This window comes from Amblyomma americanum, chromosome 1, assembly GCF_052857255.1.
Source record: "Amblyomma americanum isolate KBUSLIRL-KWMA chromosome 1, ASM5285725v1, whole genome shotgun sequence".
Taxonomy (NCBI): domain Eukaryota; kingdom Metazoa; phylum Arthropoda; class Arachnida; order Ixodida; family Ixodidae; genus Amblyomma; species Amblyomma americanum.
The window spans coordinates 197,383,614-197,527,792 of NC_135497.1; the positions used below are offsets into that span (position 1 = coordinate 197,383,614).

General features: G+C 47.9%; 3 protein-coding genes and 5 pseudogenes across 6 annotated transcripts; 3 read left to right on the plus strand and 5 right to left on the minus strand.

Annotated features, from left to right (window-relative positions):
* The first annotated feature begins 2,892 nt into the window (after nucleotides 1–2,892).
* Nucleotides 2,893–43,160, plus strand: LOC144114479 (uncharacterized). The gene is made up of 3 exons (XM_077648239.1): nucleotides 2,893–3,068; nucleotides 3,523–4,306; nucleotides 41,934–43,160. Exons 1-3 carry the CDS (start codon nucleotides 3,035–3,037, stop codon nucleotides 42,058–42,060), a joined length of 945 nt encoding a protein of 314 aa, XP_077504365.1. The 5' UTR covers nucleotides 2,893–3,034; the 3' UTR covers nucleotides 42,061–43,160.
* Nucleotides 11,691–12,364, minus strand: LOC144094502 (eukaryotic translation initiation factor 4E pseudogene; annotated as a pseudogene).
* LOC144094512 (eukaryotic translation initiation factor 4E pseudogene) lies at nucleotides 19,614–20,249 on the minus strand (annotated as a pseudogene).
* LOC144094522 (eukaryotic translation initiation factor 4E pseudogene) lies at nucleotides 24,871–25,506 on the minus strand (annotated as a pseudogene).
* LOC144116406 (eukaryotic translation initiation factor 4E pseudogene) lies at nucleotides 29,403–30,041 on the minus strand (annotated as a pseudogene).
* Nucleotides 43,161–43,296: 136 nt separating the features above from the next.
* On the minus strand, nucleotides 43,297–64,061 carry qm (geranylgeranyl pyrophosphate synthase quemao). Of its 4 annotated transcripts, none has more exons than XM_077648240.1 (11): nucleotides 63,975–64,061; nucleotides 63,498–63,587; nucleotides 62,882–62,950; nucleotides 60,773–60,858; nucleotides 60,126–60,289; nucleotides 58,811–58,912; nucleotides 55,727–55,787; nucleotides 53,766–53,844; nucleotides 50,794–50,896; nucleotides 46,941–47,055; nucleotides 43,297–43,932 (listed from the first exon to the last, which is right to left on the minus strand). In XM_077648240.1, the coding sequence occupies exons 2-11, from the start codon at nucleotides 63,552–63,554 to the stop codon at nucleotides 43,857–43,859; spliced, it is 912 nt and encodes a 303-aa protein (XP_077504366.1). In that variant the 5' UTR covers nucleotides 63,555–63,587; nucleotides 63,975–64,061; the 3' UTR covers nucleotides 43,297–43,856. The 4 variants fall into 4 exon arrangements, with proteins under 4 accessions (XP_077504366.1, XP_077504369.1, XP_077504368.1 ...); XM_077648243.1 differs by having other exon boundaries at nucleotides 63,809–63,978; XM_077648242.1 differs by lacking the exon at nucleotides 63,975–64,061 and adding an exon at nucleotides 63,745–63,763.
* Nucleotides 64,062–121,389: 57,328 nt separating this feature from the next.
* LOC144115372 (uncharacterized) lies at nucleotides 121,390–122,602 on the plus strand (annotated as a pseudogene).
* A 15,690-nt stretch (nucleotides 122,603–138,292) lies between these two features.
* Nucleotides 138,293–139,138, plus strand: LOC144094531 (uncharacterized). Its single transcript, XM_077628448.1, has one exon. The coding sequence runs from the start codon at nucleotides 138,527–138,529 to the stop codon at nucleotides 138,932–138,934; it is 408 nt and encodes a 135-aa protein (XP_077484574.1). The 5' UTR covers nucleotides 138,293–138,526; the 3' UTR covers nucleotides 138,935–139,138.
* The last annotated feature ends 5,041 nt before the right edge of the window (nucleotides 139,139–144,179 follow it).

Consider the following 144,179-nt stretch of genomic DNA (forward strand, 5'->3'; position numbering starts at 1 on the left):
TGGCGGCGCTGCTCCGGCGGCCCGCTGCGCCAACGTCGGTGAACGCCGGTGAATCCGGGGTGCACATCGGACTTCCTGGTTGATGCGTCACGACGTTGCGGGAAGGAGCAGCGGGCTGTGACCGCTGCATTGTGGCCCACTATCGCGCTTCACCGGAGCAAGGGAAGCGCTGCCGGAGGATCGCCGCCCGCACTCGTCAATGCGCGCCGGCGGGTGCGACAGAACGGCGCCGGACGCCCGATCAGGACTCGGCTGTGCTGCTCGATCGCCCGGTGGGTGCCTTCAGGACGTGTACCACGTAAGTCGGACCAAATTTCTTTTCGCTTCGGCAAGGCTCGCAAGCATGCCATACGCGCACCGTACGTTGGCTCTGGCCTCGCGCTGTATAGATATATGTTCCTGTAACTTGAATTATCACTTTTGAGCAACTCTTTAACCACTTCACATTCGAGGATATATTTTTCAAGGCAGAATACTTTTTAGCGCAACACTTAAATTGGACAAGACGATGCTGAAATATCATCATCTTTGCAGAACAAAGAACGAACACCGAAGAGTGCACGCTTGTGAAAATATGCTATGCGCGAACCGTTCCTTTGTGTTTGTTTATCGCACTCCCGTTTTTCTAAATAAACAGGGCGCCGCAGATAACGTGAGCCAATGTTGTTTTTTTTTTAGATTGGTACACATTGCGCTTACAAGCCTTAGCTAACAATTTTGGCGATCGCCAACCAAACAGCGCCTCTTTTTACTTCAGACCTAACTATTTAATTGGAGCATGTGAACGAAATTTTAACGCGACAGCATTAACGAGCTCGTGTCGCCGAAAATCCGGCGTCGGCGTCGTCGTTGACCGTGTGCGAAAAAAAAATGTTAGGGGTTTAATGTAGTTAAATCGAGTACCTAAACGCGCGAAAGCAGGTGTTCATTCTTCAATTGGAGGGGGCCCTTAAGCTCGGCGTTAAGGGTATGACGTGATACCTTTAGTGGGTTAATGGCCATGTGTGCAGAATTGGTAATTCTCTACTTAACATTCATAGATGGCGGCGAGTCCTCACACCACTATCCAGCGCAGTGGCGCAGCGTGTAAGCGATGCGCCACTGTACCGGCAGGTGTACGCTTCTATCACAGACACATATTGACTAGCGCAAACACAGACAGGGACCAAAGTAAGAGAAAAGACTTTGGTCTTACTTTGGTCCCTGTCTGTGTTTGCGCTAGTCAATATGTTTCACTGCCACAACCAACTAGCCCAAATGAAAGCCTTAGCACCTATCACAGACAGCGGTAGGGATTGGGCGACCCATGTTGTTCTTCCCGAGGAACCTCTCGCGTAGCTGGCGCGACGCTCCGCCGAACATACCCGAGCTTAATTGAGGTACTAACTCGGGTAGTAACTCGGTTTGCTAGGTAACGGCACAAGATTCTTGGTCGGTGTTGGTGAGCTCGTGACTGCTTTCGCACTAAAATCCGGCTGAAAGCCCCAGAAAAGCAACCCAAGAGGCAGGTGGGCCACCCAGGTCGCGGAACCTTCTGGTGTCATCACAACATGCCCACCGGACTGTGAGCAAACTGTGCGCCGTGGCAGGTGGCAGTTAAATTAATGATTGGTCGGGAGAGGTTGCTCGCCAAGAGCATGCTGTGTCACACAAAGCCCACCGGTGACAGCCCTTGCCGTCGCAGGGCAGTGGCGTATCGCTTAACCGCTGCACCACTGCGCCAGGAGGGGTTTGATGACTCCCAGGGATCTATGGATGTAAAGAGTGGGCCTCTTCGATTATCCGCCTCTTCCGCTTATCCGCCGAACAAGTCGCCAAGGACCCTTTTTGGGCAGTGGTGTATGCACTGGTATAGAGGGCAGCGATAGCAAGAAAGGACAGGGGAGAGCTTTGTACACTATTTACAAAATACATAAAGCAATGAAGTTCGCGCGGCTCGCGCGCAGAGGCAGTCAACGAGCGATTTCTTGCGACGGGACTTCATGCCGCAGAACTTCTCAACCAATCCGCGGTCTCGCGGGGTATGCCGCCACGTCACGTGACATTATAATATGCGGCTTTTTGCTCCGCCGGGAAATTCAAGCCATGGCGCGCGGCAGCCGCCTATACGCGCGCGCCCGTTCTATGCGTCAGTATTCAAACACACACGCTTCGGCGGCCGCATTGCGCCTCGTTCTGCTGCGTACGCTGTTATTTTCTATATCTGACGAGATGCTCGCGTCTGTCATGAAATTTTCCGCGGAAGCAATCACCGACGTGGTAAAAATTTTTTTCATTCTTATGGTTAAGCAGCACCTCTAAATCATGTGCCGCTATATATATATATATATATATATATATATATATATATATATATATATATATATATATATATATATATATATATATATATATATATATATATATATATATACACACAAAATCATGTGTCCCTAGTCAACAAAGGGCACGGCCTTCTGGAGAAAAGTTCCGCTGTGTGACAGCTAATCTCCGCCAGCGGGCGCAGTGAAAATAGCGGTTGCACGAGAACACTACGGCAAAACGACTGGTTAAAAAAAAAGTCACTTCACTCGTTCGTGTCGGGTACACAGCAGCTAGGGTTGACATCAGCGAATTTGTTTTGAAAGATTCTTACTTCGGAAGCTCTCTTTGCCCAGCGCGCACTGTTCCGCAGCCGAATACCAGCTGTGGCCGGCTGGCAACGTTTAATTCCGGTTCCAGCCCACCCACAGAATAATGCTTGCGTAAGCACAAGAAACCGCTGCAGTGTCAGCAACGCCTTAAGCAAAGGCACGCGAACGATCTTGGCAGATGTGGGCAATATAACATGTCGGCAGCCATAAATAACCCTTGCCGCCGCCGGGTACGTCAACTCCGAAGTCCATCCATGTACGTGAGACAAGGTCGGGCAGGACGTGAGATAAGGCATAGCCTTTTCTCTCCTGGATTGCGTGCACAAACTGGCGGGCTGCTCTTTTCTCTACCGCTGCGGTCAGACTGCTCGCAAGAAATATCCAAGTGTGGATGCCGAACCATGAACTGCTGTCCGCTACTTTTTGCCCTCATCGGTAAGGACTAGTTTCCAATAATAGGCGATTTTAACATACCGGAGACGTACTAGCGGATACGTATATCGGTTTGCCGGACCCCTCCTGCTCATGCGCAGTGGCATTGTTGGGGTCAGGGGGAGCCACTGTTGCAGGGGAATCGTCGTTCTTTCCCGCAAACTTCACGTTCACGCGGCTTACAGGATATCTCATGAATGGGAAAAAGTATTCAGTAGGTGTGAATAGTTATGTAAATGGAAGAGAAAAGATATTTTGGCAGACTATGTAGTTGCTTGGAGAGCACCGCGTAAAGACCATGAGACAGAACACCACTATGCACATGTCCCGCCTCATAACCTTTCATCTGTCTCGTTTCGCACTGTAAGCTTCGGATTCTGTCTCAGTAGCAGTGACTGACGGCATCTTGTGATGTTTGGAGCAACTTACGCATTCGCATTTTTCTCCCTTCTTCCAGGCTGCGCAAGCTACTCTGCCAGCCTCCTAACAACGGGCTCTTCGCACCAAACAACCACCGACAGCTCTGGGAACGAACTCACGTTTGTCGCCGACCGCATCGCCAAGGGCGCCACAACTGACCAGCATACTGCGAGCAGCACCCCAAGTGGGCAGTCGGCTGAGGTACTACACCGCACTAGTGTTCCGGGCCGAAATTGGTCGACTGCTGCGACGGGACAGCAGAGGGGTGCTCTGAATACGGCGTCTTTCACTTCTGCCGCGAGGTCACCAGCGCCGAGCTCGTCACGCCCGACGCCAGGCCAGGCTCGCGGCACGTCACTGCAGACGCGTGGCCCATCATATCTATCCAGCACTACTGCAGCACACGCTGCAGGTGCCACAGCGTCCAGTCCTCGCCACAGCGAGCACACGGCAACCCTCAAAGACCCAACGCTATGCCCTGAACACGCGAGCGTCCAGTCGATGTCCTCAAGCATGACACTGTCTCGCTCGAGCGATGTGCTCAACAACACAAACACAACATCCACGAAGGTGCCCAATGTGCCAAACGAGTCGAGCCTGGACAACAGCTCAACTTCGCTCATGTCGAACGAATTCGGGACCGTTAAGACCGACTCCCTTAGCACCAATGTTCTGGCATCAACAAAAGACGCATCAACGTCGACATCGCTGGAAAAGCCTCGGAGCCGCCGAAGCAAGGGAGCGATATTCGCCACTGTCATTGGCGCCGCTGTGCTCCTTATGGGCGTCATCGTTATGGGATTCTGGTTCTACAACGTACGGTAAGCATAGCTAAGCTTTCTTTTCAAAGCATGCTCAGTATGTAGTACAGTTCCAGTGCCTATACGTATATGCCTGCTGCATTGGATGAAGTTTGCAGCATGCTTTAAAGGCGTGATGTGTGCGGCTGTTTAGACGTGCGCGGTGAAAAAAAAATGAAAATTAGTTTTGAGGAAAGGAAATGACGCAGTAACTGTCTCACATATCTCAGTGGACACCCGAACCGCGCCGTAAGAGAAGGGACAAAGGAGGGAGTGAAAGAAGAAAGGAAGAAAGGTGGCGTAGTGGAGGTCTCCGGATTTATTTCGACCACGGTTCGAATCCGGGTACTCCGGCTCAGTATATCGGGGGATTTTTTTAAACCTTTACGGATTGTTATTTTAAGAACTGTGAGAGATACGTCTGTGCGTTCTGCGGAGGTGGACTCCACAGCAAGGCGGACATTACGTGAGTGAGCGCTCAGCTAAAATACAATTAGTTTACTAAAGCTAACTAATTAACTTTTTCATATTTTTATTTTAGGGGGCAATGTTATATTGTGAAATTGAAGCCCGTCAACTTCGAAGGTGAGCCCAATTTACAAGTTTTCTTTAACGGCAATGTGGTTCGAAATATCGAACGTTAAAAATACGAGTGACACCATTTTATAAATATACAATGTGGAAAAGCTAGATCAACGAGCTGTGAAATGCGTATTTTTAACGTTCGATATTTCGATCAACATTGTCAATAAAGAAGGTTTAAAGACTGGGCTCACCTTCGATGTAGACTGCCTTCAGTCCTGCAATATAATCTTGATAGTTGATAGTTCAGCGCATCTGTGTGCCTCGTCCTCTCTTCGTCCGTCGTCTGCAGCGCTGCATTTTTGAGTATGTCAAACCAACTTGCCCAGCAATACACCCTGCTCAATATAATCTTGTCCTCTAATGTCAAAAACAAAAAAGTTTATCAGCGAATATATTCCCGAAAAGCGCACCAAAATCGCCGAATTTTTTTCAAGTAGTCATAATTTTTTTGATGTAATTCTTATTCTGAAAATATATTATTTCATTGGTATCTGGTTCGAATTAAAACAAGAATTAAAAAAGAAAAAGCTGCTCTTAAAGGCGGCCTTTCCTCAGTGCATGCCATAGTGATGGTTACAACGTACCGAAATGCGCCGTATTTATTTTATCCAATACGCTGTGACACACTGCAAAGTGCATAGGCTTTGTTTCGTGCTAACACAAACAAGGTTTCATCATCAGTAGTTAAAGGGGCTATGAAACACCTTCCGAGGAGAACACATCAACTCGCTTAATCACTGCACTGTGTTGTCATGAAAACCTGAGCCAAATAATACACTTCTCCACGCAGAAGGGGACCCACAATCACGCGTGAAAGTTGACGAGCTGCGACTTTATCAAGCTCGCACCCTCCTCCGTCGCTCCCATCTACGTATACATGTTGAGAGATGGCTACTGGTTAGATTCTTTCAGACGTCAGGCAGCCACCAAGGCCGCGGCCAATAAGCCGCGTAGCTCAGGCGAGTCAGGAAGCTCCGCCACCGGAGGAGCGCCGACCTTCCAGCGTGCAAAAAGTGGTGAGAGGAGAGGGAAAAGCGCGAAGACGCTGAAATTCAAATTTGGGTTCCAACACCTGGGGATCTTTAACGTGCACTGACATCGCACAGCACACGGGCGCCTTAGCGTTTTGCCTCCATTAAAACGCAGCCGCCGCGGTCGGGTTCGAACCCGGGAACTCCGGATCAGTAGCCGAGCGCTCAAATAATAATAATAATAATTGGTTTTTTGGGGAAAGGAAATGGCGCAGTATGTCTCATATATCGTTGGACACCTGAACCGCGCCTTAAGAGTAGGGATAAGGGAGGGAGTGAAAGCAGAAAGGAAGAAGGAGGTGCCGTAGTGGAGGGCTCCGGAATAATTTCGACCACCTGGGGATCTTTAAAGTGCACTGACATCGCACAGCACACGGGCGCCTTAGCGTTTTTTTTTTATGGAGGAAAAACGCTAAGGCGCCCGTGTGCTGTGCGATGTAAAAACGCTAAGGCGCCCGTGTGCTATGTGATGTCAGTGCATGTTAAAGATCCCCAGGTGGTCGAAATTATTCCAGAGCCCTCCACTACGGCACCTCCTTCTTCCTTTCTTCTTTCACTCCCTCCCTTATCCCTTCCCTTACGGCGCGGTTCAGGTGTCCAAAGATATATGAGACAGATACTGCGCCATTTCCTTTCCCCCAAAAACCAATTATTATTATTATTATTATTATTATTATTATTATTATTATTATTATTATTATTATTATTATTATTATTATTATTTTAAGTTAAGGTTCGTTCTTCGGGCTCCACAACAGGTGCCCCACCGTCCGAAGCGGTATAACATACGAGATCAGGCAACACTTGACTGAAGAAAGGCAAACTGAATCTTTATACAGGAATTCACATGTTTACAACAGAATAAACGGCGAGTGATTACGTGGAACTGGCTGAGGGAAAATCTCTCCTTGACATCGCCGAAGATGCAAGGGATCTAAATCTATCTCAGAACATTTTTCCAGGCTCCGGAGCCCGGTTTTGAAACCTAGGAGCCTGTCCCACATTTGGCACCACACAATCACAACAAACCAACACATGATTTGTATACAAATTGCATGGCATGTCTTCCAGGTTCCGCAAGGTTCAAACCCCTCTCCCTAAAATACGCAGCACGATAAGAACATCAAAATTGCTTTTAAAAAAGGCATTCCGGGAACGGGCCCTCGAAATGATTGGCCCACTAGGTTTACGTGCCACGCCCCATACTTCCACAGTATTACTCAAACTCTCTCCCTTACCAAGTAAAAAGAGAAACGCGAAAATACATCAAAGACACTCTCACGTGTCGCCGGCTTCCTGAGAACCCGTGACCTGGCGGCTCCCAGCATTACGGCAATTATCGATCTCAACCGAGCCGCTACAGCCGCAAGTAACAAACTACTCGTATTCGTGCCGACTGTTGACAGGCGTCCCGCCAAAATCTGGAAAGCGGCGCCAGCCTGTCGTTGCTGCCTCTGAACGTGCGTCAGCATCCCCGTCGTACACCTACGTTTCGTTAACCTTGCCCACTTCTCGAGAGCCGTTGGTATGCCCCGTCCTCGGGCTTCGGCGCCGCTGCGGCGTCCGCTCGCCGCGCCCGCACCTGACCGTACGCTACGCTTGTTTGTTCTCAGCATCGCGCGAGCGTCCGGATCCCTTTCGCCCGGCGGTGAGGACACCTCAGACCGCCGATATATGAGACAGATACTGCGCGATTTCCTTTAATAATAATAATAATTGGTTTTTTGGGGAAAGGAAATGGCGCAGTATCTGTCTCATATATCTTTGGACACCTGAACCGCGCCGTAAGGGAAGGGATAAAGGAGGGAGTGAAAGAAGAAAGGAAGAATAGGTGCCGTAGTGGAGGGCTTCGGAATAATTTCGAACACCTGGGGATCTTTAACGTGCACTGACATCGCACAGCACACGGGCGCCTTGGCGTTTTTCCTCCATAAAAACGTAGTCGCCGCGGTCGGGTTCGAACCCGGGAACTCCGGATCAGTAGTCGAGCGCCCTAACCACTGAGCCACCGCGGCGGGGTCGATTTCCTTTCCCCAAAAACCAATTTTCCAATGCCCGTCGCGGTGGCTCAGGGGTCAGCGCGCTCGGCTACTGATCCGGAGTTCCCGGGTTCGAACCCGACCGCGGCGGCTGCGTTCCGATGGAGGCAAAACGCTAAGGTGCCCGTGTGTTTTGCGATGTCAGTGCACGTTAAATATCCCCATGGGGTCGAAGTTATTCCGGAGCCCTGCACTACGGCCCCTCTTTCTTCCTTTCTCCTCTCACTCCCTCCTTTATCCGTACCCTACGCTTGCGCAGTGTGCATGAGACGCAGACATTAACGGCGTCTTGAAAGCGACAAAGAACGATGACCTATTTCCCGCTAAAACCGAGCGCCTGCAACTGCTGCATGCTAAAGCTGCATGTCCTGGAATGCGTCATGGCGAACTCCAATCGATGAATCAGAGCAGGCTGTCTTGTACCGTGGAACCGAAGTTCGTGTTTCTATGGGCGACTTGGATTTCAATCCACAGTTCTGATTGGATCGCGACGGTTATACCGCTCCTTCGCGGAATCGCAGAGTAGCTGTGGATGGCCGATTGGAGTTCATCATTAGTAACACGCGTCTTTAACGCTAGATTACAGACATTTCTTTGGGTGCCCACTTAAGCCTCTGCTGCCCTCACTGAGATTAACAACTGCCTCAGTTTATTGTCAAACAAGAGAAAGGATTGCTGGAAATACTTATTACGAACTCTTAACTGTTCTTGTTTTATTTTATCGGGCTAAATGCCATTTCATTTTGACTGGGGCAATTTACAGTGCGAGTCAGCGTCCCGCATCCCACACAGCCAGCTAAGCGCTCGGCGCAAGTAACATGGTTGTACTGAACGCCTGTACTGTACTGAGCGCCTGAACGCCAAGATGTCAGCTAAGCGTCCAATTACTATCACATTTTGTTGAAAGAACTTAACCCGCATGTCTGGTAGATAACCGTGCTTTTTTCGGAGCCTTCTGGAGGGAGAGTATTAGGCTTTGTCGCCACCCTCGACGTCGCTTCGTCTCACGTTGTTATTGCGACGCGCATCTGACCTTCAAACGTTTTCCTTTCACTTTCTGGCCTTCTACTCTTATCTACTCGCATAAGGACAGTACTCCTGTCGACAGCCCCCGCGCACTTTGCACTTATTTCTTCAAACAACCCCTTCGCCTCCGCGTTTCGATGGAGGCGAAGCTCGAAAGGCGCCCGTAAGCTGTGTGACGTCAGAGCAGGTCAATGATCCCCGTGTGGTTGAAATTATTCCGGAGTCCTCCACTACGGCGCTTCTTTCACTGTTTCCTCTCCCACTCCAACCTTACTTATTTCCTGCACGGTGTCCGCCGAGAAATGACGCAGTTACTGCGCTTTCATTTCCTGAAAACATTTTTTTTTTTTCATTTTCCGCTAGCATGCCACCGCCGTGGCTCAGGAGTAGGGCGCCCGGCCGCTGACCCGAAAGACGCGCGGATTTGATCCCGGCCGTGAGGGCCGAATTTCGATGTAAGCGAAATGCTAGTGGCCCCGTGTACTGTGCGATGGCAGGGCACGATAAAGGACCGCAGGTGGTCAAAATTATCCGTAGCCCTTCACTACGGCGCCCCTCACAGACTGAGTCGCTTCGATACGTTAAACCCCGTTAAACCAAACCATTTTTCACTATCTGGTCAGGCGACGCATCAGTGGTACCCTGGTCTCTCTTGTCTGGAGCGCTTTCGCGCGGTCTCGCCACGTATAGCAAACGAGAACATTTGATATCTGTCGAACTAAATGCCCGCTCGTATTGCAGAACTGGAATACGCCTTTCCCGGAAGTCTAAGCCGTGCTATGCTCGGAGACAACGTTCTCTGGCGCTGGTGTAGAGCGGGCATCGAGGCACCCTGTTTACGATCACGAGACGCTGGCTCTCAAGAACGTGCTGCTCTCACGCGCGGATACGCCAGCAACCAGTATCGAGAAGCCGGAGGCTCACGCCCGCAGCTTCTAATGCAGTGCTACAGAACGTTGTCCCCACGTTCACTAAAACAGAGTCTCGACCCACACAATATAGGGAGTTTGCACGAAAGCCGGCGGCGCTATGCATTCTGGGTAGTCCGCCATTTTGTCGTCCTTGTTAGCAGCCGACGCACCCAGGCCAGGCAGCAGTGTTTTTGTCCCAGTGCCGTATCGTTTTCTACAGTCATCAAAACTAATAAGGGGTTGCATATTCGCCGCCCCGGCGTGCTTTGAAGATGTCGGCAGTTTCGTCAGAGACCTACGCGTCGACTCTGTGCCCTAAAGACCGGGCGCGCTACGAGGAGAAAACAAAACAGTGCGGCGTGGACCCATTCACGCTACGCGCGGATGACTGCACTGTCGATTTCAACTTGTGGCCGCCCGTCGACATCGCCGATATTCACGAATTTCTAGTTCTGAGCACTAGTTTTGTTACTCGGCAGCAGCTTAAGGCCAGAAAAGCTTTGGAAGGGCACAACTTCCTCACAAGTGGATGGGTACACGAGCCATGCATGAAAACGGTCGTAGCCGACACAGTGATACTCAAAACACAGGTAAAGACATAAAACCTTTTTTTTCGTGAAGTACTAATTCCTTTCGTCCCCGTTGTCGTTTGCGCCCAGGTGAACCACTCGCAAAGTTTGAATAAGCCACCCGTGGACGTGTGGGTCCTCGCAGAAAGCGACAGTCACATTGTGTCGGTTCACTGTATGTACCTGCATGGCCGGCAACGGAGAGGCCTGCTCGCATGTTGCTGCCCTGCTATTTTATGTATGTACGGCCGACCTAGAAAATAAATGTACGCGTGTAACCAAGAGTGATCACTTTCGGCAGCAGTTCCTAACTTTCAAATACATTCGAGGCGCATGTTTAGGAAAAACTACGAAGAGACGCGTCGCGAGGTTCCTGCTTTGCAAAGCGTAAAGCGCCGGTGCAGAAGTAAAAAACAAACGCGCAGTAAGCCAAGAAATCGTTGTACGCACCTGAAACGAAGTGGAGTGCACAGACCTTATTCTTGTCTGGACTGGCGTCAGTCTCACTCTTGTTAATACGTGCCAGCCACTCGCGTCGGCGTCGATATGAAAGCTGCTTTGCTTTCTCGCACTCGTGCAGGCGTATTTTTGGAATCTTGAAGAACCGGCAGTCGGCCTGTCCTGTCTTCAGTTTCTGCGCTTTGCTTTGGGTTCTGCTGGTGCAGCCCACAACAGCACAGTACACCATAACGCCAGCATTATTGCACGCACCTACTACGCGAGCGTAAAAACCAACGTGCGCTTCCTGCGTCGGCTGCTACCAAGGACGACAAAATGGCGGACTACCCAGAATGCATAGCGCCGCCGGCTTTCGTGTAAACTCCCTATACCCGACCGGAGACGCTGGGTACTAGATAGGCCTGTACCAAGCTGTGGAAAGAACCGGTCTAGGGACGCTGCGCGCACCGAGCGATAGAACGCTACCAGAGATGCACAACTCTACATATGATGCTAAAAATTTGGGGCCCCTTATAGTTATTGAATACCGTCCAGCGCAGTCTTTCCGAAGGGTATTCTTTAGAGTTACGATAAAGGTCTCCTATTCTTTACTTTGCATCTACTTTCAAATGGAGTGGCAGGTGATGCAAGTTAGGGTGTAGTAGATCGCTACGCAATGAGACAACTACTGAAGCAAGAAGAAAAAATGGTTTTATTTTTTAAACTTTCTGAAACAAAACAGTGCTTGGATATGTTTGCTAACACAACGATCACCTTCTCAGCAAAGCGCCGTGTTTTAGAAGCTCTCAAACTACGTATCTGGCCGTCTTTGAGGAGCCGTTCTTGGCCTGCGTGTCACCATGGGCTTGGTATAGAATACAGCTCTTTGGATCCATGTATAACCTCTTCTTCAAGATCTCCCCGATCCGGGTGTTGCTGTCCTTACTGCGATAGTCCGCCGTCCACACAGAAACCATGTCGCTCTTCTTTCGGATCTGAACCACAGCTCCACACACGTCGGCGCCAAGTTCACCAAAGCCCTCGCCGATCAAGCACAGCAGAGTTTCGAGCCAGCAGTTGTCCGTTGCCGCCTCGTTCTTGCGCAGCTTGACGAACCAACGACCACCTTGGCTGTTACGGCGATCTTCCCACATGGGCTTGATACCGTTCTTGAACACGGAGTAGTCACATCCTTCAGCTATTTTGCTGGGAAGCTCCATGTGGTTGTACAGAGCCCAGAAGTCTTCGACCGTGTCGAACGAAGAGATCTGTAGAAGGTTTTCTTCCCAACTGCGGTTCCTGTCGTTCTTATGGTACCAGAGGCTCCACCGATGTTGTAGGGGGTGCTTCCACGGTTCTTCAGGCGATGTGCCCGTGTTAGCCTGTTTGGATGACTGAGGCTTTTCCAGGTCCCTCTCGGAAGGCTTATTTTCGAGTGACATCCTGAACAGCGTTTGTGCCTGCCGAAACACACTAGCGAGACGACAGAACGCAGCACCGCCTCTATATATAGCCTTTCGTCAGGCTATCCCAGCAAGCATTGCAACCACGCGGTTCAGCTTGGGAAAGAAACGCGTTCCACGGCAGGCGTCCATACAAACGAGCAGGGTATAGCGTCCCAACGCTCGGACACGGAGGCGCCTCCAATGCAAGCAATGCACTTTCCTCTGCATCAGTGTTCCTGACACATGTAAGGTGCCAAACGCGTTGGTTGTGAAACTTTATTTCCAGCGGATATAGAGGAGCGACACGAAGTCGCCCCCCTCTTAAACGGCGGCCGCTATCCCTTGGGCAGCGGCGGCGTCTTCAGCCAGCTGGAGGAGCTTGATCTGTATCCCCAGGTCGGGGCTGAGCAATAGAGCCTCCCAATGAGCCGAGTCGGTAATGAAGTGACTCGCGGGTAGGGACTGCGGGCAGTTCCAGATCATATGATTTAGATCGGCTTTCGCATCACAATTTTTGCATTTGTTTGAGTAGAGCCCTTCCGAATAGAAGCTACACAATTGGGGATTTGGATAGGTGTTAGTTTGAAGTTTACGCCAGGCTTTGGCCTGTTGCTTGGAGAGCGTTTTATCTGCTGGGGGGAATCTGAGTCTTGCAAGCCTGTAGTGCTGCAGGATTTCTCTGTAAGAAAACAACCTGTCCTTGCCAGAGTATAGGGCGGGTGGGCTGCTCGATCCAGCTCGGCGGGACAGTTCTCGAGCTAGGTTATGAGCCGCCTCATTACCAGCAAGGGAAGCATGAGCAGGCGTCCAGATTAGGCGAATGCGCCGCGTGGGCTGATACTTTAGCAGAATCCGTGCTGCTTGTGGGGAGATTCTTCCAAACGTGTAGTTACGTATGGAAGAATCTCCCCACAAGCAGTTATCTAAAAGCGCAGTAAAGTGGTTAGTTTCAACAAAATGAGAACTTGAAAGGAAATGACTCAGTATCTGTCTCACATATCGGCTGACACCTGCGCCGCGCCGTAAGGGAAGGGCTAAGAGAAGAAAGGAAGAAAGAGGTGCCGTAGTGGAGGGCTCCGGAATAATTTCGACCGCCTGGGGATATTTAGCGTGCACTGACAGCGCACAGCACACGGGCGCCTTAGCGTTTAGCCTCCATCGAAACGCGGCCGCCCCGGAAAGTTGATTTTTAGGAAATAGTAACTGTCTGACACCTCGGTGGACACCTCATACCGCGCTTTGATGGAAGGGGTGAAATAAAAAGAGAAAGAACATAGAGAGAAACAGTAATAGTAGTGGAGGACTCCGGAATAATTTCGACCACCTGTGGATTTCCGCAACCCACTTACATTGCACAGCCCACGGGCGCCTGTTGAGTTCCGCCTCCACCGAACCGCTGCCGCCGCGGCCAGGATTGAACCCGGGTCCTGCGATCTCATTAGCTAAGCATCTTGATTACAACTACACGCATATACGTGAAGGGGTATCTGAGTTTCACACATCCACGGGATTCTGAGCGGCGCACGCGGTGATTGCGACGCGCGTCTGTTCTTTCCGATTTTTCCTCTCTCCTATATATTCTCTCTGCATGCGGCAGTAGGTGTGGCCAATTTTGTTTTTACAGCGAAACTGTATGCCTCTACCGTCCAAGGAAATTTTCTTGTCGTCGTCAGCAAAAAACGGCAGGATAAGAAAAACCACAAAACAAGCATCAAACCACATGATGAATGATAAGGCGCGTGTGAACAATGGAAACACCGTCCGGCCCGTTCCAGTAAATTAACATTAGGTTTGCACCTGCTCCGAAGGGGGTTGACTTGATTCGAAGCCCTCGTGTGAAGTGCAAACCGTATAATATATGATAACAGCGGCGGCCTAACTGGCTAAAGATAATAAAAAGTGGGAGAAAAAGATTAAAAGAAATTTGAGGACGCTTAAGCTTCGTCTTTAAGAGCGGTGCGCGAAAGCGTGTTGCAGCGTTTCCAATGAGTCCACGGAACGGAACGCTATCGTCCGTTCGGCGCGACGCCTTGTCCATTGGACAATTTAAGCAAACGAAACATATATTGGTGGACACCCAAACCGCGCCCTAAGGCAAGGAAAACGAAATGAAAATTGGTTATAAGAAAAGGAAATGACGCCTGTCTCGCATATCTCGGTGGACACCCAGACCAGGCCGTAAGGGAAGGAATATTTCCGAAGCGCGGTACCAACAACTACGCGTTCCGGTAAACATTGCGTTTGCAGCTGCTTCGAAAGGGGTTGACGTCGTTCGAAGCTCTCGAGTGGAGTGGAAACCGCATAATGTATGAGAACGGCGCCTGCAAACAATGTAAAGCACGTTCCTTTTCCCGTGTGTGTTTCACGGTAAAGACAATAATAATAATAATTGGTTTTGGGGGAAAGGAAAATGGCGCAGTATCCGTCTCATGGAGGGGACATCGTGCTAGAAAAACTAGCCACCCTGTATACGCAATGCCTTATGACCTCGACTGTACCAGAAGCTTGGAAGAATGCAAACATTATCTTAATTCATAAGAATGCAGACGCCAAGGACTTGAAAAATTACAGGCCGATCAGCTTACTAACCGTTGCCTACAAAGTATTTACTAAGGTAATCGCTAATAGAGTCAGGGCAACGTTAGACTTTAATCAACCAAATGATCAGGCAGGCTTTCGTAAAGGATATTCCACAATAGATCATATTCACACTATCAATCAGGTGATAGAGAAATGCGCAGAATATAACCAACCTCTATATATAGCTTTCATTGATTACGAGAAAGCATTCGACTCAGTGGAAACCTCAGCAGTCATACAGGCATTGCGTAATCAGGGGGTAGAAGAGCCTTATGTCAAAATACTGGAAGATATATATAGCAACTGCACAGCTACTATAGTCCTCCATAAAGTCAGCAATAAAATTCCAATAAGGAAGGGCGTCAGGCAAGGAGACACGATCTCGCCGATGCTGTTCACCGCATGTTTGCAGGAGGTATTTCGAGGCCTGAATTGGGAACAGTTGGGAATAAGAATAAATGGAGAATACCTAAATAATCTGCGATTTGCTGATGACATTGCCTTGTTGAGTCACTCAGGAGGTGAACTGCAAATCATGATCAACAAGTTAGACAGGCAGAGCAGATCGATGGGTCTAAAAATTAACATGCAGAAAACCAAGGTAATGTTCAACAGCCTAGCAAGGGAACAACAGTTCACAATTGGCAGCGAGAGCCTAGAAATTGTGCCGGAATACGTCTACTTAGGGCAGGTAGTGACAGCTGATCCGGATCATGAGAGGGAGATAACTAGAAGGATAAGAATGGGGTGGAGCGCATATGGCAAATTCTCGCAGATCATGAGTGGCAGTTTACCAATTTCCCTCAAGAGAAAAGTGTACAACAGCATAATCTTACGGTACTCACCTACGGGGCAGAAACGTGGAGGCTAACGAAAAGAGTTCAGCTTAAGTTAAGGACAACGCAGCGAGCCATAGAAAGAAAAATGATAGGTGTAACGTTAAGAGATCGGAAGCGGGCAGAGTGGGTGAGGGAACAAACACAGGTTAATGACATCCTAGTCGAAATCACGAGAAAGAAATGGGCTTGGGCAGGGCATGTAATGCGAAGGCAAGATAACCGCTGGTCTTTAATGGTAACGGAGTGGGTTCCAAGAGAAAGTAAGCGTAGCAGGGGGCGGCAGAAGGTTAGGTGGGCGGATGAGATTAAGAAGTTTGCAGGCAAAGGGTGGATGCAGCTGGCAAAGGATAGGGTTAATTGGAGACATGGGAAAGGCCTTTGCCCTGCAGTGGGTGTAGTAAGGCTGATGATGATGGTGATGATGATGATGATGATGATATTGTTGGACACCTGAACCACGCCGTAAGGGAAGGGATAAAGGAGGCAGTGAAAGAAGAAAGGAAGAAGAGGTGCCGTAGTGGAGGGCACCAGAATAATTTTGACCACCTGGGGATCTTTAACGTGACCTGACATCGCATAGCACACGGGCGCCTTAGCGTTTTTCCTCCATAAAAACTCAGCCGCCGCGGTCGGGTTCGAACCCGGGAACTACGGATCAGTAGTTGAGCGCCCTAACCACTGAGCCACCGCGGCGGGGCCGATAAAGACAACGGTTGCGTATTCGTGTTGTCGTAAACAAAAAAAAACGGCAGGCTAAAATGTAACGCAAACAGCGTACCTCCTTTAAAATCAGGCATACAGCATATAGCTCAAGAACATCTGACTTGTCTTTGGTTTCACTATTTGTAGAGCCACGTGTGTGAATATTCAAGTGACGTCGCAATGGGTAATTGGGTGTCGTTGGACCGCTTCGCTGTCCCACCACCTTCACAGCGCGGGTAGGAACCACAATTTTTAAAGCCTTGCATTACTTCGCAAGGCAGCGAGCCATTTCGTCTCGTCGCGTCGTATGCCGCGTAGGCAGCCGTATGCCGTGTGCCGTGGCCAACGAACGACCTTGAGCCTCCGTTGCCTAGCAACACCGCATCCGCGCTCCAACAAATGGCGCCGCCGACGACGCCGCTGCCGTCGCTCCACCAGATGTGCTCCGCTGGGGTAGAGGGAGAGGAGGCGTCGCCTCGCGGGGGTATATATATATACATATATGCGCGGTTAGCCTCACTGTATTGTAGTCGTTATGGAGAGCGCGAAAGAGACGCAACAACGACAGAACTAAGCGAGGAAGAGACAACGCGCTCTAGAGACGCTAGAAGAACGCGCCGCACGACTCGAGAAGCGTCGTAACGAAGATGCGGCTAGAAGTCGTGTCGGGCTCCGTCGTGCTCCGTCGTCCCCGCTCGACGGAAACGTGGAGCAGGGCCCAGCGGCACCGGCCGCCCGATTTGGGGGGGAAACGGGTCCGAATTCATGCCAATCCGTCGGCTCTGGCGGCGACGGAGTTGATGGAGGAAGCGAAAAACCGGCTGTGAGAATGTGGCTTAATGTGACAAGTTTCAACACGTCCTAATGTTCGCTTCGACTATTTATCTCATTTTCGCTGTTCTCCGCGGAGAACGGTGGGAGCAGGCGTTTCCTACCCCCCCGCGCGAGCAGCCATGAGGCTCAAGGAGCGCCGGTGGTACTACTACTGTCCCGAGAATGGCCAGCGACGCGGCCGCGAAACTGGCGCCAAAGAGCAAACACTAACGAGCGCAAGACGCCGAGACAGACGAAACCGGATGGCGAACGAGACGACTCACAGCAAAGGCTGCAAGAGCAACTGTCCTTTCTTCTTGTCATCCCTCCCGGTCGACCACACGACCTGAGTCAAATGGCAGCTAAGAACTTGACCTGACCCTAAGGCGAAGATTTGAGGTAAATAAGATCTCTTACACTTTACTCTGAAAACGTCGTTGCTCGGAAAATATTTCGAAGACATATTGAGTGAAGACATTAAAATAATTTGCTTACCTAGATATTCAAAAATGGCTGATGAGCGCCCAAAGTTCGCGTAAAGCGGCGCCGTTGTTGCACGTGAGCTCTGGGCAGTCGTACTCGTTGTTCTTGCACCTACTGCGCGGCACACCAAGCAGGTCAACCGATGTCAACTTACACATAACGTTGTTTCTTTTCCCCCACTCTTAACCACCAAAAACGAGCACGCCACACAGCACACGCTTGAAACGCAGGCAGACACGACGCACAAAAGAGACTGCTATGGCCGGTGGATCCAACGGCTCTGGCGGTCAAACCACGTTTTCCCGCCAAAACCACCGAAGCGAGCGCCGCCTTTCAACGCCTCCGCATGAAAAAAAAAGAATAAATGAAAGGAAGCCACAACAGCATATCATAAGCGAGCAACGGCCGCGTCGCCTTCCTCCGTTGGGGATGGGGATATGTACCAGGATATATATATATATATATATATATATATATATATATATATATATATATATATATATATATATATATATATATATATATATGTGTGTGTGTGTGTGTGTGTGTGTGTGTGTGTGCGTGCGTGCGTGCGTGCGTGCGTGTGTGTGTGTGTGTGTGTGTGTGTGTGTGTGTGTGTGTGTGTGTGTGTGTGTGTGTGTGTGTGTGTGTGTGTGTGTGTGTGTGTGTGTGTGTGTGTGTGTGTGTGTGTGTGTGTGTGTGTGTGTGGAGATCGGCCGCACGGGTTTTTTCTTAGCGTTTTTTTTATTGATTGATTGATTGGTTTTTCCTTCCCTTACGGCGCGATCCGGGTGTCCAGCGAGAAATGTGAGACAGGCGTCATTTCCTTTCTTTAAAAGCAATTGTTCATTTCATTTTCCTTCCCTTACGGCCCGGTTCGGGTGTCCACCGAGATAGGTGAGACAGGCGTGCTCATTCACACTTGAGAGTCGCAGAGGTCGCGCGATCAGCAGTCGCCTGCGACTACACCGCAGTTCGGCAACACCGATGTTCACACTTCCAAGGGCGACCTGCGGGTCGCCTTCTCGTTCAATTCTCGTTTGAAATGAGAAGTCTTTTTTAACTACCTGGTCAGGCGACGCATCAGTGGTACCCTGGTCCCTCTTGTCTGGAGCGCTTTCGCGCGGTCTCGCCACGTATAGCAAACGAGAACATTTGATATCTGTCGAACTAAATGCCCGCTCGTATTGCAGAACTGGAATACGCCTTTCCCGGAAGTCTAAGCCGTGCTATGCTCGGAGACAACGTTCTCTGGCGCTGGTGTAGAGCGGGCATCAAGACACCCTGTTTACGATCACGAGACGCTGGCTCTCAAGAACGTGCTGCTCGCACGCGCGGATACGCCAGCAACCGGTATCGAGAAGCCGGAGGCTCACGCCCGCAGCTTCTAATGCAGTGCTACAGACCGTTGTCCCCACGTGCACTAAAACACAGTCTCGACCCACACAATATACCCGACCGGAGACGCTGGGTACTACATAGGCCCGTACCACGCTGTGGAAAGAACCAGTCTAGGGACGCTGCGCGCACCGAGCGATAAAACGCTACCAGAGATGCACAACTCTACATACGATGCTAAAATTTGGGGCGCCTTATGGTTATTGAATGCCGCCCAGCGCAGTCTTTCCGAAGGGTATTCTTTAGAGTTACGATAAAGGTCTCCTATTCTTTACTTTGCATCTACTTTCAAATGGAGTGGCAGTTGATGCAAGTTAGGGTGTAGTATATCGCTACGCAATGAGACAACTACTGAAGCAAGAAGAAAAAATGGTTTTATTTTTTAAACTTTCTGAAACAACACAGTGCTTGGATATGTTTGCTAACACAACGATCACCTTCACAGCAAAGCGCCGTGTTCTAGAAGCTCTCAAACTACGTATCTGGCCGTCTTTGAGGAGCCGTTCTTGGCCTGCGTGTCACCATGGGCTTGGTATAGAATACAGCTCTTTGGATCCATGTATAACCTCTTCTTCAAGATCTCCCCGATCCGGGTGTTGCTGTCCTTACTGCGATAGTCCGCCGTCCACACAGAAACCATGTCGCTCTTCTTTCGGATCTGAACCACAGCTCCACACACGTCGGCGCCAAGTTCGCCAAAGCCCTCGCCGATCAAGCACAGCAGAAGTTCGAGCCAGCAGTTGTCCGTTGCCGCCTCGTTCTTGCGCATCTTGACGAACCAACGACCACCTTGGCTGTTACGGCGATCTTCCCACATGGGCTTGATACCGTACTTGAACACGGAGTAGTCACATCCTTCAGCTATTTTGCTGGGAAGCTCCATATGGTTGTACAGAGCCCAGAAGTCTTCGACCGTGTCGAACGAAGAGATCTGTAGAAGGTTTTCTTCCCAACTGCGGTTCCTGTCGTTCTTATGGTACCAGAGGCTCCACCGATGTTGTAGGGGGTGCTTCCACGGTTCTTCAGGCGATGTGCCCGTGTTAGCCTGTTTGGATGACTCAGGCTTTTCCAGGTCCCTCTCGGAAGGCTTATTTTCGAGTGACATCCTGAACAGCGTTTGTGCCTGCCGAAACACCAAGCACACCAAACACCAACCACCAAACACCAAACACCAAGCTTCCGCAGGGCAGGAATGCGGCAGACTGACAGAACGCAGCACCGCCTCTATATATAGCCTTTCGTCAGGCTATCCCAGCAAGCATTGCAACCACGCGGTTCAGCGTGGGAAAGAAACGCGTTCCACGGCAGGCGTCCATACAAACGAGCAGGGTATAGCGTCCCAACGCTCGGACACGGAGGCGCCTCCAATGCAAGCAATGCACTTTCCTCTGCATCAGTGTTCCTGACACATGTAAGGTGCCAAACGCGTTGGTTGTGAAACTTTATTTCCAGCGGATATAGAGGAGCGACACGAAGTCGCCCCCCTCTTAAACGGCGGCCGCTATCCCTTGGGCAGCGGCGGCGTCTTCAGCCAGCTGGAGGAGCTTGATCTGTATCCCCGGGGCGGGGCTGAGCAATAGAGCCTCCCAATGAGCCGAGTCGGTAATGAAGTGACTCGCGGGTAGGGACTGCGGGCAGTTCCAGATCATATGATTTAGATCGGCTTTTGCATCACAATTTTTGCATTTGTTTGAGTAGAGCCCTTCCGAATAGAAGCTACACAATTGGGGATTTGGATAGGTGTTAGTTTGAAGTTTACGCCAGGCTTTGGCCTGTTGCTTGGAGAGCGTTTTATCTGCTGGGGGGAATCTGAGTCTTGCAAGCCTGTAGTGCTGCAGGATTTCTCTGTAAGAAAACAACCTGTCCTTGCCAGAGTATAGGGTGGGTGGGCTGCTCGATCCAGCTCGGCGGGACAGATCTCGAGCTAGGTTATGAGCCACCTCATTACCAGCAAGGGAAGCATGAGCAGGCGTCCAGATTAGGCGAATGCGCCGCGTGGGCTGATACTTTAGCAGAATCCGTGCTGCTTGTGGGGAGATTCTTCCAAACGTGTAGTTACGTATGGAAGAATCTCCCCACAAGCAGTTATCTAAAAGCGCAGTAAAGTGGTTAGTTTCAACAAAATGAGAACTTGAAAGGAAATGGCTCAGTATCTGTCTCACATATCGGCTGACACCTGCGCCGCGCCGTAAGGGAAGGGCTAAGAGAAGAAAGGAAGAAAGAGGTGCCGTAGTGGAGGGCTCCGGAATAATTTCGACCGCCTGGGGATATTTAGCGTGCACTGACAGCGCACAGCACACGGGCGCCTTAGCGTTTAGCCTCCATCGAAACGCGGCCGCCCCGGAAAGTTGATTTTTAGGAAATAGTAACTGTCTCACACCTCGGTGGACACCTCATACCGCGCTTTGATGGAAGGGGTGAAATAAAAAGAGAAAGAACATAGAGAGAAACAGTAATAGTAGTGGAGGACTCCGGAATAATTTCGACCACCTGTGGATTTCCGCAACCCACTTACATTGCACAGCCCACGGGCGCCTGTTGAGTTCCGCCTCCACCGAACCGCTGCCGCCGCGGCCAGGATTGAACCCGGGTCCTGCGATCTCATTAGCTAAGCATCTTGATTACAACTACACGCATATACGTGAAGGGGTATCTGAGTTTCACACATCCACGGGATTCTGAGCGGCGCACGCGGTGATTGCGACGCGCGTCTGTTCTTTCCGATTTTTCCTCTCTCCTATATATTCTCTCTGCATGCGGCAGTAGGTGTGGCCAATTTTGTTTTTACAGCGAAACTGTATGCCTCTACCGTCCAAGGAAATTTTCTTGTCGTCGTCAGCAAAAAACGGCAGGCTGAAGAAAAACCACAAAACAAGCATCAAAACCACATGATGAATGATAAGGCGCGTGTGAACAATGGAAACACCGTCCGGCCCGTTCCAGTAAATTAACATTAGGTTTGCACCTGCTCCGAAAGGGGTTGACTTGATTCGAAGCCCTCGTGTGAAGTGCAAACCGTATAATATATGATAACAGCGGCGGCCTAACTGGCTAAAGATAATAAAAAGTGGGAGAAAAAGATTAAAAGAAATTTGAGGACGCTTAATTTCGTCTTTAAGAGCGGTGCGCGAAAGCGTGTTGCAGCGTTTCCAATGAGTCCACGGAACGGAACGCTATCGTCCGTTCGGCGCGACGCCTTGTCCATTGGACAATTTAAGCAAACGAAACATATATTGGTGGACACCCAAACCGCGCCCTAAGGCAAGGAAAACGAAATGAAAATTGGTTATCAGAAAAGGAAATGACGCCTGTCTCGCATATCTCGGTGGACACCCAGACCGGGCCGTAAGGGAAGGAATATTTCCGAAGCGCGGTACCAACAACTACGCGTTCCGGTAAACATTGCGTTTGCAGCTGCTTCGAAAGGGGTTGACGTCGTTCGAAGCTCTCGAGTGGAGTGGAAACCGCATAATGTATGCGAACGGCGCCTGCAAAAAATGTAAATCACGTTCCTTTTCCCGTGTGTGTTTCACGGTAAAGACAATAATAGTAATAATTGGTTTTGGGGAAAAGGAAAATCGCGCAGTATCCGTCTCATGGAGGGGACATCGTGCTAGAAAAACTAGCCACCCTGTATACGCAATGCCTTATGACCTCGACTGTACCAGAAGCTTGGAAGAATGCAAACATTATCTTAATTCATAAGAATGCAGACGCCAGGGACTTGAAAAATTACAGGCCGATCAGCTTACTAACCGTTGCCTACAAAGTATTTACTAAGGTAATCGCTAATAGAGTCAGGGCAACGATAGACTTTAATCAACCAAATGATCAGGCAGGCTTTCGTAAAGGGTATTCCACAATAGATCATATTCACACTATCAATCAGGTGATAGAGAAATGCGCAGAATATAACCAACCTCTATATATAGCTTTCATTGATTACGACAAAGCATTCGACTCAGTGGAAACCTCAGCAGTCATACAGGCATTGCGTAATCAGGGGGTAGAAGAGCCTTATGTCAAAATACTGGAAGATATATATAGCAACTGCACAGCTACTATAGTCCTCCATAAAGTCAGCAATAAAATTCCAATAAGGAAGGGCGTCAGGCAAGGAGACACGATCTCGCCAATGCTGTTCACCGCATGTTTGCAGGAGGTATTTCGAGGCCTGAATTGGGAACAGTTGGGAATAAGAATAAATAGAGAATACCTAAATAATCTGCGATTTGCTGATGACATTCCCTTGCTGAGTCACTCAGGAGGTGAACTGCAAATCATGATCAACGAGTTAGACAGGCAGAGCAGATCGATGGGTCTAAAAATTAACATGCAGAAAACAACTTGTGGCCGCCCGTCGACATCGCCGATATTCACGAATTTCTAGTTCTGAGAACTAGTTTTGTTACTCGGCAGCAGCTTAAGGCCAGAAAAGCTTTGGAAGGGCACAACTTCCTCACAAGTGGATGGGTACGCGAGCCATGCATGAAAACGGTCGTAGCCGACACAGTGATACTCAAAACACAGGTAAGGACATAAAACCTTTTTTTTCGTGAAGTACTAATTCCTTTCGTCCCCGTTGTCGTTTGCGCCCAGGTGAACCACTCGCAAAGTTTGAATAAGCCACCCGTGGACGTGTGGGTCCTCGCAGAAAGCGACGGTCACATTGTGTCGGTTCACTGTATGTACCTGCATGGCCGGCAACGGAGAGGCCTGCTCGCATGTTGCTGCCCTGCTATTTTATGTATGCACGGCCGACCTAGAAAATAAATGTACGCGTGTAACCAAGAGTGATCACTTTCGGCAGCAGTTCCTAACTTTCAAATACATTCGAGGCGCATGTTTAGGAAAAACTACGAAGAGACGCGTCGCGAGGTGCCTGTTTTGCAAAGCGTAAAGCGCAGGTGCAGAAGTAAAAAACAAACGCGCAGTAAGCCAAGAAATCGTTGTACGCACCTGAAACGAAGTCGAGTGCACAGACTTTATACTTGTCTGGACTGGCGTCAGTCTCACTCCTGTTAATACGTGCCAGCCACTCGCGTCGGCGTCGATATGAAAGCTGCTTTGCTTTCTCGCACTCGTGCAGGCGTATTTTTGGAATCTTGAAGAACCGGCAGTCGGCCTGTCCTGTCTTCAGTTTCTGCGCTTTGCTTTGGGTTCTGCTGGTGCAGCCCACAACAGCACAGTACACCATAACGCCAGCATTATTGCACGCACCTACTACGCGAGCGTAAAAACCAACGTGCGCTTCCTGCGTCGGCTGCTACCAAGGACGACAAAATGGCGGACTACCCAGAATGCATAGCGCCGCCGGCTTTCGTGTAAACTACTAGATAGGCCTGTACCACGCTGTGGAAAGAACCGGTCTAGGGACGCTGCGCGCACCGAGCGATAGAACGCTACCAGAGATGCACAACTCTACATATGATGCTAAAAATTTGGGGCGCCTTATGGTTATTGAATACCGCCCAGCGCAGTCTTTCCGAAGGGTATTCTTTAGAGTTACGATAAAGGTCTCCTATTCTTTACTTTGCATCTACTTTCAAATGGAGTGGCAGTTGATGCAAGTTAGGGTGTAGTATATCGCTACGCAATGAGACAACTACTGAAGCAAGAAGAAAAAATGGTTTTATTTTTTAAACTTTCTGAAACAACACAGTGCTTGGATATGTTTGCTAACACAACGATCACCTTCACAGCAAAGCGCCGTGTTCTAGAAGCTCTCAAACTACGTATCTGGCCGTCTTTGAGGAGCCGTTCTTGGCCTGCGTGTCACCATGGGCTTGGTATAGAATACAGCTCTTTGGATCCATGTATAACCTCTTCTTCAAGATCTCCCCGATCCGGGTGTTGCTGTCCTTACTGCGATAGTCCGCCGTCCACACAGAAACCATGTCGCTCTTCTTTCGGATCTGAACCACAGCTCCACACACGTCGGCGCCAAGTTCACCAAAGCCCTCGCCGATCAAGCACAGCAGAGTTTCGAGCCAGCAGTTGTCCGTTGCCGCCTCGTTCTTGCGCAGCTTGACGAACCAACGACCACCTTGGCTGTTACGGCGATCTTCCCACATGGGCTTGATACCGTTCTTGAACACGGAGTAGTCACATCCTTCAGCTATTTTGCTGGGAAGCTCCATGTGGTTGTACAGAGCCCAGAAGTCTTCGACCGTGTCGAACGAAGAGATCTGTAGAAGGTTTTCTTCCCAACTGCGGTTCCTGTCGTTCTTATGGTACCAGAGGCTCCACCGATGTTGTAGGGGGTGCTTCCACGGTTCTTCAGGCGATGTGCCCGTGTTAGCCTGTTTGGATGACTCAGGCTTTTCCAGGTCCCTCTCGGAAGGCTTATTTTCGAGTGACATCCTGAACAGCGTTTGTGCCTGCCGAAACACCAAGCACACCAAACACCAACCACCAGACACTAAACACCAAGCTTCCGCAGGGCAGGAATGCGGCAGACTGACAGAACACAGCACCGCCTCTATATATAGCCTTTCGTCAGGCTATCCCAGCAAGCATTGCAACCACGCGGTTCAGCTTGGGAAAGAAACGCGTTCCACGGCAGGCGTCCATACAAACGAGCAGGGTATAGCGTCCCAACGCTCGGACACGGAGGCGCCTCCAATGCAAGCAATGCACTTTCCTCTGCGTCAGTGTTCCTGACACATGTAAGGTGCCAAACGCGTTATCTAAAAGCGCAGTAAAGTGTTTAGTTTCAACAAAATGAGAACTTGAGGAAAGGAAATGGCGCAGTATCTGTCTCACATATCGGCTGACACCTGCGCCGCACCGTAAGGGAAGGGATACAGGAGGGAGTGAGAGGAAAAAGGAAGAAAGAGGTGCCGTAGTGGAGGGCTCCGGAATAACTTCGACCCCCTGGAGATCTTTAACGTGCTTGACATCGCACAGTAGATGGGCGCCTTAGCGTATCGAACCCTACCTTGCCGGTCGCATTTCGATGGAGGCAAAAGGCTAGGACGCCCATCTGCTGTGCGATGTCAATGCACGTTAACGATCCCCATGGGGTCGAAGTTATTCCGGAGCCCTCCACTACGGCACCTCTTTCTTCCTTTCTCCTCTCACTCCCTCCTTTATCCGTACCCTACGCTTGCGCAGTGTGCATGAGACGCCGACTTTAACGGCGTCTTGAAAGCGACAAAGAACGATGACCTATTTCCCGCTAAAACCGAGCGCCTGCAACTGCTGCATGCTAAAGCTGCATGTCCTGGAATGCGTCATGGCGAACTCCAATCGATGAATCAGAGCAGGCTGTCTTGTACCGTGGAACCGAAGTTCGTGTTTCTATGGGCGACTTGGATTTCAATCCACAGTTCTGATTGGACCGCGACGGTTATACCGCTCCTTCGCGGAATCGCAGAGTAGCTGCGGATGGCCGATTGGAATTCACCATTAGTAACACGCGTCGTTAACGCTAGATTACAGACATTTCTTTGGGTGCCCACTTAAGCCTCTGCTGCCCTCACTGAGATTAACAACTGCCTCAGTTTATTGTCAAACAAGAGAAAGGATTGCTGGAAATACTTATTACGAACTCTTAACTGTCTTTGTTTAATTTTATCGGGCTAAATGCCATTTCATTTTGACTGGGGCACTTTACAGTGCGAGTCAGCGTCCCGCATCCCACACAGCCAGCTAGGCGCTCGGCGCAAGTAACATGGTTGTACTGAACGCCTGTACTGTACTGAGCTCCTGAACGCCAAGATGCCAGCTAAGCGTCCAATTACTATCACATTTTGTGGAACGAACTTAACCCGCATGTCTGTTAGATAACCGTGCTATTTTCGGAGCCTTCTGGAGGGAGAGTATTAGGCTTTGTCGCCACCCTCGACGTCGCTTCGTCTCACGTTGTTATTGCGACGCGCATCTGACCTTCCCACGTTTTCCTTTCACTTTCTGGCCTTCTACTCTTATCTACTCGCATAAGGACAGTACTCCTGTCGACAGCCCCCGCGCACTTTGCACTTATTTTTTCAAACAACCCCTTCGCCTCCGCGTTTCGATGGAGGCGAAGCTCGAAAGGCGCCCGTAAGCTGTGTGACGTCAGAGCAGGTCAATGATCCCCGTGTGGTTGAAATTATTCCGGAGTCCTCCACTACGGCGCTTCTTTCACTGTTTCCTCTTCCACTCCAACCTTATTTCCTGCACGGTGTCCGCCGAGAAATGACGCAGTTACTGCGCTTTCATTTCCTGAAAACATTTTTTTTTTTCATTTTCCGCTAGCATGCCAAAGCTGTGGCTCAGGAGTAGGGCGCTCGGCCGCTGACCCGAAAGACGCGCGGATTTGATCCCGGCCGTGACGGTCGAATTTCGATGTAAGCGAAATGCTAGTGGCCCCGTGTACTGTGCGATGGCAGGGCACGATAAAGGACCGCAGGTGGTCAGAATTATTCGTAGCCCTTCACTACGGCGCCCCTCACAGACTGAGTCGCTTCGATACGTTAAACCCCGTTAAACCAAACCATTTTTCACTACCTGGTCAGGCGACGCATCAGTGGTACCCTGGTCCCTCTTGTCTGGAGCGCTTTCGCGCGGTCTCGCCACGTATAGCAAACGAGAACATTTGATATCTGTCGAACTAAATGTCCGCTCGTATTGCAGAACTGGAATACGCCTTTCCCGGAAGTCTAAGCCGTGCTATGCTCGGAGACAACGTTCTCTGGCGCTGGTGTCGAGCGGGCATCGAGACACCCTGTTTACGATCACGAGACGCTGGCTCTCAAGAACGTGCTGCTCGCACGCGCGGATACGCCAGCAACCGGTATCGAGAAGCCGGAGGCACACGCCCGCAGCTTCTAATGCTGTGCTACAGACCGTTGTCCCCACGTGCACTAAAACACAGTCTCGACCCACACAATATACCCGACCGGAGACGCTGGGTACTACATAGGCCCGTACCACGCTGTGGAAAGAACCAGTCTAGGGACGCTGCGCGCACCGAGCGATAGAACGCTACCAGAGATGCACAACTCTACATATGATGCTAAAAATTTGGGGCGCCTTATGGTTATTGAATACCGCCCAGCGCAGTCTTTCCGAAGGGTATTCTTTGGAGTTACGATAAAGGTCTCCTATTCTTTACTTTGCATCTACTTTCAAATGGAGTGGCAGTTGATGCAAGTTAGGGTGTAGTAGATCGCTACGCAATGAGACAACTACTGAAGCAAGAAGAAAAAATGGTTTTATTTTTTAAACTTTCTGAAACAACACAGTGCTTGGATATGTTTGCTAACACAACGATCACCTTCTCAGCAAAGCGCCGTGTTCTAGAAGCTCTCAAACTAGGCACGGGCCCAGGCCCTCATCGAGAAACACGCCCAAGACCCGCACGCCCGGTACGTGGACGCAGCGGAATACAAACGAGAAGGCTTCGCGGCAGTGGTCGTTGCGGCGGCTACCGGCACCACGACAACGGCAGCGAGCGTGCGGTGCACGGACGCCACAGACGCCGAGGAGGTTGCCATCGCTCTGGCGATCTCCGAGGCCGAGTGTCACACCGTGCTCAGTGACTCGAGGAACGCCGTGCGCAACTTTGCCAAGGGGCGAGTGAGCGCGCCGGCGGCCGCCATCATCGGCAAGCTCCAGCCCCAAGACCGCCGCAGCACCATCCGTATCAAGTGGTTCCCGGCGCACGCGGGCGAGTGTGCATCCTCGCCGAACCACAACGAGACGGCCCATTCGGCGGCGCGAGCGCTTACCCTCCGCGCCCCCGAGAGTGACCGTTCCGTGTGGTGGTTCGAAACCAAGGACCGCGTAACCAGTTATGGCGAAGTTACCATGTGTTACCGCCTAGCTCGACGGACAATGCCGCCTCCCCACCCGGCACTCAGTCGGGAGGAGGCCGTCATCCTAAGACAGATACAGACCGGGTCACTCCTCGCCCCGGCAGTGCTACACGTACTTCACCCAGAACTCTATCCGAGCGATGTGCGCAATGTTTGTGCAGCTGGTCCGGCGGACCAATGGCACATCATGTGGAACTGTGCCAGGTTCCCGACCGAGGCTACCTCCAGGATATACCCGCCCGAACTTCAAAGTGCAGTGCAGTCTGCAGACAAGGACATTCAACTATGGGCCGTCCAGCAGGCCCGGGGTGCGCTCGAAAAGCACAAGCCTCACTACCCACCACAAACGGGCCGAACGGGGGTAGTGCAGAGGAGGGCATAACCCCGGGTCGACGCTTGGCCAACGTCACGACGCGTCAAACCGTCGGTTGCCGGCATTTTCAATAAAGTTTTTCCTACCTACCTACGTATCTGGCCGTCTTTGAGGAGCCGTTCTTGGCCTGCGTGTCACCATGGGCTTGGTATAGAATACAGCTCTTTGGATCCATGTATAACCTCTTCTTCAAGATCTCCCCGATCCGCGTGTTGCTGTCCTTACTGCGATAGTCCGCCGTCCACACAGAAACCATGTCGCTCTTTTTTCGGATCTGAACCACAGCTCCACACACGTCGGCGCCAAGTTCGCCAAAGCCCTCGCCGATCAAGCACAGCAGAGTTTCGAGCCAGCAGTTGTCCGTTACCGCCTGGTTCTTGCGCAGCTTGACGAGCCAACGACCACCTTGGCTGTTACGGCGATCTTCCCACATGGGCTTGATACCGTACTTGAACACGGAGTAGTCGCATCCTTCAGCTATTTTGCTGGGAAGCTCCATGTGGTTGTACAGAGCCCAGAAGTCTTCGACCGTGTCGAACGAAGAGATCTGTAGAAGGTTTTCTTCCCAACTGCGGTTCCTGTCGTTCTTATGGTACCAGAGGCTCCACCGATGTTGTAGGGGGTGCTTCCACGGTTCTTCAGGCGATGTGCCCGTGTTAGCCTGTTTGGATGACTCAGGCTTTTCCAGGTCCCTCTCGGAAGGCTTATTTTCGAGTGACATCCTGAACAGCGTTTGTGCCTGCCGAAACACCAAGCACACCAAACACCAACCACCAAACACCAAACACCAAGCTTCCGCAGGGCAGGAATGCGGCAGACTGACAGAACGCAGCACCGCCTCTATATATAGCCTTTCGTCAGGCTATCCCAGCAAGCATTGCAACCACGCGGTTCAGCTCGGGAAAGAAATGCGTTCCACGGCAGGCGTCCATACAAACGAGCAGGGTATAGCGTCCCAACGCTCGGACACGGAGGCGCCTCCAATGCAAGCAATGCACTTTCCTCTGCGTCAGTGTTCCTGACACATGTAAGGTGTCAAACGCCTTATCTAAAAGCGCAGTAAAGTGTTTAGTTTCAACAAAATGAGAACTTGAGGAAAGGAAATGGCGCAGTATCTGTCTCACATATCGGCTGACACCAGCGCCGCGCCGTAAGGGAAGGGCTAAGAGAAGAAAGGAAGAAAGAGGTGCCGTAGTGGAGGGCTCCGGAATAATTTCGACCGCCTGGGGATATTTAGCGTGCACTGACAGCGCACAGCACACGGGCGCCTTAGCGTTTAGCCTCCATCGAAACGCGGCCGCCCCGGAAAGTTGATTTTTAGGAAATAGTAACTGTCTCACACCTCGGTGGACACCTCATACCGCGCTTTGATGGAAGGGGTGAAATAAAAAGAGAAAGAACATAGAGAGAAACTGTAATAGTAGTGGAGGACTCCGGAATAATTTCGACCACCTGTGGATTTCCGCAACCCACTTACATTGCACAGCCCACGGGCGCCTGTTGAGTTCCGCCTCCACCGAACCGCTGCCGCCGCGGCCAGGATTGAACCCGGGTCCTGCGATCTCATTAGCTAAGCATCTTGATTACAACTACACGCATATACGTGAAGGGGTATTTGAGTTTCACACATCCACGGGATTCTGAGCGGCGCACGCGGTGATTGCGACGCGCGTCTGTTCTTTCCGATTTTTCCTCTCTCCTATATATTCTCTCTGCATGCGGCAGTAGGTGTGGCCAATTTTGTTTTTACAGCGAAACTGTATGCCTCTACCGTCCAAGGAAATTTTCTTGTCGTCGTCAGCAAAAAACGGCAGGCTAAAGAAAAACCACAAAACAAGCATCAAAACCACATGATGAATGATAAGGCGCGTGTGAACAATGGAAACACCTTCCGGCCCGTTCCAGTAAATTAACATTAGGTTTGCACCTGCTCCGAAAGGGGTTGACTTGATTCGAAGCCCTCGTGTGAAGTGCAAACCATATAATATATGATAACAGCGGCGGCCTAACTGGCTAAAGATAATAAAAAGTGGGAGAAAAACATTAAAAGAAATTTGAGGACGCTTAAGCTTCGTCTTTAAGAGCGGTGCGCGAAAGCGTGTTGCAGCGTTTCCAATGAGTCCACGGAACGGAACGCTATCGTGCGTTCGGCGCGACGCCTTGTCCATTGGACAATTTAAGCAAACGAAACATATATTGGTGGACACCCAAACCGCGCCCTAAGGCAAGGAAAACGAAATGAAAATTGGTTATAAGAAAAGGAAATGACGCCTGTCTCGCATATCTCGGGGGACACCCAGACCAGGCCGTAAGGGAAGGAATATTTCCGAAGCGCGGTACCAACAACTACGCGTTCCGGTAAACATTGCGTTTGCAGCTGCTTCGAAAGGGGTTGACGTCGTTCGAAGCTCTCGAGTGGAGTGGAAACCGCATAATGTATGAGAACGGCGCCTGCAAACAATGCAAAGCACGTTCCTTTTCCAGTGTGTGTTTCACGATAAAGACAATAATAATAATAATTGGTTTGGGGGGAAAGGAAAATGGCACAGTATCCGTCTCATGGAGGGGACATCGTGCTAGAAAAACTAGCCACCCTGTATACGCAATGCCGTATGACCTCGACTGTACCAGAAGCTTGGAAGAATGCAAACATTATCTTAATTCATAAGAAGGGAGACGCCAAGGACTTGAAAAATTACAGGCCGATCAGCTTACTAACCGTTGCCTACAAAGTATTTACTAAGGTAATCGCTAATAGAGTCAGGGCAACGTTAGACTTTAATCAACCAAATGATCAGGCAGGCTTTCGTAAAGGATATTCCACAATAGATCATATTCACACTATCAATCAGGTGATAGAGAAATGCGCAGAATATAACCAACCTCTATATATAGCTTGCATTGATTACGAGAAAGCATTCGACTCAGTGGAAACCTCAGCAGTCATACAGGCATTGCGTAATCAGGGGGTAGAAGAGTCTTATGTCAAAATACTGGAAGATATATATAGCAACTGCACAGCTACTATAGTCCTCCATAAAGTCAGCAATAAAATTCCAATAAGGAAGGGCGTCAGGCAAGGAGACACGATCTCGCCAATGCTGTTCACCGCATGTTTGCAGGAGGTATTTCGAGGCCTGAATTGGGAACAGTTGGGAATAAGAATGGAGAATACCTAAATAATCTGCGATTTGCTGATGACATTGCCTTGCTGAGTCACTCAGGAGGTGAACTGCAAATCATGATCAACGAGTTAGACAGGCAGAGCAGATCGATGGGTCTAAAAATTAACATGCAGAAAACCAAGGTAATGTTCAACAGCCTAGCAAGGGAACAACAGTTCACAATTGGCAGCGAGAGCCTAGAAATTGTGCCGGAATACGTCTACTTAGGGCAGGTAGTGACAGCTGATCCGGATCATGAGAGGGAGATAACTAGAAGGATAAGAATGGGGTGGAGCGCATATGGTAAATTCTCGCAGATCATGAGTGGCAGTTTACCAATTTCCCTCAAGAGAAAAGTGTACAACAGCATAATCTTACCGGTACTCACCTACGGGGCAGAAACGTGGAGGCTAACGAAAAGAGTTCAGCTTAAGTTAAGGACAACGCAGCGAGCCATGGAAAGAAAAATGATAGGTGTAACGTTAAGAGATCGGAAGCGGGCAGAGTGGGTGAGGGAACAAACACAGGTTAATGACATCCTAGTCGAAATCACGAGAAAAAAATGGGCTTGGGCAGGGCATGTAATGCGAAGGCAAGATAACTGCTGGTCTTTAAGGGTAAAGGAGTGGGTTCCAAGAGAAAGTAAGCGTAGCAGGGGGCGGCAGAAGGTTAGGTGGGCGGATGAGATTAAGAAGTTTGCAGGCAAAGGGTGGATGCAGCTGGCAAAGGATAGGGTTAATTGGAGACATGGGAAAGGCCTTTGCCCTGCAGTGGGTGTAGTAAGGCTGATGATGATGATGATATCGTTGGACACCTGAACCACGCCGTAAGGGAAGGGATAAAGGAGGGAGTGAAAGAAGAAAGGAAGAAGAGGTGCCGTAGTGGAGGGCTCCAGAATAATTTTAACCACCTGGGGATCTTTAACGTGCACTGACATCGCACAGCACACGGGCGCCTTAGCGTTTTTCCTCCATAAAAACGCAGCCGCCGCGGTCGGGTTCGAACCCGGGAACTACGGATCAGTAGTTGAGCGCCCTAACCACTGTGCCTCCGCGGCGGGGCCGATAAAGACAACGGTTGCGTATTCGTGTTGTCGTAAACAAAAAAAAATGGCAGGCTAAAATGTAACGCAAACAGCGTACCTCCTTTAAAATCAGGCATACAGCATATAGCTCAAGAACATCTGGCTTGTCTTTGGTTTCACTATTTGTAGAGCCACGTGTGTGAATATTCAAGTGACGTCGCAATGGGTAATTGGGTGTCGTTTGACCGCTTCGCTGTCCGACCACCTTCACAGCGCGGGTAGGAACCACAATTTTTAAAGCGTTGCATTACTTCGCAAGGCAGCCAGCCATTTCGGCTCGTCGCGTCGTATGCCGCGTAGGCAGCCGTATGCCGTGTGCCGACGAACGACCTTGAGCCTCCGTTGCCTAGCAACACCGCAGCCGCGCTCCAACAAATGGCGCCGCCGACGACGCCGCTGCCGTCGCTCCACCAGGTGTGCTCCGCTGGGGTAGAGGGAGAGGAGGCGTCGCCTCGCGGGGGTATATATATATATATATATATATATATATATATATATATATATATATATATATATATATATATATATATATATATATATATATATACGCGGTTAGCCTCACTGTATTGTAGTCGTTATGGAGAGCGCGAAAGAGACGCAACAACGACAGAACTAAGCGAGGAAGAGACAACGCGCTCTAGAGACGTTAGAAGAACGCGCCGCACGACTCGAGAAGCGTCGTAACGAAGATGCGGCTAGAAGTCGTGTCACGTCCTGGAGTGACTCTTCAACCGCGGAAGAGACCGGTTTGAGTTCTCGAGAGCGTCGGAAGGAGACGCTGCGTAGACATCGTGCCGAGGAAACGAAGCTTTCGCAGTTCAACTAGGGTTAACCAGAGCTACACCACAGCCAATTTTTTTTTTAACGCGACAGCGTTAAGGAGCTTGTGTCGCAGAAAAGCCGGTGTCGTCGGCGTCGGCCGTGAGCAAAAAATTCCTCCTCCTCCCAGTGAGCTAAAAATCCCCCTCCTCCTACTCGCAATGTACGCCACTGCCCCAACAGATTGCGCGCGACGGCAGCGCAAGGAAAGGGACGCCTGTCACATATTTCGGTGGACAACCCGGACCGCACCGCAAGGGAAGGAAAATGAAATGAAAATTGGTTTTAAGGAAAGGAAGTGAGGCCTGTCCCACATATCTCTGTGGACACCCGAACCGCGCCGCAAGGAAGGAAAATTGAAATGAAAATTGATTTCAAGGAAAGGAAGTGACGCGTCTGACATACCTCTCGTTCGGGCGCAGTGGGGCCGTGCGGGCACGCAGGAATCACGCGGTGAGCGGCGAACAACGCAGCGCACATCCAAAGCGCTTTCACCACGAAGCTTGCTGCTTGCTGCCCGTTCGTTCGGCGCGGAAGCTAGGCTGGCGTTCGTGGCATCGCGTTTGTCGAGAACAATGTCTTGGGTCCCGCGCGCTTCGGCGGTACGAGGACTCTCAGGTATCTATGAACGTAAAATAGAGAATGACCTTCCGCATATATGGGAATTAACCCATTACGCTATCGCGTCATACCCTCATGGCGGAGCTTGAGTGTCCCCTCCAATTTTTATCCTCAGTGATTTCAGGACACAGCAGTAACATTGCCCTTTGATTCGTGGCATCGTGTTTGTCGAGAACGATGTGCCGACGAAATACGACTGCAAGTTGAGTCCCGCGATTTTCGGCAAGGCGCCTGGCTGCGCTTCTACGTGGTTTGCCGCTCCGCGCGTCCGTTTCACCATACGTAGCAGAGCGATTTGTCTAACGGGCAAGGCGTCGCGCCGAACGGGCGATGGCGTTCCGTGGACTCCCTGGCAGTGCTGCAACATGCTGTCGCGTTCCACTTAAGCGTCCTCCAATATTTTTTTGCCACACCGAATACTTCAGCATAGTCATTATCTCGGGGCTGTCGCGTCCCGCACAATAGTATGGACTGCCGCGCAAACGGGTCTCGAGGGCAACGAAGCGGCCGACGCCGTTGGCCGCGCGCTCACTCTCCAGGCATCGCCCTCGCCTCCCCCCCGAAACGGACTCCGACCCCAGTCCGGCTTTTACCTTCAAGGAAATCATCGATTATTACCAATTCGGCCATGCAATCTTTCCTAAGCCCTGCAAGGGCCTCACGAAGCCGCAGTAACGCTTACTCCTTCGCCTTTATACTAAAACACTGCTGTGGCCGGCAGTCATCAAACATTTCGACCCTGCGTGCACAGAGGAGTGCACGCACTGTAGGGAAAAGTCTTGGGACATTTACCACATGGTGTGGCCATGCCAATCAACACCGCACCTTCCACCTATCCCCAACCCTACTTGGGAGGAATAGGAGGCGGCCCTGCTCGGCTGCTCTGAACTGGCGAGCCAAAAGGCCTTGGTCGGGCGCGCCCCAGCAGCAGCTACAGCCAATGGGCTCCTGTAATGAGCAGCCCACCTAGCGTTTGTAAAGAACGACCCCTTAATTAAGGACCGCTCAACTCGCTGCCTGTACATATTTTGAAAATAAAGTTTTTCAGTCAGTCTACGCCAATGAACACAATGAACGCCGACGGCTTATAGAAGCAGAGGGGAGCGCTCGGTTGCGGCGGCTGACGTCATAGCTGTCACGTGGTTTCTCATCGGTTTAAGGTCAAACTCGCGCACACGGCGAAGAAGCTGCGGAGGGGAGTAGCAAGGCTTTCGCTTTAAAAACCAATTTCAAATTTTCCCATGTGCTGTTCGATGTCAGTGCGCGGTGAAGATCCTCAGGTGGTTGAAATTATGCCGGAGCCTACGGCAACTCTTGGTTCCTTTCTTCTCTCAGTGCCTCCTTGATCCCTTTCCTTATGACGTGGTTCCGGTTTCCCCCAAGACAGATACTGCGCCATTTCCTTACCCTAAAAGCCAATTTTACCTCTAGATTGCGAGGCCACAATGCCGCATTGGCTGTTGGCGAATAATGGTAGCGTTTGCGTTGACTGTATGGCAATGGCCCGCGTACAGTGAACTAGAACAGCCCGTGTCGGTGGTAACCGTGAAGCCTTTATATTTTGCCTCTTCCGCTTTACGCAAAAACATCGTAGTCAGTCGCTTTGTCATGGAGAAAACTGAAACAACAGATTAGCGTTTGCGCGCTCCCTCCTTTAGCCCGACTGTGCATGGTCGAACGTATGCTTCGAGCACAGACGTCAACACGTTCTACCCTTTTATTTGGCTGAGAAGCAAGGCAATCAGTTTACATAGTTCGGCTTCCGTCAGGTTCTTTATGAGTGCGTAGAATGATATGCGGCATGCAATACTTGGATGGCAAGCTTCAAAGAGTAAAATATTCTGCAGAGTACATATAGCTCCTGAAATTTCAAGCGCAGCTGCTTTAAGTTTACACAACAGTGGCATTAGCAAGAATTCATGGGGCTACCCAGGAAAACGCGTCATGTCATTCGCGGAAGGAACGGTTCTAGACGGCACCCAACCCTGGCCGCAGAAGCAGAGCACGTTGCAAGCACGCGACGTCCAAGATTTCCTCTTGGAAAGGCACTTTGAAGTTTGGTGGCGTCTCACGACTGCCCGTCCCACCCCGTGACGACGCAAAAATTAAGAAAGTTGTTTACAGCAACTGCAAGCATGACCTAAACGCCAGCAAAGCAAAATTAGTTCGGAACTGCGCTCTGTCTCAATAAAATCGGCCTTTACGAGCGAGGTGATTTATCTGAGAGGCGCCGACTACCAGCTTTGCATTATTCTCCTGCATATCTGTAGCCTCGCCATCGCTTTCGATAAACCTCCCGTGAGCATTAACTTTCCTCTCGTCATTTAGGAAACAAAGTAACACCACAAAAAGAAGTTTTCCGCAACCTAACTAGGCTGCACTAATAAACCTCACATCAATGCGCGTTATACTAGCTGGCTTAGCTTACAATGTAAGTATATAAAAATTAACATTTGCGATGCTTACATCTTAATGAAAGTTCCCGAATTTAAGAGAATAAAGGGCACATTCAACTGTATAATCTGAGATCTTTCACAAAGATATTTAAACCAAATATTTTGGGCAGCTTCAGGATACGCCGCAGGTTCAATATGGACAATAAAAAAATGACGCTCTTTAAGGTAGCGGCATGAAGTCAATCATTGGACATACATACTTTCTGAAATTGCAATACTCAGTACGCGTCAATATCTGGGGCAGCATACGCAGCTTGTACTGGTTGCTTCCGTTACGTTTCGGTAACGTCAGGCCAGAATGACGACAAGAAAGCTTGCGTCCAACTCGAAAACTGTTTACTGGGGCGAGCTCGTGTCCTGAAACAGAAAGCAGTTCGGTGGCGCAGCGATAAAACAAGTGCTCGGTCAACTAAGGTCAGACGCTGGGTCGCTCTCAGCCTTGCAAAATTAAAAGGTTACAACAAGGAACTTTAAACATTCGACGCCTAATGCGCTTACGACAATTTTGAACATGAGATATTTGCGCGCGGCTACAGTCATTCCAGAGAAATCCTGTAGCCCCTCGTTTGACAATCAAAAGCGGAAAGGTCGCGTGCCATTGCCTTCGAGCAGAAAATAATGCATTACAATGCTTCTTGACACTTGCTCGCACATCAGTAATTAACATTCTTTTGAGCTATCGATACAGGCCTCTCGTTTAAGAAAGTTGTGATGTATATGAGGGTGAAAATAAGTACATTCAGGACGTGCGAAAAGTGATATCGGGGTAACGTTAAGTTCAACGTTAATGTAGATGAGTCTGACTTTCGACTCCACAATTATCGTCTCAAGCCACCAGCTACGGCGCTATCAGATTTACGGCTCACGCGTCATAGAGCATTTTCTCCGCGACATAGTACATTTTTATGGGACGAGCGCAAAAGTTTTCATTCTCTTCCCCGTGGCATTAACTTGCCATTTAATCACGGACCATGAGATATACGAGGGAAACTGATCATGGTATTTCCTTCTAGATTTAAAACCACAAATGCTCGACATAGTGCTGAGGAATGGGAGAGCGATTCCTCATTTTAAATGTCTTCATCGAGCAAAGTTTGCGACGAAGAACCTGTGCACATGTGGACTGTGTTGAAAATATGCAGCTTAAGCATTTGCATTTTGCTTTATTTGATTTCGGTGCTGCGCTCACTATGAACCAGCGGGCTACAGCGCGAAACCAGGCAAAAGCCACCCGCCGCAGCAGACGCAGGCGTGGAGCAAGCGGTAGGGTCGTCGCGCCTCTAGTGGCGGCGTAACTCCCGGAGAAAAACTCGCATTGCCTCCGCGGCGACTGCGAAAGCCGTATGAAAGAGCGCGCGCGCGCCCCGCTCGAGACCGGCCGTGGCACACTCCACAAGAGTGGCAAGAGTGCCGGCGCTGAGAGGAGGGCGAGGGAGACGCTTCAGCCTGGAAGGAAGTTCCGCCCGAATGGACGGAAAGCTAGTCAGTGGGGTGACGAGAAAAGCCGGAGACGACACCGCTGGCCTGGCAGTCGGTTCTTCGGCGCCGGCGCCGAAGCCATCGGAGAGAAGCTGAACCTGAAAGAACGAACCAGGCCAACTGAAAGAATGAGCCAGGTCAACTCCGCAGTCCCTCCGTCCGTCCTGACGAAGACTCCGGCGCCAACGCTGCAGCGTATAAGCATGGGTGTCGGAGCCTCTGCATCATGTGTACACGATATGCAATTCCTGAATATATTTGTTTTGTCCCAACTGAGTCTAGTAGTCTCTGCCTCTCCATCCCGTGTTGCCCCCGCAGTATGTGGGGTCTTCACAGTTGCTATGAGGAAAACACTACATTTTGGTTAGGCCCAAGAGCTTGAAAATCTCCAAATTATCTGAAAAACCAGGGCCAGTTGTTGCTTATACCGGTATGTGTGGGTGACAGTGTGCGAAATAAAACCGAACCACTACCATTTTGAGCGAGCTATCGCGCCGAAGAATGCAGCGGCGACATATATTTATCCCAAGAGGGCAAGCAGGGCACCGCCATCTTGCCAATGCATCCCGTAACGTGCCCTTAGCGCGCGCACGCTTTAGTTTGTAGAGTTCGTACACCCACAAGACGCAACGAGATACGTAGCGTTCTTCGCATGCGCATTCGTTACCCACAGAGTTGCTGCGTACGCAAGCTCACTGCATATGCCCAACTAAAAGTGTCTATTACGTGCACGCTGTATCAAGACAAGAGTTCTTGAAAAAGGTTGAAGGCCCTTTCGCGCTCTTAAAGGGGCTCTCAATAATGTTGCGGTATGCATGGGTTGTTAAAGGACGCCGCTTCACAAATATCCTCCAACAAAATTTTTTTAAATGTTTGTTTGTGGAAGAATGAATGAACTTTATTTCCGTCATCAAAGGGCCTCACGGTCGGGGTGCAGCAATTAGGAGGGAGTGCCTCCCAGCCGGCTCTCAGCACCGCAGACCGCGGAGAGAGTCTTGTAGTAAGCTGTCTCTGCCTGACGGATGATGAGTCTTTGCTGATCCGGGTCGTGGCTCCGGATCAGCTCTTCCCATGTGACAAGGTCTGGGATGCTTTGTTATTTAGCCCCAGGAGAATCCTGACACTCCCAAATTAAGTGATTTTGTGAAGTCATTCTGTGGCAGCTACTGCAGAGCTCAGGCTCCCCAGTGTCTTCATCGTGTAGAATAGAGTACGGAAAGAATCTGTCGACTTGAAGCCTCCTCCAGGCCCTGCACTCCTTTGGAGTGAGTAACCAATCCAGAAGTGAGAGTGCTCTCTTATCCAGTCTAGGTGCTTCGGTTATTTCTTTATATGTTATGAGAGGGTCTTTATTCCTGCTCAGGGGAACTTCCAGAGAAGCTCGGATGTATAATTCTCGAGCGAGGCTGTGAGCAGCCTCATTCCCTGGAATTCCCTGATGAGCAGGAACCCGTATGAGGGAGACCTCTCTGCCTGAGGGGTATCTCCTTAGTAATTTGGCGGCTTGACTGGAGACCACCCTCTTACAAAGGTTGTGAACAGCTGCCTTACTGTCAGACAAGATGATCTGATGTGATTACCCTGTATTTAGGATTGTAGCGGCACTATCACCATCAGCAGTGCTGTGCTGCCTCGGCTCGTGACATGCGCTCACGCTGGCTACGTGGGGCCTTGTACGGAGTGGAATAAAACAGTTGATTCCTGGTTCCCAGCCTGTTCGCTTCATTCGCATCGCACTCCGTTAATTTGTAGGGGACTAAGCCTCTGTCCCTCTACAGGATTTTTCAAGAAGAATGGGGGCGTTACCGCCCAGTGCAACAGCTCACGCTTCGTGCTAACCTTCTCAAAACAAAACGCAATGCAATCGTCACACACACGACTGGCAAATGTGAAAATTGCAAAAGCGCAATGAGGCACAGCTAGTGCTGATCACCCACATTATTGTGGCTTTAACCGCCATATAATTTTTGCTGCGCCTTTTTTGTATGCGCAAAAAAGCATGCTAAGAGCAAACAAGCCTATGGTGTGAATTACGATAGGGTTGTTTCCTCTTAGTACACTGGTGAGCCACAGAAATGACTGGGAATTCTCGACGATGAGCAGATGTTAGTGTTTGTTCGGAAAAATCTTTAACAGATTTACTTAATTATAGTACGACACAACTCAAAATTTGGGGGGACACTTAAGCTTCGCCTTTAAAGGTTTACTTTAAGGAACCGCAACAGCGGTTCCTCTTGCCCACGCAGACACCGACACTGTTTCCTCCTTCACAGTCACAATCATAGTCCATTTCATTTCAGATGAGTCTATACATATGCAGCACATTCATTCTTTCTGTGGTGAACAGAGTGAGCAAGTTTAATAAAACGAGCACAACCGTCACATAACAGCAGAACCTGCAATGCATGGGGAGTACTGTGACCATCTTGTCTGTGAACACGCCAAGCACTGTTGCCTTGGAACAGTCGCACAAAAATGCGACTTAAACACACCGTGCCACATGCACACACAGGCAGCAGCCCATTCACAATACCACTTTTAGGTGCAAAGCACCGGCCCAGGCGAAATTCCTTGCTTGTGTACCAGTGTGTGTGTACCTTGTACACATTTCTTATTGTGTAAATGGTTTGTGTATATTACCTCTCCCCCTATCCTCTCTTCCTGTCCCTTCACCTCTTTCATTTCATTTCTCCATTCTGCCTGCTATTCTTTATTTCCGCTGCCTCAGCTCAGGTGCTTCAGTATCGATGGCTAATGCTGGGGCTAACAAAAATCTTTTCTTTCCTATTTATTATTTTAATAAAACCACTTACTACCAGTGTGATGCACTCACAGCATTTGTGCTCAATTCAAAAAAGACATGCTCACACTCGACCTCCGTAGCCATTTGGCATTTGGCACCTGTGCATGCTGCTGCTGCTACAGCCCAAATCAGCACTGTTCTCAATTGCCACATGAAAATTCAACAGTTTTCTTTATTTTTGGCCCAGGTGGAAGCTGAACCGAGAGCGCTCCCTTCTGAGAAATGCTGAGGCTCCAGACACTACACCACTACCCTTCAGTGTTGTCTACTACCAGAACGATGGCACCCAGGGTTTGGGCCTTCACCGGAACTAACCTGCACAGACTGCTGCCAGAGCTTGTGCAGCAAGCAGGCGCTTTGTGTTGTTCAACGTGCTCCTGCCACCAAGAGCAGCAAAAATGCAGCAGAACTCTTAAGAGTTTATCAAAATGGTAGGCAGGCCTTAGCTATAGCATTTACAGCAAATTGACTTATGTTCATAAAAATGGAATATCATAATGAAGCAGCTTTTCAGACAAGCATTAAAACCGTCTTTAACCCCATAATGCTCTTGTAGCTGTGACAGTATAAATTGTTTTTTAAAGGAGTATAGACACCAAATTATTGCTTGGGTGTTTTCTTCTTCCAAATGATCAGTTAGGCATTAGTATACATGGAGCACTGTATGGTGTTCTCCAGCGGCCACTAAATAATTTATAATCTAATTTCTTCTCGAGACTGTTTTGGTTTCATCAATCAAACGATGCCTGTGACATGTACTTGGTGTTTAGGTCATGTGAGGCATGAAAAAAACTGCAATATAACTGCTGATACATCGTTTGTTGCCATTCCAGCCCTTTAAGTAGGTTGGCTTAAGTGTTGTAACGACCCAAATTACGTACATAAACTATGTTACACTACACATAAATACCTCCAAAAACAGAAGATTGGACAGCTGCCGCCGTAGCTGAGTTGACAGAGCACTGGATGCGAAATTCGGGGATTATGGGTTCGGATCCCACCGGAGGCATGTGGTTGTTTTTTCTTCTGCTTTCTTACCAATTATCCTTTGCGATAAAATAATTACACTATTATTCTCCAATTATATGCACCATAAATTAAAAAAGAAATCCCCTATGCTCCTTGGTTTCAGTGACTGTTGGCTTCCGTCATGTACGATTATATTGTAGTTTTTCCGCCTCACACGGCCTAAATACCAACAACACATCGCAGCCGTCATTTGATTGATGAAACCAAAACCAAAACAGCATGACAAAAGAAATTCAATTATAAATTATTTAGCGGTCGTAGGAAAATACCATTTGGTGAACAATGTATTCTGATGTCTAATGCATCATCTCGAATAAGAAAACATGCAACTAAAATCTAGTGTCTATAATCCTTTAAGACTAGATGCGAAACTATGGACATGCATCATGCTGGGCCCTCCAGTGAGGATTTGCTGGACAAGAACTGCAATGTCCTTTTTTTACGCCACGACTCTGTGTTACAAGCTTCGCTTGCACCCAGATGGCAAGTGCTCAGTAATTTTTACAACATATGCACATAGGAATGTAGAAATTTGGCAACACAGTTGCACTTTATTTTCAAGTAACAATAAAAAATTATATAGATAGAAATAACAACTTAACATCCATCTCAAACACGGCTGAATCCATTTTACAAATGGGCTTTGTGGCACATTAAAACAAGACGTAAAATAAAGACAGCCTCTGCGGTGTTATGTTATATTTTACCTTTCGGCTCCTATGCAAAACAGTAAAGCAATGAAAATTTATGTAAAGAACTTTCTTTACATAACTCAAATATTTCTTTAAATCGCATCATTGGTTAAAAAGTGGCACACCTAAATCCAAGCAACTCACCTAGTATTGAGAAGCTGCTGCAAACTGCTTCACCATTACGTCTAAGGATGGCACCTTTCTACTGCATAGACCTCGGTGCATCGACTAGTATTTGGATGATTTGAGTGTGTACACACAGTAGCTTCTGCACAGTTTGCATTTGTGTGTATGCACAGTACTTTGAAAGGAGAACAACAGTGAGTCTTGACTGCATGGTACTTGAGACAAGAATGTCACAAACATAAATGTGTCTAACCAAAAAACATTCACCAGTTCTTCAGTTCATCGAGGACTTGAACTATATAAGGATTTCCTCCAAGCTTTTCAGCTTCTCTCCGTGCACTGCAAAAGACAGGTGCAAAGGATATCAATCCTCAAATCAAATCAATCGGCATGCCCAAATTTGTGACAATTTTAAAGCAGTTCATTAACCCTTCAAGTACGGCTAGAGTGCCCTTAAAGGGGTTGGGACATCAAATTTCGAGGCTACAATAAGCTTGTTATGGGCTTCCTCTGTATGTAAGGTCACCCGCGGCGAAGTATTGGACGCAACAAGCGCTTAAAATGTATTTTAATTGAGCTCCAAAGAGTCCCTAAATGCTCTTTCTCACGACCGAAGTCTATCGCTACCGCTATAGGTGGTGACGTAGAGCCCTGGGAATGCTCTCAGTGAACAGTAGTGACATCACAGCACAGAAACGTGACATACTATCAACGGCGACGCGCGACATCGGTGAGGCGCTGCTTCGGCGACTCAGCGGTCAGTGTGCTGATCGGCATATATGCCGTTGCTGACGCACCAGCCGGAACCTTATATCGGCGGCCGAGCGAATCCTTCATGCCGATGACACGATGACTACAGTGGCTCTTTACAGCTTCTACGTAATACGAACAAGCGAAACGAGCGACTATATTTCATATCTTCACCCTTCAGCACACCTGCAATACGAATAGGCCTAGTGAGTCCGCAGGGTTCGTATGTGCAATGTCTGCGATTATGGAGAGCGGGTTCAGGAGTTTTAGCGAATACAAATGGTCATCGAGCATATTTTTGACAACAGTGACCTGAAATCGAGGATTGTTTACATCTTAGGATGCAAATACATCAAGCGGGAAGTGCCACTGCTAGGCGGTGTGACCCAGTCTGTCGGTCAATGCTGCAGGCGCACGTGGCGGCAGCTGCAGTCGTCGGCGTCGCTTGAGGGCAACAAATTAAGCCATTTCATTTATCTCAAATGGGCGCCGAACATACCTCTACATAAACCAATTAAAATTCAAGTACTAGACACGCTGGAAAAAGCAAAAAAGCAGTTACAACAAGTCAGAAACCCCGGTCCTACGCGTTGTCAACAACCTGGCTATGAAGCGTTCCCCAGGCTCGCGCTCGCATTCTTCGGCGATTACTTTAAAGTTATCGCACTTCGTAAACAAGTAAATGCACAACCGGCGCAAAAGAGAAGAGCTTGCTTAACCTAAGTGGAACGCGGCTTGCAATTCATGCTGAACTAACGCGTAATTGCTGCCTGTATACACATGCAGATATGTAAACAAAAGTAGCACCGAGATGCAGTCACCGTCATGGGCGCATTCCTGGAGGAGTAACGTACCCGTGCGGTAAATGCTCAATCCTGTACAGTTGTCTAGAAGCATTCATTTAGCGAATACATGGACTGTTTGCTAAACTAGCAGCAGATGTCGCAATCAGCAGCCACGGGACCCTGAGCAGTCTCGCAGTGCGGCTGCACGGGTGGCGCGAAGTGAAGACAGAGACGGGTATTGGTCGGTCGGAAAAGTGAGGCATCGTGTCGCTGTATTGTGACCAGAGTAAGCTACGGGCCACCGACACAGGCGTCCGCCGAGCATCGGCGTCGGCGTGGCAAAGCGAAATACAACGCTGAAACCGCGTTGGCATACGTGGTATGGCGCTTGAGATCATCCAAAGCGAACCGCTTGGTTTAAGGACTCGGTGTCATTCCTCGCTCGCTTGGGTTTTGTCAACATATCGCCGTACCAACCAATTAAGTTTGTCAGCACATGATTTTGAAAGACGCTGCTATGCACAGCATGTGTACAAGAGCAGACGACGCAGCACTCCATGTGTCACAACTTTTGGGGCCCATGTGACCAGGGTGGCTGCTCTTCCCTGATCGTGACGTCACAGCACACCCCGGCACTCAGAAACCAAAACCGAAATCGCTCAGTATAAATAACGCAATAATAAATTATTTACCGCACATATATGAATTGCATAGCGTGTATCACGCATCCTGGGACAATACGCAATGTTTGAAACAAAGAACAGGCTAACCAAAAATTTGGTGTCTCCATTCCTTTAAAGCCTGTAGAGAAATCCTGAGTCACTTTTTTTGCAGCGTTCATACAGGCTTATATATTGCATGAGTATTCCAAGTACAATGTGCTTCCTTTATAAGCAACCAATTAAGAAATTAAATGAAAACTTCATAAACCTTTCTGTGAAAGTCTCTAAAAAGAAAAGGAATTGAACCAACGGAGAAAAATCAGAGAAATCTCAGACCACCTGGCATTACCCACAGCAGTACACTAGATCATATAGAAGATCTTATGTGCTGAAAGCATTTCTTCAGGTTCAAATCTGAACTGGAATCAGTTTTATATCCTATTTTTGTGGCTTTGGGAACAAGCAGCCGGAGCAATAAAAAACGCCGGTTTTAACATACAATAATTTCATCAGCACTGCTACAAGAGGTCATGCGGCTCATTACTATACTATACTAGGGACACACAGACTGCATTCTGGCAAGCTCTGTGTGCTCTTCAGGGCATATAATTATTAGCTATTTCACCTGTACTTCAAGCTGCAGCTGAAATTCGGTCTTCATAAGCAGTGTTTTCTCAGAAAGTGGCAATCTACTCTAGTGCAGCTTAGGTAACTACAGAGGGCAAGCTAATCATCCTCAGCCTGCCACCAGTTTCCACACACCACATTAGCAAGCATAAGACTGAAAAGATACACAAAAAGAGGCTTAGCACCCCACTATTTCAGAATAGAAAAAGGGGAATTGACGTTTGTATTCACAAAAAAAAAAAAAAACTGCTACTGAGCCATGGTATTATTAGGATTTTTTTTATTTTACAGAGTAGTGAAACTCAATATTATATCAGTCCAAGCGCTAATTTACAAATACTTTACTAAAAACTCTGTACTGATCCTGCTTTGAAAGCTCACAGGCTTAGATGACAACTTGCCAATGAACTTCAAAATGATGGCTTGCATTTTCATCAATGAGTTAAGAAGAAACAATCACATAAAACGTCAAACACATTACTGCTGATCACATGGAGACCACCAAATGGTGCTTCCCACTTACTCTGTGTCCAGCTTCACCAAGATCTCCCTGGTGTATGCAAAGGAACCTAATCTTTCAAGGATATCCAAAGCATACTTCTTGATTTCCAAGTCAGTGGTACGCTTCTTCACAATGTCTTTTGGGAGGGTTTAGGTCAAAGAAAAATTCGTGATGTCTTCAAGGGTGAAAGACATGGCTAAGATAGTCAACTTAGCTATTACACTTGTTTTCTTTCAGAACAGTTTGGCTTGCAGCCAACAGAGTATCAGAATTAAGATTACGGTGAGCAAAACACTCCAAAGCACTAATAGGTATGGGGCAGAAAGATAAAAAAATAAAGGAAAAAAAAAACAGAAACCTTGAAATGTAGCTTATAAAGATGGGGCAATCACTAAATGAGACAAGATACACAGTTTCTATGAGCCACCACAGTTGTGATGAATCCGCACAGTTGATGCCCAGCTCTAGAGGGAATACATATTTCAGTGTGTGGCATTCTCCTACCCCAACACTGTCCGTTGGCTTCACGAGAGCCAAACTGCAACTCCATGCATTTATGCAGATGAGCCAGAAACAATGGGTGACGGGGAAGAAAAGTGGCCTTTCAATTGCCAAGGATTAACACACTATTCCTGAATAAGGTCTCTCAAAAAACTGACATTAAAGGAATCCCATCGATAAAAAATATGCCCAAAGTTCACAATATGCTGCCCAAAGTTGAGCGCACAGCTTTAACTTTGGGCACGCAAATAAGAGGCTGAACTGAACAAATATGCCTGGGAGCTGCACCGAGAGCCGAGCAGCCTGACAGTGAAAGTTGTAATATACTAGGGACACACAGACTGCATTCTGGCGAGCTCTGTGTGCCCTTCAGGGCATATAATTATTAGCTACTTCACCTGTACTTCACTCCAAATCAAAATTTTGATGGCAGTTGTGTTCCTCACAATGAACTCCTTGCCCTTCAGACAGTGGACACTGCATAGCAGCACCGGGTAGCAACAGTTGCAGGAAGAAGTGTTTAATAACTTCATTAGCTTGGGTAGTCATGGTACCAATAAATGCCTCAGAATAATTGCACATAAAACTTTACAACATTAGTATCTTGAAATAGTAATACATTCACCCACAATTATCTGACCATTGTGCACACTGAGCACCACATGCTTCTGCAAATATGGCTACTACTAATTACCCCATGGTTCAGCAGGCCTATAAGTTAGAAATAAACTTTCACAAGTTTATTGCAAAGTTTACTGAACCTATACAAACAAGCCTATTTGGGTGCTCACTGGAACACTGCTCTTACGAAATCAAAATTTGCAGCTAGAAGTTACCAGCTATACTTCCTTTCTGTTTTCCATTTATGCTGGAGAACGCCAAGGAGCAAGCAGGTGGCCCATTATGTAGCAGTGTCTGTGCAGACCATGCTTATTCCAGAAGCAGCGGGCCGAAGATGTAAAAAAAAGAAAAATGTTCTCTGTCACAAGCTTCTTTTGCAATGGTCAAAGTATTGGATACAGGAATCAGTAATGTGGTGCACAAAACAAAATAACATGGATATCTCAGAAAAGTGATGATAACATAAAAAGGGTATGACATGAAGTGAACACAGCAATGCCATTCTTTCTTTGCCCCATCTTTGTTTAGTTCTGATGCCTATAGTAGGGTACAACTAAAAAAAAACAGCAGTTGCGAACACTGGGCCATGGTCCGCGGCATCCTTTATTACTCTGCTGGCCAATCGCAGTAGTAAATGAAATCAGCTTTTTAATGTCGGACTATATTAAACAAGCCAAGTATCAAAGTTCTAGAGCTAATAATTTTTTTCTTCTGATAAGCTTCTTGTTTAGTTAAGTTTTAACAATGGACTGCTTTTTTTTGTTGTGGAGGAATTCTGCACGGCGGTCCTGAATGTGGGCAGAGCTTCACTGCAAGACTTCAGTTGTATCTGACTATAGTTGCCAAGTGGCCTACCCTCACATCCCGAAAGGACCAGAGAGTAAGACAAAAGACCATCTAACGTAAAAAAAAAATTCTTAGTGAAACAAACTAAATGGGATATATTAGACAAAAGTCGTGATATTTGAGAAAAAAAAAATGCCTTTTTGGATTACTGTTGCAGTCCATTCCCTTACCATTCAACATCCATAAAGCTTTGCTCCGATGTGTAGAGTAGAAAATGAGGAATTGCCTTGCTCAATCTTCCCCCTATTCCTTTTCTCATTTCCATGGCTGTGAATTTCAGCTTTTGTACAAGTCTGCCCAATCAGCTGTCTGTTTGCACTCCTGCATGATTTTGATGAGGATAGGGACAAGAGATACTGGAACAGACAATAAGCAGGCACTTTGTACCATTCCATACATATACTTACAACCAAGCAGGCCAAAAAGCAGCAACACCACATGAAACTTTCTTAAAACAGTCTTAAGGTATGTCACAACCTTCAAAAATGCATTTTTTAAAAGAAAAAAATATATATTTTTTTATTTTTGCATCTTAAAGTTTCTTGTTTACTCACGAATACTTACCAAAAAAAATTATGTCGTGAACTCACACTGTTCAAAGTTATGAGCATTTTTCCAAACTCTGGTACACATCCAAAACCAAAACTAAAAATTTCCGACTTCACAACATGTGCAATTTCATCCCAAAAAACTGCTTCGTATGCCAATTAAGTTACACTAATTTGTTGAATTATGTTCCAAAAGCTTTCAGGAGCATTTTGTGGAACCTGACATTTTTTATTTAGTTAAAAATTTGCACCAGAGGGCTGCAGGGTGATCCAGGCATTCTGTAAAAACTGTGCTCTGAGCTATGATGCTACGACTGTGCTACAATGCTGTCTCGCAGTTCAGTGACAGAAACAGGGGCACGTAGGACATAACTGATAATAGGCAGGCACCGACCCTGGCTACCATATTAAGAAGGCTTGCCTTAACAGTGACTGCAACCGTGTGCGAAAGGTGGCACGTCAGTTAGCTGGGGATGCGAAACAAGCCAGAAAAAAATTTTGTTCCAGCTTGCACAAAAGGACACTGTGCTGCATTTAAGGAGAGCCCAAGCTATGAGCCTGGTGGATTTTAGACATATTGCAAGTTTTTTTATTACCTGCACAATTGTTTCAAATTTTTTAACCCATTTTTCTCGACATTTTTTTTAACCCTACAGTTACACGAGCAGTGATAACCTCTTCTAATAAATATTTTGACATAAAACTCTGTGCGCTATTTCTTTATACATAAATCTGTGCAATAAACCAGAGTAACGAAAAATGACTTCTTATGTTTCGGGCAACTGCTTGAAATAAGTTTTGCCAGATGCAAACTTAACCAGTATTTTTAAACTTTACCAGTATTTTTATGATAACGCACTTTAGCTTATATAGTGGTTGATTGCACAGATTATTATCCTCTGCACATACCTGCAAAATTCATTTTGAATCGCACCTCCAGTTCCGAAGTTATGACTTTTGGTGCAATACCCACATTTCCAAAAATTACGTATTTTTTTACTTTTTAATATTTTTTAATGCGGAACATTTCATTTACCTAAGATTTATAAGCCAAAGAAACAAGAAACTATGTTTTGGACTAAAATCAAATTTTTTTATCGAAAGCGGTGACATACCTTAAACAAGTTGCACCAAAAATGTTACCATGTGACATTTTCTCTACTAACAGAAAATAACCTTCTCTCTTAAAAAAAGGCAACAGTGCTGAAACACAAATGCACAGGAATATCCAACGCATTTAGAACCATCTTGTCCAACTTGCTCTGGAACCTGTTCTTCTGGTGTTCTTACTTTCATAGCAATAGGCCAACTAGCCCAAGACTGTAGACTAAACCTTTGCTTTGCCCAAACAAGGATACTCATGATTCGAGGGTCTTCTGGGTGCTTCTGTATTGCATGAATAATAGGAAATGAGAACTTTCCTTCCGTGAGGTCCTCTGCGAAGCTCTTGTTATCCGTATACTGCAACATAGAAGACATTGCTGTGTAGGCATACTCAAGGTAATCTGCACCAATTTTCAAACACGTAAAACTAGATCAAGAGCAATCACTACCCCAAGGCTCTAGTGCCAATCAAGTAAGTGAAATACGTCCCATACCTTGTTGGCAACTTCCTTGTCACTGATGGGAATACCCCCACAGGACATGTATTCCAGTCAAACCTCATTAAAGCGAATTGATCGAGAATCATAAAACAGTTCCAAGTTACAAAATTCATATGATGAAATTTTGTCAAAAAACACAATTTAGTCAATAAAGTGACAGCAACTCTAGGGAATCTTACTAGAAGCTGCAAGACATTACAGAATTTTATGCGCCGTTTACAAATTCTTATTGCCAAATGTCATTCGCAGCGATTGCAGAGGCCACAAAAGGCAGCAGAATGCCAAACGGCAGTTGTGTTAGATTACTCGCATAGCACCTTCAGCACACGGTGGCTACAGACCAAGCGCCAGCCAAGGTGGCTTTGCCGCATGACGGCGGTGTTGTGTGGAAAATGTGTATGTCGATCCAAAAGCTACCGCATCTGAGTAGCACCTAGATCTTGAAGCGAAAAGCTTCACTACGCCAGCTTTTCGAGCCGTCAGCGGGGCTGCAAGTTTGATCCTGAATGTAGCTAGTGGTCAAATCGTGAGCATAACTCCTGGTAGTCAGGTTCGACACCAAGGTGGTCCATAAGGTCAAGGCCAAAGGTCAAGGTCGAGATAGTTCGTGTAATAGCCGCTGGTGTCACTGCTGTTGCTGACAGCATATAAAAGAGGAGGAGCAAGAAGTCCAGGAGTATATAAGAGCGTGTGTGCGCATTCACTGCCAGACGCCTGAGGCGATGGAGGAAGATAAACATCCTGCAGTAGCCTCGTGCCGAGAAGCCATGGTTGCGAAGTTTATGTCATTTTGAAGAAAGCAAGATGTTCAACAAATAAAAAAAAATGCCTACTACTGTGTGTGTGTCAGTATGCCTATCTATGGAAACCGCCAGTCGCTCAACCATAAATGTAGCCAGGGAGATGCAGCTTTTCACTTTCAACCAGGGTTAACCAGAGTTAAACCAGCAGCAATTTTTTACCACCTCTGTGCAACTGCACCACAGAATGCTGCAAACTGGGCATAACTGGTATAATTTCCTTGAGGCAAGGCAGAAACCGTCCATGCTACTGTAGCTTCCGTGGTGCTACCGGCGTGTCTGACCAGCCATGCGTGTAGTGCAGAGAAACCTGCCACTTACCAATGGGGAGGGCATGGCTTGGCGCTAGGGGGTTGATAGGCCCGTTTTATGTTCAACCACATTCAGTATATGAAGTAAAAATTACATGTATTTGTAAGAAATGTTTTAGAAGAGTTCAATATGGCAAACAATTGTTTGCTATATCGAGGTACTATGGAGTGAAAAAAACTAAAAGGGATATGCAGGGCAAAATTCATACTTGAGCAAAAAAATGCCTTTTTGGATTGCTGTCACAGTCCACTCCCCAACCATTCAAGAGCATGCCCACAAAGTCATTCAGATGTGTAGAGTAGAAAACGAGGAATTGTCTTGCTCAATCTTCCCCCTCCTTCACACTTCCTCCAGCTCACGCTTTCTCACCAGTCCCGCTTCCCCTCATCGTAATAAATCTCCCACTTTTATTTTTGAAAGTGACACAAAGGGCATTCTGGCAAACAAGTGGCATGCTTTCCCAATGCCTGGTTGCTTGTGCTCAGCTGCTCCGTTCTTTTATCTGTGCTATTCTCTATTGAACCTAAAGAAACAAGCGCTTTGGCTTCACTTTTTAACCTCTGTGTTTCTTTGAGACCTATGCATTGCATCATATTTTCAATTTATCTGTTTGTTTTTTTTGTGTCATAACTTTATTAAATATTTGCACGCACACATTTCCAGCAATGAATGCAAGCATTCTGAATTCACTGCTCAGATGGTACCATGCTCTGCACCTCTGTTGTGATAATCATGCTGTAGCACAGTGCATAATGCAATGCATGGTGCATCCAGATGACAGTTAATGCCCACCTCCCACAGTATAGATGGGCTTATGACATGGACATCTCACATAGTTTCATGAACCTTCCTAGATGGCAGGAACAGAAATTTTTCTCTCAAGGGCCAGTTACTAGGCATGCGAGAGAAACCATCATGGAGAGAGCACATCTGAGACATTGACACAAGCGTGGAAAAGTTGCTTGACTATAATGGCTATAATTTGCTATTAGCGAGTTGTCACAAAAAATGTTTGTACTACTTTAGCATTGGGGAACACCTCAAAAATTGCTGAGGAACCCTGTGTGTCTTGGTTTCCATCCCTTCCAGCCTGACATGACATGGATGCAAAATAAAAAAAAAGAGCATGCAAACACACAGCACCTTAAAAAATGCCCAAATTCAATTAATAATGACCGGCAGCACAATGAAACAGTATACAATGAACAATTATAGTGCGATTAGCCCCACAATAAGGTAGGTAAATAAAGGAAGGTGGGAGTTGAGGCATGCATAGATTTAGGTGTTTGGGGAACCCCAAAAAACACTCCAAGGAATACCTGGGTTCCAAACCCATGGAGTAAAGGAATGTATTCCAAAAGGATGGAGGGAGAGGTTAGGCCACGACATCCTGGCTGATTGGCACTTTAATGTCTCAGAAAATTCTTCAAGATTAAATGTGGAAAAAGCATGTTGTTGCTTCTACTCATGCGATATAAAGCATGTGTATATTTCAGGAACCACAGCCTACTGAGCATAAATTTGTCCATGCCATTATAAAAGACAAAACTGCCTAGTCTTTTTCTGAGAACTGTGAGAAAAAGCAAAGCCATATAAGCTAAAAAATCAACACACCTCTTTATGGACCAGGTTGGCATAATCATCCCTTATTTGGAAGTACAATCCCAGAATTCCAATCAATTCAGTGAAGTCACTGCAAGGAAAGGATTAAAAAGTAACATTTTTACTTTTTTGTTACCATTAGAAAACAGACAATATTTTCATGTGGTGCAACTCACCACTTTTCACTCCACAAATTTGTGGAGATGTGTTGCAATGAATAAAGATGTTGCAAAATATATGCTGCTTTGAATATTCCAGATTGCAAAAGATATAAATAAGAATCATCTGTTAAATCCCATAACCATTACCGAAGCACTCTAAATACACTCCTACATCAAAGGGACTGACTGCAAGAGTGCACAAAACTCAAAACATGTTAGGCTTTACTGACAAAACTGGCAACAAGCATCTGAACTGCAGGTGAAAAGTGCTTAGGTGGCAAAAAATGAACTTGAACCTCATTGCATAATACCCATGTCAAGTACGCAAGTTAAGTGCACCTACAGGGAGTGCACTTCGGCATCTCGACCGACACCTTAAGCTAGGCAGGGCAAAACGAGAAAGCAAAGTGCACTTATTTTGACAACAATTTGGCAGCGTATAGTGAATTTGCATCTGATCTCGTTTTTTTTTTGTTGTGTTGCTTCGTTTGTAGCTATAACGCATAAATCTTTGTTTAAAAACAGTGTTAGAGCAAGTACAATAAGCTTGCGAGCACTTGTTTATGCACTACACATACTGTGCTTTTGAAGTGACTGCTGGCGAGGCTGCGCACTCGGCCCCAAAGTGTGTTCTATGAATGCACTCCGACTTGAGAGTGCACTTCGGCGAATGCACTTAAGGTGCGTACATTTCATAAACTTGTTCAAAATCACTACAGTACTCTTGAAATCTAATACAGAAGAAGAACCCGTGAAACTCAAAACTTAGTGATCAACAGATGAAGTCCTAAGCCAACATAAGGAAAAAAATTGCTATCACAGTCATGACTAGGCTAACAAGATATGAAATAGCCTTCTAAATTGTGTGCATAAATGTTCATCTTATCCTGCTGGTTCATTACAACCACTCATCTCCATAAAATTTACAGCGTAAGAAAATAATTTTCACTATTTTTAGCCAAAGGCAAACTATCAAGAAATGTGACACACTGAATGAAATAATTTTACTACAGTGAATTTTTGCTGTAAACCATCATGTGTACAAAAAAGAAACTGCAATCCTTATAGAGAAATTGCAATGCCTATAGTAACCACAAGACAAGAAACAGTGGTAAATGAAAAGCATATATAATGGCACTCAGCTGCAGTCGATTATCAGTGTTAAATACCAAATGGAAGCGGCAAGGAAGAGGTAAGGCTTGTACTGAAATTCTGAATGCCGTAATCTTGAGCCACTCTAGTTCTCTATATAAGTTTCATCTACTAGACAAGTACTCACCCACTAAACTTTTCTGCCCCTTTCTTTCACGTAGGTAGTGTATTCTGGTACCCAAACAAGTTTCTTATATAATAATAATAAAGCGATATTTCACTACTATTCAACCAGCTCATCAAGGTTTAGTAGTCAAAAAGAACGTTACAGTGGTTTCCTACAATGAACTTCGGCCTCACTCACCTAACGAATAGCTTGACCCAGAGCCAGATAACCCACAAAATGCTTCTCTGCAACAATGGCGCATTTAGTGGACACATATGACCCGCCATCCTTTCTGAAGCTTAAAAAAATAATGTGCCTGACAGGTTACCTTGTTACCAGCTTCAAACACACTCATTATTGTTACTTACTACTAAATATCTCATTACCTTCCTATACTTCTCATGCCTCAGTGCCAGTAAATTGTACAATATAGACTCAACTTTCAGAAAGATTACACAAAAATATTATGATCCCTTTGAACTGTAAACAAACATCAACTAATTGGCAATAGTAAAAGCACTAAAAGAACACTCTAATGGAACTTATACTATTACCTCTTGTTTTCACTGAAGAGCTGCATTAGACGCACAGCAAGTCCAAAAAGGCCCCCAGTTTCTAAAGAAAATAACAAGTAGAAAGCAGTCATTGCTACCCAGAATAAACACATGCAATTTATATGAGAGTTCTGTGGAGGCAGCAATGCCCAATGTATGCCCTCCGTGCTCACCAAGGCACAATAGTGCATGTCACGAGCACTCTCACCATCTTCCTGCTATTGTTTAAAGAATGCAAAATTCACTGCAATCTCGTTCACTTGCATGCTGAATTGCTCTGCAAGGTAACCAATGATGCCGTCATTAAACTGTTAATGGCGGCAGCAAGCCAAACGCCTTGCAGGATGTAAACGACATCATCGCTGATGGAAGACAGCGGCAGCGCATGGCGCTTTCCAGAGTCAGTGACATCATGGGCCTCAAATTAATCTTCCGGGCATATCTTGTACATGCTCCAGCTGTTCAATGTGCCACTGAAGTAAAGGGACAGACACCTCAGCTTTACAGAGTGGCATGGAGGAACATTTATTGGCTACTGCCCAACTAGCTTTTGGGCTGTGGGAACAGTGTGGGGAAGCAACTCTTTCTTGTTCTATGAGCAACTGTTCACAGCTGCCTCATGCAGCTCAGTGTCTGGCATGGCAGTGCTCTTCAACCTCTTTTTGAAAAAGTCTATTGATGAAGTGCTGGTGAGCTCATGACATGCGCACTCATGCCCTGGTGAGCACTGAAGGCATGCAGTGGGCCATGCCGGTGATAGCCACGCCAGTGATACAACCTGCAGATCCCATTATTTCAAATAGGCAATTCATGTTTCAATAGGCCACAGAAAGCTCAAGTGTGCTGGGGAAATACAGTTGCAAATGCCTGTGATTCTCTTTTCCAGTACCAGTTTCTTCATTCATTAGAATTTGATTTGATTTTTTTCCACAAACAAGGAGGTACAAGGTTTGTGGTGGAAAGCAAGGGAAAAAAGCTGCAAAGAAAGCACCTTGACTGGCCCCAAGTTCCGTTTACAATGGCAGCAGCAAGACAAAACAATACCATACAAAGGGCACCCCATGCAACCTGAGCAAAGATATTATTAAAAATAAACTGCTACACACTGCAAGAGCGAAAGTGAAACACTATAGCAGGCATTTGCCTCATGCATGCAGTGTCTTTAATATCCTAATAAGGTAATTAAGTCTATTTACCTTATGAAATGCTGGAGATACACAAAAAATAACAGTGAGGAATGTCAGTGAAAACCCTAATGTCAATGAAAACCCTAATGGATGCGATTTTTGAAAATGCAGCATCACCGTAAGGATTTGATTTTTTAGATGATTCACTAGCACGCCAGTGACTTTCGATTGTTTTTTTGCCCTTTCACTGCTTTGGGGTTTTGTGCACGCATCTCTTTGCAGGTCTTCTTTTACAGCTTTCCTTCAATAAAATTTCAGTATTTAGTCCAACCTCGTCCTGTGCTCTTCTTTTCTCCTGTGTTGTGTCTTCCAGCTGGTTTTAAGATTAACTTGTCAATACTGATATCAACTATCAACTATATATATAGATAAGATTGTCTTATCAATATTGCTAATGACACTGCCCTCTTTGTCTCTTAACGAATACATCTGGTTTTTACCTATGCCTTGTAGAATGCGACAGACAAAAGTAGCTATGTTGAGATGGGCATGGTAATGGCTAGTTATTAAGCAAGTGCTGCCATGCATGCCAGTTTCTACAGCAGGGCACTCATGTTGTGGCATTTTCAATGTCACACCCTTTGTTCAGGGCATCAAAAAAGCCTTCACTGAAAACCTACCATGACAAAAATTAAACATTGGAGGAGTGCATTGGGAAGGCTCTTGTTGAACACAACAAATTTCCGACAGAAACTTGCCCCACACCTTCAGCAGTCAAGCTGTTCATTGATATTAAATAGCGCTGAACAACTACAGCACCTGAATGAATCAGCTGAACACAATGCTGCATTACTTTACTTGAAACCACACCTTCAGCAGTTTAAACTACTCACTGATGCAGTGCAAACTCTGCATTAGTTTTACACTTGCATAATATACCACTTTCGTTACAAAGCATAGCTCAAATTACATGGTACGCACTATACACAGACACAGGTACAAAGAAAGGTACAGGGTATGTGAACTAGGTGTTATTATCAGCTCGTAAACCACAACTTTTGCTTTTAGTTGACCCCACTGTTCATTTTTCCAGGAATGGAAAGAACAAACGTGCAGGAAGCAAGTTCATTTAGCCAGCATATGACAGGCAGTAAAAAAAATAGAAAGGAGCAGGGGCTAAGTTAGTGCATTACAGCATTCATAAAACATTGGACTGGAATGGGAGAACCACTGAAAGTGCAGACATAATAGGTATAATATGTTGTACTGACTTTGTTACTCAGATCCAATGATCCATAATGACTTTTGGCTGCCTCAAATTTACTCATGATTCTAAGAGCAACTATGTCCACTTCCTAATGCATATTAAAGGCTCATTCCAGTTTAATTTTTTTTTTCATTGCATAGCTGCACGGTAACCTAATTAAGAGTCCATGCAGTAGTCACTATTTGTGGTCAGCATAGTTTATTAGTAACATCACGGTTTATTAATAACATCACCTGACAACAAGAGCTATCCTTAAAATATTTACAAGGTTAGGAACACAAGGCACTCCAATACAAATCAGTACACTGCACACTGCAGAAACTACCATGTGACAGGGCTTACAACATGATATGCCACACTAGTCTTGCTCAATGCAGCACAATCTTAAACTCGCATTATATGACTCATCTTTTGGCAGAGCACAAAAGCTATTATTAAGAACTTTTAAGCAGTAGCCTTTCTGTAAGCATACCCTAGAATAAGCACTGCATGATGGGAACTGCCAGCACAATACACTCTCACATCATTGTTTATCTCATGCTAGCACTAAGAGAAATAGAAGCTCTTACATTTGCAGTAACAAGGAGTTAGAGGTAGACTGCAAGCCAGGTTTCAGTTGTACCTTCAACACTGACATGGTCCATATACTCTGATTATTATACATGGTATAAAATTCATTATGAGACTCACTTCTCTTAACCATGCTGATGTAGTCCTCTTCTGAAGGGCATATGTAGTTATCCCTCCAGTATATTTCCATGCCTTGACCTCGATGAAGTTCTAGGCACTGTTCTAAAAAAAACACAGCATTCTCAAGAAAACGCTAACAATAACTGATCAAACTCAGGGCAACACATGAACCTTCAGCACCTAGCCCTGCATTCAAGCACAAAACAGCAGGTATAAAAATGTCTTTCACAGGTATAAAAACATCTCACAGTGTACATGACATACCTCAACTTCTCTCTAAATTACCCCTAAGTGCAAAGCCAGCCATTGCCCTTCACGGTCCTCCAATCTTCACTTCGTCCATTACAGCTGCTGCACGATGTGATTATATAATCTACTAACAAAATGCAGCACACAAAACAGTACGGTTGTGTGAGTTGTGATCTTTCCCTTTAGAGTGAATGCGAGGTCAATAATTATAATTATTGTTGGTTCTAATAATTTTAAAAAATTGAAGTAAAAAAAATAGGAAAACTTGCAGGCTATGCTTCATGCAGGTGTGCAGAAAATAAGCACAGCTAGCAACATTTTTATAATTGAGTTTCAAGTAACATGAATGCAAAGATTAGATATCAAGCTGTAGCCATGCAGACATAAATTTTTGACTAAGGAAACTGTGAGTATCTCAGAATAGGGCAAATATGACACTGGAGCTAAAAACTAATAATTAACCTCTCCTTGGAAGTTTTGGTAGAATTAACATTATGCCAACAAGATTATTGTTTATTGATCTGCTTTCATTGCTTTCAGCCTTGACCGATGAAGATAACCATTGTTTAAGCTTTAGGCAGAAAAACTGAGCACATCATTGCTTCCTTAGAGATAAGACAAGTGGAAAACATATGAATTACAGAAGTTATGATGTATACTACACAGATTCTTTAACAAGCATATGATCCTGTGAGTGTGGAGTGCCTTAACATCCTCTCAAAATTTGAAATACATTAAAAATGATCAATTTCAGAATATTAGTTCCTTTCAAAGCTGAATTAAATACTATGCTACTCAATTTAACAGTTAAAGGTCTGACTACTGTAGCAACAATTCAAAGGGTGGCTGTGTGGTTTGCTCTCATATTTTTCTTCATTCGGACAAGGTCACATGTAAACTGAATGGTGAAAACTTGAAATTTTCCATTCTTTTTCTGCCCAATGCTTACAGATTTAGCTCTTTATTTTGTGTGAAGTTAAGGTCCAATAGCCAAGACACTGAACAGCTCAAGACTGCTCCCGCATTATTGTGACTGGAGGCCCAGAGATAAAGTAAGCTGGCTCACCACTGAACACAGTCGTGGCCCGAAGATCACCCAGCTGCAGGCACTTCTTAAGGCTGAGAAAGTAGACGTAGTTGGCAGAATTGATTGTGCTAGCCACTCCAAAGATATGATGGGCAACAGGCACACCTCTCCGAAGCAAGGAGTTGTCTTCTATATCATCAATCCTAATAGAAATGAGAAGTTCAAAATGAAACTAAAGGCCCATAGATGCAATGTGAAGAGCAGTGCACATAGACATGCCAGAGGTTTTTTGTGGAAGATTAAACAATTCAAAGACTCTTTCAGTACTACACCACAATCTAGCTATTGGCTTATGGGGCTGTTGGTTCGCTGCAGCGTACATGAAATAAAAAAAAAAACTACTGCACTGTAGAGGAGTGCATTAGCCCTCAAAAATTCCGCAACCAGCACTTAGCCCACCTGGTTACGTGGAAGGAAAGCTAATCACATCAGCACTGCATCAAGAACTTTACTGTAGACTGTAAAAGAAAAGCTTGTTTTTAAGAAAACTTCAAGTTTAAAGGTGCTACATGATATGCCTTCTCATGTTCTGCCTAGATAAAACTAGTTCAGATACAGAAGTTTTCATACAGTTTTAGATGCTTTCAGGTTAGAAAAAGATGCATGCAATAGGTTCTGATACTTGCAAGAGACTAGAATTGTGCAGCATTTGAACAATATCCGATACAGCTTGACACTTCTCAGGAGATATCTTCAGCCAATAGTTGAATGCCTGGAATTATCAAAAAAAACATAACAAATTAGCAACATAGCAATCCTTAGAATTCGCTAACAGCTACGGCTTCAGCTATAAAAAGGCTTACTAAAGACATAAAAGCTTACAGAAGACATGACATAAAAAAATTCAACTGTAATTTAATTACCAGAAATACTTGCAATTTTACCCTGCTATTCATGTTAGGATTGCTGCAGTAAACTTTGGACAGCATATCAAGCAAATTTTACGGCTGTACACATAAAATCTTACTGACGGGGCTTCTGCATTTCTCCGAAACCATTATGTGGAGTTTATAAATTAAAAATTTGTTTTCTGCTCAGTCATCTTGAGCACCTCAGATATCTCAAGTGACACAGAGCCCCTACCTGTATACGGTTCGAAAAGGCTACAGGTACATTTGTGTCCATAGTGGAGCACAGTGCTATTCCTCAACTGCAGTTATGTTGACCTTTTTATTACGGTGCCAAGCAAATGTTTATGACACAAAGTTGGGCCAGGTCATACTTGGACACAAAAAAAAATTGCACAAAAACAATGCATAACCAGAGTGACGCCTTTGCTTCACTGCTTGTCCTTTTGCTTAAAGGAGTATAGACACAAAATTTTTGCTTGCGTCTTAATTTTTCAAATGATACATTAATCATCAGTATATATAGATAACCCCGTGGTAATCCCCTATGGCCGCTAAATGTTTTATGATTGAATTTATTCTTGATGCTGTTTCAGTTTCGTCAATCGAACGATGGCTGTGACATGTAAGGAGTGTTTAGGTCATGTGAGGTATGAAAAAAAAATTGGAGGGGACACTTAAGCTCCGCCTTAAGGGCATGATGCGATAGCAAAATGGGTTCATTCCCATATATGCACAAGGTTATTCTCTAGTTCAGATGCATAGATCCCTAGGAGTCCTCACACCCCTCCTGGTGCAGAGGTGCAGCAGTTAAGCGAGAAGCCACTGCCTTGAGATGGCAGGTGCTCCAAGTGGTGGGCCTTGTGTGGTTCAGGCTGTTCTTTCCAAGCGACCAATCATTAATTTAACTGCCACCTGCCACGGTGGACAGTTCGCTCACTATCTGGTGGGCAGGTTGGGATGACGCCGCAAGGTCACTTGACATAGGTGGCCCAGCTGCCTCCTAGGCACCACCTGCCAGAGTCATGCTTGTGATTTTTCGCGTACAATGCCAACACACCGAAGCCGGATTTTCTGTGCAACGGGGCCTTTAACGCTATCACATTGAAAACACCAGTATATTTGCTGATACGTAGTTTTAATTCACCACAATGCTTAAGCCAGCCTGCTTCTGGAATGAAAACAAATGACGTATCAGCGGTAGAGGCATCTGCCTCATATGACCTAAACACTTCTTACACATCACAGCCATCACTCGATTGATTAAACCGAAACTGAAACAGCATGAGAGAAGAAATCCAATTCTAAACTATTTGCCAATTGCAAGTGGATACCACGTGCTGATCCAGGTATTCTAATGCCTTATGCAGCATTGCAAAGAAGAAAACATGCAACTAAAATGAGATGTCTAGTCTTTTAAATCTTGCTTTTGTGCTACCTTTCGAAAATGCTGAAGGTGTCATGCAACTTTACAACTATTCATAGATTATTTCAATGTTATAATTCCCAAACTATTCTGTCTTTTGTTATCAGATTTGTCGCATATACAAAATCACATGACCTGCTCAATCATCTTTTTAATTCGTAACCACCCTCAAAAGTGACAGAACTTGAGTTTGCCAGTAACAGTCAACAGTTCATGTCAGTACTGCAATAATACTGTATATGGCCATTCATGTGGCAATAATGTCTGCTTTTTAAGTAGGATTTAACGAGCTGCATTAAGATTTCTTGCAAATTCCAGCAATTGCAATAACTATACATGTAAAATGTTAGAGCAACACTAGAAGTTAAGCAATCATCTGTATGAGCCCAGTACGACTGATAGATGTTAGAAGATAAATGAAAAAGCGGATTGCTAAAACTAGAAATAAATGACAACCTTACCTGGGCAAGCTTGGTCCTTATTTGCTTTCCAGGAATACTGACGATATACACATAAGGCTGAAGTATTGCCTGAAAAAGATTTCCACTTATCAGCCAAAAGTTGTTGCATGCCTTATGCAGTTAACATGAAAGTTGGAATCGGTTAACTTGAATGGAATCCCAATGGAAGCCTTGCAAAAAGAGTTCGTTCCAGAAGGATACCTTCCAAGTCCAACAGTCAAATGTTTATTTCTTTTTCTCCCCTTCGCTCTTTTTTTTTTTACTTCTGCGTGCTCACGCTGTCGCGTGCATGGAGCAAAGCACTGAGCGAATAGGAATCAGATCGGCTTTGATAGGAATGTAATGTGGGCGTCATCTATGCGAGACGTACGTAAAAGAAGAAATTTTCACGCAGCACCATGAGCAAAGATTACGAGAAAAGAGAAAGGGTAAGAGCTAACTTCAATGTGATCTCGGTTCATGTGTCAACTTCATGCAGTAAAATACGATCGCGGCTTGGCAATTTCATCAACCCAGCTGTAATGAACAAACTCCTCGGCACCCACCAGCCCATTTGTCGAGGCGTCAGCTGCATCTCGATCGCTCAACAACTTAGTTGGCAAAAAGCACCGCTTACTTTTTCCATTTCCTCGGAAGTCATAGACGGCCCATGCTTCTCCATGACGCGGCTCATTCAACTATTACAGCCGATTCTTCGCGTGACTCTCTGGAAAGAAATGACCTGAGTGAATATGGGCACACTGAATACGGGCTGAGCGAATATGGAACAGTGCAAATTGAGCCTGTAGGTGCGAAAACAGCACGTAAAACATTGCTCCTCACAACTAACTTCTAAGTTTCCATGTAGAGCACGATGAACGCACACATTGCTCTCAAGCTGAAGTAGTGTAGACGTTGAATATAAAGAAGTGCAGAAGAATCACGCACACATAAAGCTCCACCAACACCACAGGTATTCCTAGAAATTGTACGTTCGAAGCATAACTTTTCCGCAGATGCGCGAAGTTCATTGAATCGCGGCTACTTCCACACCGCAGAAAGAGCCGCAGACAAGCGCACAGCAACCTATATTAAAAAAAAGTAGCCGCCTTACCACCTCTTCCCTGCACGCTCCCAAGCCAAAGCAAGTACCGCCAGTACCGCTACTAGGAGACTGAAGAGCGACCGAAGTGGCCCACCAGTGCTGCCAACCTCGAAAGCCACTTCTCCCCCAAATTTTCACTCAAACTTCCCTAGATTTCCCTAGATCCGAAAATTAATATTCAGGCATGGAAAAAAGGTGCGTAGTTGAATTGTGAACTCTTTTATTTCGCAGAGACCCTCTTACCACACTTTGGCAGCAACTTTGAATACAATAACACATTGATTTCCCATGCAAACTCGCGTACCACGTGATCACGGGTAAGGAAAACATTAGTTAATACCAAAACCTAATAAATCCTGGCCTAAGCCCTGAAATGAATGAAAATCTCGCAGTGAACACTTACGTTCACCGGCTGCAGTCAAAAAGCGAGAGAAATCCACTTTGTGCCCAAATGTGGGCGTGAACAAACAAACGCTAAAACGTAGGACACGTCATTCGGTTGGCATCCCGACTGAGTTTCACTCCTGTATATACATTTCTTTTTTTCATGAGGCCAATTAAGCGTTCGTTCACTGCAAAGTCATAACAGTTGGCCCCTCCTAGAACCCGCTTGGTGTGAAGCGTAGCTGCCAGGGTTTGCGTCACCAAGCTAATTCTGGTCTTTGTTTTCATCAGGTTGATCAGAGAGAAAACTCTCTCCACTGTTGCACTGAAGTGCGGCAAACAGAGAAGCTTGTAGACGAAGTCGCTCAAGAGAGGGAACATTGGGCTCCCGTCTCCTTGCCTGGCGTTTCTCACTCGTTTCCAAAAGCGTTGAACGCTCGCATCTGCCGGCAGGTCCATTTCTGTATTGCGGAGCAGTCTCCATTCTGCGTCAATTTTGTTCATTTCTCTTTCTGGCACCAGAGAAGGAAATGAGGTGGCAAGTGGGGCTATTGAATAAGTCCGCTTTTCGATGACAACTTGCGGGTCAATTGCCTCCAGTCTCTTCATCTGGACGTTGTCCAATTGGAATCTGGTTAATATCTGGCTTGCCGTACCTCGTGCCTCCTCCCGGCCCGACCACGCCACCTCGATCCAAACAACGCTTTCCCCTCGTGCACATGGCGCATAGCCAGATTCTCAAAATCAAGGTGGTGAAGAAACAGTGAATAAGGAACCGATTCACATCGAAAAATAAAAAGGTCCATGCGGAAAGTAAAATTTCCCTAGATTACAACAAAAATCCCTTTTCCCCTAAACAACGTTCAAATTCCCTAGATCTAGGGGAAAATCCCTAGGGTTGGCAGCACTGTGGCCCACGCAGAGTTGGTAGACCGTAGCACATTTTTAGTATAGAGCGCAGCGCGGCGCTGCAATCGTTTTCCCTTCGCGTTCTCCCCGCACATCTGCATGGTCGCGGTTCTCTCATACCTACAGAGAGGTACAAAAACACCTCTTTCTTTTTAATTTCCTGTCCTCGCCAGAAGCCCTTGCACGGTTTTCAGTTACTGTGGTCATCGTAAACCTGGACCGTAGAGCTTACACTGGAGAGAGAACGCTTCTCTGACGTACCTTTCAGTTGTGTTCAAACTCGTTGAGAGAAGAGAGAGACAGCGAGAGAGAGAGAGAACCTACAATGGGAAAGAAGAAATACATAGCAACTTTCCAACCATATTTGGTCAGCCTCACCGCGTTGTCGGGGACGGGGATGAAGGGAGACGCAGAGATAGTCGAGAATGAAAAGCAGCTGAATTCCTGCGGAGAAGGGCTTCTTCGTCATTTTGGAGGAAAGAAAACATTGTTCGTCCATCTCGTCGACTTTCCCTCTCCTCCTCTTGGAATCGCTAGCATGCAGAGCATGATGCAAAAGCGGACTAATTTGGCTACATAGTGCCAAAATACACGTGCTTTCAAAAAGCATACAGTCGAAGGACTAATTTGGCTACATCGTGCCAAAATACACGTGCTTTCAAAAAGCATACAGTCGAAGGAACCCTACCCACCGCGGTGGCTCAGTGGTTATGGCGCTCGACTACTGATCCGGAGTTCCCGGGTTCGAACCCGAACGCGGCGGCTGCGTTTTTATGGAGGAAAAACGCTAAGGCGCCCGTGTGCTGTGCGATGCCAGTGCACGTTAAAGATCCCCAGGTGGTCGAAATTATTCCGGAGCCCTCCACTACGGCACCTCCTTCTTCCCTTCTTCTTTCACTCCCTCCCTTGTCCCTTCCCTTACGGCGCGGTTCGGGTGTCCAACGATATATGAGACAGATACTGCGCCATTTCCTTTCCCCAAAAACCAATTATTATTATCGAAGGAACCCCTCCAGTGCACGTAACTAGTCGAATCGAGTCACAAAACCGAGGGTAATCGCGTTTTCGAAATTCTAAAAAAAAAACTGATGTGGTCATTACTAACAACCAGCTCTCTAATTGTAATAAGGCGCTATCGGTAATAGTTAAAAAGTTAAGAAGTGGGAATTGTTGGATGAGTTGGTTATTTGTATTCTATCAAAAAAAACCAGCGAAAGCGAGGCAGTTCCCACATTATATATATATACACGTGCCGACGGCCGTACTCGTATGGACCTCCTGCATGTTTGTAAACAAACGAGGTGGCGCTGCAGTCGCTAGCGAGCTCGTGGTAGGCAAAAGGTCGGGGAGTGGCGTCGCGGATAGGTGTTGTGCGCAGGTTTTCAAGGCTTGTAGGCGCGTTTCCAGTTTCTGCGAATCATAGCAATGGTCGATGCTTCCAACTTAGTAATTTGTCGAAGTACACGAGCTCGCGTTGTCCACGTGCGGCCTATAAAGAGAAATAGTTTGCCACTGTGTATTGTATATATGGTTAGTAGTAAGCATATAGAAAGCGTTCCTGCCGTTTATTTATGCGCTAGGCATTGAATAAAACAAGTTTTGACACTCTGCACTAGCCGGAATGATTTTACTTCGGGACAGTAGTGAGAGGAAGTGCTGGCGTTGTTTCGTCGGAGCAGACATGCGCTTATCGTCTGCTGACATACGTACGTGTCGCGCTGCGCGAAAAGTGGGGACAGCGTCGTGTCCCCGACCTCCTGTCTCGCTTAGCGCTGTTTTTAGCCGCATGACCACGCACCAGCCAGGCTGACTTGTCCTCTTGTTAACCTGGTCGATTTGGTGAAAATTTTTGATTTCTAGAATTATTTTCTTTCCTAGCCCTGAAGTCTAGTTTCGTGACGAAAAATTATAGCAAAATATTGAGTACAAATTTATAAATTACGCTTTTTAGAAGTGTGGTCGTCAAAAATTGTGAGGTAATTTCTTTGATTTCAGTGCCGCATTTTGACCAAAGCGAAAGCGAAGATGCCATAAACGAGGGAATATACTTTAAGGTTCGTTTTCTTTTAACCTCCCTGCGTTTCCTTTTCATTCTCTCTCTCTCTTCTGACCTCTCACATTTTCTGCGACTGGATCACAGTGCACCTTCGTAATTCGCATGAAAATCAAATGATTCCATTTGTCGCAAACTATTCCTGAGACGTTGAGGAGCGTAATAAATCTCTCGATTTTTTTCCCTACACGTGCAGTATTGTGTTAGTTATTTTTTGTAAGAAACGTTTTCATGTAACTATGCATGCATAAGTACTGATCATATAGAAAAGGAACTAATCGCATCATCATACAGAACAGGGCTTTATGCACATGCTGGCATAAAAAAACTGCGCACTATCTACTCAATTATTTGAGACCTAGCTTGGGGGGACTTGACGACGGTGTTAATTATAATTACCCAGAACTGCACCAGGTATAGCTATAAATAAAAGGAATGACTGAAACTAGCGTAGGAATTTCACATTTGCACAAAGTTTAGTTACATATCGCATGCATGAATAACGAAAACACTTTTCATGCCGCGTCCCCTCTCAATCTCGCCACGTGTCTGTTAGTAGCACGCCTGCGGCTGCTTCTTTCCAAACAAGCTTCTGATCATGTATTACCTCATGAAACATGACACATGCATGATGCAATGAAAAAAGCATATGGCGTTTAGCACACTTAAGGTACGCTATTCTAAGCACACCAACGCGACCGCGCAAGATTGACACAACTTACCAGACTTCTTTCTTCTCGAATGAAATAATTACGTCGTCATATCAAGAAACAGTTTCAAGTAACTATTAAATGTCACAAAACGCGCCATTTAACCATGGTGTGCTATTAACAAAAAAAACGCATTCCTTAGGGGCGAGTGAACTGTCGGCGCCCCGTGCACTCCGGCTCAAGGTGATAAGTACGTGTGCAGCTACATATGTCTTTTTTTTCCTTGAGCAATTATCAGCCTACTATCCTGAAGTTCAGGTGAATGAACGCAGTAACTTGCATGCTATTAAGTGCATTGAGTGGCAGTGCCTATCGACTCCCAGACTTCGCGCTTTACTACCGTGGCCCAATGCCTGTTAGCCAGTTTCCGAATGCGACATTTATGCGCGAGAAACCTATCGAGGCTAATTTAATATTTTTTTATGCTACTACGCGGATCCAGCAGTGACGCAGCTGGTCAATACATGCTGCTTCTGCAGTGCACAGGCTTGAAGCAGCCGCCGGTAGCTGCGGCAGCTGCGGTAGGCACGGGCAAGCGGAACCTGTTTTGCCTACCATGCGAAAGTCGCTGCTAACATCAGCGCCACCGCATCTTCGTGACGTCGCGGGGTGAAGGAGGTCCATACATGTGTGCTCAAATTTTTGCAGCTGGCTTCAGCCACTACGCATATATATATATATATATATATATATATATATATATATATATATATATATATATATATATATATACAATTACCCACGAGAGCAGCAGATTGGACAGCCGTCGCCGTAGCTCAATTGGTAGAGCACCGGATGCGATATTCGGAGGTCGTGGGTTAGGATCCCACAGGCGGCATGGTTGTTTTTTCTGCTGCTTTGTAAGTAGTTTTCTCTAAGCGACAGATTAAGCGAAGTATGATTCTCCCACTAATCAGCACTACAAATAAAAAAAAGAGAAACATTCCCCTATGCACCTTAGAAGCCAACACTCACCGAAACTAAGGTGCATAGGGGAATGTTTCTCTTTTTTTTATTTGTAGTGCTGATTAGTGGGAGAATCATACTTCGCTTAATCTGTCGCTTAGAGAAAACTACTTACAAAGCAGCAGAAAAAACAACCATGCCGCCTGTGGGATCCTAACCCACGACCTCCGAATATCGCATCCGGTGCTCTACCAATTGAGCTGCGGCGACGGCTGTCCAATCTGCTGCTCTCGTGGGTAATTGTGTATATATATATATATATATATATATATATATATATATATATATATATATATATATATATATATATATATATATATATATATATATATATACGTAGTGGCTGAAGCCAGCTGCAAAAATTTGAGCACACATGTATACGAGTACGGCCGTCGGCACGTGTTCAGATATATATATATATATATATATATATATATATATATATATATATATATATATATATATATATATATATATATATATATATATATATATATATATATATATATATATATATATATATATATATATATATATATATATATATTGCAGCTGGCCTCAGCCACTTGTCTGAAAATCCGGTATATGAACGTATATGTTTCACCTACAAATATAAACGAACGCTTGAAAATGTTAGTTATTTTTGCAAGAATTAAACTTCTAGGCCGCAGCGGTGAAAGCGCCTCGACGAGTAGGCGTTTTGACATCTGCGTGTAGACGATATAGCGCTCTTGAGTTCAAGGCAACGCACCTAGCTGTAAACAATTTTATTTCTATATTCATTAGTTAAGATCCATTACTTCAGAACCACTGCTGATAAGTTCTAGTTCAAAAATCAGAGAGAAAGCAAAGAGAAGGACAAAAAAATCGACAGATACACTTCAGACTGCTTACGTGTGGGAACGCGAAAGCATATGTCGTGGACGCAAGACGTAGACGTTTGGTTGCGGCGTGAGAACTGAGTTTATTTCAGGCGCTCTTTGTTTTTTTTTCGAAGTATGATCGACACCACATACACACATAAGCTGGCACGCTGTACTACAAACGGTTCGTGGAGTTCGCGGGACCATTCCAAAGCAAGATATTCCTAATTGTCGTAGATTCGTTCTCAAAATGACTAGAAGTCATTATTGTCAAGACAACTTCAGCTGCTGTCGTTGTCCGAGAACTGAGAAAACTGTTTGCCACACTCAGACTTCCTGATGCCGTTCTATCCGACAACGGCTCTGCATTCACATCGGGCAGAGTTCCGACAGTTTCTCGCCAAAAACAACATTCGTCAAGCTTAGTCGCACCCTATCATCCATCTTCCAACGGACAGGCTGAGCTCTTCGTTCAGGAAACAAAGAAAACGCTCAAACGACCACTGCCTAGGGTTGGTCTGGCTCTTGATCCCGGGTGGTGGACAACAGTCCATGACGTGCGGCGACCTCTCCAGCCCACTCTACCAGCGTCCTTTGTGTGGCTGGTTCGCCGCTGGAGACCGCGATCTCCCAACCCTCCTTGTCCGTGAGGTTCCAGCGAGATGGTGGTTGGAATTCTCGGCAGAGGTATAAAATGTGGTCAAAGTTGGCTCTCGGAGCCCCACAAAGAGAGCATTCGGGTCTGTATTGTCCTGGGTGGATAAGGGCTAACAAAGCCGGTGAAGGGAATGTGCGGGCCTGGAGATGTCTCCAGGTAGTTTGTTGTTCTTTCGAGAGGGAGATGTGGGGTGGGGGATAGACGAGTCTTTGCTCCCTGCAATGGAGGGTTATTTCATGATAGGTGACGAGCCGGTCCCTAGCGCTGCCCCGGTCACGGTGTGCCCTGCTCGGTTGACGTACGCTCGAGCAAGAGAGTGGGACATTTCGTTGCCGGAATTGCCTGCGTGGGCTGGCACCCAAACAATTTTAACTGGTCGGGGTTCTGTGGAGCAAGAATTGAGAATTTTTATGGTGGTAGAATGAATCCGTCCCCGTGCAAAATTCGCGATTACTGTTTTAGAGACATTCAGAATGAGTGTGGCAGCAGAGGAGGAAATGGCAAACGCTATTGCTGCTGCTTCGGCTTCAAGTGAGGTTGTTGCCTTAATCGAGCACGAGGCTATGTGTTTGAGGTCATGCGATGCTACAGTGATGGCGTAGGCCGAATTGTGGGTGTATTCTGCCGCGTCCACGTAGACCGCGTCTTTGTCGTTTGCATGAGCTTTGTGTAAAGCCTTGGCACAAGCTTCGCGCCTGGCCTGGTTGTGAACTGGGTGCACGTTTTTGCGCAGAGGGTGAACTATGAGTCTGTCCCTGATGTGTGTTGGGATGGCGTGGATGTTGTTGGGGGTGGACATGTTGGCTGGATCTTTAGAGAGGCGAGAATGTGTCTACCTGTATTTGTGGAGGAGAGTCTGTCAATCCGAGCCGTGCGATGAGCTTCAGTTAGTTCTTGTAGTGTATTGTGATCCCATGCGTAGGAGATGGGTGGTGGGAGCTCGTTCTGGGAGATTTAAGGCTGACTTGCATGCCTGTCTTATTAGTGCATCTACCTTCTCCTCTTCCGCCTTTGTGAGGTAGAGGTAGGGAAGGGAGTAAACCATCCGACTAATCACGAATGCCTGCACCAGCCGCCTCAGGTCATGTTCACGCATGCCTCGGTGCTCGTTGAATATTCTTCTAATCAATCGGATGGTTTGATATGTCGTGATTGCTAGTTTGGAGATGGTCTCCGTGTTGCGTCCATTGTTTTGTAAGAACATACCTAGGATGCGTATCTTTTCAACCTCTGGCACTGGTAGACCATTGACCTCGACGTGCATGGAGGGGTTTTCCTTCCTGTTGCGGTTCGGGGTCGGGTGGAGTAGCAAGAACTTAGACTTAGCAGAGGAGCATGCGAGCCATGGGTGATGCCCAGTATTGTCAGAATGATAAGAAAACGAAGGCGCGCGTATCTCAGATTTAAGAGAACAAAGAGTGACGATCACTTCGGAAGATTGCTTGAACTAACGCGAGAGCACAAGTTAAAACTCAAAAGTGCGAAAGAACAATATTTTAAAACACTAGATGTTAAAATGAAGGAAAATCCTAAACTTTTTTGGCATTACATAAGGGAGTGTGTGTCAGACTCAGCTGGAATAGGTGAAATCACTTGTAATAATCAGATCATATCAGATGACACGGAAAAAGCAATTTGTTTTAATAACTACTTTCAGTCTGTTTTCTCGCCTAAGGATACGAGTAGTCAGCGACAGTGCACAAGTTATGCACCGTTAATGCAACCAGTTGAAATAAGTGTGAGAGGAATGGTAGCGCTCCTACAGAGTATAGACGAAACAAAGGCATGCGGTCCGGACGGCATATCACCCCGTTTACTAAAGAGCGGTGCGCATCCTATTTCACAATATCTATATCTTATTCATACAGAATCTTTGGATACAGGCTTCTTACCCGATGACTGGAAGATAGCTCATGTTGTCCCAGTTCATAAAGGCGGATCAAGAAGTGACGTCTCGAATTACAGACCTATTTCTCTAACATCAATTTCATGCAAAATCTTCGAACATATCTTATACACAGCTATAATGAATCACTTGGTAAAAAACGAGTTATTAATAAAAGAGCAACATGGGTTCCGCAAAAGGTCTGTCTTGTACTACGCAACTTGTAGAGTTTTATCATGAACTTGCATCTGAAGTTGACGACGAGGGGCAGATAGACTGTATATTTTTGGATTTTCGGAAGGCATTTGACACTGTGTCACACTCACTACATATCTGTAAACTAACAATGTTAAACTTAAACACAGCTGTAACAACGTGGATTGTAAATTATTTATCTAACCGCCGCCAACGTGTAGTGCTGAATGGCAAGGCCTCAGATTGTGTTGAAGTGACATCAGGTGTCCCTCAAGAATCGGTCTTGGGGCCACTCCTGTTCTTGGTGAACATAAATGATCTCTCACTTAATATTTCATCAAGTGTACGTCTGTTTGCAGATGACTGTGTTTTGTATAGAAAAACTAACACTGCAAGTAGTACACTTCAACTCCAAACTGATTTAACGCTAATCCCGGCTTGGTGTTTGAAGTGGAAAATGTATTTGAATACAGCAAAATGTGCCCACCTTTGATTTTCACGAAAAAAGAACAAAATTCTGGCTCAATATCACATAAATAATGCAATAGTTAGTCAGCAATGCACATATAAATACTTACGTGTTACAATATCGAATGACTGTAAATGGAGTGTACATGTGGATCATGTGGTTAGCAAAGCTGGGAGGGCGCTAAGTTTCCTTCAACGTAATTTCAAGTGTTCGCAACAAAACCTCAAGAAAACGGCTTTCATGTCGTGTGTGTGACCTATCATGGAATATGACTGTGTTGTATGGGACCCTGCAAAGCAATCCTTGATTGACAAGCTGGAGAGAATCCACAACAGGGCAGCAAGGTTTGTCTTGGGAAGGTACGGGCGAAGAGATAGCTGTACGGAAATGAAAAATTATTTGCAATGGGAATCCCTTGCTTCTCGTAGAAGGAAGTTAAGGCTAAAATTATGCTACTCAATATTTCACAACAGAACCGGCATAAATCGGGAAATTTATTTTAAACAGCCTTTTTACGTTTCAAAACGACATGATCATTCTTGCAAAATTCGAGAGTACCGTGCCAGGACAAACTTGCTTGCCAATTCATTTTTTTGTCAAGACTGTGCAACAGTGTAATCAGTTATCGGAAGTGCAAGTGTGCTCTGTTAATGAAGATATCTTTTTTTTTAATTTGTAACCCCCCTGCTGTAACGCCTTCGGGCAATGCCAGGTAATTATTGAATAAAGAATAAAGGCCTATAGAGGGTGCGCACTCCACTACCGCGTCCGCACCTGCTTGAAGGGTTTCTTCCATGGTCCCAACATTGCCCATGGTGGTCCATCATGCAAAGTCGTCTGCATAGAAGGAGTGGGAGAGGTTTGGGATGCGCTCTAGCTTGCGAGCCATGGGCATGAGAGTGATGTTGAAAAGTAGGGGAGATAAGACTGACCCCTGGGGTGTCCTCCTGGTGTCCAGAAGAAAGGAGTGGGACTCTATAGGGTCTAGTTTGATTTCCGCTGTGCGGTCTCGTAGGAAAGCTGCTATGTAGGTATGTGTTCGAGTCCCGACTCCTGGATTGGATAAGGCGTCTGGTATGGCTGTGTGTTGGACATTGCCAAATGCCTTAGTGGGGTCTAAGGCTAGCAGCGCTCGTGTGCGTTTGCAATGTCTGGGATGTATGATTTCTTCTGAGATTTGAAGCATTACGTCTTGTGTTGATAGATGGCTTCGGAATCCTAGCATTGTGTGAGGAAAGAGCTCTTTTGTTTCATGCAATTTTGCATTCTGTTTAGGATTACGTGCTCAAATAGCTTTCCCAAGCATGAGATGAGGGAGATCGGCCTGAGGTCTAGCAGGTCCAGCGGTTTTCCGGGCTTGGGGATGAAAGTGACCCTCGCTTGGGTCCACTCGGAGGGAAGAGTACCTTCCTTCCAGTGCTTGTTAAAAAGTTCTGTTAGGACTTGTATGGAGTTCTCGTCCAAATTTCATTTCGTTTTGTTTGTGATCCTGTCTGCTCCTGGCGCAGACGTGGTGCGAAGTGAGAACATTGCTGCTCTAACCTCCCACATTTTTATGTCCGCGTCGAGCTTGGGTTTTCTACGCCCAAGTAGGAAGGGAGGGGTAATTTAGGAGTTGTTGTGAGGTACCTGTGTTTCAGATTCTGGATCAGGACATCATCATCCATACCTATTCTGTGTATGAGGCGCATTACACTACGTTGTTGCGTGCTCTTCGTGTTGTGGGCTTCTAAGAGGCAGCGCAGAAATTTCCATGTGTCTCTTTAGGGCCTCCATGCGGTTGCAGAGCTGACCCCATTGCTGACGGGTTGGTTGTGCCGCGCGTGCCTCTATTTCCTTGGTCAAGGCTGATATCCTTAACTCGAGTGATATGTTATGTTTGTTACGAAGCCATCGTTTCTGCATGCCGGAGTGAGCCTCCCACGTGTGAAGGAGTCTACTGTCGACAGCTCCCGATTAGTGATTGCTCGGGATCTCAGATGTCGCTGTAGCGACGTCCTTTGTGAGTTCTGACACCGACCTCGCAAGGTGTTTGATTTGGGTGGGGGCGTCGTTCCGGAGGTTCCGGAACTTGTCCCAGTCTGTGATCTGCTGCTTCTTTTTCATGAAGGGGGCGAGTGAGTTTAGCGAGAGCGTGGTTTCAATTATGTAGCGGTCGCTGCCTAGGGAAGTCTGCGTGTGCGACCACTGACATTTTGTGATATTCTTTGTGAGTGTGAGATCGGGAGTGGTGTTGTGTTGCACGCTGTTACCGGTGCGCGTATGTTGTTGCGGATAATTGATGAGGGTGAGTCCTTCGTTCTGAATTAGTGTCCAGAGCTGTGCTCCTTTCCTGCAGTTGAATTTGTACCATCAGCTGACGTGTCTGGCATTAAAGTCACCAAGCACTATAAGCGGGTGTTAAGCGCTGATATGGAGCGCTTTGCGTATGGCTGCAAGGAGGGGGGCTGCTTTGCCTTTCGGGCTGCTGTATGTGTTGAGGATGTACAGGCTAGTGATATTTCTAGTTTCGGGCAGGAGCTCTATTAGGTGACAGTCTATGTCTTCAACCTCTATGGGGTGATCTGTAGCCGTGTATGCTCTGTGAACTAGGGTTGCTACCCTTTGAATGGGTTTGTTCATTGGCGTGTGGGGAGTGCAGTTGACTAATCTGACAGGAGCTTGAGTTTCCTGTAGTGCGATGACATTGGGGACTTCTGTGTCGGAGAGAGATTGAATGTGGAGTTGCAGATTGCTTCGCTTGGAACGATATCCTCTGCAATTCCACTGCCACACTCTAAGTTCCTTGTGGTTTGCTGGCATCATACACTGGTCTGAAAGCGAATGGGATGAATTTGATTTATGTGGGGGGGGGGGGGACACTTGGACTATTTTGCTTTGCACCTGAGCAGCGATGGCGTCGTGGGCGCTAGATCTCTGCTCGAGCGTCGTCATTCTGTTGTTGAGATTGCTCGTCCATGTGCTCATGTCTTTGGTCATGGCTTCGAATTTCTTTTCTATTTTCTGTTCAAGAATAGCGGTCGCATTAATCAGGGTTCCTAACGTTGTGACGCCCTCAGCGGTAGTGTTTTCTTTTGCTCTGCGCTTGGCAGGTGTGCTTTGGGTGGATGAGTTCGGTGGGCTAGCTACCGGGGTGAGAGAGAGGATATCTTTTAATTAATTGGTTTTTGGGGAAAGGAAATGGCGCAGTACCTGTCTCATATATCGTTGGACACCTGAACCGCGCCGTAAGGGAAGGGATAAAGGAGGGAGTGAAATAAGAAAGGAAGAAAGTGGTGCCGTAGTGGAGGGCTCCGGAATAATTTCGACCACTTCGGGATCTTTAACGTGCACTGACATCGCACAGTACACGGTCGCCTTAGCGTTTTTCCTCCATAAAAACGCAGCCGCCGCGGTCGGGTTTGAACCCGGGAACTCCGGATCAGTAGTCGAGTGCCCTAACCACTGAGCCACCGCGGCGGGGGGGATATCTTGAGGGATTTTTATTTTCTCTGCTGGCGGGATTCTTTGTAGTGGAAATTGAAGCTGCTTACTAAGGCTATCGATTTGTTGACTAGTGTTAAATTTGCTTCCTCTGCTGTTCGAGCTGTGCTTTAATTTGGTTATTCTCACGGACAGGAGAAGGCGATCGCGGACCCCAGCTCACCTGTTTGTCAGATGCTGACTGTCCGGCCTTCCCTTGTTTCTCAGACGTGGGCTGTCTGGTCAGGGGTGAGAAGGACTCGGACCGGGACCGGGACCGGGACCGATGACGGGAGTTGGCACGGCTTCTCGAGCTTGATCGCTGCCTGCGGCGGATTCCCGGAGGATTGCGTTCGTTGTCGTATCATCCTTGGGTGTCGGCCTTTTGTTGCCCGGTCGGTTGAAACGCTGCTTGCAGTCCTTGGAGCCCGTGAAGTGGGATCCATTACAGATGATGCATTTGGCTGCGCACTTGGGAGGCTCGACTGGGGAATGAGGATCTCCACAGCGCTGGCAGAGATTTTGCTTGGGTTGGATACAGACGTCGCTTCTGTGACCAGCTTTCCGGCAGTTGGAGCATGCCTTGGCTTTCGCCAGGAAGGGATAGAAGTTATATACGGCTCCGTAAAAACGTAGTTGCTTAGGAACCGACTTTTTGTTGACGAAAGGGACGAGTATGGACTTAAGTCTTTCCAAAACGTCTGGCGTCCGTAATGTCATACGAACCACTTTTGTTGAAAGTCTGAAGTTCCTGAACTATCTCTTCAGGCGTCTGGTCGTAGATAGCGTTGTAGAGAACGCCTCGGATGGCGTTGTCTGGTTGGGCGATGTAGGCCTTTAATAGGTAGGTCATGTTGGATATTTCAAGAGACTGTAGCCTAACGTAGCGTTCCGCTCCGTTCTCTGATGGGGTACTGATGGTGAAGGAGTTGTTTCGAGGATTTATGCGTATGGCGTCTTGTTGGCGTACTGCCTCTATGAGGAGTTTCAGGTCGGTGCATACGAGGGAAGGATGTAGCCCCCATTGTGTTTGCGGATATCTAGGCCCCCACTCGGGCGGTAGATTATTTTCAGGTCTGAGACGGGTAGCTTGGGTAGCGGATACTGACGCTTTATAGTTGGTGGAGAAGACGTGCCTTGCTTGGGCTGGGCCGGTGTGGCGGGTCCGTCCGGTGGCTTGAGAGGCGAGCTAGAGGTGGCGGGCTCGTGGAGCGGTGCTGAGCGCGCCAGTTTACGGGCTGTGAGGGCCCTGGTCCATCTAGGATCCGTGGCGAATTCTTCAGGCGAGATTGCTTCTCCGCTGACCTGGTATACCCTGCTGCTGCAGGCAGGCTCGGCGTTTGGTGAAGCCAAGTGCGCACTGCGAGGCTAGGCCTAGCCTAGCCTAGGCGCGGAAGGTTCCAGCTAGGCCTACTGCGAGGCCCAGCGAAGCGTCTGCCGCTCCGTGTCAAGCACAAATTTCGGACTCGGAAGTACCGAAAATTGGACGAAAATGGTGCACAACACCTTCACGAAACGACTGAAAATAGGCAACATCGAACTTCAGCTGAGCCGTTTCCTGCGCCAGCAACACTTGCTGCCGTGCAAAGCAACGGGAAAAATCCCACCGGAGCTGCTGTTCTCACGACAGCTAAAGTCTGCCCTAGACAGCTTGCACCCTGATTCCCAAGAAGGCGTGCAGCGAAAACGCAGCCAACTGCAGTCACAAAAGTTCCACGCTAGACCAACCTGTAAGTTAGCGCCCGGCGACTCAGTCTTTGCAAGGAACTTTTCATCAGATGGACCTCGATGGCATCCCGCTGTCATCTACTCATGGAAGGGACCTGTGTCCTATGAGGTCCGGCTTCACTATGGTACGACCTGGCGCAGGCACGTCGACCACATTAGGAAGAGAGACAACGACCTACACGATGTTCCTCGCCGCGCGCCTGCACTCGAAATGCCTGAGCCGCACTGAGGATCAAAACGAACAACCTGCTCGCAAGCCATCATCTGACTCACTGGAACCCGTGCACAGCTGCTCCGACTCAGACAGCGCAGATTCCTCCAACGGCATTCCTCCGGCAACTGGCACTGTTCTTCGGCGCTTCGCCCGAGAGAGGAGGTTTTCCTCTCACCTCCGCGACTACATCTAGCAAAGGGGGAGGAGTGTTGTGTATTGTGGTACTGCCGCTCCGAGCGCCGCTTCACGTATAATGCCTACTGCCTGGCCCGAGCACCGTATTTCGTTTAACCTCATCCTCGCGCATTCCCGCGGCTCCGGGCTCCCCGGTTTCAGCGTGTACGCAGCTACATGAGGACACTGGACTCTCTTAACTCCCTCTCCTCTTTCTCACTTGACTGCCTACGCTGCTTGTATGCTTCCGCTCTAATAAAGTTTCATCTCTGACTCCGACCGGAGAACACTTCAGTTGCCCTGACTTTATTAGCGATTACCTTAGTAAATACTGTGACGAAGAAGACGAAGCTGGCAGTGACGCGGGACGGAGTGTGACAGTAAATGAGATTGCTGACAATCTCGCAAAGGCTTCCCTCAGCGGCCCCGTGTTGCCAATCATCCCGACTACACAGCATATTACAGCATCTAGATTTCGGCGACGTGCGTTTTTAAGCACGCAAGACACATCACTTTTAACATCGGCGGATTATGAGCACCTTAAATATTATTGGAACAGGAAAATTTGTTGCTCTCGGCAGCTTGAAGTATCACTGACGAGGCTGCGCTGCCGCATCCCCCCTCTAAATTTCTATTTACACAAGTCGGGTTTGGCGCTCTCTCCCCTTTGTGCATTTTGCCGTGAGCCTGAATCTATAGAACATTTTTGGCTGTATTGTCGCCGATACAACTCTATGAGAAAAAGGTTGCTGGAGGAGCCCTTGCAGCATGTTGGCCTTAGTTTGAGCAGCCCGCTCTTGCTATCATTTGGCGCCACCACATTTGGGTTCAGCCACAGATCTGTTTGTACCGCTGTTCTAAATTTCCTGATAGAATCTCACCGACTGCCTTGCTAAGTGTTCCAAACTTTTCTTTTCTATCAATTATTAAATTTTGACTAAATCATTATTATTTAATCCCTCTCTTTATTGTTATTCTTATAATTTTGAAATCAAAACTCTCATCCCTTTTCTGTTCATGACGAAGAGTTCACCGGTGTTGCGCTCCCACGTGCTTCTGCTTTTTGTTAACTGCGTTCTGGTGAATAGCCACCCGATTCTTGGCCGATCCCCCAGTGTGGGTATGTGCCATCTTTTGATAGGCAAACAACAACAACAACGGAGCGCTCGCGCTAGGCCAGCGGCCATTAAATCACCTCATTGCCATCAGTCAACGCGCCTTATTCTTTTGCTGGCCGTCATGTAACATTTTGCATGAGGTGTGGAGTTCATCCCCATCCTGGCTCTGGAGCTTCGGCGCATGCGTCAGCCGTCGTCGTCGGCCGTGAGTTCTTGGTCTGCGTCGCCCGGCCGTGCCCCAGCCCTTCAGACCCGAACCGACCTCGCCGTTGTGCCTCCGCCCCGTCCACCGCCCAGACCACTCGACACGACGAGCTGAACCTGAAGCAAGGACCCGACCTGCCGACCCCACCGACCCGAGACGCTGCCCACACGTGACACCGTTCCCCTAACCATGCGGTTCGGCGCGTTCTGAGGCCTCGGCCGTCGGCTCCTGGCGACCTGCGGCCCGGAAGCTTCGCGGACTAGGAATCAGTCAGCCGTCTCCTTCATCGTGGCGACCAGCACCTCACCATTTTCTCCTTCCTATCCCACCATCTTCTGAAGCCCGTCACCATTTTGCGCGTCTCTTTGTCACCAATCGGGACGATCGCTCGGTGGCCCCGGGTAGTGGGACGAAGCTGGCAGTGGCGCGGGTGACGGAGCGCTCGCGCTAGGCCAGCGGCCATTAAATCACATGACTGCCATCAGTCAACGCGCCTTATTCTGCTGGCCGTCACGTAACAATACGTTGTAGGCAACGGATAGTAAGCTAATCGGTTTGTAATTTTTCTAGTCCTTGGCGTCTCCTTTCTCATGAATTAAGATAATGTTTGCATTCTTCCAAGCTTCTGGTACGGTCGAGGTCATAAGGCATTGCGTATACATAGCGGCTACTTTTTCTACCACGATCTCCCCTCCATCCTTCAACAGATCTCCTGTTACCTGATCCTCCCCTACTGCTTTTCTCTTTCCATTGCTCCTAAGGCTTTCTTTACTTCCTCTTCCGTTACTGGCGGGATGACGCATTAACGTTCTGATTACATTGGCTACTGTAAAGATTTGTGTGGAACTCTTCGGCTACTTTAATTATCTTATCCATATTGCTGATGATATTGCCCTCCCTGCCTCTTAACGCATACATCTGGTTTTTACCTATGCCTAGTTTCCTCTTCACCGCTTTTAGGCTACCACCGTTCTTTAGAGCATGCTCGATTCTCTCCATATTAAACTTCCTTATGTCGACTACCCCCCCCCCCCCACCCTTGCGCTTATTTATTAACTTCGATAGCTCTGCCAGTACTATTCTGTCGGTACGGTTAGACGCCCTCATGCTTTGGCGTTTCTTAATCAGATCTTTGATCACCTGAGATAGCTTGCCGGCATCCTGTCGAGCCGTCCTACCGCCTACTTCTATTGCGCAATCGTAATGATAGCTGTCAGATTATTGTTCATATTGCATGACCATCGAGATCGTCTTCCTCAGTTAAAGCCGAATATCTGTTCTGCAGTGATATCCTGAATTTCTGTACTTTCCTTCTTACCGCTAACTCGTTAATGGACTTACTCTTCACTAGCTTTCTCCGTTCCCTCTTGAAGTCTAACCTAATTCGAGACCTTACCATTCTGTGGTAGCTACAGCGCACCTTTTCGAGGACGGCCACACCCTGAACGATGCCAGGTTGAGAGCATAGTGTGAAACCGATTTCATTTTTAGTCTCACCATTGGGGCTCTTCCAGGTCCACTTCCTTTTCTCTCGTATGCGGAAGAAGGTATTCATGATCCGTAAATTATCCCCCCCCCCCCCCCATCTGCGAATTCGACTGATAACTCTACCCAGCTATTTCTAGAACCTATCCCATAGTCGCCTACCGTGTGGTCGCCAGCCTGCTTCTTGCAACCTTCGCATTGAACTCGCCTATCAGTGCAGTGTAGTGTGATTTTACTTTATTCATTGCCGATTCCACGTCTTCATAGAAGCTTTCAGCGGTCTGGCCATCATGGCTGGAGGTAGGCGCGGAGGCCTGCACCACTTTCAGCTTGTACCTCCCATTGAGCCTGATTACAATAGCTGCTACCCTCTCGTTAATACTAAAAAACTCCTCTACGTTGCCAGCTATATCCTGATTAATGAGGAATTCCACACCTAGTTCTCGTCTATCCGCTAACCCGCGATAGCACAGTATGTGTCCGTCCTTTGGTACTGCATATGCCTCACCTGACCGGTGAGTACTGTTGCTAGCTGTTGGCCTGCCATCTGTTTCGAGATAAAAGCAAGCCTGTCTTCGGCAGGCTTAACAGAGACTGCTTTTGTGTTGCATTCATTGGAAGTGCTCAGGACTGATTTTTTCTGCGTTCTGACACCATCAAAAATAGGACCCCACACACAACTACAGCAGTAAGAAAGGGAGCTATTGATTGATGAAACAAATTTTATTGATGACTGTGTGGCTTGTTAACATGGCTAAAATCCTGGTGCGACTGCTGCCTCATGCTTACTCAACATAGCAGTGTTGTATCCGAGTAGCTTGGTCGGCTCCTTCACCTGCAGGCGATGTTGACATTGGCATAGCTGCAGAGAAGATTTAATTACCTCTGTTGACTTCTGCTTACACTTCTACTGAGAGGCGTGTTTGATAATTGAAACTATCAAGTACAACGCAAATAGGTGTACACGACTCGTAAACAAAAGCTCAAATCAGGAAACTGTGGAGAATTTTTCGTTTTATAGAACTGTTTCATTTTGGCGGTAAACTAGAAGCAACACAGCACGCAAGTGGAACCTTCAATTCTCTGTTGCTCTCTTTGCTCCGACTGCTGTTCACCGGTGGGTGTGGCTACATGGTCCAGAGTTGTGCAGTTTTATAACGAGTAGGATGGTTGGAATTTGCAGAATTCGTGCAGCCATAGTGCAGAGAGCAAAAGCATTTTCAAAATTATAGAAAACTGATATGGACATAGGTTGGGGGGTTCTTACCAGGCCTCCGAGCCTCCTTTGAGGTCTAGGCCGTGAAATCCGAGCTCCCGGTATCGCACACCACGCGCGGCCGTTCTGACGGCGGCGCAGCGGAAATGCGAAATAAACACAACACGGAACAGGACGCTTTGCCCGGGGCCAAACGTATATTGGGTTCTCCCAAAATCTCTGGCTGATGGATGCTTGATCTGCGACCCTTGCCGTCTGGCTTGGTCGTGCGGCTGATGGGGCAAGTTGGCGACAACAAAGAGGGAAAATGAGAGGTATTTACCTTAGGTCTCGCTGTCGCGGCTCGCTGAAGTCTCTCCCGGCCACGGCCGGCACCCGGCGATCTCGGCGCACTTGCCCGTTGTCACACTCGGCCAATCAGCGACCGCTCCGGCGGCGCCTGGCAGTGCGCGCTTGCGACCAGCTTTGAGGAAGGATGCGGCGCAGCGCTCTCGAGCTGATCTTCTGGCTACTTGCCCGTGGGGAAGAAGGAAAGCGTCCGCTTTCCTGCTTCTCCACGGCGCGCCTCGCCGGCCAGGGAAGGGTACGGCATTCCGAAACTCCCACAAGGTGACAGCCTGTTTTAAATATCTAATTGCAGCCAGGTGCCTAACTGTAATACAGTTAAACCTGGTATCACAAAATTGAATAGTGTCCGCAATTTTTGTTGCAAGTTTTGTATGAAAATTCGAAGTGGCTGTGTAGAACGGAAGCTAAAATGAAAAATAAATGAATGAAATAGCCTAGCAAACGTTCATAGTATACCCGCATTACTCGAAGTCGTAAACATTGAGATTTTTCAGTTTGTAGTACCGTTGATAGTTCCAGTACTGTGTTCGCTGCGGATCGCACGACGCCGCCACACGCGGGGTAGAGAGAGTGGGGTAGTCAGAAGCACCCATCTCTTTCCGCGTGCGTCTCGCTTGTAAAAAAATGGCTATGGTTTAGCTATGGTTAAACCTGGTAGGTAGCGAGAGCTACAGGCCATGACGACGCTTAGGCTTCGCTGTGGTTAAGCGATGTAATGCTACTGATGATTTATTTGGCTAATCTCTGTCTATGCTTGGAGAAAGACACATGGTTAAGCAATGGTTGCAACTTTATTTATCCTAATGAATACGCTTCGGGGGTCAGTAAAGTAGTGAGACTTTGTTTCCAAACTGTCGATGGCGTAGTTTGACTCGGCGAAGGTTGCATCTTGTTCATCTCCAGTTGAAATCGTTCTTCAGCAGCTTGAAGAAACGCAGGGTCTCTCTTGGGATCCTTGTTGAAATCACCAGTCATGAATACCAACTCCCGTTCAGTGCGACTGTCCGTCCACCGTAGCCCAAAAGTAAAGGGATGGGTGTATATAGGCTGAAAATAGTATCTACCGCGGCACACACTGCTTTGTGAGCCGTCGTTACCGTACCGTATGGTATCTTTGAGTCGCTATGTTTTGTTCACAGCGTTATTGTTTGCACCCTTCGAGGCATTGCCCGCCTCTTACTCGCGCATGCGTTGGGTGTCGGTGTCGCTTCTCTCCGACCACGATGAGCGCCAAGTTATACTAACAGCGTTGACGCTGTCTCCGAATTTTTCTGCTTCGTCGTGGAATGCAGTTAGGGGTAGCGAAAGTATAAGCGCGACAATGAGTACACCAAAAGGTATTTCTCCACATCTTGTGCATACGCCCAAACAGGACATCTCTCAAGTTACAACTGTTCTACGCAGGCTTGGCGTTTATCAGTCTTGGCACTCCATGGATGATCATTTCGGAATCGCCTCGCAGTCACCGTACCGCGAACTCTCGTGTATCTTGGACCAGAGACTGATGTGGACTCCCCAGAGGAAATGTTGGAGCTTGGTCATTATATTTTGGACGTTTCGTCACTTCGGTGCACGTTTTCGTGGTGCGTGCACCCCATCGTGGGCTCAACGCGTGCTTTACCCCCGGTGCTCATCAACGCACGGGAAGTGTTCACCCCGGTCAGTGACATAATACAGTCCACGTCTAAAGTATAGGGTTTTGCTCCTTAGGTATTTAGCGAGCCTCTAGCACATCTATCAGTACAAAGTTTGGAAGGATTAAGGACGCAAAGAAATTCCTTTTTCGAGAGATTACGGTCGCTGAGGATGCATAACGAAGCACGCTGCAGGCCTCACAAGCAAACCGCTTGGCTGTATAACTTTGATGGGGGGTGTACGTTCTAGCGCAAAGAGCAAAGGCTGGTAAGAAAGCACAGGATGCACGCTCTCATGCGTTTTCTTCGCAGACTTCAATATCAGAAGACGAGCAAGGGGGAATAAGTGAATAAGTTCGAATTGAACGGGTGTAAAACTAGGAGAGCGGGAAAGTTCATCTGTGCGTCAACGTTCCCCACACGTCGTTGTTCGTTTGACATATTGCACAGAAGCAGATGACAAGGAGAAACAGAACGCACGTGAATCTGCAGCGCGAACACAGGTGTCATTCGCGTCAGTATAAATTAAGTGGCATTGAACAATGTAAATGATAGCCATTTAATTTTCATTGCAGTCGGATTTTCTTTGGTAAGATTTCTGCCAACGGTGTGCACTGAGGTATATCACGTCATCGTCTTCCCCTCTTCCAATACCGCACGACCAGAGATGCGAGGGCGGCTGAAGAGAACTAGGCGTTCGTCAAAAATATCAAAGTTCTAAAGAGTCAGACTGGTAGACGTAGCTATTTGGGCAAATTAAAAAGAGCCAAAGCTTCCTGTCACTTCAGGACGGCAAACCGAGTGAACCAAATAGGAATACGCCCCATATTTACCCATGCGTAGCATACTTGGCTATCTCCATGTTTACGCACCCAATTTATGCAGGCCCCATTTAAGCCACTGGCACTTGTAAGTTGAGCTAAGATAATGTACTTTGATCTCAAACTGGTAGATTTTCACAGAAAATCAATGCACTCCAAATTAGTTTGACAGTCGATCAGAAAGCCCAAAAGCACAAATATAGCCTTTCACAGCCCTGCTGTCTGTAAAGCTGCAGCAATTTTGTATTTGTGCGTCCCTTAAGGGTGCATGTAGAGGACCTTCCCTTTAAAAAAAAAAAGCGAAGGTATGGAAAGGGTATCTTCAGCACCGTTACGTTCTTGAGGGTGCAAATTTCTCTTTTACCGCGGGTGCTGGGAAGTCGAAAGTTGAGGTAGTTTCTAATGGTAAGGATAATAGCTTAATAATCATTGTGTCACCATCCCTGCAAGCAAATAGCAAAAACGTGAATGAGAGAAACTGGGCAATAAAAACGGCGCCTGTTCCTACAGGAGGCGGGGCAAGCGAAGCAGAAAGGAATTATGAAGAAGACAATTCCTGTCAACCTTTTTTGCTGCTATACTTGAGAGCATCATTCTTCAGGAATTGCAAGAACCAAAAGGTGCTGCCATCTTTTCGGGAACCCTGTCTACTGCCCTCTTTTAAAAGCATTCGTTGAACGCTCTTTCATACCGCTTTGAACTGTCTGCAAGACAGTTACTCCTCCTCAGACCACTTCAACAAGGCTATTTAGCCAAGCCTCGGTGCAAGAGGGTCTCCTCTAGGTATAATAAGCGATTTCCGGGAAAGCTGGAAGTTAATATTACACCTGCCTTCATTAACTCAGTTATTTCGGTGCGCGCTGAAGAATCTCAGATGGTCGAAATAAATCAGGAAGCCACCAATTCGGCTTGCCTTTCCTCTTAGTGTTGCTTTGGCATGCAGTAATCAATTTTTCACCCAGACAATCAATCAGCCGATGGATAGGTTATTCGATGAATTACTTCCCGCGGAGCTAGACGGAGTGCTATAAGGGACGGCGTATAGTGGGCGACCCCGGACTGCTTTTGATCACAGAGTGTCGTAGCGGACGGCTAGCGATATCTCATAATGCAAATGTTTTCGAGTGTAGAAATGAAGTGTGGGGATGTTAGCAGGATCCCATACTTTCGTCCCTCAGGCACGCCCCATATGCCGAGCTTTGTACCTTTTTTAAAATATAGAAGCAGGAAGCCACATTTTGGTGATATCGTTACACGCGCTGCGCGCATGACACTAGATTTGTTCATACGCTGTGGCGGCGGGAGCCATACAGATTTTTCTTGCCGCTTACATGAGTGATTGGAACAGTCTGTTAGAACACAGGTGGAGCAGTTGCCGGCTGTATAACACATGGCTTGTCTCTCCAGGTGCTAGCAGCAACCTCAACCTCTTCCTCTCCAAGCATACCATAATGGTCAAAAGTGGCGAATTGGGTGTTTTGGTAAGACATGTCTTGATGTCTCCATCGCGTAAAAATTAAAAAAAAGACAAGACAAAGGACAAGGTGATTGTCAAGGTGATCGTGCTTGTTTACGTTAGTGTTTTGCAAACAGCGCGCGCTAATTGTATACTAAAAAAATCACCTTCATAGACATCTATACAGCGGTATTGGTGGAAGAACTTACAGCTCGGCACAGATTACGATCTGTGCCGTGCTAAAGGTGATCAAATCGGCGAGAAGCTTGTTGGAAGCAGTGATATTTTGCTCGGGGCCAGCACAATTCCCTGGAGCTAACTGGTTTTCCATTGTTTCTTTTTTGTTTCTATCCGTACGAGCCCCTTGTAAATGCACGGTCCGTGCCCGAGGCTAGTGACTGCAACGACATGCTTGCAAATCTCGAACGTCGGAGAGAGCCCCTACAAAAATGAGCATTACCTTCCTGTTGACGTAGTGTTTATGCCGCATAGAAACTACATCTATTCAACAAAAAAATTGGTTTGGTTTTAACGTAGTTAAACAGAGTAGGACGTGCGAAAGCACATGAGGTAACACCGCATCAAAGGCAACCGCATACAAGATCTTATCTGCTATCGGCAGCCGCGCTCAGGGGGAGAGAGAAAGGGGGGGGGGGTGCCGGTTCCGCGCGTTGACGGAGCAAGCTGCACAAGGCCTCCACCGCTGGCACTCCGTCAAGTGCTCGATTAAGTCAGAAATAAGATTCTAATAAGGAAGGGTGTCAGCCAGGGAGACGCGATCTCGCCAATGCTAGTCACCATGTTTACAATAGGTATAAATCTGGGATTCGCTGACGGCAATGCCTTGTTAAGTCACTCAGGGGATGACCTGCAAAGCATGATCAATAAGTTAGACGGAGAGAGCAGAACGGGAGATCTAAAAATTAATATGCAGAAAACCAAAGTAATGTTGAACAGTCCCGGAAAATAACAGCAGTCTACAATTGGTAGCGAGGCTCTGAAAGTGGTAAGGGAATACATCTACTTAGTACAGGTAGTGATTCTGACCCGGATCACGAGAGGGAAATAACTAGAAGAATAAAAATGGGGTGGAACGCATATGGCAGGTTCTCTGAGATCATAAATGGCAGTTTACCAATATCCCTCAAGAGAAAAGTGTACAACAGCTGTATCTTACCGATACTCACCTACGGGGCAGAAACGTGGAGGCTAACGAAAAGGGTTCAGCTTAAGTTAAGGACAACGCAACGAGCCATGAAAAGAAAAATTATAGATGTAACGTCAAGAGACCGGAAGCGGGCAGAGTGGGTGAGGGAACAAACGCTGGTTAAGGACATCCTAGTCTAAATGAAGAGGAATATTTTTTTTTATTTATGACATACTGCAGGCCGTGAGGCCCAAGCAGGAGTGGATTACAGAAACATCACAAATTGAGCAAAAATACCAAAATGCAAACATAACACGAGCAGCGGGAAATGACATGAAAAGGCAAAAAACAAGCTAACACAACAAGCAGAAAAAAAACTAACAGTATTCACTTATCAGGTCAAGAGACCGTACACACGAAGCTGGTAAGCTGTTCCAATCACTGATGGTTTTGGGCTTGGGCAGGGCATGAAATACGAAGGCAACGTAACCGCTGGTGCTTCAGGGTAACGGATTAGATTCCAAGAGAAGGCAAGCGTAGTAGGGGCAGTAGGAGGTTAGGTGGGCGGACAATATAAAAAAAAAATCTGCGGGGATAAGGTGGCAACAGCTGGCACAGGACAGGATTAATTAGAGAGATATGGGAAAGGCATGTGTCCGGCAGTGGGTGTAGTCAGGCTGGTGATGAACCGTACCCTTACATGCACTTCATACTTAGTAAGAACGTGCGCCTGCTAAGACTTTAGTAAGTCGCTCAAACATTTCCTTTCACGTTATAAAAGATTTCCGGGGCTAGAATGCGCACTCATGCCTAAGTTTTGTGGAGGATTCATATTTTCGCTCATGTAAAAGCGGCTCTATCGATTGCCTTTATTTTGGCCTTCTAGGAGGGATCAAGGCCATCAACTGATAGAACATTACATGTGAACCTGATTAATTGTAAGGCATGCAGAATAAATAAATATCCACTGTAGTAATTAAGATAACTGGTTGATTGGCAGTTCATGAGAGGGAGTACATTAGGATGAAGCTGAGATAGCCAGCGTAAATGGCTTTTCAATCATTTCATATTACAGACTCAACGCTCTGTAATCTTAGGGTTGCAGCAATGAAGCAGAAAATTGGGGTAGCTGGTTGGGCATGATTTGAAAGGAGGTTGGCTCGAGAAAACATGGACTATAGGCGCTCGCTGTCTGCACTTCTTGATGCGCTGGCGATTTTCACGAACTATCGGCGGCGCCGCAGCCGAGCCAAGATGGCAACCGTAAGGAGGACGCCGTTTATGACCAACCTGGGCGTATTAAGAAATTTCCTTGATTGCACAACTTAGTCACGCTATTTCATTGAAGGTGAGCCTAGTTTTCGCTAAACATCTTCTGTTAGCCGGTATAAAGCGTAGAACGGATGACAAACTGGAGATCGTCGACCGGTGGCTCCCAACGTCCCCCGTGCAAGCGAAACCGCGCACGATCGTCGCCCGCCTCCAGGATATGATATTTTCAGCGACGTCAAGACCACCAGCGCAGTTCCTACACGGCGGGAAAGTTGAAAAAAATGCAAGAATATCTCGGGTTTACTGCTTGTTAAGGAAGGCTTTGCGACATCCTTGCATAACGCTGAAAGCTAAAACGACTCGCGATGGTTTCGCTTTCGACCCTCGTATGCTAGGACTTCAATTAGCAAGCTGAACCCCGCTAGCATTTTTGTGTAGCCATCACTTCAGTCGCTCAGGCAACGACCTTATATGTATATTGGTGAGCAGACTTGTTTAGAGCGCTGGACTATGCGCGGGGGTGGTGTGCTGCGGAACACATCACAGCGCGCAAGTGCTGTGTTAGAGGCAGTGTGCCTGTCCCTTGCTTTTACTTCTATGAAATTTCGCTTCAGCGCAAGCACTTGGCCGTGAAACCCAGTACCTGTCGTAAAATTTTGCTGTGCATTGCTTACGTCTGTACGTCTCGACATGTACTCGATACCATCGAGTTGGGGTGCGCCCTCGGAAGTGTAGTTGACGCAGGCTCGTATTGCTGCGGTCACTTCCCAGTAATCCGATCCCCAGGCGTGAAATGGATGCAGTGCAATTTACCGCTCGGGTGTAGCATGTGAACCTACCCCTTGCAGGTGAGCTAACTCGACCTGCCTCGCCCCTTTATTTTTTTTTACATGCCCGCCGGCTCATACTTTCTCAAATGCGCCCGACTCTCGCCGCTTCGGTCTCTTCGCTCTGAGGTTTTATCGTGCAGACCGTGAAACAAGAGAGTTTCGAACGAACAGACACGACTGCGAAATTATAAAACGCCGACGCTGAGGAAAAAATATAATGCCGGCATTTTAATTGCAGCTTGCGTTAAGACGTGGTAAAATTTTGCGAGCATTACGGTTGCATCGCGGCAGCATTTACAATGACCAGTCAGGATTATCACCCTATAATCGTTCAATTCAAACCAGAAAAGGATATAATGGTATTGAGTCATTACCTGGAAGCAAGATATCGTTTCCGTGAAAATGCCGCAAACATACGACCATCGATGCTTTGATTGGCTTGCCAAACCGCAAGTTACCGCGCCCAAGGCTGTCTTCTCTTCGGACAGCTAGCAGTGCGTGGTTAAGGCATGGAATGATACCCCCTGGCTCTTACATCTCGCTGACGTATAAAAAGGGACGCAGCATGCTGCCGAGCGTTACTTCCGCCATGACGCTCCGGGGACGACATATATAGCGACCCGCGCCGCTGGCAGTGCGAGTGATGCCGAAAAGGACGAAGTGTCCCCCGGACGCGCAGTTGGTGTGAGGTCAACAACAACAACAACAGTACAGAACGCTTTCAGCCACCGGCCTGGTCAGCAACGTCGACAGCCCGCTCCACCGGCTCACCAGCCGCGGCTACCGGGACCTCCAATAAATGTGGAACGCTTTCCAAATCTGGTGACCCCGGACGACTGCCCCGACGCACGCAACGCCGCTCCCACCGGCTCTGCGCTCCTGCCCGTCCTGTCCCTCCACTTGGCCTTGCCGCTGCACGACCGCTGTTCGCACCCGGCCTTCGGCAGCTTCTTCTCGCCACCATGTACGCGCCTATCATCGCACGCGGTGAGTTCCTCCAGCCGTATCAGCGCTCGTTCCTTCCTCGGCTGGTTTTATGCCAGGGACCCTGTTCTGTGGCTGGCGCTGCTGGACTCCCACTTTCACGTTCACCACGTGTCCAGTCAGCTGCTGCGCTATCAGCACGCCAGCCGCGAACTCCCACCCGGTCTCCTGGCAGAGCTGCGGTTGCCGCCTCCTGGCCCAGACATTTGCGCTGACTTCCAAGAAAGTCCTGACGGCGTATTTTGGCTTGGAGCTCCCGCTGACTCTCTGCGCTGCTGTTCCCGACTCAGAAGCTCCGGCGCCGCTCGACTCACCACCTCTGGCCGCCTCCCCGCCACTCAAACTCATCGTCTCCGGCCCAGCCGTTCCTCTTCACGACACACGAAGTAGGCTCAATACCAGCTCAACACACCGCCCACCGCCTCCTGACGACAAGGCGCGCTCTGCAGCAGCATGCGTGTCGCTATTTTCGGCATCCCCATCTGCCTCGTCACAGCAGCCAACAGTTCCACGGGCCTCTGCAGTGACGTTGATGCCGCGGTCAGCTGATTGTAAAGAACTCTCGGCAAAACCCAAGCCTGCCAGCCTCACCCCCAGCCCATCCAAAGGTTCGCAATGCTCTAAATGCCCCACGCCGCACGTCAAGAAGGCCAACCCGGTGTCAGCAGTACCAGTCATGGTGATTTTCGCCAGCTCTACTTTGCCTGACAAGGACCCTGTACCACTGCCAGCGCCTGCATTCAAGTTAAACCAGCCCACTGGCGTGGGCCCTTCTTGCTCCCCAGCGGTGTTCGCATCTTCCAAGGAGCCTGACACCAGTGGCTCGGCAGGCGTCACAAGCAGGTTCAACGCGAGCCCACTGAACACAACCTCTCACCGCACCGCAGGTGCAGTTTCCAACCATGCTGCAGCGTCATGAGCCGTCGTCTAGCAAGATGCCTAGGCTGACCAGGCCAACGGACATTCCCTGCCTGGTCGCTGTTGCGGTTCTGGGGCCACCTCCAGTTGTCGCTACCTCGCCGGCGTCCTCCTCCACGAACGGCTCGGCGTTAATGGCACGGGCGCCGCTCGTGCGGCTGCCCGCTGCGTTCAAGCCTACCACGGCTGGCAGTGCTCATGACCCAGTCACATGCAGTCCACCTCAGCCATTCCCCTGCCTCGCACTTCGCTGCGCCTCCCGTAGCCGCCTGCCTGGTTACAGGGCCGCTCCGCCCGGCAGCAGTTACGAGGATCTCACGGCCCGCAGCACGCCTAGCTGCTTTCAACTGCCACCACGCGTCCCTCGGCGCTCTCCGAAAGCTATAGGCCTCAGCGCCACAGCCAGGGTCGCCCGCCTGAGCCGCGCCTTCGGACCCCGGACGCCCTGCACGATTCTTTGACGGCTTGACCAGCACTTTGTTACCACCGCTTTGTGCATCACATAACTCTGTTCGTTTTTTTTTCCTTTATCGCGCACCGTGCTAGAGGGGGGGGGGGGGTGCCATGTAGCGACCCGCGCGGCTGGCAGTGCGAGTGAAGCCGAAAAGGACGAAGTGTCCCCAGGACGCGCTGGAGAGAACGCTTTCGGCAACCGGCCTGGCAGCAACGTTGACAGCCCGCTCCGCCGACTCACCAGCCGCGGCTACCGGGACCTGCAATAAATGTGGATCACCCTCAACAGACATCCGAAAGTTCTTGTATATACACAGCCCCGCGAATCTGTCGGGAGGGTTCTCCATAGACGGGATCGCAGCGGGGCCACAGTGTGTCGTTAAAATCGCCATATTTTTATAAGAAAACTACGACAACAACGCATGAACTTATGCGCCGAAGAAGCACTCCCAAAGGAGCAGAACAAATGCTTCCGCGCACTGCCGATCCTTCTTACAGTTCGCGGCGCAGACGGAGCGTGGCGTCGATTTCGTGAAAATCGCCATGGGCCTTTCGGCGTAATAAAAATGCATGCATTTGAAATCTTAAGTGTTTATTTATTTTTAAGCGCAATTTACTAAATGGATATCGAACTAAATGAAACTTCAATCGACAGGTAATTCCGAGTGCCGCATTCAACAATTTGGCAACAAAATGTCTTTAGCCGTTTTGTTTCGGATTCATTGATTTTTTTGAGGCAGAGACAAAACGGCAACAATATTTCTAAAGTGAAAGCTCTACTGGCCGCGAACTTGCGATTTCGCCGCGGCGGTGCTCCGAGGAGGCACATGACGTCACAACGCGCGCCTCGCCGCGGATATTTCCCATTCTCTCGCTCCCTAGTCACTACTGCGCATGCGCAACTAGTAGCACCGAGCCACAGGTGTTCCGCCGCTGCGCAGCGCCGCGCCTTTCCTCAAAACCCAACTTTCAATTTTCAGTGTTCTCTTTCTTCTTTCCCTCCCTCCTTTATCCCTTCCTTTACGGCGCGGTTCGGGTGTCCACCGAGATATGTGGTTACTGTTCCATTTCCTTTCTTCAAAAACCAAACAAAACTAGTGAGCCGACGGCGTTAATCCGCTGACGAATATCGCAACACACTCAGGATAGCCCCGATATCGAAAAACATGGATCCGAACCTGCATAAAGGACGCAGGGAAGCTAGGGCAAAATATGTTCAACAAATTCTAGCCGAAAAATAAAACACACGGTACACAGACGCGGCTGCGAACAGGAGAGATACTCGAGAAACCAAAACAGGATGTAGCAACGGCAATAACTATGAACACAGGGAAATAGTCAGCGCATCACTCAGGGACTGTGCGGCCGAGGAAGCCGAAGAGGCTGCCATCGCCCTGGCGGCGGCGAAGGGCTACCGCACCCGAAGGTCTCTAACAATATTAACAGACTCGCAAGCAGCATGCCGAAATTACGTGAATGGCAAAATCGGAAAGAAAGCACTCCATATCCTTAAATCAGCCAAATTGCGCAAACCGAAGAAAAACAACTGCAACACGCAATCTTGTGGGTACCAGGACACACCGGGATCGTCGGGAACGTAGAGGCAGGTAGGATTGCTCGAGAGCACACAAACCGTGCCTCCACTCAAACTAACCTCGACAACCCAGGAGCAGACCCGGTACCCCTGAGCTACTCAGACATTCTGAACTATCACAGTGGAACGCGACTCAAATATCCGCCACCCCATAAAAGCCTACACGAACAAGAAGCAGTCGGGAGACTGCTGCAAACGGGGACATTCCCCAACCTAAATGCCTTAAGTAAAATCTACCCCTCGCAATACAGCAGCAAATGCCCGTGGTGTGGAGAAAAACCCACGTTAATGCACGTAACGTGGGTCTCTCAGAAAAAAAAGGATCTAGCTGCAATAATAAAAACCCGAGTGCGGAACAGTGGGAGTGGATGCTCTCCAGCGAGGAACCGGCCATCCAGCGCTAATTGGTGCGGAGAGCCTCCCTGGCGACATACCTCAGTGGAGCCCTGGACCAGGGGCCCCAACCCTGTTAAGACAGACTGAAGCAACTCATCGGAAGATGAAGCCAGCCCAAGAGCGCTAATAACACATCTTACTAAATATCAATAAAGTTTTCCTCCTCCTCTTCATAGAGTTCAATGGCGTTGACAACTTTGCAAAGGCCGTTCATTTTCACGAAAGGAACGGCGCACAACCGGCTCCGTGGGCCAGTGGAGACATCAATCTCGCTTTCATGTACGTGGCGTTGGTGTCCAACTGCATAAGCCTGCTTTGATTGCGTTCCGCAGGCTAAATAGGCAGTGCGCCCTCCCTGCCACCCTGGGAGGTGGCATGCAGTTAGTGGTTGATCGCGAGTGACTGATCACCAAATGAACGCTGCGGCCTAGCTATTGCTGCAGTGCCGCATGTCAGCCACAACGCTGTCAGCGCTAATGCATCCAGGCCACATCTCTCTCTCACCACCGCCATATGTATCAAACACGAATGAGGCTTCCGCATATCCAGGGAGCCAGTTATGCGTTCTTTCTTTCCTCAAAGCCATCGCCGTCTAGAACATTGTCAACGCCAACGCCAATGAACACAGTGAACGCCCACATTTTTCGCTTTGTATATCCTGGATTAGCTGAACTAATCCACATTAATTTTTTTTTGTAAGGGAGCGACTAAGAATGTTTCCTGTTCATCGTGCCTGGCGTAAGTGCATCTCACGCTGCTTAAATCTGTTTACAGGGTCGAGGACACCATGCGGCAACGCCATTCGCTGTTGTTCCTCGTTCGTTGTTTACTGGCGTCCTGTGTATGCAGCGTTGCGCCATTTCCTTGACAAACAGGGATTACGCAAAACGTATGCAGTGCCCGAGGAATAATGTATATGTTGTGGTGAACAGTGCCTACAGACAAATGTATATACCCTCTGTAAGGCGGCTATAGCGAAAGCTAGACGTCTGCGGCAAAAGGAAAGAACACTCCCGAAGGTGAGCGTGCCCGTAGGCGTATCCCAGCAGAGGGCCCAAGCAATACTCTCGCCGCGACCTTGGCGAAGCTGTGCAACATGATCTGGTGGACCAGTTGGCCAGACATGGTTCTTGTAGATCAGCGCAACGGCTCAGAGCTGGGTTTTGTCCCTTCCTTGTGTGGCTTCGAGCCGTTGCTCTGTTTTACAAGGACCTCGGCGAAGCGGGGGCTCGTGGACAGACTTTCGAGAGGGTTCGCGTGCTGCGGGTCCTCCTCCCTCCCTCAGCGCCGCCACCCGCTTATCCAAGCTTCGAAGATGATTATTATTTAAAAGCGTGTTGCATGCTGTTATGCGGTTCTTGGTCAGGCTTCGACGAAGGAAGTAGACAGGCCCCGGCTTTCGGAAAGCTTACTCTTTCTTCTGTGTGTGTTTTGTTTGTGTACCCTTTTTGGCGTTTTATAAAAGTCTGCAGTTTCTTTGTTCGTCCGTGTGTCATCATCCGTCCATCGTCTGGCTGTCTGCTTCACGTCCAACGCCAAATAAACGAGCACCTCGTCGAAGCGAGGTGGCGAAGAAGAGCCGTGAACTTACTCTCCCGTTACTAACTATAGCGCTAGCTCTCACAATCCATCCTTACTGATGACTACAGCAAGGTTGAGTAGGAAAAAATTGGCAGTGGCTTAGCTCAGCTATGCCAGTATATACGTAGCGAGAGCTGTATAGTTCCCCGCTGGTTACGTATGTTGTCGAGTTGGTTGTTGTCACTAAGAAGTTAAGCATTGAAGAAGTATTCGGTGAGACCTATTGTTTATTTATTCAATTGTTTTGACAGAGATAAACACTGCCCGATGATCGGTAAAGTAACACGCAGTTGTCTCAATGCTGCCTACATAGTATTTAGACTGGTTTCTTTCTCTCAGGTACACAAGGTTAATCCTTGCGGCCCAGGATCCAGAGTACCCAGGCTCGAACCCGACCGCGGCGGCTTCGTTTCGACGGAGGCGAAAGGCTAAGACGCCCGTGCGCTGTGCGATGTCAGTGCACGTTAAAGATCCCCAGGTGGTCGAAATTATTCTGGAGCCCTCCACTACGGCACTTCTTTCTTCCTTTCTTCTCTCAGCCCCTCCTTTATCACGCCGGTGCACTTTGATGCGTTCAGCGGAACGGTAGGTGTGATCCATGCGACGCCTGCCGTGGGAACCGACACCGTGGACCGCAGCCGTAAGGTTAAATTGGTTTTTGGGGAAAGAAAATGGCGCAGTATCTGTCTCACATATCGGCGAACACCTGAACCGCGCCATAAGGGAAGGAATGAAGGAGGGACTCCGGAAGAAAGAGGTGACGAAGCGCGCGGCGCACCCACTCCTCCTCCCCGGTTGTCATGGTAATGGCGCGTGCGCACAACTGGTCTCCCCCATGTACCATGGTAACGGCGCATGCCCGCAACTGGCCTCTCGCGTGTACCGCGAAATGCTCGACTGGTAGCCTAGTGTAGCTCCCGTAACAAAAAATTACAACCTTTATGTTTGTTGTGTAAATGGAGAACTTCAACGAAAGTTAGCGTAAACGTCAATATTTTTTTTTCTGGCCCTTCCAATCTCATCTCCTTCACGGTGCCGGTTCAGGTGTCCACGCACTGCAAGGCTGCTACCGCGCCTGTGAAAACGCGCGCCCTCTGTGGCTTCGGCAGAGCGGGGCCGCTCGTGCCTTGAGCCAGTGGCGTCGCGGACCGCCCCGGGTGCTGCGCCGAGTGGGGCACAGCTGCAGCACGGGGAGTGATGACCAAGGTTGCGACGCTGCGATTGTCACTCGAGCATTAGTGGTTGAAATATTAAAGCTGAAGGTGAAAACATGCTCGTCTTTCATTTTCGCGCAATTTAGAACATTCTAACCTATATTGGGACAGGGCACTCTGAACAGCTCCTGGGAGCATATGACACCAAGCTCGTACACAGCCTGGCTATTTTCTCAAACTGCAACACCACGAGACGTTCACTGCCTGTGGAAGTCCTTACTCCCATTCTGCAGAGCGGATGACGGCTCAGGAAGAATACTTTTTCCGGAGAGAGAGAGAAAAAAATATTTATTGATCTTTTCAGTTTAAGGGGTTCGTTCTCCAGCCATGCAAACCGTGGAACATGCAGCTTCTGCGTACCCAACGCCCGGCTGACGCAGCAAGCAAGAGACACTTCTTTTTTTTTTCTGGTAAAATAAAGGCTCAACAAAAAGATGCCCAAATGATGTTCACATTTCTCGCCAATTTACTTCCTCTCTGAGCTTGCACATTTTCAATCCAGACATCCCTCCATGGGATAAAATAGACGCGGTCTACATTTCTTCATTAATGCTATCAACGGAACAAAAAATGGCAAGTGCTTGTTTTTCTGCTCCTTAATCATTCAGGAATAAATCCTTTAACATTGTCCCGACGAAAGGTGTCGTTTTATCTATCGATCTCCGCTCCGTTTATGAGCACATCACTGTTAGTGACATGGGCCTCGAAAAAACTTCACTTGTTACACCTTGCGGTCCCTATTACTTTCGTTCAGCGGGTGATGGACCCTTTCTTTTGATGCTTCAAGTGGACTACCTGCTTGTGCTACCTCGAAGCTGTGGTCTTCTCACCTACGACTTCAAGGCACTTCAAAGTACTTTCCACTGTTCCTGCTAATTTTCTTCAAGCGAGGCTCCAGCTTAATTCCGCGACCTGCCAATTCGGTCGCCGCCAACTTACCATTCTTGACCATCTGCTCGACGCCTTTGGAACGCAACCGGACAGAGGCAAATTCGTGCCTTTAAGGACTTCCCTATTCCCCAGCCAACCAATGATATCCGGAGCTATGCCTGCCTTTGTTCGTAGTTCCACCGTTCCGCTAAACAGTTCGCCGATATTTTCGGTCCACTAACGGAATTTCTAAGGAAAAATGATCCTGAGGCCTTGCCCATGCGGAATCCTTTCTCGACGGTCGATCATCACGTTGCTGACTAGGCCGCCTATTTTAGCCTGTTTTGACGAATCAGCCCCTGCCCAAGTTCGCATGGCAGCGGACATGAAATAGGTGTTGTGCTATAGTCCCACAGCAGCAGGGCCATGAGTGCATCATGACAAGTGCCTGCAGTCTCCTCTCCGCTGTCGAGCGAAATTACTCCGTCACTGAACACGAGTATTTGAAACTTGTATGTGTTGTTGCCAAATTGCACCCTATAAATGTACTGCATATGGTTGGCATTTCACAGTACATATTGACCAACCACCATGCCCTTTGCTTGCTATTTTGCTAAAAGGTCCGACTGGATCGTTGGGTTTTGCGTCTGGAGGAGTATTTGTTCACTGTCACGTATACAAGTCCGAGCGTTTGCACCATGACGCCGACTGCTTTTGTAGACACCCGGTGGAGCCGCCTGACTTGAGTGAGACCGAGGTTAATTGGTTCATGCCTGTTCTCCATATCAGACTTTATCAACATCGTCGACCAACAGCGCCCCAACCTCCCAATGCGACCGCTTACTGCGCAAACCCGAATGCCTTCCACCGACTTTATATGGCCTCCGTGAAGGCACTCTGTGTCGCTGCATTGTCCATTCTGCCTCTGACTGTCCCGAGCGGCTGCTTGCAGTTTTACAGTGGCTCCATTCAGCTCTGGTGCTTTCGGCGTGGAGCTTTTGACGGCAGGCTCGATATCTGTTTGAGTGAAGCAAAGCTTCTGCGCTCGAATGCAACTTCGAATGCAGCATTTTCTACGAGTACTATAGTGCTTGACCGTGAACACCTGCGCTTTGAATAAATGAAAACAGCGCCAATGCTACAAGCACGTGTGCTCACACACGCGACACAGAAACACAAAAACGCAAGTGTTGTCTGCGCTGTTCGTCTTATAGAGCCGCTATCGCACGGAATGCAGTTGTAGACGATGTCATCGACGCTACTGAGAATTTCCAAAGCTAACACACATGCTGAACGTATGTTGCGCTTTCCCGCCACTGTGCTTCAAGTCGCGTGTCTCAAAAAGGATATATATATATATATATATATATATATATATATATATATATATATATATATATATATATATATATATATATATATATATATATACGACCCGTGTTTATATAATTAGAACCTATTCAGAGAACCCGAGAAAACAAATTTCGAAACGCTCCCCAGAAAAGTGCAGTTATACAGGCCACCTGTCAACTCACAGCGCAGTGCCAGCTGTGCCTTCAGGATCCGTCTGCTTCAGCCCTCAAGCACTTATCTACATTACCAGGAATTCGGAACAAGCGTTTCTAGTACCCTTGGCTGTCACCACGTGGCGCATGGTTTTGAAACAGAAAAATAGCGCGTTATATAGCATCATCCAAGCATGATGCAAGGAAGAAAGAGAATGAGCGAGTGTCTGCAGAAAAGAACGTGACAGGCCGCTGTCCCGAATTCCAGTTAATGGTGGACACACTTCAGCGCCGCTTTGTCTGGGAGTTGCGTATGGCCAGATTTGGGGGGCAACGAATCCTGTGCATGCAGACATCATGCAAATGCAACTGTAAGGACAAGTGAGACCGACTGCTTGCGTCGAAAGTTTCGCTTTAATGGAAAAAAAATTGCGCGCGGCAGGCGCGCGGTGAGCGCGCACCGAGACACCCTATACTCGAAGTCTTCATCTTCACCTTCGTCTTCTCTTGGAAATATTTAGCAGATTTCTGCCCGTCAGAACTGGCCACCGGCGACTTGGCTTGGTATTTACTTGTCGTCACCATCATCATCTCACTGACTACGCCCACTGCAGGACAAAAGGCTCTCCCATATCTCTCCAATTAACCCTGTCTGTGTCAGTTGCGGCCAGCCTATCCCCACAAAATTCTTAATCTCATCCGCCCACCTAATTTTCTGCCAACCCCTGCTACGTTTGCCTTCTCTTGGAACCCAATCCATTACCCTTAACGAACATCGGTAATCTTGCCTTTTCATTACATGCCCTGCCCAATCCCCTTTCTTCCTCTTGATTTCGGCTAGGATGTCATTAATAAGCGTTTGTTCCCTGACCCACTCTGTTCTCTCCCGGTCTCTTAACGTTATAGCGATCACTTCCATTTCCATAGCTCAGTGCGTTCTCAATTTAAGCTGAACCCTTTTCGTTAGCCTCCACGTTTCTGCCCCGTAGGGAGTACCTGTAAAATACAGCTGTTATATACTTTTCTCTTGGGGGATATTGGTAAACAACCATTCATAATCTGACGGAACCTGCTAAATGCGCTCCACCTCATTCTTATTCTTCTAGTTATTTCACTGTGATCCGGATCTGCGGTCACTGCCTGCCCTAAGTAGATGTATTCTTTTACCACTTCCAGCGCATCGCTACGAATTGTGTTACTGCTGTTCCTTTCCGGGACTGTTCAACATTACTTTTCGGCATATTAATTTTTAGAGCCACCGTTCTGCTCTGTTATGTCAAAGCCATTGATCATGCTTTTCAGTTCATCCCCTGAGTGACTCAACAAGGCAATGCCATCAGCGAATCGCAAATTACTAAGGTATTCTTCCTTAACTCTTATCCCCAACTGTTCCTAATCCAGGGCGCTGAAAAATTGAGACACTTTGGAAATTCTAAAGTGTGTTCGGAGAAAGCCTGTGGCCATTCGAATGACTATGCCTATGTCTTTTTTTTTTTTGCACATGGGACCCCCAGCCGAATGGCCACAGGCTTTCGCCGAACACACTTTAGAGTTTCCAAAATGTTTTTCAATTTTTTCTGGCGTTTGGTATTGGGGGAATTCGTCTTCCTGTGGCGCTTCTTTGAACCGCTTGTCGTGGAATCACTGGGCCGCTTGGGAGCCATCCGACTCACTACGAGACGTCTGATGAAGGAGCGTCGCCGCGCCTGCCGCTGACGCGCGCACTTTCTCCATCTGGTGCGTGAGTGACGTCACTGTTATGCGCAGCGAGTTGATATTCTTGTTGTTCGGAGTGGAAAGAGGGACACAGCGCGTGCATTTATCTCTCTATTCTGAGGGTGGTAGTGGTGGTTGTTGCTATGAAGGCGGGGGGGGGGGATACTGGCCCCGACGTATGTTGGCCCTTTGGGCATCACTCTTGGGGGCCAGTCTCTGTCCGCAGAGTCACCATTGACACGGCGCGTAATCCAGGGGCGCGGCGGTAGATGGACCTCGGCATTCCAGGGAGGCGGGTCACCGCAGCAGCAGCAGCAGCAGCCACAACAGGGAACGAGAGGATGAACGGCGCACGCTGGGAGTGGCGCGCGCGTCGGGGGCTTGCGGGAAGCAAGCGGCCATGACCCCCGACCAACCGAAAGGCTGGCCAGAGGCGGGCAAGGACTGCAGGGCGGCCGGGGCTGGCTGCAGGAATCCACCACGTGGCAGCCGGTGATGACCGCGATGGAAAAGTGGGATTATAATAAGTTAGAACTGCTCATTAGTACAAATATAAAACAAATAAAAGGAGTAAACCACTCGAGAGGAAAGAGGAAGCCACGAAGTTGATGGAATAAGGAAATTAGGGAGGCCATCGAACAACAACGGTTGGCATCACGGGAACACAGAGAAGCAAAGAGGGCGCAGTTATCTGAAGAGGAAATAGGCCGAAAATGGGAATCTTATCGACAAAAGAAACGGCAAGTGCAGGTCCTCGTCCAGGCTAAAATAAAGCAGTCCTCTGATCGCTGGCTGGCTGAAGTTCGCGATGCAACTAAAGGGGGGCAAAAAAAATTCTGGAACCATATAGGCTGGCTGGGCAAAGCGAATCACAGAAAGCAGGAACAGATTCACGATGCCGAGGGAAAATGTTTAGAGGGAGATGACGCTGTGAACTACATGTCATCAGTTATAGCTGGTTCATTTAAGAAAGACGATAGAGTAATCACCCCAAATGAGGGAGCAACACAGGACAGCACAATAGAAAACAGCGAGGAACTGACGAATCTTAACTGTAAAACGGCGGAAGCAAATATTCCAAGATGTACGTCCGCAGGGGTCGACGAAATTCCAATCAAGCTAATTAATGAACTTGGTCCAAGAGGCATGGAAACGCTGATAAAAGTATTGGAGGCAGTCATAAAAAATCAGCAAATTCCGCACAGCTGGAAACGGAGTAAAATGAATTTGATTTATAAAGGGAAAGGCAATAAGACGAACATAAAATCCTTCCGACCGATTACGATAAGGCCCCGCCGCGGTGGCTCAGTGGTTAGGGCGCTCGACTACTGAACCGGAGTTCCCGGGTTCGAACCCGACCGCGGCGGCTGCGTTTTTATGGAGGAAAAACGCTAAGGCGCCCGTGTGCTGTGCGATGTCAGTGCACGTTAAAGATCCCCAGGTGGTCGAAATTATTCCGGAGCCCTCCACTACGGACCTATTTGTTCCTCTCTTCTTTCACTCCCTCCTTTATCCCTTCCCTTACGGCGCGGTTCAGGTGTCCAACGATATATGAGACAGATACTGCGCCATTTCCTTTCCACCAAAAACCAATTATTATTATTATTATTATTATTATTATTATTATTATTATTATTATTATTATTATTATTATTACGATAACATGAGTTACATACTGACTGGCGATGCAGGCGGTGAAAATAAAAATGCAGTCATGGGTAGAAAGTAATAGAATACTCGGAGAACTTAAGAACGGGTTCAGAAGTGGTAGGCGCTTAGATGATTGTCTGTTCGTGCTTAGCCCGTGCATAGAAATAGCTAAGGCGGAAAACAGACCTCTGTATTTAGCCTTCCTGGACATAAGCGGTGCACACGACAACGTGAACAGGGAACTCCTGTGGAACATATTAAAAGGTGAAGGTGTCGGTCATGAGTTAATTAATTTTCTACAGGAAATATATCGAGAAAATGAAGTTGAAATAACATGGAAAGGAATTAAGAGTACAACAACTGTCCGGGTACAAAAAGGAACAACTGTCCGGGTACAAAAAGGATTAAGGCAAGGTTGTCCTCTATCACCGCTGCTGTTCATGCTTTATATGATAAGTATGGAAAGAAGGCTACAAGGAAGAAATCTAGGTTATGATCTGTCTTACACATTAGGCGGAAAGGTTGTTGAGCAACGACTACCGGGTTTAATGTATGCGGACGATATTGTACTGTTAGCAGATAGCCAGGAAGATTTGCAAACTTTGGTGAATTGCTGTGGAGACGAAGGAGACAGTCTAGGTTTCAGTTTTAGCGCAACTAAGTCAGGTGTGATGGTTTTCAACGGTACAGCTGATCAGGAGCTTACAATACAAGGCCATGAAATACCCCGAGTGGCCGAATACAAATATCTCGGGGTATGGGTAAACAAAGGGCATATGTGCACGGAAAAGCACGAACAGTCCCTCATAGCAAAAGGGCGAAGAGATGCCGGGATAATGAAACATAGGGCGTTGTGGGGGTATGAAATCCTCAGAGGTATTTGGAAAGGAATAATGGTGCCGGGGCTTACTTTCGGGAATGCGGTTCTATGCTTAAGGGCTGAAGTTCAGTCGCGATGAGAAGTAAATCAGAGAACTGTTGGAAGATTAGCACTAGGTGCCCACGGGAAAACCACAAACGAGGCAGTACAGCGGGATATGGGCTGGGCAACGTTCGAAGCACGGGAAGCTCAGAGTAAAGTACTATACGAAGAACGCCTGAGGAAATTGGACGATAACAGGTGGGCAGCTAAGGTATTTAAATACCTGTACAGAAAGAGCGTTGACACACAGTGGCGGAGACGAACTAGAAAGCTGGCCAGTAAGTCTGCCAGAGACGAGAAAGGAGAAAGAAAGAGCATTAAACGGCAGGTTAAAAACGTCGAAGGTAAAAATTGGATAGATTCAATGGAAAAGAAGCATAGTGTAGAACTATATCGATGCTGGAAAAGGCAGATCAGGAAGGAAACGTTTTATGATAACTCAAGAGTCAGTGCCCTCCTCTTTGAAGCTAGGTCAGGGTGCCTTAGAACGCGAAGCTACAAAAAGAAATTTAACGAAGATGACACATGTGCTATGTGTGGTAAATGTGTAGAAACAATAGAACACCTTATTCTAAAATGTGATGGTATCCATGCCGATGTCGATAAAGGCACAGTAACTCTTCCTGAGGTCTTAGGGTTTTGAGATAAAAATAGTCATGGAAATAAATCTGCGGTAGAAATTCGCAAAAAGCGATTGGACGATTGGTGGCACAAAAGCAGAGAGGTGACATAAGTTTTAAAGTGATGGAAGACGTATTTTAAATATAATAGCGAATTTTATTAACAACTTACAGCAGAGTTAAACAAAAATAAAGGAAAAAAACATAGCATGATGGCAGCTGCCACAGCCCCGTTTCAAAGGGGACGCTCCTACCTTCCATCCATCCATCCATCCATCCGATGGACTGCTGCAGGGTAGCAGCGCGGCGGGGTACGCTGAATACCGCCATCTCCGGCGGCGCGTAGGAGCTGTGTCTACAGCCGGGGTGTCAGTCGGCAGGCGCACAAGGACCGGCGGTCGTGTCCAGGATCACGGGATGCGGGCCTGGGCGTACCGCTGGGGGGCTGCCTCAGGATGGCAGCAGGGCAAAACGCTGTAGACCGCCGTGGAAGGCAGCGCGTCGGGGCGGAGGGCAGCAGGGAAGCCACTCTCTCGTCCAGGGCAGCACAGCAGGCGTCGAGGTGGTGGACGAGCCATCGCAGTCAGCTGTGCCGGCTGCTGGGGGGTTGCAGGAACATGGGCCGTCGCCGCTGCAGCTGACGACGACGGCCCGAAGAGGCTCTCCCGCCGAAGCGGCCACCGGACGAGGAGTAGGGCGAGGGGCGGCCTAGTAGCTGGGGGAGGGCGCCGGACGACGCTGGGCGCGCGCGGTGCTCCTGGCGATCGTCCAAAGGGCGGCCAGGAGGGTGCACCGGGCGCGGCTGAGCTAGTCTAGAGGGTGTTGGGCCAATACCAGGTTGGGCTGAGGCGAGACGGCGTCGTCGACAAGCGCGAACAAGTCGGGAGGAGAGGCAGGAATCATCCGCTGTCTTCCGAGGGGATGGTCGCTGAGCTGTGGGGAGGGGGGGGGGGGAGAAGGAGGAGAGAAACGAGTGGCGATGGTCGGCGCGTCGCTCGTGGGTTTGGCTGCGCCGCCACCTGTTTTGCTGAGGTGGAGGAGGATGTGCGCCGATGCGTGAGGGAGAGGCCACAGCTGGCACCGTTCCAGGGCAGGGACGGACGGACAGACGCCGCGAGTGTCAACAATTAAAGGCTTTCGCCTTAATACCTCCTGTAAACAGGCGAGATCGTGTCTGCCTGCCTGACACCCTCCGTTATTGAAATTTTATTGCCGACTTTATGGAAGACTATGGTGGCTGTGCAGCCGTTATAGATATCTTCAAATATTTTTACTTAAGGCTCATCTACACCCTGATACCGCAATGCCTGCATGACTGCTGATGTTTCGACTGAATCGGATGCTTTCTCGTAATCTATGAAGGCTATATACAGGGTGTTTCAGGGAAGACTAAGTAGTTCTCAACAACATGTTTTTTGAGGTAAAAATTATGCTTTTTCAGCATAGTATTACCAGTGTTGGCGGACACCAGAAAACCGGTGAAGCGTCTTAGGTAGTAAGCTGGTTAACTAATTTTTAATAACTAACTTTTTAACTAGTATAGTTAGGCGCCTAGTTGCAATTAGATATATTAAGCCGGTCGTTAGTAATAGCCATATCAGTTTATAAAATCTCGAAAAAGCGATTACCGTAGGCGCTGTGGCTCGACAAAATTTGGCTTTTTTTACTTGTTACGTGCACTGTAAAGGTTGCTTTGCCTGCATGTTTTTGGAAAGCGCATATACTTTGGCACGATGTAGCCAGATTTTGTAGAGCCACAGCGCCAAGGATAATCGCGTTTTCGTAACTCTAAAAAACTGAAATGGTTATTACTAATGACTGGTTAAAATCTCTAATTGCAAACAGTTTACTAGCTGTGATAGTTAGAAAAGTATCAGAAATTAGTTAACCAGCTTACTACTTAAGACAATTCAGCGGCTTTCCGGTGTCCGCCAACACTGCTAATACTATGCCGCAAAAGCCATACCTTTACCCCAATATTTTTGAAAAATTGCTTCTTCCCTGAAGCATCCTGTATAGGTGTTGGCTATATTCTGCGCATTTCTCTATCACCTGATTGGTATTGTGAATATAACCTATTGTTGAGTAACCTTTACGAAAAGCCTTCCTGATAATTTGGTTGATTGCAAGTCTAAGGTAGTCCTGATTTTATTAGCGATTATCTTAGCAAATACCTTGTAGGCAACGGACAGTTAGCTGATCGGTCTGTAATTTTTCAAGCCCTTGGCCTTCCCTTTCTAATGGATTAAGATTATGCTAGCGTTCTTCCAAGCTTCTGGTACACTCGAGTTCATAAGGCATTGCGTATGTACGGTGGTTAGTTTTTCTATAGTACAATCACCCGTCCGTCCTTCAACAGATCTGCCGTTACCTGGTCCTCACCAGCTGCTTTCCGCCTCTTCATTGCTCCTAAGGCTTTCTTTACTTCCTCTTCCGTTACTGCCGGGATGTCCCATTGTTGTGCGCTATCGCATCTCTCATTAACGTCCTGATTACATTGGCTACCGTATAGATTGTGTAGAACTCTTCAGCTATACTTTAGCTACCTTGTCCATGTTGCTAATAGCATTGTCCTATTTGTCTCTTAACGCATACATCTAATTTTTGCCTATGTCTGGTTTTCACAGCTTTTATGTTGCTCCGTTCTTTAGAGCATGCTCGATTCTATCCATATTATACTTTCTTATGCCGGTTACGTTGCTCTGATTGTCTAGTTTTGGATACCTGCGTCAGTTCTATGCTGTCTGTGTGGTTAAAGGCTTTCATGCTCTGGCGTTTCTTAATCAGATTTTTCGTCTCCTGAGAGAGCTTGCCGGTATCCTCTCTAACCATCCTACCGCCTGCATCTACTGCGCACTCCGTAATGATAGCAGTGATATTATCATTCAATATTTGAACATTAATATCGTCTTCCTCAGTTAAAGCCGAATATCTGTTCTGCAGCGATATCCTGGATTCTTGTGCTTTCCTTCTTACCGCTAACTCGTTAATGGACTTACTCTTCACTAGCTTTCTCCGTTTCCTCTTAAACTCTTACCATCCTTTTGGACGCTACAAGTTTACAACGCAACTTACCGAGGACCTCCACACCCTGCACTATGCCAGGGTGAGCGCAAAATATAAAGTCTATTTTGGTCTCACAATTGGGGCTCTTCCACGTCCACTTCCCGTTCTCTCGTTTGCGGAAGAAGGTATTCATTAGCCGTAAATTATTTCTCTCTGCGAGCTTTACTAATAACTCCTCCTGCTACTCCTAGAACATATGCATATGCCATATATTGTCGCCCTCTGCCTGGTCGTCAACCTGATTCTTGCCTATACCTCGGCATTGAAGTTGCCCATCAGTACTCGCTGTTTTTTGGTGCGTAAGTACTACTTCGCTAGAAAAGCTGAAAAAACCCGGGACATGTGTGAAGCCTCAACAGCCTCAGCGTAGGGAACCTCGATGCTACGCCGCCGTTCAGGGTGGTGCCATCCTTCGACCGGCCCCACACAGCCTCTTTCTCGCTCCGACGCCATTTTGTATCACGGCGGGCGGTCGGAGTGGTCGCAGTGGCTCGGTGCAAGCAGATGTGCTTGCGTTGTTCGAGGCACAGTGGCTGCGGATGACTCGCTGGTCGTTCTGACGAGCTTGTAAACTCCACCGAGCCACCATGACAGGCTGTTGTGTGCCAATTGGTTCCGGGTCAACGCGCAAAGGTCTGCGTTGTTTTCGCTTCCCCTGGGACTCGGATCATTAAAGAAGCTGCAGCAGTAATGAAGCTCAACTTTTAGGTAGTAGTTATTTTTCCAAAAGCCTAACCCATCACCACCCAGTTATGCCGGCAAAATGGGAATTGCACGCAAAATAGGAATTGTACGCATAGGCATTGTTAAAAATTAAAGATTTTTTAACTAAACCTTTTCTGGTCGATTCTCGTTTCGATGGAGGCGAAACGCTAAGGCACCCGTGTGCTGTGCGATGTCAGTGCATGTTAAAGATCCCCAGGTGGTCGAATTTTTCCGGAGCCCTCCACTACGGCACCTCTTCCTTCCTTTCTGCTTTTACTCCCTCCTTTATCCCTTCCCTTACGGCGCGGTTCAGGTGTCCAACGATATTTGAGACAGATACTGCGCCATTTCCTTTCCACAAAAACCAATTATTCTTATTATTCTTGTCACAAAGCATGACTTTTCAAAGTCGATTACTTCTACTTCGGATTTAAAATTTTAAGGAAAGCATTACTGCAGTTATTTAATGAGCGCAAACTCACCCTTTTTGTGTAGGTTTATATAGGTGGTTTATTAATGAGTACAGATGGGCTCGAATAAAATAAATATAATGAAAAATACATGAAGAAATGTGTTTCACGAACGGAGGAATCGCAGCAGAGCAACTGGTGTGCATGTCCATGGCGCAAGAGCCTGCATATGAGCGCACGCGAACACCCAGTGGTTGTGCGCCCGTCAGAAAAATGAAAGGAGTGAAAAACTTGCAGTAATTCTTTATCATATCGCCAACGAGGGGCAGTCAGTTTTTGTGGACCTCGAGAAAGAAAACGCAGGCGGCAAAGTTGGTATATTTGCCCCGCCGAGGTGGCTCAGTGGTTAGGGCGCTCGACTACTGATCCGGAGTTCCCGGGTTCGAACCCGACCGCGGCGGCTGCGTTTTTATAGAGGAAAAACGCTAAGGCGCCCGTGTGCTGTGCGATGTCAGTGCACGTTAAAGATCCCCATGGTGGTCGAAATTATTCCGGAGCCCTCCACTACGGCACCTCTTCCTTCCTTTCTGCTTTTACTCCCTCCTTTATCCCTTCCCTTACGGTGCGGTTCAGGTGTCCAACGATATATCAGACAGATACTGCGCCATTTGCTTTCCCCAAAAAACAATTATTATTATTATTATTATTAAAGTTGGTATACGGCGGCAGGCAACGCGGCAGGCAACGTTGGTATACGGCGGCATCGTTTGTTCCAATTCTCTACGCGTCCGACAAGACGTCTAGTGTGACGTCTAGGAAGCCGTCTACATGTCCACATATTGGAACTTGTCTACTGCTCATGCCGCTTCGCGGCATAAAAATGTAACTAAAACTTATGGACAGTTCTAATGTAATTTTTCTTAAACTTTGCAATGAGTATCATACAAACGCGTTTTCAACAGTTGGCACATTTTTTGCTGCAATCATTTTACGCGGAAATCAGACTGGTGGCAGCGCCTATCGGTCAATTTACTTGTAGCAGATGGTAGTGTCCGCTCTCCGAAGACAACGCTAAAGACATATGCCATTATTCTTTTATTATTGACGCTATTGTTGTCGTCCTCAAGAGGACAATGCTCCTCGAACGTGCTCGTCCAGACGGTCCTGTAAACATAAAAAAGAATACGAAAGACTGTAACCACAAAATAATATGCGCGAAAGTTGATGCTGCAACAGAAAAACACATGCGTGCCATTAAACCTGCTCTCTGCCGACCGTGGTGCTCGGCGACGGCGAGAAACCTAAATGCAGTAGCGAACTTTAATCTTGCACAGACCAAAATCAATTCGCAACATGCCGGTGTGTTTGTTCAGAGACTGTAGAGATAAAAAAAGAATGTGCACGAAAGAGTTGATGTAGCCAATATAACAACATAAAAACACATTTGTATACCATTACGCCAGCAGTCTTAACGCAGGCGAAGAACCCAACGACAGTGACGAGGTTTAATTCATAAAATCAAGGCGCTAAGAGCCGGCATCGTCAGATACAGACCATGTAAACAGACCTACAGCGTCCGCTGCTGTAGTAAATCTCTCAACCGCACGATTCTCGCTTGCGCGAATCACTGCTAGGAATCGCACGTCCACGAAGACTGCTTAATTAGCCACTAGCTTGCGTACCAATTAACTTAAAGGAATGACTCACACTTGAAAAGCGGTGCCTATCCATACTCCGGCTGCAGTCCGACGCCCGCGAAGAGCCCGACTCGCTCCGCCATCTTTAGACAGGAAGTTAGACTGCATCGATGATGACTTCGGCGAAGCAGTCTTTTTAGACTGCTTCGTGAGAAATGGAACGCGTCCAAAGATGGCGGCAGCCCGGCTAGACGTCTCAGTAGCCGTCTATACTTGGAGGTATTGGAACGCACCCATATACCAGCGCCCGCCTGTAAACAGATCTAATATCGCCCTTGTGAGCAATAAACAGGCGAGCAACTCGCAGTTACACTTTGAAAGATTAAAAATCGCAATGAACGGAAACAGCCCGCACGATGAAAGCGCAACGAATAGCAGTGCGCGAGCGGCTGACGACGTGCGGCTGTTATCAAAGCGTAGGGTTTAAAAAAAAACGAAAAAAACGAGTAAAAAAGAAAACAATTTATTCCACTCGCACGGAGCGGAAGCACCTGCTGGGCAACGGATCTTTAAAATAATAGCGCGTTTTTCAAACCAACAGACGGCACACTAAATGCTCAACCTCGACCACTCGGGGCCCCAAAATTAAGTCGTGCAGTTACGTCTTCGAGCTTCGGATGTTAAAATGGCTATTACGAGTAAAAATATGCGCAGTGTGATACTGACGAAAAAGACTTTTAGAGTCAAAGCACTCTGAAGAGCGTCGAGAGCATGAACGGCGCTGTCACACATTTAGAAAAAAGGTAGTAGTACTTACTAACTTTGGGGTAGTAACTGGTCGTCACATATGTTACTACCCTCTTAAGTAACTGCAGCTAGTAACGGGAAGGTTAGTAACAGTTACTAACCGATTGAATTAGTAACGGCTGCTACTCGAAGTTACTAACGGGAAGAGTGGTATTTACTATGAAAATGAATAGAAATTTTCGCATATGTTGCTAGGTTCTTCTCACGGTGTGCTGGCTTGGATTGTTGAATTTGTGCATCTTGGAAAAATAAAAAAAGCTACATAGTCAATTTGTCTAATCCCCGAAACCAGTCATAGCTATCAGAGAGTGCTGACCGTAAATCACACGCTTAGGTTTGAGCTCATTGCGCGTTGCATGTCAAAATCATATGCGAGGTGATAGCATCAAACGACCTTACCGGGCGCACGCTAAGGTTCAGAATCTAAGAAAAGCAAAAACCAGAAAGAGTAAATCTTTCTCAGTCTCATATACACCGTAAATATGACTCTCAGTTACGGGCTAGAGCTAAGATACCAGCGTTATTTAAGAAGTTGAGATTGCAAAAACGGCTTAGTCTACCTAGCCGCACGCCCCTGCAGTATTGTTTAATTACAAAACTAATTTATTCGCACGAGAGTCTGGGTCAGTTGTGTTCTTTGACATTATTTTGGGGTTAAATGAACGGTTACTAACTAGGTAGTAACTAGCGACCATAGTAAAAAGGTAGCAAGGGATACTTTGACTAACTATACCTTGAAGAGGGTCGTAAATAGTTAGTAAAACGAAGTAAAACGAAGTCAGAGTTGGCAACTGCTGCACTTACTACCTTTTTACTGCCATTTTAATACCTTTTACTAACTTTTTTTAAGAGTGTAAGAACTCTAGCAATGCTGATCTCTTGTGATTCAATATGGCGGCGCTGCATCGAGGCACCCTACTTTTACCTTTGACGGAGCGCCAGAGGCGCGGAGGCCTTGCGCAGTTTCTCCGCCAACGCGCGGAACCACCCCCTCCCCTCTCCCTTATTTTCTCCCTCGCGCGGCTGCCGATAGCCGCGGACGATAAAAATATTGCATGCGGTTGCCTTTGAGGCGGTGTTGCCTCAAGTCCTTTCGTACGTCCTACTCGGCTTAATTAACTTAAAACCCTACCATTTTTTTTTACTTTGGTACGACCAGGTACAATTCCTAGTCGGGCTGCTGCGTCAGCTACACAGCAGCCATTCTTGAACCATACTACGAGACATGCATCGTTAGCTACATGGCAGCGGTTCCTGAGCCATGTCACGAGCCACGCTCCGCCAGCTACACGGCAGCCATTCGATCTTGAACCATATACCACGAGGTATGCGCCGTCAGCTACACTGCAGCAGTTCCTGAACCATATACCACGAGTCACACCCGGTCAGCTACACGGCAGCCATTCCTGAGCCATACCACGAGCCACGCATCGTATGTAGATGGCAGCGCCTTCTGAGCCATGTCACGAGCCACGCTCCGCCAGCTACACGGCAGCCATTCGATCCTGAACCATATACCACGATGTATGCGCCGTCAGCTACACTGCAGCAGTTTCTGAACCATATACCACGAGCCACACCCTGTCAGCTACACGGCATCCATTCCTGAACCATACCACGAGCCACACCCTGTCAGCTACACGGAAGCCATTCCTGAACCATACCACGACCACACCATGTCAGCTACACGACATCCATTTCTGAACCATACCACGTCCACACCCTGTCAGCTACACGGCATCCATTCTTGAAACATACCACGAGCCACACCCTCTCAGCCATACGGCAGCCATTCCTAAACCAAACCACGAACACTCTTACATTAGCTACACGGCAGCTGTTCTTGAATCATGCTACGAGCCACTCGCCGTCAGCTATATGGCAGTTGTTCTTGAACCATACAACGAGCCTCGCTCCGTCAGCTACACGACAGTCGTTTCTGATAAACCATAAGCCATTCGCCGTCATAAGGCTCTTCTACCCCCTGATTACGCAATGACTGTATGACTGCTGAGGTTTCCACTGAGTCGAATGCTTTCTCGTAATCAATGAAAGCTATATATAGAGGTTGTTTGGGTTTCCGTGGGATGCGGTGCACGGCTGATTCTATATCGGACGTTGTTACAGCGCTGGAGCATGCCAGGGCAGCAGGCCAGGTTGCGCTGCTGCTGCTACTGGACGTCTCGGGCGCTTTTGACAACGTTCACCGCGCACCAATTCTCGCGGTGCTTGAGGGGGCCGGTGTGAGCGGGCGCCTTTTGCGATACGTTCATGGCTTCCTGAGCGGGCGCACCATGCGCGTACGAGTAGGGGGTAAGCTCTCCAAGCCTCGCCCGGTCGACATGGACGTGCCGCAGGGCTCTGTCCTATCACCATTTCTGTTTAATGTGGCCATGTCGGTGGTGCCGGCCTCCCTCCCCACGAGCGGGCGACACCATGTGTACTTGTCCATATATGCAGACGACATAGCTCTGTGGTGCCGGGGACCACCGGGCGAGGCGTTCCGCGTGCGGGGGTGCCTTCAGGGAGCCCTGACCGCAATTGATGCCACCTTGCGCGGCCTTGGTCTGTCGCTGAGCGCGGACAAATCGGTGGCCATGGCCTGCGTTTCGCGCTCGCGCGCGCACCTTGCGCCACTGTCACTGGACGGGACTCCGATTCCTTGGCGTAAATCGGTGCGGTACCTTGGCCTGGACATCGACTGGCGCCTCAAAGACGCACGACCTGCCCGAATTTATTTTCGGGAAAAAATGGACTGCTTTCTGGCCATCCAGAAAGCCGCTGCGGAGCCTCCAGAGTGGCTCTCGAGGCTAGAGCCGCTCTGTATGCTTCGTGAATTTTAGAATGACGAAGCCAGACTCATGCTGGCTGACCACGACAGTGTCTTATGTACATAGTGTTTTGTGTGGTTTTTGTTGAGTGTTTTTTGGTTAAATGTTATGAGCCAAAGCCAGGCAATAAAGAAAAAAATATATAGAGGTTGGTTATATTCTGCGCATTTCTCTATCACCTGATTGATAGTGTGAATATGATCTATTGTGGAATATCCTTTACGAAAGCCTGTCTGATCATTTGGTTGATTAAAGTCTAACGTTGCCCTGACTCTATTAGCGATTACCTTAGTAAATACTTTGTAGGCAACGGATAGTAAGCTGATCGGCCTGTAATTTTTCAAGTCCTTGGCGTCTCCCTTCTTATGAATTAAGAACTATAGTCCTCCATAAAGTCAGCAATAAAATTACAATAAGGAAGGGCGTCAGGCAAGGAGACACGATCTCGCCAATGCTGTTCACCGCATGTTTGCAGGAGGTATTTCGAGGCCTGAATTGGGAACAGTTGGGAATAAGAATAAATGGAGAATACCTAAATAATCTGCGATTTGCTGATGACATTGCCTTGTTGAGTCACTCAGGAGGTGAACTGCAAATCATGATCAACGAGTTAGACAGGCAGAGCAGATCGATGGGTCTAAAAATTAACATGCAGAAAACCAAGGTAATGTTGAACAGCCTAGCAAGGGAACAACAGTTCACAATTGGCAGCGAGAGCCTAGAAATTGTGCCGGAATACGTCTACTTAGGGCAGGTAGTGACAGCTGATCCGGATCATGAGAGGGAGATAACTAGAAGGATAAGAATGGGGTGGAGCGCATATGGCAAATTCTCGCAGATCATGAGTGGCAGTTTACCAATTTCCCTCAAGAGGAAAGTGTACAACAGCATAATCTTACCGGTACTCACCTACGGGGCAGAAACGTGGAGGCTAACGAAAAGAGTTCAGCTTAAGTTAAGGACAACGCAGCGAGCCATGGAAAGGAAAATGATAGGTGTAACGTTAAGAGATCGGAAGCGGGCAGAGTGGGTGAGGGAACAAACACGTGTTAATGACATCCTAGTCGAAATGAAGAGAAAGAAATGGGCTTGGGCAGGGCATGTAATGCGAAGGCAAGATAACCGCTGGTCTTTAAGGGTAACGGAGTGGGTTCCAAGAGAAAGTAAGCGTAGCAGGGGGCGGCAGAAGGTTAGGTGGGCGGATGAGATTAAGAAGTTTGCAGGCAAAGGGTGGATGCAGCTGGCAAAGGATAGGGTTAATTGGAGAGACATGGGAGAGGCATTTGCCCTGCAGTGGGTGTAGTAAGGCTGATGATGATGATGATGATGATGATGATGATGATGATGATGATGATGACGACGACGACGACGAAGCCATTCGCCGTCATCTACAAGGCAGCCACTCCTGAACCATACCACGAAGTACGGCCCGTTAGGTACCGGCAGCTGTTTCTGAATCATACCAATAGCCTTGCTCCGTCAGCTGCACAGCAGCTGTTCTTGTCCTCATGAAGACATGAACATGTCCTCTAACACCTTCACTGCGAGTAAAAGTCCTTGGTGTGAAGAACAAGAAGGGCAACATCCTATATTTATACTGAGGCAAAGAAGAAGAAGTAGCCGCACTGCCATCGCTCAGAGAGAGAGAGAGACTCTTTAATGAAGAAAGAGAATTTAGCCGGCGTTTCAATATCGCTGGCATGCTACTCTGCGTAGGGAGGGGAATTTGGGAGATAAAGACTGAAGGAGAGCAGCGTGGAAGAGGTGGAAAAAAACGAAGACAAAAGGCAGCCATGAAATGGGTACTAAGGATGCAGTGGCGAGTATTGATGTAACCTGTGGAATGATGGAGTGCATAGTCCGACGAATGGGCTGACGAAGTTCACTGCAAGAAGAATGCATGAAGGTAACCTGCAAGTGAATTTAGAGCTTATCGAGATGTCCAATGTCTTTTAAATATGTAAGAAGAAAGTTCATTGCAAGTCTCTGTTGCCTGAAGCAGGCTAAGGGGCCTAAAACTTTGTCCATTGTTAGGGGCATGGGCAGAGCTTCTGCATGCAATGTTCATAGTACGCACGCTCGTTAGCATACGCAGGGCACTCAAGCAGGATATGTTCCACAGTTTCTATCGAAGCACAGTTGTCACAATGCGGACTGTTCATTTGTCCAAAACGGTATCGCAGGCCATTTGTATATGCAGCATTCAGACGAAGTCGGTGATAAAGTGTTTCGAGTTGTCGAGGAATTCTGGGTGAGAGTCTTGATCTAAGATGTAGGTCGATTGAGTGAAGAAATTGGTACTGATGTGTCGGCAAACTCCAAAGCCGATACGTTTCTTCGTACGCAAAACTTTTAGCCATTTGGGACGCATCAGATTTCGTGAGAAAACTTCGAATGTATCTCTGATGTTGATGGCCCTTACGGGCCGCTTCATCTGCTTTTTCATTAGCCATAATGCCACATTGAACAGGTACCCACTAAAATGTTATGCAGTGGCCTGCGGCAATAGCTAAATGATGGATATACCCAATGTCCAGGGAAACTGGCTGGTGATTCGTTTTCTTCAGCAGGTTGGCCAGGATCTGCAGAGATGCTTTTGAATCGGTGAAGATAACCCAACGGCCGGCGGTTCGGCGCAGGATGTAAGAAACAGCTTCCTTAATGCCGTGAAGCTCAGCTGTTGTAGAGGAGGTCCTCCGCTGCAGCCGGTAAGAAAGGGCATGGCCTGTTGAGGGCACATAAAGGCCACAAGAAGAAGTTTCTTTAGTAGTTGAACTATCGGTGAAGATATGGGTATGCTGCGTATATTCTTCGATTAAGTAGGCGAGAGTAGCTTGCAGAAGTGCTGCCTGTGGCATGCGGCTCTTTGCATTCACACCTGGAACAGATTCTTCACCTTTAGAGGAGAGAGTGTCCATGGAGGAAAGGCCAGAGGTAGTAGTTTCTGAGGCTGATTAATAGGAGGAAGGGGCAGGAGCTGCACTGCCTGGCCAATGCTAGAGTTGCTGTGAGTTAGGTGGACACGGTGTAGGAAGTGCTTCTTCCCTTGCAGGACATGGCGGAGATGGGTATGCATAGTTTCCTGGGCGGCAATTACCTCTAGTGGGAGACATCCTGCCTCCGCTACTGTTCCTGATGCAGAGGAACCCTTTGGGAGGCCAAGACATATTCGCAGGCAGTTGTTCCGTGCGGCATTGAGAGTCTTATTGCTTGTTGTAGATAATCTTTGAAGCACTGGTAGACAGTAGCGCAAGGTTCCTTCAACGTAGGCTTTTTCAAGCAGAAGCATTGATCGGCAGTTGCTACCCCACCTTGTTCCCGCCATGAACCTGAACACTTGCGATGCTGCAGTAATCCTCGCACGGAGTTTTTTTATCTGAGGTGACCATGACAGATTATAGTCGATTACAACACCCAGGAATCGCTGAGATCGTACATATGGCAGCGATCGTCCGCCTAGGAGCAGCGGATATCGGGTCATCGTTTTTCTTGTAAACGCCATTGCAACACTCTTTTCTGGCGAGAGACGAAGACCTCTGGAAGCCAGGTACATCGAAATGTGCAATAGTGCTCTCTGAAGACGTTGCTGGGTAATATAGCGCGAACGTGACGCGGTCCAGATGCAGATATCATCAGCATAAATTGTTATGCGGACCCCTCGCGGAAGGTGTCTTCTTATGTGAATAAGGACAATATTGAACAGGAGAGGGCTGAGCACCGCTCCCTGTGGTACGCCCCTCTCCACTGCGTGAAAGCGTGTTGGACCGTTTGGAGTGGTAATAAAAATTTGTCGTTCTTTTAAATATTGCCCCATCCACTTGTATAGCCTTCCTCCAAGGCCAAGACTGCCGGGCTGCGAGAATTGCATGGTGAAAGACGGAGTCAAAAGCGGCCTTGATGTCTAGGAAAACGGCTGTTGGGATGTACCCAGCATGAAGGTACTCCTCAATTGATGAGACGAGGGCGATGATATTGTCAGTCGCAGACCTGTTTTGACGGAACCCGTTCATTTCTTGGGGGAACTCATTTCGGCTTTCTAGGAACCAAGTTATGCGCTTGCAGATCATGCGCTCCATGAGCTTACCTACGCAGCTCAGTAGGGGAATGGGCCGGAATGATGCGTAGCTTGTTGGCTGCTTACAGGGTTTCAAAACGGGCACGATTTTCGCCAGCTTCCATTCCGTGGGGACCTCACCAGCCATCCAGGAAGAATTGTAATACTCCAGGAGTCGAAGACGGGAGGCGTGGGGTAGCTTTGCAATGGCGACATAGGTCACCTCATCATGACCCGGAGACGTGTGCCTGTTTGTCTCCGCGATAGCTGTGGATAGTTCTTCCATAGTGAAAGGCAGGTCTAGCGCTGGCACTGCCGCCTTTGGGATGCCTGTTTGACCATCTGCGGAGAGTGTCGAATGCCCTGACCCTGCCGACAGCAGCTTGCAGTATTCTTCTGAGACTTCTTTTATAGATTTTTGTTCGTGAAGGGAGAGTGCAGCGAAGGGGTGGAGTTGTTGAAGTGGCGTGCGCATACCTCTAACTATCCGCCAAATATTGGTTACTGGTTTGCGCACATCCAGCGTAGAACAAAAGTCACGCCACTTTTGCCGACTGAGTTTATCCATGTAGCGTCGAATGTGACGTTGTGCCCGTCGGCATGCACGTAGGTCATCGAGGCTTTTTGTGCGCAGAGCTTTCCTTGCAGCTCGCCTGCGTATAGCGCAAAGCCTTTGGAATGTGTCATCATTTGAAGGTAGGTTATCATTTTTAGCTGTAAGTTGTGTGCTCGCCCTCAGGCAATCCGCAATTGTCGATGCTAATTCCTCATTGCGAGTTGCCGCAGTAATTCCTCTGCTTACAGCGTCCTTGTATGCGTCCCAGTCTGTAGATTTTATAAGGAATTTCTTTGGGTTCCTCTGCGCATGGAAAGCCGATATGAGGATTGGGTAATGGTCGCTTCCACGTGTCTCCAAATCAGTGCACCAGCCAAAGTTGTGGGCGAATGAACTTGTGACAAATGTCACGTCGATGCTGCTGGTAGTCGTCGGGCCTCGGAGGTAGGTGATGCTGCCGTCATTTAATGGCTGAACTGAATGCTTGGAGAGAAGTTTTGCAAGCTTGGCACCTCGGGCACATGTATGTGAGCTGCCCCAAATTTCATTATGAGCATTGAAGTCTCCGCAAATAATATGCGGAGAGGGCGTCCTTGCTATCAAGTCTTCAAGTCTCAAAGCATCAAATGGCGTGCCTGGCTCAAGATATACTCCAATCAGAGTGTACTGTTGTCCGGCAATAACTGTGACAGCGCATACGTATTCATTGTCGCTGTGAGGCGGGACATCAACCGGTGAGGCCGGGATATCCTTGCGAAAGCCTATCAGCAATCTGCTGACGTTATCTGGTCGTTGTGAATGATGGAAATAGTATCCATTGAGTCGGAAAGTTTCCTCGACGCGTGATTCACAGATGACTATGAAGAGGAAGCGGTACGCTCGCACGAGCTGTCGGAAATCTGAGAGTTTAGAGCGTAGCCCGCGAGCGTTCCACTGGAAAATGGTGCATGTACGAAAGATGTTGTGGATTGTCAGCTGCGGTGAAGTTCTCGCTGTGGAAGCCATGATTACTGAAGTGTGGTATTACGCCCCTGCGGAGCGTAGGAGACCGACACCAATGGCTCCATTGCAAGGACAGCTTCTACTTCTGGGAGTCTTCCTGACGAGGGGTTTGCACGGATAAGAGCCTTGATGGCTGCAAACAGCATCGGAATCAGTAGGCATGTGACATCTTGTTCAGAGCTTCCGGTTTGCTGCCTGCCGCTGATCTTCTTGTCATGTTGTGGCGCCCTAGGGTCAGAGCAAGCGACGCTGTTTGTCGGGTCTTGTGTAATGCGTTGCAGTAGCTTTGATGAAGGAGAAGAACCAACGGTCTTCCCACGCTTCTTTTTTACCGCATCTGCGCAGGTCTTGTCAGCTGCTCTGCCACGCTGTGTTGACTGATTCTCGGAAAGAGCTGCCGTAGTCGTGAAAACCACGTCGGGGTTAGGTGGTGGTTCATGGCGCTTAGGGGGTTTCCCTTGTGTTTGCTCTGCCGTGCGAGCAACTGTGGCTGCTTTCTTTTTATAGCACCCTCCATAGGAAGCAGGGTGTGGGCCACCGCAGTTAGCGCATTTAGGTTGCGCCCTCGAAGTGCATTCTTTGTGCGAGTGGGAGCCAGCACACACTTTGCAGCGCACGGGGCCGTTACAGTGTCTTGATATGTGGCCATGCCTCTGACATTTATAGCACTGAGTTGCTGCTCCGACGTATTCAGTTACAGGGTAACTACAGAACCCCAGCGTTACTCGTTTTGGTAGCGGCGCATCTTTTGCGAATTCCAATATAACTGTGTGACGACGTACCGCTTTTATCTTTCCACCATCCTCAGGAGTGTAGGCGATTAGCCTCCTTGCTGAGAGGACACCTTGGTCGCATAGATATTCCTGCAGATCTTCGTCTGTGTAGGTGACAGGTACATCTTGTATTTTGCCATAGCTTGCCATGTAAGAGTATGGGACTCTGGCCTCTACAGCCACTCCAGCCAGCTTAGTTACCGTGAGCAGACGGTTGGCGGCGGGCAGCGTCAATACTGTAACCATCAGGCTCCCATCCTTGTGAATGCGATGGCTGAGGACTTTTTCTTGAGCCGATGCTACAACCGCCGAAGCCACAATGTTGGGGTTGGCTTTCCATAGGCTTCCTCTTTCCTCAGTGGGCCTGAAAACTACAGGAACACCGGTAGCTCTCTTTTTCTTGTACGATACAATTGTAAATGATGCTTGGTCCATGTCCTCTGGATGGTCGGTCAGAGGCTCGTTGCTGGCTTGGTCGTCGCGCAGTCTCTTGTTTGGCGGGGCCTGGTCTGTAGCCGCAACTACAGGGGCCGCTGGACCCGCCGCTGGCACTGCTGCCATCAGTGCAGCATGGAGTTCAGCTGGCGGTGATGTTCCGTGTCGGCGTTGATACGGCGCACAGCGCCGAGGAGGTCGCTTGGCGTGCTTTTGCCGGCGGCCAGGGACCCCCAGGTCGTCGCACGTCGAGGACAAACGCCAAAAAGACTGGAAAACCTCTGAAGTGAGAAAATAAAGCCAAAAATTACGGACCGGTGTCAGACAGCCGGCCCACTAATCGCCGTCTTCTTCTTCCCATCGCTCAGACCGAGTGCCTGCTGACCTGAACAGACGAGTGACTCGGTCGCTGCCGTGGTTTCGCCGCCGCCTGGGCGTTAACCTCGTTACATTTAGTGGAAGTTCGGTTTAACGTCCTCGTGCCACCCTGGACCTGCGCAACCGCACGCTACCGACCCTCGCTATGCCCGAAGCCGCCCACCACCAAGCCGTGCAGGTTGGCTCACCGGTCCTCTGTTCCGGCTCCCTCCGGCAGCGGGACCCGGCACTCTTCAGCGGTACTGACGATCATGACGCTGAAGACTGGCTCACATCATACGAGCGGGTGAGCACATATAACAAGTGGGACGATACCACCAAGCTGAAAAATGTCTTTTATTTGACCGGCGTTGCCAACCTGTGGTTTCGAAACATCTAAGCAGGCTTCTCCACATGGACTGCTTTCAAGGCGGACCTCACCGAAGTGTTCGGACGTCCTGCTGTGCGCAAGCTACGCGCCGAACACCGCTTGCGCAAGCGCTCTCAGCAGTCGGGTGAGACGTTCACCAGCTACATTGAAGACGTGGTCAACCTGCGCTCGTGCGCCAACGCCCAGATGTCCGAGGCGGACAAGATCAAGCATATTCTGAAAGGCATCGAGGATGACGCCTTTCAGATGCTGCTTTCGCGAGATCCCCGCAACGTTGCCGAAGTCGTCAGTTTATGCCAGAGCTACGACGAGCTGCGCAAGCAGAGGCTCATCACTCGCCAGCACGCAGCAGCGCCTGTCGAGTCGCTTGCCGGCCTGTCGGCTGCACCCGACCGCTCGCAACTGTTGGCGCACATCAAAGATTTTGTGCGTGAGGAAGTTGCACGTCAGCTATCGCTTCTGCCATCTCCCTCCGTGCAATCTCTATACCTGGCGCCCGACCTTCGCACTGTCATCAGCGAACAAGTGGCTAAGGCCCTTCCACCGGTCCCACCACCCGCACCAGCACAGCCGCCCTCACCTGTCGCTGCACCCCTGATCTACGCTGCCCCCGTCGCACAGCCGCGGCCGCCCAACCTACGCTCCTCCTCAAGCGTCTGTGCCTTAAGTTCCTCACGCTCCGACGCCTTTTTTGTGACCGCTTCGACAATTCGGCAATCACTGGCGTACTAGTGACAATCGGTCTGTTTGTTACTATTGCGGACTGCCTGGTTATGTGGCCCGGCTTTGCCGTCGTCGTGCACCAATCTCCCCAGCTGCCGGTTACTGGCCTCCTCCCAGTGACTACTCACCGCCAGCCGAGCCGCCACAGAGTCGCCCGCTTTCACCTGATCGCGCCACCTTCTCTACCCGGCGCTCACCTTCACCTCGTCGCCGCTCCCTTTCTCCCATGCGTCGGCGCCCGAATCTTTCGCAAGAAGAAAACTAGACGCCGCACTTCCTGAGGCGAGAACTGCGCCACCAGCGAAATGTCCAAGACCTCAGTTATGTCCCGCCAATCTTATCGTCGTTTCCGCAGAGGGTGTTTCTGTTCTGGCACTTGTCGACACCGGTGCTGCTGTTTCTGCCATGGCCGCCTCCTTTTGCCGCTCCTTGCGAAAAGTGACTACCCCACTATCTGAATTGTCGCTGCGCATCGCAAGCGCGCAGGCTATTGCACCGTTAGCGACGTGTACGGCTCGCGTTGTTATTCAGGAAATCCTCTACGTGATTGAATTCGTCATTTTACCAACCTGTTCTCATGAGATCATCTTGGGTTGGGACTTCCTGTCGCGCCATAACGCAGTCATCGATTGTGCTCGTGCTGAACTCGAGTTCTTTGCGCTTAGCGGTTCCTCGCCGCCCGATGCCCCTTCTGCTGCTCCTGCCAAAGCCTTCGTTGCCGAAGACATTGAACTGCCTGCCTGTTCTTCTGTTCTTGTGCCCCTCACTTCTGACCTTGTTCTCGACGGCAACGTACTTTTTACACCATCGGGGCCCCTCTTTCTGTGCCGCAAGTACCTGCCCACACCTTACGCCGTCCTCACTCTGTCAGCTGGCCTTAGCGCGTTGTTCGTGACCAATCCGTTTACATATGCTTCCGCTGTGCGTCGCGGTGACTGCCTCGGTACCGTGCAAATCATTGGATTCATTCTCTATCGCGATGAAAATGACAATTAGCCGTCCCTTGACGTCGATGCCCTTAGCCCGCCAGTTCCTGCACTCGACACTTCGTCTCCAGACGTTTCCCTTCCCTCCATCGACGCCTTTCTCCCTGCACCTCAACGCACTCAACTTCTAGAGCTGGTTCAGCAATTTCGTTCCTCCGATTCACACCAACCCGCTTTGACCCGCACGTCGACTGTCGCCCACCATATCGACACCGGTGACCACGCCCCTCTGCGTCAGCGCCGATATCGTGTCTCAGCCAGTGAGCGCAAAGTTATTCAAGACCAAGTTGACACCATGCTTCATAGCGTCACACAGTCCCTGGGCTTCGCCCGTGGTCCTCGTGAAGAAGAAAGATGGCTCTATTCGTTTCTGCGTTGATTACCGCCGCCTGAATAAGGTCACACGAAAGGATGTTTACCCTCTTCCGCGCATTGATGATGCTCTGAACTGCCTTCAAGGAGCGGAACTCTTCTTTCCTCTCGACTTACGCTCTCGGTACTGGCAGATCCCCATGGCAACCGATGATCGCCTTAAAACCGCATTTGTGACCCCTGATGGCCTGCATAAATTTACCGTCATGCCTTTTGGCCTCTGGAATGCTCCCGCTACTTTTGAGCGCATGATGGACAGCATTCTGCGTGGCCTGAAATGGAAGTCGTGCCTGTGTTATCTCGACTACATCGTGATATTTTCGCCCGACTTTGCCATCCAACTACTCCGTGACGGAAAAAGAGTGCTTGGCCATTGTCTGGGCCCTTGGAAAGTTTCGACCTTATTTCTATGGCCGTCCGTTTGACGTGGTCACCGACCACCATGCCCTACGTTGGCTTTCTTCGCTAAAAGATCTCTCCGGTCGCCTGGCTCGATGGGCTATCCGTCTCCAAGACTATAGCATACGTGTCGTATATCGGTCGGGCAGCAAGCATCAGGGCGCTGATGCCCTGTCCCGCTCACCGATACCGGCCGAGCTTGCCAGTCTCTCCACCCTCGAATCCTCTGCGCTTTCGCTCACCACCTGCGACATGCCTTCTCAGCAGCGTAAAGATGAGTGGATTGCCTCTCTTCTTGACTTTCTCTCCGACCCATCTAAGCCTCCAGCATCCCGCGCCCTTCGTCGCCAAGCTTCACATTTTACAATTCGCGATGATCTACTCTATCGGTGCAACCGAAACTCCGACGGACGGAAATGGCTTCTCGTCATCCCCAGACATCTTCGGTCCCAAATCTGCACCTGTTTCCACGCTGACCCGCCATGCGGCCACGCAGGAGTCTTCAAGACGTACACTCGCATCCGATCCGTCTTCGGTACTATACTGGCGAGGCATGTATAATTTCATCCTCAAGTACGTCCGCTCCTGCCCGTCCTGCCAACGCCGTAAGCAACTGCCTCATCACTCTGCTGGACAGTTGCAGCCACTGCATTGTCCTCCTCGCCCTTTCGACCGTGTTGGCATAGATATATACGGCCCTCTGCCGTACACCGCTGCTGGCAACCGCTGGGTCATTGTTGCCATTGACCACCTGACCCGGTATGCAGAAACCGCCGCGCTCTGGGCTGCTACAGCTCGTTAAGTGGCGTCCTTCATTTTGTAGAGCTGTGTACTTCGCCACGGTGCTCCTTGTGAACTCCTCAGTGACAGAGGACGCGTATTCTTGTCTGATGTCGTTAAAGCTCTACTCGCCGAGTGCAATATCATTTATCGGACTTGTACAGCCTACCATCCGCAAACAAACGGTCTAACTGAACGATTTAATCGCACTCTGGGCGACATGCTGGCGATGTACGTTGCTGCCAAACACACGAACTGGGACTTCATTCTACCCTACATTACGTACGCCTACAACACTGCTACCCAGTCCAACACCGGTTTCTCCCCATTTTTTATGCTCTACGGCCGACATCCATCCGCTCCCATCGACACAGTTCTCCCGTACCGTCCTGCCTCATCTGAGTGTACAACTGTTTCTGAAGCTGCCCAGCACGCAGAAGACTGCCGCCAGATTGCACAGTCGCTCACGGCAGACACCCACGGGCGCCAAAAACGCCGCCATGACGACGGGCAGCTTGATCCAGATTTCCCACCCGGTTCACTCGTCTGGCTGTGGATCCCTTCCACTGCTCCCGGACTCTCAAAGAAATTTCTTTCGAAATACCATGGCCCCTACTGTGTCCTGAAGCGCACATCCTCCGTGAACAACCTTATTGAGCCCCTCACACCGTCTTCCGATCTCCGCCGACGTGGTCGCGAGACTGTGCCTGTCCAACGACTCAAGCCATACTACGACCCGGTTGTGTTATCGGCACCCTGAGTCGCCAGGATGGCTCCTTTGCTCCTTTTCTCCCCGGGGCCATTGTGAAGAAGAAGGGCATCATACTATATTTACTGAGGCAAAGAAGTACCCGCACTGCCATCGCTCAGACCGAGCGCCTGCTGACCTGAACAGACGAGAGACTCGGTCGCTGCCGTGGTTTCGCCGCCGCCTGAGCGTTAACCTCGTTGCTGTTCCTGTCCTCATGAAGACGTGAACATGTCCTCTAACATCTTCACTGCGAGTAAAAGTCCTTGGGAATTATACAATAACCTGCATTTGTTACTATTACTGCAAACCCCCGCTTTACCACCATCTGTTTAGATGTCAGGAAAATCGGCTTGCTCACCAGCACAAAATGTGCGCCTTTTAGCGCTTTTAGCTCCTAAAGAGGAGACAGCTGTACGTGCTACGCCGGTTTCTTCGTCAAGTAATTCGGGGCATTTGGCAGCGGCGTTGGAATAGCATCAGGCACTAAGTCCAGCTTCCTCGTGAAATACGCATTCAGCTTTTTCTTTATATGTACAGATATTTCGCACAATACACCACGGCTCAAAATGAAGTTCACAAACCGCGAAAGTTTTTTTCTAGGGCCTTGTCTTGGTGGTGTAAGTCGTAGTCCCAAAATTAGTCTCCTTTCTTCGTGTTTCGACATGGTAAACAACGACGGTTTAATGGTTTCGTTTTGCTGGTTTGACAGCCGGAACCGAAACGGTGGCGTTGTCGTTGACATTTCGGCATGCCAGTTTACTCCTTATGCACAAAAAAGATAGTGCTACTTGCACAAAAGAAACGAAAAAATGGTACGCGGTTTAGCATTGCTAAGCACGAAATATTGTGCGAAAGCACAGTTTTTTTGCAGGTTGACACCACCGCCACCTACCTGAAAGCGCGGTTTTCCATCGTCAGTGCCAATTTACCCAATGTACGATTTACGGTTTTGGTTTATGGGGGTTTAACGTCCGAGAGCGACTCAGGCTTGAACGGCTCCGGAGATTTCGACCACCTGGGGTTCTTTTACGTGCACTGACATCGCACAGCACGCGGGTCTCTAGAATTTCGCCTCCATCGAAATACTACCGCCGCGGCCGCGATCGAAACCGCGTCTTTTGGGCCGGCAGCCAATTGCCATAACCACTCAGCCACCGCGGCGGCCACTTATCCAATGTACGCCGCGTCCTATGTTCCAGTTCCGTGTTTCTGCCACAACGTTTTCCGCGCCAATTAACGCATGCAGCGCACATGCATACTCTCGTCACTACCGCCACATAGCTGAAAGCGGGAATATTAGTTTGATAATAGTATAGTAGCATTAGTTGATGAAGAATCCAATCCACGGAGCTGTGCTGACGTGTCTCGCATGGGCTCCCGCCTCGAAGCCACTTTTCGGCAGAAAGAGTCAGCCTTCGGGCTCGAATATTTTGGACGACATCCGGGCCATTGTCCAGTGCCTGCTGCAGCCGGATTTTGCCAATCTACGGACACCTAGGCATATTGCCGGCTGACTGCCGGCCTAGCCATCGAGCTCGACCTATCTCGTCACCTCTCCGCCGGGAACTGAGCGCCCAGGGACCCGCACAGATGGAGTACGCTGTGGAAGGCGAGAAAATATCACCGTCGGAGCTCGAGGCCGGAAAATGGGAAACCATTCTTCGTTACCGCGACCGACAACGAGGCCTGAAGAATAAAGGGCCCGCATCAACCGACGACGAGCCTGCGCAGGGGCACGGCCAAGGCAAGTCTAATTCCAATTTTCCATCGCGAAAGAACGGGAAGAAGCTACTTGCACTCAGCAAGAAAGCCCTTCTCCCGCGCTTACCGACCGACGACTACAAAATCGTCTGCCGACCACAAGGTTGGAATCTGAGGGACTTTGCGCCCGGACTACTACTCTTCTGCGCCTGCGAGGTGGCCCGGCTGCCGTATGATACGGTGAAGAATGAAGACATTATCAGAGTCAATACGGCCAACAACACCTTTACGCTATGCACGCCCGATCGTAAACGGGCGACTGCATACGCCAATATTGAAAAACTGAACCTCCAAGATCAAACCTACAACGTAACGTCGTACGTGGCGGCGCCCGAAGACTCGGTAAAAGGGGTCATTTACAACGCCTACGCGGGAGACTCGCCCGAAGCGGTTCGCCAAGGCTTCGGAAACCGAAACGAAGGAATAGAAGTTGTGGATGCCCGAAGGATCGGGAAATCCAGAACAATACAAATCACCTTTTTTGGAAAGAAGCTACCCAGCCAAGTAATCTATCAGTGCGGCGTCTTTCGGGTCCACCCCTTCAGGGAGCAACATGAGGTATGCTACAACTGCAGGAGAGTAGGACACCGGGCCGATGTCTGCTACAAACCTACAACGAACCTTTGCCGCCGCTGCGAAGAAAATCACTCGCCTCCACCTGAGGGAGAACAGCCAACCTGCCAACCCGTATGCATCGTCTGCAACGGGGGCCACAACACAGGCAGCAGGAACTGCAAATTCCGGCTGATCAACAAGAACAAACAAGGAACGCCCCATGGCAACCAGACACCCAAGCAAGGGGACAACGACTCATCACTACACGGACACCAGTCTAGGCCCAGGAAGAAGGAACACGGTGCTACCGGAAAAGGAGGAAGCCACAGCCGGAACAACTCCAGCTCCTTCCCGCCCCTGGGGAACCCTGCAGGGAACGACAAGAGAAGCTCAAGCCGCGGACGCAGCGATAGCCGCTCTAATAAAAAGGTGAGCTGGCCAGCAGAGGCCTCCCAATCTATTGACGCTCGAGAGAAGGAGTTTCAGATCCAACTACAATCCCGAGACAGAGAAATTGCCAGCCTTAAAAAAGAGTTGGCTGACATTAAACGCCTGTTACAAGCGCATCAGGTACAGAATGCCACTGCGGCTAGAATGCCACCCACCGCGTCCCAGGATTCGACCAATAATGCGATGGAAACAGACGCTATTTGCCACACTCCCTCCAACGCGTCCCAGTCTTCAGCCCATAACGCGACGGACACAGACGCCAGAATAGCAACTAAAAGACCGCATCCTACAAAAGAAGGCGAGGAATCCAAAAGAAAGGCCGAGGCTTCGGAAGCCGACACCCCGCAGCCGTCGAAAGCGCCTACCAAACTCAGGGCAGACATCAATACTCTGTCAGAGAGAACTAGCGCTATATCAACAGAACAAGCAACCTTCCAAGGCCTCGTTACTACCCAATTTGCAGAGATAGATATTCGCTTTGCAACACTAGAGGGACAGGTATCCCAAATAGCCACCTGCATGCAGCAAATAATGGATAGGCTTACAACTATCGAGGCCCGCCTACCCCCCACCTTGGATCTGTCCACGACGCCACAACCATCTATAACCCAACATGGCACCACGCCAAAAATTTGAAATTTGGCAATGGAACTGCAGAGGCTTCCGCCGCAAGCGGGCCCACTTGCAGCTCCACATCCAACAAGCACCGTCTGTTCCAACCCCAGACGTGATTGCATTGCAAGAAGCTAGCGGCAGGGCTACACTGCCAGGCTATAAAGCATATCTGCCACCTCATTATGATACTAGTAACGCAGCCGGCTCCTTCACAGCCACTCTGGTGCATAGAAATATCACCGCAATTCAACATTTTATAAATGATTCGGAAGAAGATTACACCCTACTTGAAATAGTACCAAGGCAAAAAGGAGGCTCAAATCTCTTCATCCTTAATGTATACAACCCTCCCAGAAACAAAGGCAATGGACTCCCACACTTGTTGATAAACACAGTAAAGCTGGCTGCTAGGGCTCAACTATTAATTGTGGGAGACTTCAATGCTCAACACCCAGCATAGGGATATACCAAAGCAACTCCGAAAGGGAACCTGCTCTGGCAAATCATACAGTCACTAGGGCTCACAACGCTAAACAACCCGAGCGACCACACACGCATGGGTAACAGTGTATGTGTAGACACATCTCCAGACTTATCCCTCTCTAAAAACGTCAAGGACGCAAAGTGGGTCAACACCGGGCAAAACCTTGGTAGTGATCACTTCATCCTTAGCATCACCTTCCCCACGACAAAACTTAAAAACAAAGCAAAAGAAATACGAACCACGGATTGGGACAAGTTCAGGCAACTTCGCGACAAAACAGCTCCAAAGGAGATCTCTAACCTTAGCGACTGGGTTATCTCCCTGAATGAGGATGTCAGCTCCACTAGCGTTGTGGTGCCAGTTGAGAAGGAGGAGCAGATTGCAGACTCAAAACTGTTACACCTGTGGCAGGCACAAAAAGGCCTCCAAAAACGCTGGAAGCAGCAAAAACACAACAAGCGACTACGCAAAAATATCGCTGAAATCGAGAGGCGAATCGAGGAACATACACTTACTCTCCAAACACAACAATGGAACCAAATATGTGAAAGCGTCAATGGACAGCTCGGAAATAAGAAGACATGGCATCTTCTAAGACACCTGCTCGATCCAGAACAAACACGTTCCGTGCAACAAAGTCAACTGTACAGACTCATACATAAATATGAGGGTACAACTGAAGACCTAATCAAAGAGCTAGCAGAACGTTATCTAAACACGGATGATAGTACCACACAACCAGACTACCGGGGGACTCCTAATCCAAATTTAGACGCAGACATCACAGACGCAGAGGTCTGGTACGCAATTGGAAAACTGCGGACAACATCTGCGGCAGGACCAGACAAAGTAACAAATAAGACTCTCAGGAACTTAGACGCAACGTCGATCGCGGCGGTTACAGACCTTATGAACAAATACTGGCATGCAGGCAACATACCACCAGAGTGGAAACACGCGAAAATCACTTTTATTCCTAAAGCGGGTAAGAAACTCAGCACTGAGAATCTACGCCCAATTTCATTAACATCATGCCTAGGCAAACTCATGGAGCATGTCATCCTCAATAGGCTCCAAAACTATGCGGAGGACATGAACCTCCTACCTGAAACAATGTTAGGATTCAGGGCCCAACTATCTACCCAGGACATTCTCTTGCAGCTTAACAAGGACATAATTGAAGCTGACGAGGGAACAGGAACGAAAGCAATATTGGGTTTAGACCTTGTTAAAGCTTTCGACAACGTCACCCACAAAGCCATCTTGACAAACTTGTCAGAAATCAACCCCGGAGAAAGGACGTACAACTACATCCGATCCTTCCTCACTAACAGAACAGCAGTGCTAACGGTCGGAACAATAGAGTCTGCCCCAATCAAACTAGGAAGTAAAGGAACGCCACAGGGCTCCGTCCTGTCCCCTTTCCTTTTTAACCTCTCCCTCATCAAAATTCCCCCCAAACTGGCACAAATACCAGACCTACATCACACGTTCTATGCAGATGACATCACACTTTGGGTAACCAAAGGATGCGAAGGCTACATAGAAGACACACTCCAAGCAGCAGTGGACATCATCGAGGCATGCGCATGGGATTCCGGCCTCACTTGTTCTGAGCAAAAATCTGAACTCTTCGTGATCCGTCGTAAACAAAGAGGTAGGCGTACCACGACATCCCCCCCGCAAATAAACGTCTATGTTAATGGACGATCTGTCAAAGAGGTACAGACCATGAGAATACTGGGGTTGTATTTACAAACAAATGGAAAAAATACTGACACACTCACTAAGCTAAAACGCACGGTAGAAGCGACGGCGCGATTACTCCGCCGCATAGCTAACCGCAGACAAAGGGTGAGGGAAAGAGATTTATGCCGCCTAGTGCAGGCCTTTGCGCTGAGCAGGATACTCTATGCCACCCCTTATCTGAAATTTTCGAAAGCAGAAAAGGACAAATTGGATAGCATGATACGGCAGGCCTATAAGGCTGCGTTAGGACTCCCACTAAATGCCTCAACCGAAAGGCTTATGAGGTTAGGAATACATAACACCTACAATGAACTGAAAGAAGCCCATTTAATGGCTCAAACAGCGCGATTAGCCAATTCCAGAACTGGCAGGAGTATTCTTACCAGGCTCGGAATTAACTTTCAACCTACGAATAACGATGCTAAAGTAGACTTACCCCGCGCCTATAGGACGGCCCTACTAATCAAACCACTCCCCAAAAACATGCACCCCTTACACCATGGGGGTAGAAGACAAGCACGGGCCAAAGCCTTACATAAGAAATACAGACAGTGCGCTGCAACACTTTATGTAGATGCGGCAGAATACAAAAATACCAATGCCTTTGCAGTTGTGGTTGTGAACGAGAATGGTGACCACATCGTCTCGGCGACAATCAAAACGAAATCCTCTGAAACGGCAGAAGAGGCGGCTATAGCCCTCGCCCTAGCACATACCCAAGGGAGCATCATCCTCAGCGATTCCAAAATGGGTATCAATAATTTCGCTAAAGGGCGAATTACAAACACCTCCCTTAGAATCCTTAACGCAACCAAATTCTCACCAAATTATTCCGAATTGATATGGGTCCCAGCCCATTCGGGGAATCCGGGGAACGAGGCAGCCCACAATAAAGCCCGAGGTTTCGTCGACCGGGCAGTGGATGAGTCTGGCTTCCTGAATTTCACGAAGGACTCAATGATCACATATCATGATCTCACCAATCATTTTAAACTAGAGAGGAGAATTTTCCCCCCTCCAGACAAAAGACTTACTAAAGAACAAGAGGTTACGTGGCGTCGTCTACAGACGAGATCGATACGCACCCCATCACTCCTCGCGCACATTTATCCAGATCTTTACAACCCAAACTGCAAACACTGTGGCCAACGTGCTACCTACGATCACATCCTGTGGGACTGCAAAATAGAGCCACCTCCGGGTGATCTAGTTACAGCTCCTTCTCTCGAGCGGTGGGAGACCGTGCTGGCTAGCTCTGACCCCAGAACGCAAGTTTTGGCGGTGGAGTGGGCTGACAAAGTCGTCGAGGGCTATGTACTCTCGACCACTTAACGCGACCTCTTGCCAAGCTCTTCCCGGCGAATAAATTGTTTTACAATCAATAGTTGATGAAGGCGACGATGTGCAAAGCCCAGCTCGAGAGTGTGTTGCAGTTTAATTAGACGTGTTTGGCCGCGGCGATAGCCTAATGCTCTCGCGCAGTGGCCAGCAAAGCAGACCTGTTCGCTCCACCGTGGGTTCGAATCCCAATAGCGGACATTTGTTTTGTTTATTTATTTATTTCCCTTGGCACAAACCCAAACACATCGCAAGTTCTTGCGCGGGGTTTAACCGTCGGAATAGTGCCTTTGCACTAAGAGTTTTTGCAGAAAGGGAGTGCACACAGCACAGAGAACGGCATCAACACGCAGGTGCGCAGGCCAGCAGCGGTCATTCACCCGGCAACCAGCCCATACCCCACAGGATGGATGGATGGATACGGCTGAACCCTTTACATCGGGCGGTGGCTCAAGCCACCTAGCCATGTCTTGTGAAATTTTACTCCTGTCTTGCTTTTAGCCACCAATCAGATAACCTTCGCTTGGTTACTTCTAACCTCTTAAAATCCACTTTCCCCTCACTATCCCTAAACCCCAATGCCTTGGGTAAGTCAGCCCCGCTGCCTTCCACTGTAGGGTGAAGCCCTTTACAGAAAAGTATCAAGTGTTCAGCCGTTTCCTCCTCCTCTCCGCACGCAATGCACAAAGTGTCTATCTCCTGGTACCTGACTCTATACGTCTTAGTCCGCAAAACTCCAGTCCTGGCCTCAAACAGCAAAGAACTTCCCCTACAATTATCATAGATATTTTCTTTGACAATTTCCTGTTTAAAGGTCCGGTATGTTTCCAGTGCCGATTTCGTCAGCATCCCTGTTTTCCACAACGCTCTCTCTGTTCCTTTAACCTTTTTCTTAACCGATAAATGCTGATTTGCCCCCTTACTGCTGTCCAGATATTTGCTTGTCAATTTTCTAGTTCGCTTTCTCCATTTCGTGTCAACATTCTTTATATACAGGTATCTGAAAACTTTCCTAGCCCACCGCTTTTCCTCCATCCTTCTCAATCGTTCCTCAAATGCTATCTTACTGCTAGCCTCTCTGCTCTCGAAAGACGCCCATCCCATATCCCCCTGTACCCCCTGATTTGGTGTATTGCCATGTGCTCCCAAAGCTAACCTCCCTACTCCCCGTTGCCTAATTTCCAGCCTTGCTTGAACATCTGGCCTCATACACAGGACCGCATTCCCGAAGGTCAGGCTAGGGACCATCACCCCTTTCCAGATCCCTCTTACCACCTCATACCTATTGTAATTCCACAGTGCCCTATTTTTCATGACAGCTGCATTCCTACTAGCTTTATTCATTACATATTTTTCATGCTCTGTCAGATACTCAACACTGTTATTTATCCACACCCCAAGATACTTGTACTCATTCACTACTTTTAGCACGAACTCCTGTATTCTATGCTCGCCGCCCTCTTCATTAAATATCATGACTGCAGATTTTTCCTTACTATACTTGAAGCCTAATCTATCTCCCTCTGTACTGCATATGTCTAACAACTTCTGCAGGTCTTCCTTGTTGTCAGCCATTATCACTATATCGTCCGCGTATATTAGTCCCGGTAATGTCTGTTTATAATTTGCATCACCACCCTGTAAACCACAGATGTCACTGTTATGGGGCGATAGTTACTTACGTCTGCTTTGTCCCCCTTTCCCTTATATATCATGTTCATTCTACTTAATCGCCATTCATCGGGGACTTTCTCATCCACTATCATCTTGTTCACTACCTGTATTAATGTTTGCTTGGATTTTGGTCCTAACTTCTTTATCAACATAATCGGGATACCATCTGGTCCTGTTGATGTGCCACTAGGAACCTTCTTCTCTGCCCTTTCCAACTCTCCTTGCTCAAGTGAAGCTATTGCTGTAACCGGTCTATCCTCCTTCGATAAACTATGTACCACGTGCTTTGCTGAAAATTTTTCCGTCATCCTTGTTCCTATGTGTTTTATTGCTTCATCCCCTTCTAGTCGAATACCCTCATCTGTAACAATAAACCTTTGTTCTAGCCTAGTTTTATTACTCATTGCATTTAGATGTTTCCAGAATTTTTGGGCTGCTTTTCTATCCTTTTTATTTACTTTTGACATCCATTGGGCACCCTTTCTTCTAATTTTCTCATTAATCAAATAGGATGCGTCCCTTCTACACTTTATGAAGGTATCCCATTTTCTGTCTACTTCGGGTTTTGGTTCCCCCCTCTTCTTGGAATATCTGTGTTCTCTGGATGCTTCCTTGTGCTTTTCTATTGCCCTCTTGACCTCCTCATCCCACCAACTCTTGGGTTTGCATCTTTTCCCTTTTAACTTCACTCGCACCTTAGCTAGCTCTAGCTCCAGTAATCGAGTTAATTTGGTATAAGTCCATTCTGTTTCACTATCCTCAAAAATTACTTTCTCGATTCTTTTGGCTGCTACTTCCAATTGCTTTTCTGAGCAAAAATTTCCCCCTGATTGTTCATCTTACTTCAGTCCTACATTGCTTTTTCCTCTGAAGCTCAACTTGATACGCTTGTGGTCACTACCTAGACTTCTGGAACCATCTTCATCTATGCTCATTACCCCTAATCTGTTATACATCCTCTGTGACATTAGTGCATAATCTATCGTCGAGTGCAGACTCCCCGCCTCCCATGTTATGAGCCCTTCACACTTCTCGGTGCTGTTGCATACAACTAAATCATGCCTGTCACACATGTCCTGCAGCATGCTTCCTGTCGAATCCGTGTACCCATCCAGGTCTTCTATGTGTGCATTCATGTCACCTAATATAATTATCTCGCCCTGTCCTCCTAGCTCATCAATGTCGCTTGCAATACATTCTAACATTTTCCTGTTTTCCTCTTTGGCATTGACCCCTGTCCACAGGTATACAAAGCCAAGGAGTGTTAGCTTGCCTGCCACTGTTCCTTTTAGCCATAAATGTTCCCTGCATCCCAGTCTAACCCTTTGAAAATTCATACTTTTATGAATGAATGCCCCAATTCCACCTCCCTTTCTGCTGCCTTCTGTTCTATTGCAATATTCCCATGCGTAGTCTGGGTTACAGGGTGGTTGCTCCATGTCTCTAAGATGTGTTTCCGCTAAACCATATACCATTAATTCCTCCTGTCTTAACTGTTCTTCTATTTCCTCCCATTTCAGTCTATTCCTGCCACCTTGCATGTTAATGAAACCTATATCTGAGTTAACTTGGCCCTGGCGCTTGCGTCTCTTTCTTCCCCTATGGTTCCATTGTCCGTTTGATCTTAATTCTTCCTTCTCTACACTCGTTCCTTCAGAGCTCTGGGTCCCCCCAAAAAAGCTGTTGCCTGGCGACCTATCCTACTACCCACCTTCTTGCCAGTGACACCACCGTAGTGGATGCCATCCTGTGCAAAAGGGTGGGGCCTAACCTCGTACACTTCCCTGTTCACCTCCATCACCTCGTATCTTAGTCGTCGACTCAATAGCCTAATTACCCGATTAGTCTCCGCGACCCTCCTTTCCGTTTCGCGAGCCTGTCTCTGGACCTCTGGGATTGTGCATATGGTCACATGCACACTCTCAGAGGCCTCTCTAAGCCTACGCATCCCCACCTCCAACTGCGTCTCAAGATTCTGGCTCCTCCCCTGCAGTACATCATTGAGACCAGCATGGATGACCACAAGGTGTTCGCCATCCATGCTGCCCACCACCACCTCCCGGGCTCTGGCCATTGCATCCACCATGCACTTTCCCGACTGAGCCTCCACCTGCACCCGCCTGTCTGCCTTCACTGCCGTCAGAACGCCTCCCTCAACCCTCGCTACATTCGAGTCCCCGACCACCAGAACTCTCCTGCGCCCCAAACGTTCGCTTCCTAATTCCATCTGTTGGCCTCCGGATCGCTCTAGCTGCCTCTCCTGCCGCTGTACGCTATTGTCGCGAGTTTCCATGCCCGCTTTAACCTTTTTCATTTCGTTCTCATTTTTCTCACTCAATGCTCGCTGCACTACAGCACTGTACGATTGACGAGCCTCGTCCCCCGCCTGACACTTCTCCGAACTGGGGTGCCCAGCCGGCCGCGACCTGAGCGCTTCAACCTGTTTTTCTAGCTGGATCCGCTTTTCCCGCTCTTCTTTAATCTCGCCCACCATTCGCTTCAACAGGGCGGCATTATTCTCCTCCTTTTTAATCAAATCGGCGACCTGAGCTTCCAGCTTAATCCGTGCCTCTCGTTCGACCTGCCAGTCCGCATTAAGTGCATTAAACCCAGCTTCCCATTCCCCTTTTAACGCATGAACGGCGTCCCCAAACCGCTTGCACATCTTACACACGAAGCTAGCCTCATCCGCCTCGGCTAAGCTCCCGAACCCAGTCTCATCTAAGTAACACCAACGGTCGCACTCCTGGCACTGTACTAACTCCCCGTCCTCGTCCTCCTTAACTTTCCTAGCTTGCCGACCCATCGTCCGGCCGGCTACGCCTTGTGAAAGCCCGCCAAAATTCCTATGCCGATAGCCCTCGACCCTGCGCAACGTAAAAACCCGCTAAAAATTATTCTCACACACCTCCGCTGGCCTCCCTACCCTTAACTCGGTTTAAAACTACCGCCCGACAGCATGTATACAAGTGTAAATACCAAAAACACTTAGCTTCGGACGTAGTCGCTGCAGCTCCCAGCCACGTTGCTCCCATGCGCCTGAAATCGTCATCACAGCCCGCGCGACTGCAGCGCCGCTGCCGCCGCCGCCACCAGCAAACCATACGAGCAAACCGTCAATGACACTCGCCACCTCAGCGCAATGCATAGAGCACGCCAGCTCCTGAACTATGAGCACTATAGTTGGATACCAGTCAAGAAAAAAGCTGCTTTTCCCCGTTAAAGGACCCTTCCAACCAATGGCGTCGGCCGATTTTAATGAACCTGCTAGTGTGACAATGTAGGGAGTGGAATATGTAGCATATGAAACGGATAGTCCTCTCCGCATTGTCGGGGATAGTCACTTCTCTGCATTGTCCCGCTACTCACGCTAGCAGGTTACTGAGAATCGGCCGACGCCATTGGCTGGAAGGGGACCCTTTGACTGGGAAAAGCCGCTTTTTTCTTTACTTGTATAGTACGCTATACCTGAACACACACTCTGACCCCCATGGAAGAAGCGGAAGGAACAGAAGTCTCATCTTGTTCTGGTTTCATCCTGCCCTGTTCTATTCTTTGGTTTTTAGCCCTTGTCATTTTACCACTACTTGTCATATCATTTCTGTTGCCACGAGTGCATAAAATTTTCGCCGCTCGTCGGCGCCTGCGTTTTTTTGGTATATATGCAGTGTTTCGGTGTTCCTGAATAAAGTTGAAGTTCAGCGCCAGTGACGACGTCTTCTATGTTTTCTGTCCGCGTTTTTTAAACGCTGTCAACAAAAGAATGGATCACCACCAACTAGCCCGACAACTTGTCCTATTCGAGCAGAAGCAGCTTCTAGTTTCCCGCTTCAATGGCCGCTCGATGGCGATTCGGCTACCAGTGATAGGGCGGATATCGGTGGAAGGTTGGTGCAGTGGAAACGACGAAGCGCCGCCTGACGTTGTGGAGGAAAACCTCAATTAAAACTAGGAAGAATGTTGGGTTTGTTGAGTCTCCTGCCTAATTAGGCAAAAATTTTAAAAATATATGACCTTATTTTTATGACTTGATCCAAGGGCAAAGCCACAGATCCAACTCGAAATCCATCTGCTTTGGCGCGCTTTGGGCGTTTGACGGCTCGCGGCGTTTTTGCTGTCTCGTTAGTGCGAGCAGTTCATTTGAAAGCCAGCAGTACCTTGGAAATTTTGAAGTTAAAGATTTGCACCGATCGAAGTCGACTGCTGGTGTGATAAAAGGGCGTAGTGAACTCTTGTCTGAGCCTGGTGTGCTTCAAAACTGGTGCGCTGACAAACATGGCCGCTTCCTTCAAACCTGCCGAGCTCGTGCTCAAGATGGATAAAGCAGAAGACGTCGACGTGCACTTCTTCGCTTGTGACATCAACTACAGGGGCAAGGCCGACTTGGATGCTTACTTCGTGGTTAACGTCCGACCCATTGAAGGCGAGCCTGGACACTACAAAGGGTGCCTGCGTGGTCGACCGCTCAGGGGCAGACGGCTGGCCCTTCCCGATGGCTACAGCGGCATCGTAGCGCGGAAAGCAGCAACCGAGTCCAGCGACACCAAGGAGCTTTATGTAACCTGCAGGTTCGACAATATGATTGCCTGGAACTGGAGCTCACCGATGAGCGAAGAGAAGTATCGCCAAATGAATGAGTGGATTGCGGTGGCCCAAGCGCTGCACGCACCATGCGACGAGTAGGCGCCAAAAGCAAAGAGCGCGCGAAAACATTCGTTTCGAGGTCTGTGACAAGAGTTCTACCCGCTGCAGGCGCGCGGTCAGTGGGAGAGACTGCTAGACCAGTGCAAGGCTCTGCCAGAGAGTTCGTACCGGCCTCAAGCGTGGAGACCGTTACTGGCTATCCTTGTTTGAAATTGAGAATAAAACGTCATTTTACTTAAAAAACGATAGCTGTGTGGCCTTATTTGGGGAGCGGGATTTTTTTGCGATGATCAATGCCCCCCTCGCACGCGAGGAGGAGGAGGAAAGGCAGGGAGGTTAACCAGACGAATAGCCGGCTTGCTACCCTGCACGGGGGGAAAGGGGTGAGGGGAGAGAAAGATGAAGGAGAACAGACAGTTGCAGGAAATTAGTCACTATGTAAAGTCGCAGCGTTCAGTAAACTCGCAGCCTATCGTGCAGGCCACAAGTCTTCAAAAAGCGGAGCAGTGCCTTGGACACCTTCACCGCCGATGACCACCACGGCCAGTGGCCGAGAATCTTCGTTTCCGTCAGTGGGCGCAGGTCGAGATGTTTCAGTGCGCGGCAGAGAGACTGTCTTTCGGCCCTGTAGGCGCCCTACTCACAAAGAATGTGGGCTATTGTCTCATCACACCCGCAGATGGCACATGCAGGGCTGTCAGCCATACCTATTAAGAAGGAGTAGTGCTTGGTGAAAGCTACACCAAGCCACAGGCGACACAACAAAGTTGCTTCACGTGGTAGGCCGGATGGAAGCCGAAGCTTCAGATCTGGGCCTCGCACGCGAACTTCCTACAGAGTTGGGCGTCGCGTGCGTGGTTGTTACTGACGATGATTCAGTCTTCAAAGTAAATATGTATATGTTCCTTGAAATATATTTAGACCGTGTGTTACACACGGAATTGCTTTTTGCGACATACAGTGTTCGCCTCCCAGTTGAGCACCTCAACCCTCCAGTGTCGAAATGGTTAGCCTGGAGGCACGCTGCTTTGGACGCACAGTCAGCCCATAAAGAAACGTGAGCACGCATTTGCCATACTTTTCCACTTTGCAGCAAGGTATTTCATGATCACGTTTGGTCTTGAACATGAATCGGGCTAGTTGTACACTGCAGCTTAAAGTACACAAGTTATTTTGTTTTGTTTTTTGTTTTGACAAACACTGTTCGCGTTTCATTTTGGCTAGACTGTACACTCCAGGTGCAGTCTGCACCTTCCAGACTAAGTGCCAACAGGCTGTGAGGAAAGATTTTCTTTTTTTTTTTACAGTTAGCGCAGTATGAACATAACAGCAGTTCTGCACCTCCTACTAACATGAGATAATCACAAATATACATTGGATGTGCACTCCTAGCACTGTCACCTCCACTTGACCAGACTTAAATTGCACATGTCAGTAGCAGCTTGAGCGAGCAGGTTGGTTAATTGAAATAATCAGCGTGAATACTAAGGTGCCAACTAAAACAAGCAGCTGTGAGTGTGATTGCAAGTGACTCGCCTTGTGACTGCAAGCTGCTGTTGTCACATCCTGTTATTTTATTACAATGACATATATGCTGAATTTCTGCTTGTTTGGTATCTGAATTTTTATCTTCTTTCTGACTGTTTATATCCTAATGTCCTGAAAGGTGCATGTGCTCTCTTTTGCAGAGGAAAAATCGATGAAAAATATCAGATGGTATAAACTACAGGGAATGACAAATCGGCAGATTTTGGTCCTGTAGAAAGTTGGGCGAGTCGGTATCGATCCATGACAAAAGGAGTGCGAAAACAAGACGACGGATGAAGACAAAACACACACCATGAGCACTAACTTCCGACTGAAGGAATCACACAAGACCTGAGCCTATCGACGAGCGCATGCTTCAAAGCTGAGCAAGCCGCAGAAATCAACATGAAAAGAAAAAGGCTGTCACGAACCTAGGAATGCTAGTTCTCGTTTGGGTAAGAATATAGAAGCCTCGCTAACAGTTAGATCCTGCAAAGTACTATCTGTGTAGCTTCGATGATTTCGGGAGTTAGTTTATCTCTGCTTCTGACAATGACAGAGCATTTATCCAGAAAGGGCACGCACCCGCACTCCTTGCAATGCAAAGTCAGATTACTGTCCGTTAACGACTTCATGTTGTGTTTGCGAAGCCTTTCATTGAGGCACCTGCCAGACTGTCCCACATACTGCTTCCCACAGGATAGCGGGATATGCTGTACACAATGCCCTCTGCATTTAACAAATATTTTTTGGTGGCGGGTGTTACACTGCGGATTTTGGGGATGTTTTTTGGTGGGTTCTTTTGCATATGGCACTTAGTTTAGCTGGGGCTGAAAAAACCATATGAACATGTGCCTTTTTTCCTATTTTCTTTAGATTGTGTGACAAACCATGGATGAAACAGAAGTACTCTTCCTTCTTTCTGAAGTTTCTTTTTGAGCAAGCTTTCAGCAACTGAAACACTGATATCATTAGGATACCCTGCTTCGAAGAACCTTCTAAGTTGTTCTTGAAAGCTGAAGCTGCTAAGGTGGAGGCATAACGTTTCGAGGGGATTTTGCATTCATAGGTTAATGGTGCCTCATTTCACTAGTTTAGAATGAGCTGACTTTTATGGCAGAAGGGGTTTGTTAGTGTGAGATGAATAGCACCAACAAACGTGGTTGTCCATGAACTTAAGGCGGATATCAAGAAACCGGATCTCTGAATCAGTGGGCATTTCACAAGTCAACATTATCTGGGGAAAGCACCCTTGTACAATGGCAAAAAGGTTCGATGTAACTTGCTCAAGGAGCGAATATGTACAGTCAATAAGGAAGAGAAAATCATCAACATATCTAAAAATGTCCTCGAAAAGTCATGCCCCCACCTTAGGAGCTTCAGCTTTCAAGAACTTAGAAGATTCCTCGAAGCAGGGTATACTAATGATATCAGTGTTTCAATGGCTGAAAGCTTGCTTAAAAAGAAACTTTTGAAAGACGGAAGAGTTACAGATAAAATGCAAGGCAAGACAGACGTCATCCCTTATATCCATGGTCTGTCGCACAATCTAAAGAAAATAGGAAAGAAGGCGAATGTTCATGTGGTTTTTTCAGCCCCAGCTAAACTAAGGGCCATATGCAAAAGAACCCACCAAAAAACATCCCCAAAATACGCAGTGTAACACCCGCCACCGGAAAAGAGTTGTTAAATGCACAGAGGGCATCGTGCACAGCATCCCGCTGACCTGTGGTAAGCAGTATATGGGACAGTCCGGCAGGTGCCTCAACGTAACGCTTCGCGAACACAACAACATGAAGTCGTTAACGGGCAGTAATCTTACTTTGCATTGCAAGGAGTGCAGGTGCGTGCCCTTTCTGGATAAATGCTCTGTCATTGCCAGAAGCAGAGATAAACTAACTCGCGAAATCATCTAAGCTACACAGATAGTACTTTGCAGGATCTATGACCCGCCGCGGTGGCTCAGTGGTTAGGGCGCTCAACTACTGATCCGGAGTTCCTGTGTTCGAACCCGACCACGGCGGCTGCGTTTTTATGGAGGAAAAACGCTAAGGCGCCCGTGTGCTGTGCGATGTCAGTGCATGTTAAAGATCCCCAGGTGGTCGAAATTATTCCGGAGCCCTCCACTATGGCACCTCTTTCTTCCTTTCTTCTTTCACTCCCTCCTTTATCCCTTCCCTTAAGGTGCGGTTCAGGTGTCCAACGATATACGAGACAGATACTGCGCCATTTCCTTCTCCCCAAAAAACCAATTATTATTATTATTATTATTATTATTATTATTATTATTATTATTATTATTATTATTATTATTATTATTATTATTATTATTATTATTATTATTATTATTGTCTATGTGTTAGCGAGCCTTCTATATTCTTATTCAAACGAGAACTGGCATTCCTAGGTTTGTAACAGCTTTTTCTTTTCATGCTGATTTCTGCGGCTTGCTCAGCTTTGACGCATGTGCTCGTTGATAGGCTCAGGTCTCGGTCGCCATGGTCTTGTGTGATTCCTTCAATCGGAAGTTAGTGCTCATGGTGTGTGTTCTGTCTTTGTCCGTCATCTTTATTTCGTGCTCCTTTGTCATGGTTTGGTTGTGTCCTGAAGACCCAAATGGTATCAAAAGTCCTCTGCTTTCTTTTCATGCATAAAAGCCATTCGAACTTAGGATGAAAAATATAAGGTGACTTGAACCATGGGGAATCGCTAATTGGATAGGGTAAAACCACTACAGCCCATGTCAGAGTTACTGACAGTACTTTCTGTTCATGTTGTAATGCCTGTACCAATCAACGAACACAGTTAGCTTGCACTGGCTGCATTCTGAGCACATTGCTTGTCACACAGCAAATCACTCACACAAAAAAAGAAAAGAATGAGTGCAAAATAACTGAAAGGGCATGTTGCCAAGAGGAGAAAAATGGTGAGTATACTTAGTTGAACTGAAACTGCAACATTGTGGAAACTAGAGCCTAACATTAGCTTATTAGCAGCCAAATAATAAAGCTGTCTTTATTTTGGGTGGCATTACTTTTTGCAGACAAAGGTGCAACAAAAAAAGTTTATTCCTGACAATCCACTACACATACAGCAAGCAATATTCAGTTATTGAAATGAACAAGCTATTGTGGGCAAGGAAACAAAGTATGAAGGAAACAAAGCTCAAAGAGAAAAGACTTGTCAAAAAGTGCAAACATATATACTTGTTCAAACTTTGAAAAGAGAGCATTTTATTTCAATGATAAATTGGGTGTTCATGCAGATATGAATATGCATGATTGCTTAATATGCACACAATTTGCAGCATCACAATAAACAAATCAGTCGATGTTAATGAACTTGAGGTGATTCTTGAAGAATAGGCAACATTTTTTTAAAATGCTGCATTTTCTAAAGGAGTTTTAATTCACTGGTTGTGGAATAGGAGGGTGAAAAGAAAGGAAAGGTATATTAACAATCTCACCTTGGTGGAGACCTGAACTGCACTGCAAGGGAGGGTTGTGAAGGGGCTCAAGGAGGAGAGAGACAAATATAGGTACACTCATGGGTTGGTGTGGAATTTGTTAAATCAATAATAAAGCTGCAACAACATGTCAAATGCATATTATTATCATTCACACAAGTAAAAAACTCTATAAACTAAAAGAATGTTATGAAATTAGTGCTGGTTGGGGTGAGGGCAATAAGTGCAACAAGAATTTTCTTGTTGCAGCATATGGTCAACACCTTAAAGTTCTTTTTAGAGTATGTAAAC

Coding starts and splice junctions, on each gene's coding strand:
- LOC144114479 (XM_077648239.1), top strand. CDS start 3,035: ATGAACTGCTGTCCGCTACTTTTTGCCCTCATCG. Junction 3,069..3,522: donor GCTACTTTTTGCCCTCATCG/GTAAGGACTAGT, acceptor CCCTTCTTCCAG/GCTGCGCAAGCTACTCTGCC. Junction 4,307..41,933: donor TTCTGGTTCTACAACGTACG/GTAAGCATAGCT, acceptor TTTTTGGCCCAG/GTGGAAGCTGAACCGAGAGC.
- qm (XM_077648240.1), bottom strand. CDS start 63,554: ATGAGCCGCGTCATGGAGAAGCATGGGCCGTCTATGACTTCCGAGGAA. Junction 60,290..60,772: donor CTGCACAATTCTAGTCTCTT/GCAAGTATCAGA, acceptor CATTTCTATTAG/GATTGATGATATAGAAGACA. Junction 50,897..53,765: donor CCAACCTGGTCCATAAAGAG/GTGTGTTGATTT, acceptor TCTATGTTGCAG/TATACGGATAACAAGAGCTT.
- LOC144094531 (XM_077628448.1), top strand. CDS start 138,527: ATGGCCGCTTCCTTCAAACCTGCCGAGCTCGTGCTCAAGATGGATAAA.